Genomic DNA, 121,896 nt, shown 5'->3' with positions numbered 1-121,896 from the left:
TTAATTTGTGCCAACCTGACAGCTATGAAATGTCTGAGCTCTGATTTCTATGTGATCAAGAAGAGAAGGGTGGCCCATGGTATTGAATGTGAAAAAGCAGGGCCCTAGCAGTAAGAAGGTGGTTGGTAACCTTGGCTAGAGGGATGCACTTGAAATGGTGGGAGGGACTGAAATTAGACTGAGTAACAGAACAAGGGGAAGTGGTGAGAAAATGGACAGAGGAAGTGCAGGGTGTAGAGGGTACTTTCAAAATATTGAGTGGAGAGAGAAAGGGAAGTCTAACGGCAGAAATTACAGGTGAAAGAGACAGAAAGAGAGACAGACAGACAGACATTCATTACTACTGTAGTGGAACAAGGCTCTTTTTTTTTTAAAGATGGACTCTTGGTCTGTCACCCAGGCTGAAGTGCGGTGGCAGAATCTTGGCTCACTGCAACCTCCACCTGCTGAGTTCAAGCAATTCTCCTGCCTCAGCCTCCTGAGTAGCTGGGACTACAGGCGTGAGCCACCACGCCCAGCTAATTTTTGTAGTTTTAGTAGAGATAGGGTTTCACCATGTTGGCCAGGCTGGTCTTGAACTCCTGACCTCAGGTGATTCGCCCCACTTTGGCCTCCCAAAGTGCTGAAGTTATAGGCGTGAGCCACGGTGCCCCTCCCAAGGCATCTTAAAGGAGTAAAGGAGACAGGTGAAAGTGAGACCCACAGCAAGGGTACCTGGGTTGGCTTTGGAATGAAGAGAGGTTGCCCTTCCTGGAGGCAGTAGGGAAGGAAGGGCTCTGGACAGAGGCAAATAACATGCAGCCAGGTGCGGTGGCTCAAGCCTGTAATCCCAGCACTTTGGGAGGCCATGGTGCGAGGATCACTTGAGTCCAGGAGTTCAAAACCAGCCTGGACAATATAGCAAGTCCATATTGCTACAAAAAAATAAAAAATTAGCTGGGCACAGTGGCACAGGCCTGTAGTCCCAGCTACTGGGGAAGCTGAGGTGGGATGATCCTTTGAGCCCAGGAGTTCAAGGCTACAGTGAGCTATGAACGAGCCACTGCATTCTTGCCTGGACAACACATTGAGACTCTGTCTCTAAAAAAAAAAAAAAAAAAAAAAAAAAAAAAGCAAAGATGTGGAGACAGGAACTGGCAGGAGAGTTATCTGCTGAGGGACAGGAGTGGGCTTGGTTGTCTGTGGAGTATGGGGAAGGTTTACAGGGGGCATTGTTGTGGGGTATTGAGGCTGAACAAAGGGGGATCAGCGAGAAAGAGGGGGCAAGCTGAGGTAGGAACCTCCCATTGGCGCTGACCACTGCCTTTTAGGTTGAAGAAGGCTTGTAACACAAAGTGGGAGGGGCTGAGGGAGGGCTGGATAGAGGGAGTATCCAGGAGAGCCCCGAACACTTAGTGAACACAATGGGCCCTGAGGAGGCAGAGCAAACTGGGGAGCTCAGAAAGGCTTACCAGAGGAGGTGACATTTGAGCTGGGCTTCAGAGGTGCAATAGGAGTTCTGAAATTGAAGGAGAAAATAATGGAACCAAAGAGAAGGCCACAGGCAAGGTAAGGGCTAAAATAAATGGTGAAGGGGGTCAGGCATGGTGGCTCACGCCTGTAATCCCAACACTTTGGGACGCCGAGGCGGGTGGATCACTTGAGGTCAGGAGTTCAAGACCAACCTGGCCATCATGGTGAAAACCCCATCTCTACTAAAAACACACAAAAAAAGGCTGCACACAGTGGTTCACGCCTGTAATCCCAGCACTTTGGGAGGCCGAGGTGGGCGGATCACGAGGTTAGGAGATCGAGACCATCTCGGCTAACATGGTGAAACCCCGTCTCTACTAAAAATACAAAAAATTAGCCGGGCTTGGGGGTGGGCGCCTGTAGTCCCAGCTACTCGGGAGGCTGAGGCAGGAGAATGGTGTGAACCCGGGAGGCGGAGCTTGTAGTGAGCCGAGATCGTGTCACTGCACTCTGGCCTGGGTAACAGTGAGACTCTGTCTCAAAAAAAAATAAAAAAATAAAAAATAAAAAAATTACTCGGGCGTGGTGGCGCATGCCTGTGATCCCAGCTACTCCAGAGACTTAGGCAGGAGAATTGTTTGAACCTGGGTGGCAAAGATTGCGGTGACCTGAGATCACACCACTGACTCCAGCCTGGGCGACAGGGGGAGACTCTGTCTAAAAAGAAAGTGAAGGGACTGTGTGAGTCCAGAGGAAAAGGGAATAACCCCATAGCCTGGGAAGGTGGAGAGGGCTTCCTGGAGGTGGTGATATTCCAGATGAGTCTTGAAGGGGAAAGCCAATTTTAGTTGTCGTAAAAATGTAGAAGTGTTTAAAAAAAAAGTAGAAGTGTTACTTTTATGGTCTGTCAACAAGCCTGTCCTGCTGCTTCTCCCAGACATTGGCACCATGCCTGCCCACCGTGCTGTGGCTGGATAGGGAGAGTCCTTGCTCAGCTCTTCCCGCCCCTATGCCTTGGCTTATGGATTTCTGTTTGCTTTCATCATTTTCTCCTTCAACTTGAGAACTCCTATTCAACCTCTGAAACCCAGCTCAAATGCCACCTCCTCTGGTAAGCCTTCCTAATTGCCCTTTGTACTTTTGTAGCAGTATATTAAGGTGGAACAAGCTCAGTTGTCGTTTTTGTTTTTTGAGATGGGGTCTTGCTCTGTTTCCCAGGCTGGAGTACAGTGGCAAAATCATAGGTCACTGCAGCCTCAACCTCCTGGGCTCAAGTGATCCTCCCACCTCAGCCTCCTGAGCAGCTGGGGCTAAAGGCACGAGCCACCACGGCCGACTACTTTATTTTTTATGTTTGGCAGAGATGGGGGTCTCACTATGTTGCCCAGGCTGGGTCACTCATTGTCTGACTTAATTTCTGGGTATCTATTTCCTGAGATGGGGACAATGGCTTAACCTATTTGTAAAGACAAGGTACAGGACATATCGGGGATCACATGGGAATCACAAAGCCATCATGGGGTGACACCTGCCATTTGTCTTATACTAGAGTTAGTTGAGTGGGAATGGGACTCTGCCTTAATCCATGAACTCCCTGAGGGCAGGGACAGTGTCCCCACAGGGCCTAGCCCAGTGTTCAGCGCAGAGCGGCATCGTATGCTCTGTGGACACTGTACAAATAAGAAGAAACGGGACTGTATCATTTACCTGTAATGTGACTTTAGGGAGGCGACATCATCTCTTTTTTTTCTTTTTTTTCCTTTGTTTGAGAGGGAGCACGGAGTCTCACTCTGTCGCCCAGGCTGGAGTGGAGTGGTGCTATCTCGGCTCACTACAACCTTCGCCTCCCAGGTTCAAGCGATTCTCCTGCCTCAGCCACCCGAGTAGCTGGAATTACAGGCGCCCACCACCACGCCCAGCTAATTTTTGTTGGTCAGGCTGGTCTCAAACTTCCAACCTCAAATGATTCAGCCACCTTGGACTCCCAAAGTGCTGGGATTACAGGCATGGGCTACTGTGCCCGGCCTCTGTGATGCTTCTGCATCTCTAAAATAACAAGTGGGTATTGACCTACTACGTGTATTCATTATAACATTGCTAGCCATATCACTATCCCTCAGCATTTTAATTTTATTTTTATAGAGATGGGGTCTTGCTGTTGCCCAGGCTGGTCTCAAAACTGAGCTCAAGCAATCTCCCACCTCTGCCTCCTGAGTAGCTGGGACTACAGACGCATGCCACCATGTCCGGATACTTTTAAAAAACATTTTAATACTTTTCAAAATTGTTCTTTTCACTCTTTTGACAATTTTTAATTTTTTTTTTTAATAGAGACGGGGGTCTTGTTATGTTGCCCAGGCTGGTCTCAAACTCCTGGCCTCAAGCGATCCTCCCTTCTCGGTCTCCCAAATCTCTGGAATTACAGGAGAGAGCCACTGCGCCCGGCCAGCAAGTCAGCGCTCACCATCTCCAACCCCATTTTACAGAAGAGAAAACTGAAGCTTGGGGAGGGCTGCAAGGCAGGAACCCTCGGCGCCCGGCCAAAGTCAGAAATTTGTTGTTGCCATCCGAGGGGAAAACGTGCACGGGCTCTGCAAATTGTAACCGTCCGGGGTGGGAGAGTCCGTGCCTGGGGGCGTGGTGAGCCAGGCCCGGTGCTGGGGCGCAGAGCAGGGCGACTCAGATTCCGGGAGGGGCGGGGAGATCGGGCTGCTGGGCGATCCTGGGGTGCGGGAGGCGCGGCGCGGCCGGGGCGGGGAAGGGTGAGGCCCGCCCCCTCCCTGCCCCACCCCCAGCCCCGGCGCAGCGGCTCCTTTAAGAGCGGGCGGGGCGCCCCCTGGCGGCGGAGTGGCGCGTGCGGCCGGAGCCGGAGCGGATCCCGGAGCCGGAGCGGAGCGGAGCGGAGCCGGGGCGGAGCGGGCCGAGCGGGCCGAGCCAGCAGCCGAGCTGGGGGCGCGGGCGGGCGGCATGTACCGGGCCCGGGCGGCGCGGGCGGGGCCGGAGCCCGGCAGCCCGGGGCGCTTTGGGATCCTCAGCACCGGGCAGCTCCGGGACCTGCTTCAGGATGAGCCCAAGCTGGACCGGATCGTGCGGCTCAGCAGGAAGGTAGCGCGGGGGGCTCGGGCGGGGGGCGCAGGGGACGGGCAGCGGCCTGCGGGACCTGCCGCCCGAGCGAAGGGCCGCGCGGGCCGGGCCGCGGGGCCGCCCGTGGGCGCGGAGCCTGGCACGTACGAGTGGGCCCCGCGGAGCCACCCCCGGGGGAGGGGGCGCTTGGAGCTGGCCTGGGGCGGGTGGGGCGCCGGTGACCCGAGGGGGGCGCCTGTGCACCCCTGGGATGGCCGCGAGGCGTGTCCTACAGCGGATGCTCCGGGGAGGTGTGTTCCGGGGGTCTGTGTTGTGGGGGGCCCTGGCTCGCACACCCACATTCTGTAAGGGCCAGAAAGAGGAGGCGCCTTCCACTGGGAGAACTAGGGGCCTGTTTGACACCTGGAGGGGCCGTTGGGGGTTCACGCATTCTGGGGGCTCAAGAGGGGGCTTTGTGCCTGGCGTTGGGGAGGGGTGCTGGAAGCTGCCGTGTGTATTGCATAGGCCACCGTAAGAGAAAGTTGTATATTTCACGGGAGATAGGCCCGGGCTGGTTGTCTGTGGGGGGCAGAAAGGGAAAGTGTGTGTTGAAAGCGGGCAGGCGAGGAGGGGCTTGTGCATCCCACAGGGGACAGATGGAGGGGAGTGCGTTCTCCAGGGGCAGGGAGGGGAGGCTGGGCCCTGCTAGAGACAAGGAAAAAGCCTTCTCCAGGACCAGGGGCTGCTGTAAGCCCGGAGCAGGGAGGAAAAGGGGGTGTGTATTCCTTGGGGTGTGAGGATTCCACTGGAGGCAGAGGAGGAGGGTGGGAAGGGAAGAGAGGGTGACCCGAGGGGGTGCTGTGAGGGGACGGGGTGCAGACAGCCCTCTGGAGAGGATGAGCAGAGGGTGGGAATGTTTTCGGTGCAAACACCTGAGGAGGAAACAGACAAAGGCCTGGAGTGAGAGGGAAGCTGTCCATGCATGGAAAATGGGGCAGAGGAGGGAGGGGCACTCCTCCGGGACCTGAGCAGACATATTAATTGAAAAATTAAAAATTAACTAACATTTGTAGAGGCCTTTATAGTTTTCCTCACTTAAGTCTCACAACAACCCCGTAAGGTGGATGTTTATAACTCGATTTGTAAAAGAGGAAACTGAGGCCAGAGAGGGAGCTCAGGGCAGAGCCAGGTCTGGTCCCGGCCTGTCGTTTTCCCTTCACCTGTTGGGTTCGCCACCCTGAAGGCTGGTGCCTGACAGGTGCCTTTGGCCTGGCCCGCAGGCACGGTCGCCCAGTAGGGTGGACGGGGCAGTAGGGTGGACAGGGCAGATCCCCTGAGCGGGCCTCTTAGCTCCTCTCTGCCCGCAGTTCCAGGGCCTGCAGCTGGAGCGTGAGGCCTGCCTGGCCTCCAACTACGCGCTGGCCAAGGAGAACCTGGCCCTGCGGCCCCGCCTGGAGATGGGCCGGGCTGCCCTGGCCATCAAATACCAGGAGCTTCGTGAGGTGGCCGAGAACTGCGCAGACAAGCTACAGCGACTGGGTGAGGGCACGTCTGGGAGACCCGCCTGGGGCTGGTGGGGGCAGTTGGCCATCCGGTGGGTTGGCCTTGGGAAGTGCCAGGCTCTGATGGATGGGAGTTGGGCGGACCTGCTCCTGGCTTGCTGGGCAGTAGAGTTGAGGAAGTGAGAGGAAGTGGGGAGGGTTGGGTGGGAGAAAGGGGACCCAATACCCAGGGTCCCCCTGAGGTGCTGTGGGGGACAAAGCCTCCCCCGTCTCTTTTGTACTAGGACGAGGGGCAGAAACTTGGTAGGGGCCGGATCCACAAAGCGGTCACATGGGCACGGTACAGATGAGGAAACTGAGGCTCTAGACCAGGGAAAAGGGAAATATAGAATCACACGGGGTCAGCGGGAGAGTGCAAGCCAGGGGCCCTGGCCTGTCTGTCACTCTGTCCCTGTGTGGCCCTCAGAGGAGAGCATGCATCGCTGGAGTCCCCACTGCGCGCTGGGCTGGCTGCAGGCTGAGCTAGAAGAGGCGGAGCAGGAGGCAGAGGTGAGGGGAGGGGTGGCTGGGGCTGGGGACCAGGAGGGAAACCCATTCTCCGCCACCCCCTGGCTCATTCTTACACCTCAGGCTGGGGAGCCCCTCCTCTGGGAAGTCCACCCTGAATGTCTGGCCCATAGGAGAGCCTAGCATTGCTGTCCACTAGCACTGGTCAGCCAGCAGGGCTCACTTTCCTACCTGTGAATTTTTTTCGGGCTCCCCTGTGACTGGGCCAGGGCAGCATGGATCTGGGGCTGCAGAGGAGCTGGGGCAGACTTTGTGCTGGGTTGGGAGTGCACCGCTCAGTGAGCTGAAGGTGGTGGACACCCGAAGGACATGTTAAGTCTATACTTCACATTTGTCCCTGCCTCTGCTCCTGCCTCATCTCTGATCCAGCAGGTCTGGTGATGGCATCCTTATTTTAGAAGTTAGGGCCGGGCACGGTGGCTCATGCCTGTAATCCCAGCACTTTGGGAGACCGAGGCGGGCGGATCACCTGAGGTCAGGAGTTCGAGACCAGCCTGACCAACATGGTGAAACCCCCGTCTCTACAAAATACAAAAAAAATTTAGCCGGGTGTGGTGGTGCATGCCTGTCATCTCAGCTACTTGGGAGGCTGAGGCAGGAGAATCGCTTGAACCCAGGAGGTGGAGGTTGCAGTGAGCCGAGATCATGCCACTGCACTCCAGCCTGGGCCACAGTGAGACTCTGTCTCAGAAAAAAAAAAAAAAAAAAGAGTGGGAGGACATTTGCCCGCAGTTCATTCAGCAGGTAAATCAGAGGCAGGCCCAGGCTGGAACGCAGGTCCCCTGTCCCCCAGCTGAGGGGTGATCACCATGGGGAGGGCCTCAGGGTGGGAAGGGGTGAGGACCAGTCCCCAGTCTGTGGTTGTGCCCTTCCCAAACCTTCCCTTCCCTCCCGGCCCAGGAGCAGATGGAGCAGCTGCTGCTGGGGGAGCAAAGCCTGGAGGCCTTCCTGCCTGCCTTCCAGCGTGGCCGCGCCCTGGCCCACCTGAGGCGGACGCAGGCAGAGAAGCTGCAGGAGCTGCTGCGGCGTCGGGAGCGCTCTGCCCAGCCGGCCCCGACCTCGGCTGCTGATCCCCCCAAATCCTTCCCGGCTGCAGCTGTCCTGCCCACTGGGGCCGCCCGGGGGCCACCAGCAGTGCCCCGGAGCCTGCCCCCCTTGGACTCCCGCCCAGTGCCCCCACTGAAGGGCTCCCCCGGGTGCCCCCTCGGCCCGGCCCCTCTGCTGAGCCCTCGGCCCTCGCAGCCAGAGCCCCCCCACCGGTAGGATCCACGGTGCGGCCCCCCAGTTGGGGGGCCTAGACAAACTTGATGCGTGGCTCCTCCTCCTCCCCCACTGCCTGGGTGGGGGGAGGGGCAGGCCCCTCCCCCTGGCCTCAGGCAGGCCCTGGCCCTGGAGGCTGAGCTGGGGAGGAGGGTCCCCTGGAAGAGGCCCGAGAGGGGGCTGGGGGTGGGTGGGCAGGGCTTTATGCCTCTGGCGCTGAAGACACCTGCCTTTTTTGTTTCCATGCCCCGGGGCCTCTAGGGTGATGGACCAGCCCCATTCAAGAACTTGACTCACCTACAGGGGCCTGGGAAGATGCCTGGGTCCCCCAGGGGCCTTGCCAAGGGGACCTGTCACACCCCACCACTCCACTGGGCTCGCACAACGCCAAGGCCACCAGGAGTGTTTTACATCACGTCCTGAGCCTACCTTTCTCCCAAATTCTGGGGCCCACGGCCTAGAAGCCAGGTGGTCAGGCCTCGGCTGTGGGGCCAGGGACACTGTGGCCCTGGGGCCACTACGTGTCCACACATGCTCCAGACCCTGGGGCAAGGTAGGCCAGGGGCTTCTGACCTGCGCAGGTGAGAGTGGGCCATCCCCAGGAAAGACCATTCTGTATTTTTCTGTCCCTGTCTCCTTAGAATGGAAGCTTTTTGAGGGCAGGTCCTTGTCTTTGTACGTTCTGTCCCCAGCCCCGCCTCTTAGGGGCCGTCAATAAATGTGATGATAAGGATGACGATGCTGCCCGACTACTCTCTGCTGTTGCAGCCTCCACAGCTCAGCTCCTGCGCTTCCACTTCCTACTTTTGAGGTGCTCTCCCCTCCTTTCTGCCCATGCAAAGCCCAGCTGTCCGGGTCCAACACCGCCGCTGCCTCTTCCATGAAGCCTTCTCTGATTACCAACCCGTCAGAGCCTTTCCTAAATCTTAACTTCCCAGCACTTCCGGTCAGAAGCACTCACTGCTCCACCTTGGTTCTCCAGTTGCCTCACCCGTACGCACCTTTTCCTGGGTTGCCCGTAAGCCCAATCGGGATGGTACCTGGTCTTCTCTGGCCCGCCAAATGACGGTCCCCATGGAGTGATGAAGGGCATTTTGCAGGACTGATAGCATCTGTCCTCAGCCAGGGGGAACGCTAGGTGCCAGTTTGGCTGATGATTGTGGGACAAGGAGGTGGGATATACCTTGGATCAGCTTAGGTCAAGTCCAATGAGATGCAGTTTGGCAGGGAGGCGTGCGTGGAAGTTCTTGCAAATAAAAGGGGACAGTCACAGTGTTGTGGAAGCCTACAAAGCTAATATGGTCTTGGTCCATGTTAATAAGGACATAACTATCTGGAAAGAGGGAGGTGTTGGGGTAGATTTGCTTTTCACTTAAGTTTTTTACTGGAAGAGGGGCCCCTCCCCCGACCCACCCCAAATGGTACCTTTGGAGAAATAAGGATGAGAAAGAACAGTCAGTGAGGAACAGTTGAGGGATCTGTTTGAAACGTGTGTTTGTGTGTGATGTTGAGCCTTTGAATCTCTAAAGGGTTGGGTCACCTAGAACCAGAGGTTAAAGCCAAGACCAGTGGGTGGGAACCACAGGTCAAAACTAAGACCAATCGGTGGAAACCATAAGGGGCCAGATTTTGGCTCCGTTTGAGGCTCTTAAATTAGGGATGAGGCCAGGCGCGGTGGCTCATGCCTGTAATCCCAGCACTTTGGGAGGCCAAGGTGGGTGGATCACCTGAGGTCAGTAGTTCAAGACCAGCCTGGCCAACATGGCAAAAACTCATCTCTACTAAAAATACAAAAATTAGCCAGGCATGGTGGTAGGGACTTGTAATCCCAGCTACTCAGGAGGCTGAGGCAGGAGAATTGCTTGAACCCGGGAGGCAGAGGTTGCAGTGGGCCGAGATCACGCCACTGCACTCCAGCCTGGGCAACAAAAGTGAAACTCCGTTCCCCCACCCAAAAAAAAAGTTAGGGGTGCTCTGTGAGGTGGATGGTCCCCATCCCTGATGATGTGGGGGCAGCAACTGCTTGATGGGCTTTTTAGAGATGTCGGCTGTAGCTAGAGGGATTGGGCTGTGGGAGCTTTAGAGCCTCAGGCCTAGACAGTCAGAGTGCCCCCCTAGTACAGGCACAGTTTAAGCACTGAGAGTGCCCACTTCAGAACCTCCATCCCACCTTGGTCTTGGTTCTACTCTCTTCACTGCTGGCACTTCAGCTACTGGAGGCCAAGGGACACCAGAACCGCTGAGTTCCTGCTGATGTGACCAAAGACTGAGCAGCCTTGGAAGACCTCTCCCCCATGCTCTCCTTCTCAGCACAGTCTGGGGCAGGATGGGCCCCTCCTGCCCTGGCTTCCCATTCCTGGTCCAAGCTTCCAGGGTGCAAAGCAGTCCATTCCCACGAAAAAGTACCTTTGTCCCATTTTTCTGAAAATGCATGGTTCCCTGCTGTTTTTTCTGCTTTTTGTTTTTTTTTTTTTTTGAGATGGAGTTTCGCTCTTCTCGCCCAGGCTGGAGTGCAATGGAGCGATCTCGGCTCACTGGAACCTCTGCCTCCCAGGTTCAAGCCATTCTCCTGCCTCAGACTCCCGAGTAGCTGGGATTACAGGCATGTGTCACCAAGCCCGGCTAATTTTGTATTTTTAGTAGAGACGGGATTTCTCCATGTTGGTCAGGCTGGTCTCAAACTCCTGACCTCAGGTGATCTGCCCGCCTTGGCCTCCCAAAGTGCTGGGATTACAGGTGTGAGCCACCGCGCCCGGCCTTTTTTTTTTTTTTTTTTTTTGAGACGGAGTCTCGCTGTGTCGCCCAGGCTGGAGTGCAGTGGCGCGATCTCGGCTCACTGCAGGCTCCACCTCCTGGGTCCATGCCATTCTCCTGCCTCAGCCTCCCGAGTAGCTGGGACTACAGGCGCCCACCACCATGCCTGGCTAATTATTTTTGTATTTTTAGTAGAGACGGGGTTTCACCATGTTAGCCAGGATGGTCTCGATCTCCTGACCTCGTGATCCACCCACCTTGGCCTCCCAAAGTGCTGGGATCACAGGTGTAAGCCACTGCGCCCGGCCCCCACTTTTTTTTTTTTTTTTTGACTCTCCTTCATGATGGACATGGTGTAGAGTTTGCAACCGAAAGGGAAAAAGGGGCAAAGGTTGGGCAGGTCTGAACCTTTCTCCACTATCATGAATTGGGGAGCAGCCTTTAGAAGGCAGCAGCTACCAGGTTGAGCCTCCCCTCCTCAGGGTAGGTAAGAAGCAGAGAAAGTTGAGACATGGACAAGAGAGGGACTAGGAAGAAGTGTTACCATGGGAACCAGATGGGGTCCTTCAGAAGGCCTCGCACACACCTTGTCTTGCACAGAGCTGATTCTGCTTTAGAGGGGCAGGGAGTGAGACCCCTCTGTGTTCAGCTCCAGCCTGAAAATGATCAGAGGCAGGTGAGGATGGACACCACCAGAGTGGAGTGGGCCCAGTTCTGGGTGGGCCATGGAAAGGCTTATAGTTGGATGGTTTGAAAAATCATTAACCCCTTTTGCTTGAAGGTACATGGAATGTTCTGGAATGTTCTGGAAGGTGCAGCACTCTGGGCCCTTCCTTTTGCCTAAAACCTTCTTGAACTTGCTGCTTCTAGATTCAGGGGAGGGGGGCAGGCAGGAATGTTCCTGGCTGTGATCTGTGAGAGAGAACAAACTTGAGGGTCTGCATCAGGGGGCTCATGAGAAAGGTCCTACCTATTAGATACCATTTTGCTTGCTTTTACAAAACAAAACCAAAGAAGTCTCCAAATAAAACTCCCACCCCTTTTAATAAAAACACAGCTCCCTGTTCCTCAAGAAAGTCTATTATTTATACCTCTTTGTTTGGGAATCACTAGCTTCTGCATTTTTCTAATCTTCCCCCTCTTGGTTTCCAAATATGAAACATAGTAACATTAAATGTGCTTTTTCTTTTTCCTAACCAATCAAGGCTCACTGAGCTAAGCAGGCTCCAACCAGTGTGGGCTCAAACCTTCACCACTGAATCGTGTAGTCCCTGCAAAGCCATGGCTAAGAGCTTGCCCCTGACCTCCAAGGCTAGAGAATCGAATGGTTTCTAAGAGACCCAGTTGGACTTGCTGCAAGTTTATCCCAGTGTATACAAGGATTTTACACAAAAGACGGAGTGAAGGAACTGGTGTTACTGTACCAAAGGGCCTCTGGTTGTGTCTAAGCTTATCATTGCTGTAGACCTCTCGAGAGATTCCCCTTGTCCCACAATGAAAGTAAGATTTCACTCAACCTCCCTGCATAAAGTGCAGGCTCTTGCAGCAACATACGATATAGGAATTTGCAAACTCAAATGCCTTCAGGGGCCAGGACGGTGACACAGAGGTGCAAAGCAGTCCCTTTCCAGGAAGAAATTCTCCTGCCCCTATTTTTCTGAAAATGCATGGTACCTTTTTACTTTTTTGCTCTCCCTCTTGATGGGCGTGGGGTACAGAAATGTTTTTCTGCTATGGGAAAAACGGTGCAAGTGTGGAGATAAAAGGCCTTTTACACTTCACCCCTGTTGGTGGAAGTGCAGCAAACTGGGGAGTGATGTCTCATCTAAATGGACGAAAATTTTTTTTGTTGTCTTTTTTTTTTGAGACAGGGTCTTTGTCTGTGACCTAGGCTGGAGTGCAGTGATGTGATCATAGCTTACTTGAAATCTCAACCTCCCAGGCTCAAGCCATCCTCCCACCTCAGCTTCCCAAGTAGCTGGGACTACAGGTGCGCGCCACCATGCCTGGCTAATTTTTGTATTTTTAGTAGAGATGGGGTTTTGCCATGCTGCCCAGGCTGGTCCCGAACTCCTGGGCTCAAGGGATCCGCTTACCTTGGCCTCCCAAAGTGCTGGGATTACAGGCGTGCACTACTGCGCCTGGCCTCAAAGGGGAAATGCTACTGAGCTTCTCCCACAGCGCTAATGCAGGTACGTGAACTGAATGGTGGCAGATTTTCTTTTTTTTTTTTTTCAGACGGAGTTTCACTCTTGTTGCCCAGGCTGGAGTGCAATGGCGCTATCTCGGCTCACTGCAACCTCTCCCTCCCGGGTTCAAGTGATTCTCCTGCCTCAGCCTCCTGAGTAGCTGGGATTACCGGCGTGCACCACCACATCCGGCTGGTTTTTTTGTATTTTTAGTAGAGATGGGGTTTCTCCATGTTGGTCAGGCTAGCCTTGAACTCCTGATCTCAGGTGATCCACCCGCCTTGGCCTCCCAAAGTGCTGGGATTACAGGTGTAAGCCACTGCGCCCGGTAGATTTTCTCATTTTTTGAGAGATTAGAAACCTGTTTTTATGGGGGCAGTGGCTCATGCCTATAATCTCAGCAGTTTCAGAGGCCGAGGAGGGTGGATCACTTGAGGTCAGGAGTTTGAGACCAGCCTGGCCAACACGGCGAAATCCTGTCTCTACTAAAAATACAAAAATTAACCAGGCGTAGTGGCATGTGCCTGTAATCCCAGCTACTCGGGAAGCTGAGGCAGGAGAATCACTTGAACCTAGGAGGTGGAGGTTGCAGTGAGCTGAGATTGCGCCACTGCACTCCAGCCTGGGGGGACAAAGCAAGACTCCGTCTCAAAAAAAAAAAAAAAATCGGTTTTTATGCCCAAATTTTGAATGTTGGGTAAAGTTGTTTTAGGACACTGTGCCAGCCAAATACTGTCTGCAAGGTGACTGTGGCCTGTGAACCCCAAATCCGTCTGCCCTTCGTACTCCTCAAACAGGCCTTCCCCGCCATTTTTTTTACTGAGATGGAGTCTCACTCTGTCACCCAGGCTGGAGTGCAGTGTCACGATCTTGGCTCACTGCAACCTCCGCCTCCTGGGTTCAAGCTATCCTCCCACCTTGGCCTCCTGAGTAGCTAGGATTACAGGTGTGTGCCACCATGCCTAGCTAATTTTTTTTTTTTTTTTTTTGAGATGGAGTCTTGCTCTGTCGCCAGGCTGGAGTGCGGTGGCACAATCTCGGCTAACTGCAACCTCCGTCTCCCGGGTTCAAACGATTCTCCTGCCTCAGCCTCCCGAGTAGCTGGGACTACAGGTGCGCGCCACCACGCCCAGCTAATTTTTTGTATTTTTAGTAGAGATGGGGTTTCACCATGTTGGCCAGGATGGTCTTGATCTCTTGACCTCGTGATCCACCCACCTCGGCCTCCCAAAGTGCTGGGATTACAGGCGTGAGTCACTGCGCCCAGCCAATGTGTGTTTTTTTTTTGTTTTTTTTTTTGAGATGGAGTCTTGCTCTGTTGCCCAGGCTGGAGTGCAGTGGCGCGATCTTGGCTCACTACAACCTCCGCCTCCCAGGTTCAAGCGATTCTCCTGCCTCAGCTCCTGAGTAGCTGGGATTACAGGCACCCACCATCATGCCCGGCTAATTTTTATATTTTTGTAGAGACGGGGTTTCACCATGTTGGCCAGACTGGTCTTGAACTCCTGACCTCAAGTGATCCGCCCACCTCGGCCTCCTGAAGTGCTGAGATTACAGGCGTGAGCCACCACGCCCGGCCATTTTTTTTGTGTTTATAGTAGAGACACGGTTTCACCATATTGGCCAAGCTGGTCTTGAACTTCTGACCTCAAGTGATCTGCCTGCCTCAGCCTCTGAAAGTGCTGGGATTACAGGCAAGAGCCACCGTGCCAGGCCCTGAAACCTGCCTTCTTTTGTCTAAAGTGGCTGTCCCCTCTCAGGGCTGAGGATGTGAATTTTGAAGGGATAAGGGCAGGATGGGAGAGCCAACCCACCACAAGACTAGTTGACAGGACCCTAGCCTTAAGAGATACTGGTGAGGTGGCTAGATCCATAGCAACGCTGTGACTTCAGGACAGATAGTGAGAGATGAGCTCTCTGCATGCGTTGAGCATGTTTGGCCTATGCAAGGTCTTGAGATCCAGGCTCAGCTCTCACCATGGTTTGCACACATTAACAGAGGGACACTCAGCTACTTTGCACAAAACCATGACGGCTGCAAGCTGGACCTCGGAGCTGAGCTGCTGAGGACAGGCAAGGTAGGTCTTCTCCCATGATGTTGTTTTTCCTTTTTTTTTTTGAGACGGAGTTTCGCTCTTGTTGCCCAGGCTGGAGTGCAATGGTGCGATCTCGGCTCACCGCAACCTCTGCTTCCCAGGTTCAAGTGATTCTCCTGCCTTAGCCTCCCAAGTAGCTGGGATTACAGGCATACACCACCATATCCAGGTAGTTTTGTATTTTTTAAAAGGAGAGACGGGGTTTCTCCATGTTCGTCAGGCTGGTCTTGAACTCCTGACCTCAGGTGATCCTCCCGCCTTGGCCTCCCAAAGTGCTGGGATTACAGAGGTGAGCCACCGCGCCCGGCTTGTTTTTCTTTTTAGAGATGAGGTCTTGCTGTGTTGCCCAGCTGGAGTACAGTAGCTATTCATAGGCGAGATCTTTGTATACTACAGTCTTGGACTCCTGGGCTCAAGCGATCCTCCTGCCTCAGCCTCCCAAGTAACTGGGACCACAGGTGCACGCCATTGTGCCAGGCTTTCCCTCATGATCTTCCCCGTGGGCAGGTGGCAGCGTGTGACTTCATCATGGTGCTGAGGAACTGAGAGGAGGCAAAGGCCAGGACAGGGTCCGCTTTTCTAGTGCACTGAATTCCAGAGTGTGGACTGAGGTAGCACCACCACTTATCAGCCGTCCCTCTCTCAGCCTGTTTGCACGGGGTCTGACGACCTTCCAGGAAGCCCAACGGTTTGAAACACAGACCTCTTCCATTTCCAAAAAAGGGAGTGTTGGTGGCCACTCCAAGTCAATCGTGACCCAGTAGAACAGCTCTGTGGCCTAAGGTAAGCTATTCCTAATCAATTTGGCTCATACAGAGGTGCACTCAATGAATGAAATGCTGGAACCTCAAAAGGAAGAGGGAGAAAGCCTACTTCCTCAACACTGGGATCTGTAAAGGGTCATCTCACCCAGCAATAAATAAACGGCAACAGAAAGGAAAAAGCAGTTTGGCTCAGGAGAAATAAAGTCCCATTCAAGCCCAAAGACACCACCACAATTACCCAGACCTGTGCGCCTTTGGTTCCTGTCTTGTGGCCTCTGTCTCCCCATTTAGGAACCACGCCTGCTGCTCACTCGGCCTCGTGCCATACCAGTACCCCCCTCCCCAACCCACTGAGCACAGCCTGGGCCAGGCTGGGCCCCTTTACCCTACTCTCCCATCCTAGGTCCAAACTTCTAGGGAGTTTTGTTTCAGTTTGTGAAAAAGAAAAAGGATTAAGGCTGGGCATGTCTGAGCCATCCTCCACAACCAGGAATTATGGAATAGCCCCTAGGAGGCAGGGGCTAAGGTCATGGCCGAGTTCAGCCTCCACTTGCCAGGTAGCAGAGAAAGAAAAGACTCAAGCCAATCTGAGTGAGTGGGGGAAAAATGTGACCATGGGAACCTTTTGGGGGTCCTTCAAAAAGCCTCCTACACATTTTCCTTTCCATGAAGAGCACAGGCTCAGTTTCAGGGCAGGCAGGGAGTGGGGCCCCTCAGAGGTTAGCTCTGGCCTACAAAACCGAGACATAAAGGGATGACATTACGGAGTAGGCCTTGTGCTGGGCCAGGGGAGGGGCTTAGGATTGGATGATGGTTAGTAAACCTTATAGAATACTTTGCTTAGAGTTTCATGGAATGTCCCAGAAGTTTACTTTAGTCTGGACCCACCCCCAGTCTGAACCTTCTGGAACTTTCTATGTACCCCAGGTTCGGGGGCTCAAAGGGAAGGTTCCTGGCTGGGATCTTGACTGAGAAAACAAACTTCAGAGGTCTATCTCAAGGAGCCCATGCTATTAGACCACTAGTGCTTTACAAACCCACATCGAAAGGCGTCCACCTGTTTGGCTAGAACAAAAAGCCCTTGCCCCACTGTTTCTGTCGTGCCTGCTTTATTGGTTGAGAAGCACTAGTTTCAGAACATTTTGCTAAACTCCACTTCATGCAGTTTGTTTTTCCAGAAAAAAGAAACTCCACTTCCTGCAGTTTTGTTTTTCCAGAAAAAAGTCTCTGTCCTGTTTTCTAAATATGAAACATAGTAACAGTAAATGTTCTTTTAAAAAGTACATATCCCCTCCCCTCAAGTCCAGGCTCACTGAGCCAAACAGGTCTGAACCAGATTGGGCTCAAACCGTTTTTTTTTTTTTTTTTGAGATAGGGTCTAGCTTTGTAGCCCAGGCTGGAATGCAGTGGCAGGATCGCAGCTCACTGCAACCATGACCTCTCAGGCTCAAGCGATTCTCCCACCTTAGCCTCCTGAGTAGCTGGGACTACAGGCACTTGCCACACCTGGCTAATTTTTGTGATTTTTGTAGAGATGGAGTTTTGCCGTGTTGCCCAGGCTGGTCTCCAACTCCTGAGGTCAAGTGATCCGACCGCCTTGGGTGGATCCCAAAGTGTTGTGCCAGGCCCCAGATCTTCACTACTGCATCATATGGTCACTGCAAAGCCTTGAGTAGGGGCATACCCCCAACCTCCAAGGCAAGAGACAATCAATGGTTTTTTTTTTTTTTTTCTTTTCAGGCTAGATTGGCACAATGATGGAATGGTTTTCAAGAGGCCAAGTAGGACCAGCTGTGGGTTTATCCCATTTTACCTAAGGATTTTACACAATACATTGAGTGCAGGAATGGCACACAATGATTGCACTCAGTAATATACCAAACCACTCCTGGCTTTGTTTAGACCCTAGACTTGGGCCCTCATCCTTCTCGTAGACCTCTTGCGAGGATTTTCCCCTTTTACAGATTTACATTCAGTCCCGAGCATAAACACTTGAGCACCTACAATCTCACAGCCAACTCACTGCCGACGTCCAGTGACTCACAGTTAAGAGAGCTACAGCAGCAGCTCTGACCAGTGATGACCAACTACTTAACATGAATGAGAAACAGAGCAGAAAAAACACGCCTTTAGCCAGCTCTGCGTAAAGAACCAAGTCTCCACCTTGAACACCAAGCCACCAACCCCCCGTCCCTCAGTAGTCCTGTGTACTCCCACAGTCCCAAAATTTACCCCAGCCTCAAGCAGCCTTGTTTAAAAAATTAAGGAAGGGCCTGTGATAAGCACTGCAAGTTAAACAGAAACAGGGGACTTAAGTGTGGAGTTTGTCACTCTATTTCTGGGAGGGGATGGGCTGCAGTGTGCAATGGGGCTGGCTGGTAAAGGGAGGACCAGGTGACAGCCAGCCACACTGTCCCAAGGATGAACCTGGCCCTGCTAGCATCATGCTGTAATCCCTGTGGATCAGAACTATGGATAATAGGGCCGGGTGCAGTGGCCCATGCCTGCAATCCCAGCACTTTGGGAGGCTGGGCGGACGGAGGTCGGCAGTTCGAGACCTCAGTCTGGCCAGCATGGTGAAACCCGTATCTACTAAAAATACAAAACACTAGCCAGGTGTGGTGGTGGGAGCCTGTAATCCCAGTTACACAGTCAGGAGGCTGAGGCAGGAGAATCGCTTGAACCCGGGAGGTGGAGGTTGCCGTGAGCTAAGATCGCACCACTGCACTCCAGCCTGGGCAACAGAGCGCAAGACACCATCTCAAAAACAAAACAAAACAAAAAACCCCCCAAAAACTATGGATAATAAAGCATGACAGACCTCAAGATGCCAAATGATTTTCTCCTCTGCTGTCATGCCCACAGAGTAACTTCTCCAAGGTCACACACTAAATATGGGCACAGGAACACTCATTCCTTATGTTCAATGACTTTTTCTCACTTCCACATGCTATCAACAGAAGGAGGAGTGCTCCAGGGGGCTGACCTTAGCGGAAGGAACGGCAGGCTCTCCACCGATCCCATTCTTACCCTGGACCAGGTCTCACCTGCGGCTTGGGGAAGTCACAGAAAGACAAGTTTCGTACAACCCCAGACCTTTTCTTTTGGCAGTCAACAATTGGTCACATTGCACATTTCAAGGTTACAGAGGAGGCCCAGCGTACACATGCGGGGCAGGAGCAGATAAATCTTGCTCGGGGCTTTACAATAAAGCTACAGCGAGTGTTCCAGAAGTTGACCACATCTGGAAGCAAGAAGACAGACTCTGGAAGAAGCACCCTAGAGACTCCAGGAACCCCTTCACTCCTGGGCTTTCGGGACTCTACAGCGTGGAGCCTCTTTCTCAGACATCGAAAGGCCTCCTTTTCTGGACCACAGTGGAGCGATGTGCAGGTCATCGGCTAAGCTGGGCGGGTCGGGGAGGGCAGGGGGAGTACAGTTCCTTCGGATCCCAGCAGAGGTAGACTATCAATGGCCAAGGGTTCAGAGGCAGGAAAAAAGGCCGTTTTTGGGGAGTTGGCTAAGGACACTTCCCTTCCCTCCTCTCTCCGATTAAATATAAAAGCCAATGATGATGAAGATTGAAAAGATGAGGAAAATAGCAGCCGTGTCTCGGGTCTCCTCCCAGCGGAGGCCTTTCAGGGACCGATACTCCTGCCGTTTGCGAAGGGCCTCCCGCCGGGCCCTCAGGCGCCGTTCCCGCTCCAGTTGTTCCCCGTAGTGGGCCTGGTAGAAGGCGTCAAAGTTGAACATCGTGCGCTTGGCGCCGGGGGAGGCCCGAGAACCGTCGTGGGTCCGAGAGGTGGGCGGCGGGGTACGCGGCGAGCCGGGGTCGGGTGCGGGCGTCCTGGAGGGCCGGACGCCAGGTCCGCGCAGGTCCTCGTCGCTGAGCAGGCCGCGATCATACTTGCGACGGAGGGTGGCACTGCCCAGCACCACGTAGGCCTGGGAGATGCGCGTGAAGCGCTCGGCGGCCTCCGCGCTTCCGGAGTTGCGGTCCGGGTGGTAGAGAAAGCACTGACGGTAGTAAGCCGCCTTGATTTGGGCCTGCGTGGCTGTGGAGGGGACGCCGAGCAGATCATACAGCGCCGTGCGCGAATACGAGCAGTCGCCCTGGGAATAAGTCCTCGCTCCTAGGCCCAGGCTGGGTGCAGAATTTTGTGGAAAGCCACGGGTCTGCAGGAACCTCCACGGTAACAGCCGGGGCCACCATCGCCAGAGCATGGCTCCCATCTTGAATTGGTTCGGCAGGCGGTGCAAGAGAAACCGGCCAATGAGAGGAGTCGGTTGGTCGCCCTGTGGCCAGTCACGTAAAGGGGGGCGGGGCGGTCGTGGGGGTGGAGCATGCGTATTACTAAGCGGTCGCCGGGCTGATGACATAAAAGCCGGGTGCCGGCAGACGCCAGTCGCAGGCGTGCTGCTGAGGCGTGAGAATGGCGTATCGCGGCCGGCGTCCGGAGCATGGCGGACCCCCAGAGCTGGTAAGTCCCGGGGCCCGCGGACACCCCTCTTCCCACTTCTGCGGCCACCGCGTCTGAATTATTCCTCTACCTGCCATTTATTTTTCTCTTTTTCGCAGTTTTATGACGAGACAGAAGCCCGGAAATACGTTCGCAAGTGAGGGGAGCCCGAGTACTGCGGGGCGTCCGGGGGTCGGGAAGCGGCAAGTTGCCCCGGTTCCTGGCGTTGCCCGGAAAGCCCGTAGAATTTGGGGGTGCGGGGAGGGAAGGACCCGGGTGGATGCCATTTCTGTCTCTGGTAAATCAACTTTAAATTGCCGACCTCTCTGGGCCTCGGTACCTCAGCGTTGAGGTAGGGGTGATCGCGCTTGCCTTCCGTGGGTGGTTTTCAAAGTCGAATGTGACAACTTGTTCTAAGCATGTGGTAAAAGCGGCGCTGGGCGGTGGGTACGGGCGAGGGGTCATTCCTGGTGGGGGGAAGGAAGTAATGGCTGCAGGATGCTTATCGTGGCGCCTTGTTGCCAATAAATTTCCAAGACAGCCGTTGGTGTATTATTGTCTGAATTTCATAGAGGGTAGTTTGTATAACTACTGAGTTGTAGCCAGGTGGGGGTGGCTCACGCCTGTAATCTCAGCAATCCCAGCACTTTGGGAGGCTGAGGCGGGAGGATCGCTTGAGCTCAGGGGTTGGAGACCAGCCTGGGCAACGTAGCGAGCCCCCGTCTCCGCAAATAATAAAAAAATTAGCCGGATGTGGTGGCTCCCCTCGGCCTTTCCAGTAGCTGGGACCACAGGCGCGCGCCACTACGCCTGGCTTATTTTTTTTTATTTTTTGTAGCGATGGGGTCTCGCTGTGTTGCCCAAGGTGGTCCAAGCTCAAGGCTCAAGCGATCCTCCCGCCTTCGTCTCCCGAACTGTTGGGATTGCAGGTGTGAGCCACCGCACCTCGAGTCTTAAAAAAAAAAAAAAAAAAAAGGGGGGGGGTGTGGGGGCGGGGGGAGGCTGGCGCGGTGTCTCACGCCTGTAATCCCAACACTTTGGGTGGCCGAGGCGGGCGGATCACCTGAGGGCAGGAGTTCGAGACCAGCCTGGCCAACATGGCAAAACCCCGGCTCTGCTAAAAATAGAAAAAATTAGCCGGGCGCGATGGCGGGTTTCTGTAATCCCAGCTACTCGGGAGGCTGAGGCAGGAGAATAGCTTGAACCCGGGAGGAGGAGGTTGCAGTGAGCCGACATCACGGCACTGCACTCCAGCCTGGGCGACAGAGCAAGCCTTTGTTTCAAAAAAAAAAAAAAAAAAAAGATACTTTGTGGTTTTTCCATGCTCTCTCACTGAGAGACTAGCCCTATTTCAGTAAATGGTTACTGGCCGGGCCCTATGGCTCATGCCAGTAATCCCAGCCCTTTGGGAGGCCGAGGCGGACGGATCGCCTGAGGTCAGGAATTCCGAGACCAACCTGGCCAACATGGTGAAATCCCGTCTCTACTGAAAATACAAATATTAGCCGGGCCTACGGGAGGCTGAGGCAGGAGAATCGCTTGAACCTGAGAGGCAGAGGTTGCAGTGAGCTGCGATCGCACCACTGCACTCCAGCCTTGGCGACAGAGTGAGACCCTGACTCAATAAATAAATAAATAGCTATTGGATACTGTTTCTTTTTTTTAGGGACAGGGTCTGTCTGTTGCCCAGGCTGGAGTGCCATGGCTTGATCCCTGCCGACTGCAGCCTCAAGCCATCCTCCCCAGTAGCCAGAACTAGAGGCACTCGCCACCACACCGGCTGAAATAGCTTGATAATTTTTTGTGCGTGTGAGACAGGGTCTCATTCTATCGCCCAGGCCGAAGTGCTGCAGTGGCTGCAACCTCGCCTCCCAGGTAGTTGGAACTACAGGCGCGCCTCCTCACGCCCGGCTAGTTTGTGTAATTTTTTTGTAGAGAGGGAGTTTTGCTATGTTGCCCAGGGATCTGGTAAGTTGCTCACGGGATCCACCCGCCTTGGCTTCCCAAAGTACTGGGATTATAGGCGTGAGCCACCAGGCCCGGTCCTTGCTGATGACTTTTTATGTCGATTATATGTTGGAGTGATATTTTGAACATATTGAGTTAATGGAAATTCATTATTAAATATATGGAGTTAAAAATATGACTCCAGAGGCCGGGCGCGGTGGCTCACGCCTGTAATCCCAGCATTTTGGGAGGCCGAGGCGGGTGGATCACAAGGTCAGGAAATCGAGAAATCCTGGCTAACATGGTGAAACCCCGTCTCTACTAAAAATGCAAAAAAAATTAGCCGGGCGTGGCGGCGGGCGCCTGTAGTCCCAGCTGCTGGGGAAGCTGAGGCAGGAGAATGGCATGTTAACCCGGGAGGCGGAGCTTGCAGTGAGCCGAGATCACGCCACTGCACTCCAGCCTGGGCGACAACAGAGCAAGACTCTGTCTCAAAAAAAAAAAAAATAGGACTCCAGTTTCTTTTACCTGTTTCTTTAAGTTTCTTCTTGACTGGCTATTGGGAAGTCATACGTGGCTCACATTCTGTTTCTCAGGGACAGTGCTGCTGTAGGTTTTTGTGCATTGTTGATCCTTCTAGATGAGAGAAACCATGGAGAATAATTCTTGCAGAAAATGTTTTCAGCAAGGGCTAGAGCAGCCCAGCCTAATAGAGTTGCAGATCCCAGTGGTTGTTTATTACTAGCTAAGTGATTTGCTTTTACACATCTGCTTGGCAGCTGGTGCAGTGATAATTTGTTACCACAAAATAACATGGTCCTGAATTACATGGAATTTTTGGGGTCACATTCAAATGGTTGAATTTGTTGATCCCAACTTAGAAGGGGTCAGAAAAGAGTACCTCGGGATGATTGATCCTTTTTTTTGTTTGTTTTTAACTTGGCTTTTTGTTTTTTGTTTTTTGTTTTTTGGTCTGAGGGAAGTATTCACCCAGAACTCCTTTACCATGTCCACTTGTGTTTCTGCCTTCCCAGCTCACGGATGATTGATATCCAGACCAGGATGGCTGGGCGAGCATTGGAGCTTCTTTATCTGCCAGAGAATAAGCCCTGTTACCTGCTGGATATTGGGTGAGATTCTGGGGCCTGGTTCAGATTGTCTAAGGTGGTGAAGTGTCTTTGCAAACTGACCCTGAGTGTCTGGTCGTGTCTTCCAGCTGTGGCACTGGGCTGAGTGGAGGTTATCTGTCAGATGAAGGGCACTATTGGGTGGGCCTGGATATCAGCCCTGCCATGCTGGGTAAGTATGTCCTGTCTGGCACCAGGGTGGGTTACCCTGATGGGTGTGGAGAAGCCACAGGTATTGTCTCTTTCTCTGACTGCCTTTTCTCTAATGTAGATGAGGCCGTGGACCGAGAGATAGAGGGAGACCTGCTGCTGGGGGATATGGGCCAGGGCATCCCATTCAAGCCAGGCACATTTGATGGTTGCATCAGGTGAGGGTCTTCAATTCCTGCTTATATTTATTTAGAGACAGGGTCTCACTCTGTCACTTAGGCTCTAGTGCAGTGTCTGTGATTATGGCTCACACTGCAGCCTCCACCTCCTGGGGTCAGGTGATCTACCCACCTCAGTCTCCTAAGTAGCTGGGACTACAGGCCCACACCACCATACCTAGCTAATTTTTTTTTTTTTGAGATGGAGTCTTGCTCTGTCACCAGGCTGGAGTGCAGTGGTGCGATCTTGGCTCACTGCAACCTCCACCTCCCAGGCTCAAGTGATTCTCCTGCCTCAGCCTCCCAAGTAGCTGAGATTACAGGAGCGCGCCACCACACCCAACTAATTTTTGTATTTTTAGTGGAGGTGAGGTTTCACCATGTTGGTCGGGATGGTTTCAATCTCTTGACCTTGTGATCCACCCTCCTCGGCCTCCCAAAGTGCTGGGATTACAGGTGTGAGCCACCGTGCACAGCCTAACTTTTTTTTGTATTTGTTGTAGAGATGGGTTTTTGCCATGTTGCGCAGGCGATCCACCCACCTGGGCCTCCCAAAATGCTGGGATTACAGGTGTGAGCCACCCTGGCCTCTTTCTTCCTGCTTTTAGTCCTGCAGGCCAGTGCCTCCCAAACCTGGCTGTGCAGCAGACTCACGCAGATATTTACAAATACACATCCCGTGGGATTTTCAGATTTACAAGGTTAGAGCAAGGCCCAAGAGTGTATTTTTTTTGGATTCTGAAACTTCGCAGTCTGGACAACACGGTGAAACCCAGCCTCTACTAAAAAGCCAGACATGTTTTTTTTTTGTTTTTTTTGTTTTTTTTTTTTGAGATGGAGGCTCTCTCTGTCGCCCAGGCTGGAGTGCAGTGGCGGGATCTCGGCTCACTGCAAGCTCCGCCTCCCTGGTTCAAGCCATTCACCTGCCTCAGCCTCCCGAGTACTTGGGACTGCAGGCGCCCACCACCACGCCTGGCTAATTTTTTTGTATTTTTAGTAGAGATGGGGTTTCACGATGTTAGCCAGGATGGTCTTGATCTCCTGACCTCATGATCTGCCCGCTTTGGCCTCCCAAAGTGCTGGGATTACAGGCATGAGCCACCGCGCCCAGCCTAAAAAGCCAGACATGGTGGTGGCCACCTGTAGTCCCAGCTAGCTACTCAGGAAGCTGAGGCAGGAGAATTGCTTGAACCCGGGAGGCGGAGGTTGCAGTGAGCCGAGACCACGCCACTGCACTTCCAGCCTGGGTGCTACTATTGCGATTATTTTGCATTGCCGGGTTCAGGCACCACTGGTACAGATTCTATGTCAGCTTTGTATGTCTGGTGGGGGAGGGGAGGTGGTCTTTTAGCCTTTAGCGGCCATTTTATGGGCCCCAGCCATCTTGTGGGCCCCAGCAGCCATCTTACTTTATTTGCCAACAGATAACTGGTGGAGAGCGTCTGGGCTTGCTCTGATCTCTTTAGCGCTTCACAGTCCTTTCTCTGTAATCAGAGTCGGGTTAAATATCCGCATAGCACTTTGATAACAGATCTTAGAACGTTAAAATTGATTAAGTTTTTCTTAGGCTGCTGTGATCAGTTCTGTTTAGTTTTTGGTGTGGTGTGGGAGTGAAGGTGAGAAAATAGGGGAGGAAGTTACAAATCATTACTTGCAGGGGAGACTTCCTTTGGTTACCCTAAGTTGAGTGGTGGGGATGTGAAGTGGGGAGCCAGGTGAGAGGTAAAAATTCAGATTAGACCATTTTCCTTTTACATCTGGGAACAAGACCCAGGGGGGTTGGGGAATAATTTCAAGGGTAGCAGATGCTTTTTGGTAATGGTCAGATGAGGTGTTTTAAGCTGTGAAAAACTGAAGGCCAGCAGTATGGTCTGTGTGTTTCGGAAGGGGATGGTCAGTTTTGTTTGTCTTCGGGGAGAGGTGAGGTGGTATAGCAAACTGTTTTTTTGGAGACAGTCTCACTGTATTGCCCAGACTGGAGTGCAGTGGCATGATCTCGGCTCACTGCAATCTCCGCCTCCTGGGTTCAAGCGATTCTCCTGCCTTAGCCTCCCGAGTAGCTGGGATTACAGGTGCTCACCACCATGCTTGGCTAATTTTTGTATTAGCCAAGTGTATGGGATTTCACCATGTTGGCCAGGCTGGTCTTGAACTCCTGACTTCGTGAACTGCCCGCCTCAGCCTTCCAAAGTGTTGGGATTACAGGCGTGAGCCACCGCACCCGGCCCAGACTTTTTTTTTTTTTTAAACATTTGCTACATGTAAGGCGTACAAGGTGCTGTGGAGTACAGGGAAATCAAACAGTCTCTGTGTGTAAGACTCTCCACGGTTTATTAGGTGCTTTAGGACATGGACCAGGCAACTGAATATAAGGGCATGAGTGGTGTGTGCCCTAGGGAGTCGTGGGGCTGCTAGAGCACAGGAAAGCCTTGGGTGGAGGGGCTGTGCCTTGAAGGCTGGGAGGAATTTGGGTAGTCAAGAAGAGGGTTTCTGAGTGAGGGAACAGTGGGCAGAGGCACAGACGCCAGTGGGAAAGGGGTCTGAGATGAGAGGGATGAACGAGAGATTCCACAGAAGATGGGGTTGAGTGTGGTTGGTTCCTAGAAGGCGCTTAAGTGTGTCCTAAGAAGTTTGGGCTTGATGGAGTAGATGATGGGAAGTTGGCAGGTGATGGGATCAGATGTGTGTTTAAGGAAGGTGATTTTCAGGTGGAAGAGGAGAGGGAGTTAGGTGGAAGCATTTGAGCTGGTAGCACTGAGCATTGGTGGGGGGAAGTGAAAGTTGGGAGAGGCTGTGGGACAAGCCAATGGGGTGGAGGTAGGGCTCTGTGTGTGTACAGCAGGGCGGAGGGGAAGGGCAGAAAGGAAGACATAGTGACTGCTTGAGGTTTTATTTATTTATTTTTTGAGATGGAGTCTTGCTCTGTTGTCCAGGCTGGAGTGCAGTGACTGCAACCTCTGCCTCCCAGTTTCAAGTGATTCTTCTGCCTCAGCCACCTGAGCAGCTGGTATTAAAGGCACATGCCACCAAGCCCAGCTAATTTTTGTATTTTTAGTAGAGACGGGGTTTCACCGTGTTGGTCAGGCTGGTCTCGAACTCGTGACCTCAAGTGATCCACCCATCTCAGCCTCCCAAAATGCTGGGATTACAGGTGTGAGCCAATGCGCCCGGCCGCTTGAGGTTTTAAATCTGGGGGCTGTGAAGACACTTAACAGGTAGAGTGGAAGGGAGTGATTTAGGAGGAAGGGTGATGGGATGGGATGGCTGTGTGTGTGTGAATAGTCTAAAGCCTGTTTCCTTGGATTGGAGGAAGGGAACAAGGAGGGGTGTGTGGGCAGACAGCCTTGACACGGAGGACTTTTCAACTCGAGATGCAGATGGAAACAAGGTGGAGGAAAGGTTTCTTGGGACTAAGGGACATGAATGCTGTCCTTCTGTATGTCCTATTTTTCCAGTGTTGTAGAGTCATGACCTGCAGTGGACCTGCACTTTTTTTGTCTTTAAATTTTTAAATTTAAAAATGCGTGAAGTAGAGATGGGGTCTTGCTATGTTGTCCAGGCTGGTTTGAACTCCCGGCCTTAGGCAATTCTGTCTTGGCCTCAGAAAGTGCTGGGATTATAGGGCGTGAACCACTGTACGTGGCCTCAACCTGCACTTTCTAAGAAGGGAAGCTGTGGGAGGAGGGGTTTCTCTTGGAGATCCAGGACGGATGATGTCAAGAGGCTTGAAGTGGTTGGGGGAGCAATGTGGATTGCTCCCTTGCCTGACTAGGTCCCTTCCTTTTTAGCATTTCTGCTGTGCAGTGGCTCTGTAATGCTAACAAGAAGTCTGAAAACCCTGCCAAGCGCCTGTACTGCTTTTTTGCTTCTCTTTTTTCTGTTCTCGTGAGTATAAGATCTTCTCCCCATCTGGGTTAGCTGCCTGTCCCTCCCTAGCCCTGCAGGTAGAGTGAGGAAATTGAGATGTCCCATGATGGGTAAGCTACTCATATGGGACCGCATGGGGTGGCAGGACCTTACTGTGGTTACTTCTGTCCAGGTCCTCATCCTAAATGGAAGTTCAAGCTCAGTGGACTGATATACTCTAATCAAACCCAGAAGTCACTGATACCAAAATCGGAGACCAATTTATTAACTTGTAATAGGGCCTACTTGTGTTGATCGGTATTCCTATGTCTATTACGCTGAGTTTTAATCAGAAGTTGGTTTTGGGGCATGGACTGAGCAGAGTGAGGACAGAGATGTCGTGTCCAGACCATCCAGAGGGGTACCTTCCAAAGTGCCCACATCCTTCTGACTCCTCACTTATCCCTCCTCCTAGTGCTGATCCTTTTCTTCGGATGGGGAACAGGATAGTTATTTACCGCAAAGAGAGCCTTTATTAGCTTTGTCTTCTAATTAGTGATGTTAATTTCAGTTGTTCACTAGGATTAGATGATAGTCTGAGATTTTAAGTCCTAAAAATGAGTTCTTTTTAAATTTTGTTTTTTGAGACAGACTTTTGCTCTGTTGCCTGGGATGGTGTGCAGTGGTGTGATCGTAGCTCACTGCGCCCTCGAACTCCTGGGCTCAAGTGATCCTCCTGCCTCAGCTTCTCAAGTAGTTTGGACTACAGGCACACACCACCATGCCCGGCTAATTTTTTACTTTTTTTTTTTTTTTTAAGAGATGGGGTCTATGTATGTTGCCCAGGCTGGTGTTAAACTCCTGGCTTCAAGCAATCGTCCTGCATCAGCCTCCCAAAGTGATGGGATTATAGGCGTAAGCCACTGTGCCCAGCTTAAAAATGAGTCCGTTTTGAAGGATCTGAGTGATTTTTGCCTCCTTAGCCTGATCTAGCCCACCCCTAGTTTTGCTGGGGTGGACTGCTCCTGCCGATCTGGCCGCTGGTCTTTCCTGGGGTGAACTGCCCCTGCTGATCTGGCTGCTGGTCTTTCCTGGGGTGAACTGCCCCTGCTGATCTGGCGGCTGGTCTTTCCTGGGGTGGACTGCCCCTGCCGATCTGGCTGCTGGTCTTGTGTGTCACATGAGTTCTCCTCCTGGCACACTGGGTTAATATTTTAGTTTCGAGGGCCTTTGTGTTTCCTCTTCTCCCTGCTGGAAGGCTCTTCCCCTATACGTTTAAATAGCCAGCTCCTCACTCCATTCAAATCTCTGCTCAAGTATCCATCTGAAACAGGCCTTTTTGGAACCAAAAGTAAACTGAACTGAAAGGAAACTCTGTCACTTTGTCTAATTCCTCTTTTTGGAACAAAGAAAAAATTTGCTACTGTGAATTAGTTGCCTCCCCTACTAAAACGTGAGCTCCAAAGTTCAGGGTGATCTCTTTTGTTCATGTCTATCCCCAGCCCTAACAGTGCCTCACACATAATGGAAATTCAGGAAATACTCGGTGAATGAAGGAAGAGAGGGGTGTCCAGGCCCTAAGCTCATGCGGTCATTTGTAAGACAGTGATGTTCCTGTTTCTTTCAGGTCCGGGGATCCCGAGCTGTCCTGCAGCTGTACCCTGAGAACTCAGAGCAGGTGAGTCCCTCGGCTACTGGGTGTGCAGGGGAGTGGGGGGACTCAACAGGTAAGCTGTCCTGGGGAAGCGACAAAGAACCTTATGCAGATTGGCGGGAAAAGGAGGAAACATGCACCCTAGTGTGGCCCCTGATGGCACATTTGACGACCTGATATCCTAAGGGGGTGGCATCTGCGGAGGTGGGGTGGGATGCCTTCTCTTGGCAGATGACATGGTATTACAGATAAGGTGATGCGACTGATTTCCATAACCAAATAAGTAAATGCCATTTAGGAAGGGTGAGAGGGCACCGGACAGTTCTCCGTTGTGTGATGTATAATTAAGGAATGGCGGAGTAGGATGTAGATGTTGAAAGATAAGTGAAGAGCTGTCCCTGACTAATAACATGAATGAGTCTGGATTCCAATTGGTGGCCATCTCCTTCCTAAACTTGAGTGGGGAGCTGGGTCCCTGCACTGGAAAGTGAGAATGAGGGGAGTTGCTTTGTTCTGTAATTCTCCTGAGGGAGGTGTGGGCCATGCCAGATTCTAGCCTGTACTTTTCTCTATGTGGCTTACAGCGACCTTAAGTTCTCCCAGGCAGGATTCGTCCTGGAGCAGACTGGCTTCTGAAGGAGGGGAGGGAGGTGAAGCTGTCTGTTCCTCTCAACCTCCGCTGCCTGACCCACTGCCTTTCTTTCCTCAGTTGGAGCTGATCACAACCCAGGCCACAAAGGCAGGCTTCTCCGGTGGCATGGTGGTAGACTACCCTAACAGTGCCAAAGCAAAGAAGTGAGCACTGGGGGCCGGTGTGCTGCCTGGGCTGCAGGAGGGAGGGTAGTGGCATAGCCCTTTCAGGCCACTCAGTGGTGCAGAGGAGTGCTAGGGTGTGGGTCACCAGGGTCCAGGCAGGCGGAGGGGGGTGCGGGTGGGGGAGCTGAGGGCTTGTCTCCCTGTGGGGCTTTCTCCACCCAACCCTCACTTTGCACTTTCTCCTTTCAGATTCTACCTCTGCTTGTTTTCTGGGCCTTCAACCTTTATACCAGAGGTGAGGGACACTGGGTTTGCAGGCAGGCCTGTGTCTTTTGACTTCCAGGCAGTGGGGCTCAGCTTACAGAGCCTGCTGGGAGAACACTGGTGGGGAAGCAGGGCCCAGCCCCAGAGTGCAGACCCTGGAGTGCTCACATCCTCTGGAATCTGGAGGCAGAGACCTCTGCTCTTCAGGTCCCAGAAAGGCATGTCAGTTCCTTCTCGTGGGACTGGAACTTGTCCCTGTCAGAAGGGTCAGGCCTGGGTGCCCGGGCTTCTGGAGTGGGGCAGATGGTTTGAGAACTCTCCAGGGTGACCTGAGTGCACTTTGGTTCCTGCAGGGGCTGAGTGAAAATCAGGATGAAGATGAACCCAGGGAGTCTGTGTTCACCAATGAGAGGTAAAGCAACTGCTGAAGCCTGCCCCGGCTGCAGCAGGGGCTGCCACATTTGTTAGACGTGGACTTTCTCTCTGCCCTCACCCAAGCCTCTCAGGTCACATGCAGCAGGGACACCAAGGTGACGGTAGAAACATCAGGCCCCATTTGGACTGTGCCTGTTTGGGGCTAGGGGTTTGGGGTCCTGGATGTCTGCGCGCAGCCGTGCAGCCTGGACTCCCTTTGTGAGCCCACACGTGCCCCTTCCCCTTGCCACGCCTGGCAGGCTGTCTCCTTCCTTCCTGATGCTGCCCTCCACTTGCATCCGGGACCCTCTCCCTTGGGTGCTGTGTGGCTCTCCCTTCCTTCCTGCGTCCTCATCTTGACTCTCCTGGGTCACTCCTGTCGGCACACAGACATGCTGCACAATTTCTCCTATTCTAGAAAAGTTCCTCCCTTAACCCCATAACAACAACTAACCACCCCGTTGTTGCTTCCTTTCATAGCAGAACTCAGACCTGCCTCTTCTTCCCCTCCTGCCATTCTCTCAATCCACTTCTCAGGCTGACAGTTCTGTCTCATCACAAATTGTTCTTGTCAGCTCCACCACCAATTTCCGTCAAGCCACATCTGGTCACTTCGACTTTTTTTCATGTCCTTAACGTGCCTGCTCAGTAGGGTCAAAGACAGCAGTGCGCTCGCTCCTTGACGCTTCCTTCACTTGGACTTCCACCCACTGTCGTGGTTTCCCCAGCCTTCCTGGCTGCTCCTCACTCCACTGCTGCTTCCTCCTCGAGTGCTGGGCCCAGCCTGGATTGGATCCCTTCTCTATCTGTGGTGCTGTCAATGCCAGCCGGAAGGTCCTAACTCCCAAATGTGTATCTTCAGTCTCTTGCCACCTGGGGTTTCCCAATGCCTCCTCAGTGTCTACTATACCTGGAGTTTCCACGGGTAGTCTCTCTCTGTTACCCAGGCTAGAGTGCAGTGGTGGAATCTTAGCTCACTGCAGCCTTGAACTCCTGGGCTCAAATGATCCTCCTGCTGCAGCCTCCCAAGTAGCTGAGACTACAGGTGCATGCCACCATGCCTGGTTAATTTTTAAAGTTTTTGGTAGAGATGCGGTCTTGCCATGTTGTTCAGGCTGATCTTGAACTCCTGGCCTCAAGCGATCCCCCTGTTTCGGCCTCCCAAAGTTCTGGGATGACTGATGTGAGCCACCATGCCTGGCCATCCTCCATTCTTTTTTTTTTTTTTTTGAGATGGAGTCTCACTCTTTCCCCCCGGGCTGGAGTGCGGTGGCTTGATCTCGGCTCACTGCAACCTTTGCCTCCTGGATTCCAGCGATTCTCCTGCCTCAGCCTCCCAAGTAGCTGGGATTGCAGGTGCCCGCCCAGCTAATTTTTTGTGTTTTTAGTAGAGACAGTGTTTCACCATGTTGGCCAGGCTGTTCTCAAACTCCTGACCTTGTGATTCGCCCGCCTCGGCCTCCCAAAGTGCTGGAATTACAGGTGTGAGCCACTGCGCCCGGCCTCATTCTCCATTCTTTACCATTCTTGATCATTCCTGTCTTTCCCTACATTTTACATCTTGTCAGCCTGTCATTGAGCCCTGCTGTCCGTCCCTCAGTGTGTATCCCCGTGCTGACCCTCCCTGCTTCCAACGAGTCTAATCCAGCACTGCCCCTAGCCTGGATTGCTGAACAGCTGCCTGTGTTGTCTCCCTGCCTTTGCAGTCTTTGCCTCTTTCAGATTATTTTCTGCATAGCAGCAAGACTGGTCTTTTTCTTTTTTTCTAAAATGTAAGTTGTATCTTGTCATTGCTCTTTCAGTGTCTTCATTGCAGTTCCGCTCCCCGCTCATGTTGATTTTCCTTAACACCCTTCACTGCTCTAAGTCATACATACCAGTTGACTTGGTTATTATTTGTATCTCCAGCTAGAGTGAAAACTTGGTGAGGACTGGTATTATATCCCTGACATTAAAAATAGTGTCTTGTTAGTAAAAAGTGCTCAATATTTTTCTGAATGAATAATTGATTATAAGGTAGTGAAGAGGGAGGTTATTTCTGAGTTCCGGTTGACATGAGGGAAAGGTCTTAAGACCTTTAAGACATTTAAGAGGAAAAATGAGCCCCAAATGCATGTGTTTGGAAGGCCCACAGCTGGGCACAGCCATGCATGTTCCTCGTGTCCACCATAGGTTTATGCTGCCTGACCCCTTGGGTCTTTGCTCATTTCCCTTAGTTTCCCTAGTCCATTCCCCATGGGGAGCTGGGACCCTTCTGGATGACCTCTTCTCTGAGGTGCCCATCTTGTGCTCCCAGGGAGCACTCCCATCTCCTCCCTCCCAGGGGAAGTACACATTGCCTTATCTTCATGCGTCTTAGGATCCCTCTTGTCCTTACACTGGTGTCTTCAAACGACATGTCCTAAAAGTAAACGTGGGTAAGTTGAATGACCTGAGCATCCATTCCTCAGCTATTTGAAAAGCAGGGGTAGTGCCACCCATCTTGGCAGTGTGTCGAGGGTGCCCAGCATGTACCTTGCCATCCCTCGTTCTGTAGGCTCGCACTTCCAGTTCCTCAGATGAGATAGAGGGCAGGGAGGAGCTTCTCCCGTTACTGTCACCTCAGTCTAACCACATTCAGGACACTTGTTTATTTTAAATAAACAGGTGAATTAAGAAAAAGTTTTTTAAGCCTTTACCTAATCAGTCTCCAGGCTCTCTTTTTGGCCTGTCCCTCCCTTCCTCCTGGCCGCCTCCCTCCCATGCCTCTCCTGTGCCTCCTGCAGGGCTGGGCCCCCACTTCTCTTGGGACCTGTGCTTTGGGGCACTCCCCGTCTTCACCTCCTTCCTTTAGCTCCGTTGATGGCTTTCCCCCTTGCTGCTTCTCCCATGGCTCACCTCTTGCCCCCGGTTCGCCACTCTGCCCTCACTTTGTCCTCCTTGTAGAATCTTGAGATGACGACTCCTGTGTCCCCAGCCCTGCTCTGCGGCTGCTCCTGCTTTGTGCTGGCCCATCAGGCTCAGGCATCCGAATGGCAGCTCCTTGGCTTGCCCTGTCTCTGGTTTCTACGGATGGTCACAGGGGTCTTCGGGGTTACCCCGCCCTCTTTCCTTCTTCCCTCACACCCCTCAGTCCTTCCTTTTCAGCCCCTCCTTTCCATCCCTGTCTTCCTGCCCCCAAGCTGTGGGACCCTAAGCTCCTGCCGTGAACTGTCGACTGTGCTCTTGAAGTCTAGGTGATGATGTGTCATTGCACTGGTAGAAAGCGGCCTGCTTACTGCTGCTTAGCTGCTTCCCGAAGAGGGAACAGACTGCTCGCTGGCGTTTAGGTCTCCATGCCCGGCCCAGCCCTCTCCTCCTCTGCCCACCCAGCAACCTGTGTGGCCGGGTGGATGTTATCGGGAAGGAGAGTGTCCAGAGTGGGGACTTGTGTTATAGGGAAGGTGGAGCATTTGAGAGAAGGGGCATCCGAGGCCACCAGACTCAGAGTAAGCTTGCCATGGATTCACATGGGGGCCAGTCGGGCAGCCCCATCCATCAGCTGTCCATCAGCTCAGAGCTGTGTCTCCGCCACAGGTTCCCATCAAGGATGTCGAGGCGGGGAATGGTGAGGAAGAGTCGGGCATGGGTGCTGGAGAAGAAGGAGAGGCACAGGCGCCAGGGCAGGTGAGTGCCAGCTTGGGAGCTGGCAGGGTAGGTGGGGGGTGGATGACTATTGCCATGAAGAGCTTCCCTGCATTTGAAGGGTCCAGGGCTGCTTTGATCTTTTTTTCTGAGACTGTCCTATTCCTTTTCTGCACAGGGAAGTCAGACCTGACACCCAGTACACCGGCCGCAAGCGCAAGCCCCGCTTCTAAGTCACCATGCGATTCTGGAAAGGCACTTGCCTCTGCACTTTTCTATATTGTTCAGCTGACAAAATAGTATTTTAGAAAAGTTCTAAAAGTTCTAAAAATGTTTTCTGCAGTTAAAAAAAATTCTCTGGGCCGGGCGTGGTGGCTCATGCCTGTAATCCCAGCACCTTGGGAGGCTGAGGTGGGAGGATCATTTGAGGCCAGGAGTTTGAGACCTGCCTGGGCAACATAATGAAACTTCCTTTCTAGGGAGGAAAAAAAAGAAAAAGCTCTGAGAGCATCTTTTGTTTAAAGGCAAGAAATAAAATTTCCTTTTGTGGAGCTCTGGCATCTCCCAGCTCTGTGATTCTCACCAAACTCCAGTTCCTCCTGGTGGGCTACTGCTCGACTCCCCAGGCAGGAATCAGGTTTAAAAAAACTTAGATGAAAGCATTCTTTCCATTTGCAAGGAACAGAGTCCTTTAATTTGGGGCTTATATATAACTGTATCGTAATCACACCAAGCAAAGTTCGGAAGAGGGCCCGCATGAAATGTGTTCGTGGTGCCTGCTGGCCAGTTCATTTTCCCTTCCTGTGAAGGCCTTGCCAGTCCAGCAGCCCCAGCCTGAACTGTGGCACTGAGTTGCACGGTCAGCTGCCCACCAGCCCAGTGCTTGGATGTCTTGGGCTGATCTCTTGTCCCGTCACTAATGGTTGGAAAGGGAAGGTCTTGCTCTGGGGTGGTGTGGGACTGTCCAGCAGGCTGTGATAGGAGAGGAGGTGTAATGGTTGCTTGAGCCTTTCGGTCCATGTGGGAAGAGGAGCAAGATCCATGGGCATTGCAGTACAGAGCTGGATTAGGTGTTCCGCAGCTTAAGACATTAGGGAAGGGGTGCAGGGGCCTGAGGGGCTGGGTGTCTGGGAGTGGGGTGAGGCTTGGGGCCTGAGGATCTAAGCCCTGCAGTGGGGTCTCCTGTAGGTGTCAGATTCCAGGCCTTGAGCGTGGCCTCTGGGCCTGTTCTCAGGGAATAAGGCCTGGATGTTCTCCACTGCATGGCCGGAGACAGGTCTGAGGAAGTTGAAGGCCCAGGGTGGGGTTGAGGCTGAGTTGGGATCCTCGCCTCTGAGCCCTTCCTCTTAGTGCCAGGTTCATTCATCCTCAGGTTCTAAGACTGCGACACTGCAGATGGCAAGAAGTCTAGAGCAGCCAGGCCAGGCACAACCTGTGGTCCCAGCTCTGTGGGAGGCTGAGGTGGGAGGCCAGCTTGGGCAATAGTGAGAACCCTCCTAAGGTTTTCCCCCAGGAGACCTGGGGAGGAAATCTACAACAGAGGCCTGGTACAGATACAAATGTTTATTCTACATAAAAATTTCACAAAATGGGCAGCTGGTTGTACCAAGACCTTTGGTGAAGGGGTTGGGGGGAGTTGCTGTTGAAGAAGGCAACACGGACGGTGGTCACAGTCACTGGGCAGGAGTAAAGCCGAGGGAGGGTGGGGCACACGGACACGGCCCCACTGCCTGCTGCATGCACTCGCATGCGTCTCCCTGCCTGTCCCCGAGGGAGAGGGTCCTGGGGCGGGGACACATTGCCCATGAGAAGCCCCAAGGTGGTGAGGAGGAGGAGGAGGTAGCCCTCCCTGGCTGGCTGCCGAATACTGCATCTGGGGCACCTGACACCCACGTGGCACATCGATGGGGGGATGGCAAGGGCAGGATGAGACTGCAGGCCTGAAATGACATCTGACTTCCCAGAGCGCAAGACAACAGGAGCCACTATCCCAAACATGCAACGCTGGCTCGAGGGCCTGACTGCAGCCTGCTTTGCCTCCCTAGCTGCTGGGGTGGCTGGAGATGGGGCACCAGCCAGCCCCTTCCAGAGGGACACCTGGGGTCAGACCTAGCCCAAGGGGTTGCTCCTGGGGCTGGAGAAATGTGGGAAGGGAAGCTGAGGCCCAGGACCCGATGGACTTTGCCCCTAGGCAGGGGAGGGAGCCTGGAGCCATGGCAGCCTGAGCCTCCCTGGCAGTGATCAGCGATTGAGACTCAGAGCTGGGCTGTCCCTCAGGGCCACCTCTCCCCTAACCTGAAAAGCAGCACCATGTGGCCAGCTGGTCCCCACCCCTCAGGTCTCTGCTTGTGGGGACAGCTGGAGAGGCCAGAGGACAGGGCAGGTCAGTTGGAGGCGAGGTTAGGGTCCCCAGGGAAGAGCAGAACCCGGGCCCACCGAGTTACTGAAGGCAAGGAAGGGTGGCCTGTGTCACTCTGGCGGCCCTGCCTGGATCTGCCCCTCGCTGTGCACACTGCATCACGCCCCGCTGGCTGCCTCCCTCTGCCTCTTCCCGTACAGACGCACACTCACAGAGATCATGCACACGACACGGGGCGGGGACGGAGGGCCTATGGCAGAGAAGGGAGCGTGGGGGCTGGGAGGGAGGGTGCTCTGAGCCAGAGGCGGGGGTTGGGAGGGCAGCCCAGCCAGGTGGCAGCAGCCAGGGCCTCCTTGGAGTGGCCCACCTGGAGTGGAGTGGCAGTTTGGGTGGCTTCTAGGCGAAGATGCCCCCAACAGTGGAGGCGATGACGATGCCCAGGATCACACAGCAGATGATGATCATAATTTTCTTCTGCATGGGAAGCGGGCAGGAGAGGCCTCAGACAGTGGTGGCGGCAGGTGGGGTGGGACTATGGCAAAGGCTGAGGGCTGGACAGTCGGGGGGGATCCAAGCAGGGGAAGGTGATGGCCTGGGAGGGGGCTGTCATGGGGAGCTCCTGAGAGCAGGGAGAGGGGTGGGATGGGGAGGGATGTGGGATGGTTGGGGGTCCCTAATGGGTGCTGGGGCATGGGCTTGGGCAGGGCTGCGCTACTGACCCGGCGCGCCTTGCTCTGGTACTTGACGGCCTTCTTGGTGTCAGACACAGCCCTCTCCACATAGTCTACCGCGTGTTCCACATTGTACTCGATCCTGTCAATCATCTCTCCCTGCGGGGCCGGGGGCACCCGAGCTCCAGAGGGCCCCCTCCTCAGGGTTGGGTTGGGGCTCAGGGCAGGCATTCAGGAAAGCACCCTGAGGCTAGAGAGAAAAAGGGGGCATGAGGAGGTTGGGGTACAGCTTCTCACCTGGGCCAGGTACCCTGGGTGGGGTGTAGAGGGCCAGGCTCCCCAAGGCAGCTCCCACGTTTCCCCGCAGAGCAGCAATCCTGGGGGTGGAGCTGGCCATGCAGTCTCAGCTGAGGGTTGGGGACCATGCAGAGAACACTGTCAAAGAGGTGGCAGTGCCAGGCAGAGGAAGGTGGGAGCAGGAGTGGGTATGCTGGAGTCTGGGCCTGCCCTGGCCATAGCTCCTGAGGTGGCCATGGGTGAGCCTTCCCACACCCCCATCCTCAGGCATGACAGCTCCCTCCAGCTCTGTCTGCTGTCTGGGGTCTTCGGTCTTTAAGAACTTGAGGTCAGGAGTTCGAGACCATCCTGGCCAACATGGTGAAACCCCATCTCTACTAAAAATACAAAAATTAGCTGGGCGTTGTGGCGAGCACCTGTACGCTCAGCTACTCAGGAGGCTGAGGCAGAAGAATTGGTTGAACCTGGGAGGCAGAGGTTGCAGTGAGCTGAAATCCTGCCACTGCACTCCAGCCTGGCGACAGAGTGAGACTCCGTCTCAAAAAAAAAAAAAAATAGAACCCCCTGCCCAGCCCACAGCCCTTTTGAGCCCTGTGATCTGGTCCCATGCTGCCCCCAGAGGCCAGTCTGACCATGACACTGCCCCACAAGACTCCTAGGGCGTGTCTCCCTCTCCAAGTCCATCGGTTGCCTTCACTGGCGTCCACGTCACCATGGTCTGTTTCTCACCAGATGGCGGCAGCAGCAGCCTCCTGACGGCCTCCGTACTTCCTAACCAAGGTCACATCACTCCCATACTTAAAACATTCCAACCTGGCTGGGTGCTGTGGCTCACATCTATGATCCCAGCACTTTGGGAGGCTGAGGTGGGAGGATCATTTGAGCTCAGGAGTTCCGAGACCAGCCTGGGCAACACAGCAAGATCTCATCTTTTGCTAAAACAAAACAAACAACCCAAACCCCCTCCAATCTAGAAGAGACTGCAAATTCCCCAGCACACTGCCTGCCAAGGCCCCATCCACCTCGTTTCCAGCTTCATCTCAGCTCCGACCACTCCTTGTGCCCCAGCAGCAAGGACCTCCTTTTTCTGTTCCTGAAATAAATCTGGGTCTTGCTGGGCTTGGGACCTTAGTGTTGCTGGGGCCAGCTCTTCATCTCCGCTGCGAAGTCTTCACAGCTGGCTCCTTTTCACCCTTTTTTGGCATCAGCTCAAATGCCCCCTCCTGAGAGGCCTCCCTTGACCACTCACTCCAACAAAGGCAGCCGCCCCGTCGTGGTCACGGTGTTACTCTGTGTCACTTTGGAACCACAGTGGTGGTGGCACCACCCTTAAGCTTGTCAGAGAGGCAACTTCCTGGACCTTCACGTCACCTGCCAGTCTCTGGGACGGGGACCTGGAAACTTACAAGTCCTCCAGGTGACTCATTCAAGTTTGAGCCCCACTGGAGAACCTTCCATTTGTTCTTAGGCAACTCTTTTGCCCAACAGCCATTCACTCCAGGAGGCAGGTCCCTGAGCAGTCCTGGTCACTGCTACACTTTCAGTCTCTGGGGAAATGCATGGCCCACAGTGGCCCCATGAAGAAACAGGAGGGGAATGGGAGACGGCGGGGTATAGGGGGTGGGGCCATGCAGGGCCTGGGGTCCTTGAAGCTCAAGCAGAGCCATGCAGAGGACAGGGACCTTCAGGTGGGCAGGGCCCTGGCAGCAGCTTCAACAGTGGGTGATTGGTTACCTGAGAACTTGGTCCCTCCCCGGCAGGGCAGCGTGTCGGGCAGAAAGGGCGAGGTTAGTGCAGCCCTGGGTGCTGGTGTGGGCTGGGGTGGAGGGCAGGGGGCCTGGCGCTCACCTGGCTCTCCACGAGCATGGCCATGTCCATGAACATGTCGTGTAGCTCACGGATGCTGTTCTCCAGCTTGATGATCTCACTGTGTCGCGTCTCAATCTCGCTCAGAGCCTGCTTGGAGATGCTGGAGTCCATGATGATCTGGGGGTGGGAGCAAGGGGCTGGGACCCAGAGGCTTGCTGAGGGGCAGGGCAGAGGGCCGAGGGGGAGGGCGTTTGGGGTGGGCAGAGCTGCTCCGGAAGGGGGCCCGAGGCTTCCTCCCAAGCTGCAGCCTTCCCCGCCTTGCTACCTGGCTCTGCCACATGCTAGCTGTTACCTAATTTCTCTGCAAGCCAATCTCCTACCTGTAACCTGGGGCTAGTGACACTTTCCACCTGTGCTGGCCACAGAGCGAGTGCTCAGTGACAGTCCTTATCACCAGCATTTTGCAGGGCCGAAGTTGACTGCCCCGTGGACCCAAGCCTGGAACTGCCTTTCTCCCGTCCCTTCCCCCACTTCGAATGTGACTGCCCCTCCCCTCTCTCCTGGAACTCACAGCCCCAAGCCTGCCTCGAACACCTGTGTGCCACGTCCTTCAGGGAGCACCCCTGCCCGGCTTCACATGAACACAGAGATGGCCAAATGTCCTCCAGGAGAGGAAAAGGGCCCACGGATAAGAGGAGGAGCCGCTGGCCGCCGGCGAAAGTATGTCCAACTGGGAAGCATCAGGAGACAGGGGTCTTGAGTCCACCTTCGCCACCGACATTTATGTGACCTCAGCCTGGTGTTTTCCCCTCTCTGGGACTCTTCCTTCCCTAAAACCTGCCTTACAAGGGGTCTGTGTCCAAATACTGTCCAGACCCAGCACTAGGGGTCATGGACGTGGGGAACATGGTGAGGGGGTCATGGCAGGAGGGATGGGGCCCACACTCACCCCAGAGGCAAAGATGGCGGGGTTCCCACTCTCCAGCATGTCCTCCAGCTCCTCACTGGTCGTGGTCCTGCCGGCTGCAAGCGAGTGGGGTTACACTGGGCCCAGCCCTCTCCGGGGAGTTCAGCAGCGGCACTGGGCCCCGCCCGCTCCAGTCCCAGGCCCGGGCTCCCACCAAGCCCCGGCTCCCACCAAGCCCCGAGCTCAGCGGCAGCCTCAGGCCCCGCCCCCCCGGCCCTTAACACAGCAGCAGCCTCAGGCCCCCGCCCATCCAGCCCCTAACTCAGCAGCTGCCTCGGGCTCCGCCCCTCCGGTCCCTAACTCAGCAGCAGCCTCAGGCCCCGCCCCCCCGGCCCTTAACACAGCAGCAGCCTCAGGCCCCCGCCCATCCAGCCCCTAACTCAGCAACTGCCTCGGGCTCCGCCCCTCCGGTCCCTAACTCAGCAGCAGCCTCAGGCCCCGCCCCTCCGGCCCCTAACTCAGCAGCTGCCTCGGGCCACGCCCCTCGGGCCCCTAACTAAGCAGCAGCCTCAAGCCACGCACTGAGCGCAGACTCGGGCCCCGCCCCCCGCCCCAGGCCCCACCCCCAGCTCACTGATCTCCAGTTGCCTTTGGATGCGGCCCTTGCAGCGCTCGCGGTAGTCGGACTGCGTGGCGTTGTACTCCGACATGACCTCCACAAACTTTCTGGACAGCGTGGAGTGCTGGGGGCCCGAGATGGAGGTGCAGGGGTGAGGCCCCGCGGGGACCGACCCAGAGACTCAGGTGCCCGCCCACCCTAGACTCCGTGGCCGCACCTGTGTCTTCCGGATCCTCAGGTCAGCGGAGGAGCGGTTCAGGCCTTCCTCTTGCTCGATGGACTGCTCGATGCCTGGGGGCACAGGTGGTTGCTGAGTCATAACCAGGCCCCTTCAACCCCGTCCCCTACCCGCACACCTGGCATCTATCCACCTCCCCACATCCCCTAGGGTATGTGTGTGGCCTGTGGCTGGTGGGGTCAGTGCCAGGCACCGATGGAGGAGGGGCCTACAGAGGCCCTTCCAGCTGTGACGCTGTGTGGTGTGTGCACGTGTGTAAATGCACACCCACTCCAAGCTCTGCGTGTATGTGAGGTCTGGTAGCTCTGGCCACCCTATGCCTGGGTACCGCTCCTTTTCTGCTGAGAGAGGCTGTGTACGAGGGACCATGCCCACAGCGGGGAGAGCCAGGCGGCCCCTCCTGCAGGGCATGTGGCCCCGAGGCCTTGGCACTCATGGGGTGTACGTGTCTGTTCACCCAGCGTACAGGGCTTCTGCACGAGACCAGGAAGTACTGGCCACTTCTTCAACCCTCTTTAGCAGAGGTGAGGGGCAGTGCCCATCCAGAGTGGAGCCCTCCGTCGACAAAGCCTCGGGCGGGTGTGTCCCTGGGCCCAGCCCAGAGACTGGCACCAACGGGCCTTGCCAAGTAGCTGTTGAGTGAATGGGCACATGATGCCACCCTCAGAAAGGAAAGCAAGATCCGGCGCACCCCCTCAGGGCGAGCAAAACCCCATGGGCTCCACAGAGGAAGCAGGCCTAGAATGCCCCCCACCCACCCCCAGACAAGCCTGACTCACTCTTTAACTTGGAACGAACTTTGTTTGCTGTCTTCTTTATGTCGGACATGAGTTCTTCCAGCTCCTCCTTCGTCTCTGGGGAGGTAGAAAGGGTGGGGGTAGGCCACCTAGGCTCCGCCGGGACTGACGTGCAGGCTCAGCCTCCAGCACAGGGGCCCAGTGGTAGGCTCTGGGAAGATCCCGGTTCTCCCGTTCCCCTAGCTAAGGCTCTGCCTGCCTGCCCCCCTCCCCCAATTCTGGGCCAGGGCTGCACCAGCTGCAGCTTCACCCCCTCTTGTGCTGTCTTCGGAGGAGCCTCCCTTCCTCCTTTGCCGGCGCCCCCACCCCCTGGAGATAACAGATGGGTCTAAATTTAAGGCAGAAGTAATTGTGGAGCAGCTGGCGATGCTGGAGTTGGCGCCGGGAACAGTGACTTGATGCTTGCTGGAGTTGAAGGTGTGGGGGGGGTGGTGTGGGCTCACCTGGTGTTACCTGGTGGCTCAGGAGGGTACACAGCCAGCCGGGGGGCTGACAGGGGACCACCCCGCACTCCCTGAGTCATACGTGCAAACACTCTGGGTGGGGCAGACCTTGCTGTTCCCACAAAGCTGCGCCTCCCTGGGTGCTAAGTACCTGGCGGGTGGAAGGGGGCAAGGGGTGGATGGCCTGGGTGGGCGCTGATGTGGGCCCTCAGGTCCAAAGAGGTGGGCACAGTTGGCCCCGGCCGTGGCAGGTAGCTGGGGCCCTGGTGAAATTGGACGAGGGTGGTGGCATAGTGTTTTGTGGCCCTTGTTCCAACTAGAACCATCTCCCTAAAGCTGGCAGAGGCCACGGGGGTGCCCAGCTTGCCCCCCTGCCTGAGAGGAGCTGGATGAAAAAGTGGGACAAGACAGCTGCCTCCCCTGGGGGTGCTCCTGGCAACACCCCAGTCTCAGGACACCCCCAGGACTCTGCCCCGGGAGAAGCCAGGACTGAGCTCTGGCTATCACCTTCCCACCCGTCCCTCTGCTTGCCCCTGGGGCTGGGGTTTGTCCTAGAGGGGACAGGGAGGGGTGTTGAGAGTGGTCTATCAGGAAGGCCCCGGATGGGGTCACCTCCCAAGTGGAATGCAGTGAGGTGGAGCGGGGAAGGGGGGGTTCCGAGGCGCGGAGGAGGGCGCCTCATCCGTAGGAACAAAGGAAAAGTCGGTTACCAGCTGCTCTGACGTCTCAGCCTCTTTTGCTCAGACCCAAAATAGCCCAGGCCGGATGGCAGCCCCCAGAGGAGGCAGAGCCTGCCTTGCCCGGGAGAGCCCCTCACTCATTGCCATCTTTCCTTGAGACTTCTCCTTAACTCTGTGCCGCCTGTGCCCTAGAACCCCCAACATGAGCCCCCTCCTCTTAGCGAGAGCCTGGGACTCCACCAGGTCTTGACTGTTCAGCTCACGGGTGGTGACTCAGAACCGGTCCCTATGACTGTGCATGACAACTGCAGCAGGAGATGGTGCAGGAGGTGGCCTGCAGGAGCCCAAGGTGTGGAGCAGACAGCTCTGCTGCCCCATGCCTGCCCCACCTGCCAGCAGTGAGAGACCCACTCCCCTGCTCTTTAGAGCCCTCCGTCCCCACCCCACAATCAGCCACCTCCTGACCCTGAGCAGGAACAGCCCACAGAGGGACACACAGTGACCCAGATACCTCTGGGCGCACAGACATCCGTCTCATGCTGCCATCCAACAAATCTCTCAGGCGAGGAGCGCAGCGTGGTGAGCCCTGGGCGTCCCTCTCTCCCTCCTGCCCTTCCTGAGGCAGTCCACCCTGCTCCCTCCCGACCCATTTTGCCTTCTGAGGGCGGGGCACTGGCTTAGTTGGTGTGGCACTGACCTGGGTTCATGCACACTTTGGGGCTGTGGAAAGATTTACTCTGGGTTCTTGAAGATGCCGGTGGGCTTGGGGGTGAGGGGTCATAGACCGGGAGGCTGTGCTGGAGGTGAGAAGAAAATATGACCCCGGGCACCTGGGTGGCCAGGGCTTGCCTCCCTCAAACACCTGATGGCTGCATCCCTGGGGCTCACGGTGAGCCCCCCTCCAGGGGAGGGCACCTATGCCATCAGGCTGGCATCTCTCAGTGTAGTAACCAACATCTCAACAGGAACGTGAGGACTGGGTCAGGGGGACCTGTCTGGGGACGGAGTGCGAGCCTGACACACAGGCTCCCAGTGTGGAGGGAGAGGGGTGACTTCCTGGAGCCCTGAGAATGCCCGCCCCGGGGTGCCACGTGGCCAGGTGCCAGGGCTGCCAGCTCCTTCCGGAAGCTCTGCCTGCTTGGCCAGCTTGCCCTCCCACAGCGCTGACGCCTTAGAGCTGCCATCTGCTCCCCTGAGAGGCGAGGGGAGGGGCGGGGCTGGACTGAGAGGCCTTCCTATTGATCACAGACAGCTTCCTCCTTCCTTCCTTCCCTCGCTCCCAGAAGCCCAGGGCTGCAGCCAGCCCAGTTGCCTTAGAAAAAAGCCAGTTCGAAATGAAAAAAAAAATACCTTCTTGGGGCTGGGTGTGGGGGCTCATGCCTGTAATCCCAGCACTTTGGGAGGCCGAGGCGGGCGGATCACCTGAGGTCGGGAGTTCAAGACCAGCCTGACCAATATGGAGAAACCCCGTCTCTACTAAAAATACCAAAAATTAGTCGGGCGTGGTAGCGCATGCCTGTAATCCCAGCTACTCGGGAGGCTGAGGTAGGAGAATTGCTTGAACCTGGGAGGCGGAGGTTGCAGTGAGCCGAGATGGCGCCACTGCACTCCAGCCTGGGTGACAGAGCAAGACTTCGTCTCGAAAAAAAGAAAAAAGAAAAAAAAAAAAGAAGAAAGCCAGTTCGGCCGGGCGCAGTGGCTCATGCCTGTAATCCCAGCACTTTGGCAGGTCGAAGCAGGTGGATCACGAGGTCAGGAGATCAAGACCGTCTTGACCAACATGGTGAAACCCCGTCTCTACTAAAATACAAAAAATTAGCCAGGCATGGTGGCGCGTGCCTGTAATCCCAGCTACTTGGGAGGCTGAGGCAGGGGAATCGCTTGAACCTGGAAGGCAGAGGTGGCAGTGAGCTGAGATTGTGCCACTGCACTCCAGCCTGGCGACAGAGCAAGACTCCATCTCAAAAAAAAACCCAGTTCACCTGGGAAGGGCAGGGCTGATCGCCTCTCCCATCACCCAAGTCTTTCATGGAGACCTGGTCTGGCCAGCCTGGGATGCTGGGTACTGACCCCCCAGTTCCAAGCCGGGGACAGCTGCGTTTCCCAAGGCTTCTCATGACACCCTCCTGACCCTGGCCCGCCCAGGCACTCCTAAGCCCACCAGCCATGAAGGCTGCTGAGGTCCCGTGAGGCCTCCCTGGCAGCAGCCCCTTCCCGAGGCTTGTGGGGCCTCAAACCTGTCCCCTACCCCACACACTCACTCTCATCGGGGTTGGGGGACGCCAGGATGGCACTGTGCTTCCGCTTCACCTCCTCCACGTTCTCTGCGATCTTGTCAATGAAGCCTCGAATCTCCTCCACCTGCGGACCAAGGCCGGTTGGTCAGGAGGAGGAAATCGGGGGAGGAGGCTTCTGGGGCCCAGGGATGGCCCAGAGTAGGGCTGCGGTCAGGGCTCACGGGGAGGACGGGCCAGGCTCCGGGTGCTGGGGTGCAGTGGGGGTGCGTCCTTCCAGACCCAGATGGGGAGGAGTGCGATCCCAGATTTAGCTCCGCTCTGAGCTTCCATCTATTCACCCTCAAAACGGTTCATTCGTTGGCGCCCCGGAGCTGCTGAGCCAGGTGCAGGTGCGAAAGAACCTGGCTCAGAGGCGAGAGTGGCCCCCCAAGGTCTGCCAGTGTGTGGGAAGGGTGGGGTGTGCTGGCTCCCACCTGCTCAAAGAACTCATCCATGAAGCGGTCTCGGTCCACGGTGACAGCGACATCGTCATCATCATCGCTGTCCTTGGCCTGTGCGGGGTTGTGCACACATGAGCAGACGTATGTACAGGACCCACCTGTACACACGCAGGTGCCCAGGGTACAGCACCAGGGCCCCTCCCCTCCCCCTCTCCCTGGGGGCCTCTGAGCAGGGGACAAGAACAGGCCTGGCTGTGCCCTCTGCTCCCAGCCACAGTAAGATCTGGAGGACCACTGGGGGCCCGGCACAGAGAGAGGAACCTTGCCTGGTACACTGGTGTCAAAGCCAAGTCTCAGCCTCTGGGCCAGGGACTTCCTCCCTCGCCTATCTGCCTGCCCCCTCCCTGCAGCTGGGGAGGCAAGCAAGCCTGGGGCCAGCCGCTCTGTCTGGGCCCTCTGGGTCCCCTAGGCCCCTAGGACAGCTGCCTGGAAAGTGCATTCTCTACTCTCCTGGCCCTGTGGTTTACACACATACACACACAAACACATACACACATTCCTAGAGTTGAGGTCTTGCTGTGTCACCCAGGCTGGAGTGCAGGGGTGCAATCGCAGCTCACTGCAGCCTTGAACACCTGGGCTCAAGCGATCCTCCCAACTCAGCCTCCCGAGTAGCTGGAATTATAGGTTTCCACCACCATGCCTGGCTCCAGTGGTTTTAATTCAGGTGGAGCCCAGAGGTCCCAAGCTCCCTTTCCAGAGTGGGCCCTGTAAGGGGAGACCTGCCCGCTGTGTCCCAGGCCTGGGCACCACTAAACCCCAGCCCCGAGGTGGCACGGATCAGATCTCTTAGGAATCTCCTGTCAGTCTTTTTTAAAAACAGTTTTTAAATTTAATTTTTATTTTTGTAGAGACGGGGGTCTCACTGTGTTGCCCAGGCTGGTCTTGAACTCCTGGCCTCAAGCGATCCTCCTGCCTCAGCCTTCCAAAGCGCTGGGATTGTAGGTGTGAGCCACTGCACTTGGCCTCCCTGTCGGTCTTGCCATCGGACCTCGGTCTGCCTCCTTCCAGTCCCCAGACCTGGGCCCAGCAGGCACGAGGGGGCAGTCATGCTGCCACTTGGCTCGGGTCCTGCCTTAGGCCTCAGCCACAGGTGCAGGCTCCACTCCACTGTCCCAGAAGCAGCTGTACAAAAGCCACCCCCATCATGGGGCAGGGGTAATTATACTTCTGACTTCCCGGCATGCTGCACAATCATTACTGTCTGCCTTATACTGCGAGTTGGCCAGGGTCAGCCCACACTGCTGGCAAGGCCAGGTCTCTCTCTGCAGCCAAGGCAAGGATATCCGGGGTGGCCACCCTGGGGCACGGACTGACGTCTCTCAGCCTGGGGCTCAGGGCTTGTTCCCACTTCTTTTATTTATTGTTTTTATTTTTATTTTTTTGAGAGAGTCTCGCACTGTCACCTAGGCTGGAGTGCAGTGGTGTGATCTTGGCTCACTGCAACCTCCACTTCCTAGCTTCAAGCAATTCTCCTGCCTCAGCCTCCAGAGTAGGTGGGATTACAGGTGCCTGCCACCATGCCCAGCTAATTTTTGTATTTTTAGTAGAGACGGGTTTCACTATGTTGGCCAGGCTGGTCTCGAACTCCTGACCTCAGGTGATCCGCCCGCCTCAGCCTCCCAAAGTGCTGGGATTACAGGCATGAACCACCTCATCTGGTCTTGTTCCCACCTCATTTCTGAGTGCCTCACGGGAGCGGCCACTGCCTGGCTCAGCACTGACCTCACCTCGGTGCTCTCTCGTCAGGACAGAGGCAGGTAGAGGTTGAGGGGCTGAGAGAACTGATGGGACTCATCAGGCTGGGCCTTGACCCCTCTGGCTCTGTTTACTCTTCTGTGAAATGGGGACAGTGACACCTGGCTGCATGGAGGGAGGGCTGAGAAAAAGTGGGGAAGCAGGGCATATATGTTTGTTTGATTGATGGATGGACTGACTGATTGATTGAGACAGGGTCTCGCTCTGTCACCCAGGCTGGAGTGCAGTGGCACAATCATAACTCACTGTAGCCTCGACCTCCCGGGCTCAAGTCATCCTTTCACCTCAGCCTCCCAAGCAGCTGGGACTACAGATGCACCAGATGCATGCCACCACACCCAGCTACTTTTTGATTTTTTTTTTTTTTTTTGTAGAGACAGGGTCAAACTATGTTGCCCAGTCTGGTCTCAAACTCTTGGGCTCAAGTGATCTTCCCCCCTTGGCTTCCCAAAGTGCTGGGAGTACAGGTGTGAGCCACCACGCCCGGCCTGAGCATGTTCTGTGAGGGGCTCACATTACCCCATCAAAGTGGGGACTCATCGAGAGAGGGGGTAGTTAGGAGCTTTGATAGAGGCGGCTCAGAGGGGCCTCCTCTCTTTAAGATATCACACCACCTCCCCAGCAGCTAAAATAAATCCTCGTTCCCACTCCCCACTGAGTGCCGGTGGCTGTCACCAGGTGGTACCCCCTCCCCTACCAAGCTCCCCACAGACACAGAAAATCCAGGAGCCGTTTTCATGCTTTTAGACCGTGACAGGCCTAGGAGTTGAGTCAGAGGAGCCCTCCCTAGGGAAACTGAGGCAGAGCACTGCCAGGAGGAGCCCAGTTCCTCCTCCTGGGCAGGCTGCCAGGTTGGGAAGTGGCCCCAGGAGCTCCTGCCATTCAGTGTCCTGCCCTCTCTACCCTGGTGCTCAGAGGATCAGGGTAGATGACAAAGGGTGGATGGAGAATTCTCCAGCTCCTTTCCCGCCGCCAGAGACGAGCGTCACTGCCAGCCCCACCGAACCCCTGTCCTGCCCTCAGAGACCACTGGCACCTGTCTGGTGACTCTCTTGACCTCAGCTTGCCCATCTGTGTAATGGGGGCAGGTCTTCTCCCGGCATTCGGCTAGCTCTGACCTGCTACCTTCCCAAAAGGCTGAAGGCTGGACCAGGAAGCTTCTCTAACAGAAGGGCTGGGAGGAGAGATGCCCACATCCTCCTCCGGACCCTGCGTCTATAAGGGTAGGGCTGGGGAAAGGGAGATCAGGGCCAGGGTCTGATGGGGGCACCCAGGTCAAGTCTACCCTGGAGGTGGCATTGAGATTGGCCCCAAAGCCAGTCGGGAGGCTGAGGGCCTGACCTCTGAGGCATGGTCAAACCAGCCACGGCTCCAAGCAAAACCTAGAGGGGATGGGCCAAGGGGGCCTTTCCTCCCCACATCCTCCTACTTCTTCGTTCTTGGGAATTTTCACCCCCAGCTCTGCTCTTTATCCCGCTGCCCTCCCCTGGGATCAGACCCCACTCCACCACACCTACAACCGGTTCCTGGCCCTACAATCCACCCTCTGCCCCCAAGCTTCCCCCAGGCACATCCCTCTGCCCGGGATGCTGATTCCATGAAGGTGACATTCCCTTCTTCCTCAATGCCACCTCCTTCCAGAAGCCTCCCTGCCTCCCCAAATCAGTATCTCGCACCTCATTCTTCCACACACCATTCACATTCCTATTGGAGCCATGGCTGAAAACTCTCAGGCCCTAAGGGACCTGAGAAGTCCCCCTGGCTTCAGCTTCCAGCCTCAGCTTGCATACCTCCTGTGACGGTGAGCTCACTAGCTTCCCCAAACAGCTCTGCCCATCTTGGGCAGCCCCAACTGTTAGAGTCCTTCTCTTCCCTGTGGTTTGGTTCCAGGCCATAAAGAACCTGTAGGTGCCCTCTCCCTGGGATACCCCTGCTATAGATCTGAAGGCGGCATCCACATCCTCCCTAGATTTTTCTTCTCAAGTATTCCTTCCCTTTCAGATCCTTCCCAGGGACCCCAAATTACAGCCCCTGCCCAAGAGTTGTTCCACTGTGCCTGTCTCCTGTCATACAGCACACAAACTGAATCTGCTGCTGACTGTGGTCTCAGCAATGCCAAAGATCTGGCCCATCCCCTCCCTCTTTCTATATGATCTACCTCTATTAATACAGCCAGGAATCAGATAAGTGATCATGTAGCATTTCCTGTCAAGAAAAGCCTCAAGCCCTTCCCAACCACTGTCTGTGGAGTGGATTTGGGGTTCAAGCGAAGGACCTTTTTCCTGTTTCATTTCTTCATTTGTTCCGATGCTTATTTCAGTTTGTGGGATTCTGATGGCTCCTGACTCTGTTGCCCCCTGCACCCTCATCCACATCCAAGCCAGAGCCTGGTGGCAACATTCTAGAGATGTCCTCCAGATTAACTCAGACACGTAATCAGTTCTCATTGGACACGGAATAAACTGATAAGGACGCGGGATGGCAGAGCCCCATTGCCACCCTCACCTCCTCTGTTTCCCAGCCCAGACACCCTCTTGACCAAAATGTAACTAGGTGATGTGGCTGCCCTGGCATGCTGTCTTTCTGGTGTCTCGGGCTGGCCAGGGTGGGCACTGTATACATAAAGTGGCCAGGCATGATGGCTCACGCCGGTAATCTCAGCACTTTGGGAGGCTGAGGTGGGAGGATTACTTGAGTCCAGGAGTTTGAGACCAGCCAGGGCAACATAGCAAGACCCCATCTCTACCAAAAACTACAAAAGTTAGCTGGGCGTGGTGCCATGCATCTGAAATCACAGCTACTCAGGAGGCTGAGGTGGGAGGATTGCTTGAGCCCTGAAGGTCGAGGCTGCAGTGAGCTATGATCATGCCATTGCACTCCAGCTTAGGTGACAGAGTAAGATCCTATCTCAAAAAAACAAAAGTGGACACACAGATTTCTGTGGAATAATTAGGGCCCAGCTCCCTTGGGGATCTACCAGTGCTTTCTGAGTGGCAGTCACAGCTCTGGAGAGGGGGCTGGGTTGGAGTTGGGGACTTGGAACCCTTCGCTGTGCAGGTGGCAGCTGGAACTGTGGGGCACAAACTCAAAGACCCAAGTGTCTTATGGACGGATGTGCCCAGATATCATACGGGCACCTTGCCTGCCTCCTGGCCAAAACCAGGCTCCACCTGTTTTGCCAGAGCCCCCTCCTCTGAACTGCCTAGCGCAGAACCCCAAGCCGGAAACCTAGGACATCTGCCATCTTCCTCCTCTTCTCCCATCCAACCAACATCCAATTTGTCCTGGCACTTTTTTTTTTTTTGAGGCAGAGTCTCGCTCTGTTGCCCAGGCTGGAGCACAGTGGCACAATCTCGACTCACGACAACCTCCCCCTCCCAGGTTCAAGCGATTCTCCTGCCTCAGCCTCCCGAGTAGCTGGGATTACAGGCACCCGCACCACACCCAGCTAGTTTTTATATTTTTTGTAGAGATGGGGTTTCACCATGTTGGCCAGGCTGGTCTTGAATTCCTGACCTCAGGTGATCTGCCTGCCTCGGCCTCCCAAAGTGCTAGGATTACAGGCGTGAGCCAGCGCGCCCAGCTCTTATTTTTTTTTTTTTGAAACAGAATCTCGCTTTGTTGTCCAGACTGGAGTGTAGTGGCTAGATCATAGCTCACTGCGGCCTTGATCTCCCAAGCTCAAGCAGTCCTCCAGCCTCAGCCTCCAGAGTAGCTGGGACTACAGGCGCCTGCTACCACACCTGGCTAATTTTAAATTTTTGTAGAGATGGTGGTCTCACTATGTTGCTCAGGCTGGTCTCAAACTCCTGAGCTCAAGCAGTCTTCCTGCCTCAGCCTCCCAAGTAGTTGGTACTGCAGGTGTGAGCCCCCAAGCCCAGCTAACATCCTCGTGTTTTTTTGTTCTGCATTCAGCGGTTCTCAAAGCTGGGCGAGCACCAGAATCCTTTGGGGGGATTAAAAAAAAAAAAAAAAACGGCTTCCAGGGATCCATCCCAAAGAGACTGAATCAGAATTTATAGGGGTAGCCGGGCGCAGTGGCTAATGCTTTAATCCCAGCACTTTGGGAGGCCAAGGTGGGTGGATCACCTGAGGTTAGCAGTTCAAGAGCAGCCTGGTCAACATGGCAAAACCCCATCTCTACTAAAAATACAAAAATTAGCCGGGTGTGGTGGTGCATGCCTATAATCCCAGCTACTCGGGAGGGTGAGGCAGGAGAATCACTTGAACCTGGGAGGTGGAGGTTGCAGTGAGCCGAGATTGTGCCACTGCACTCCAGCCTGGATGACAGAACGAGACTCCGTCTGAAAAAAAAAAAAAAAACAATTGGCTGGGTGTGGTGGCTTACACTTGTAATCCCAGCACTTTGGGAGGCCGAGGCGGGCAGATCAGGAGGTCAAGAGATCGAGGCCATCCTGGCCAACATGGTGAAACCCCGTCGCTACTAAAAATACAAAAATTAGCCGGGTGTGGTGATGAACACCTGTAGTCTCAGCTACTCAGGAGGCTGAGGAAGGAGAATCACTTGAACCCAGGAGGTGGAGGCTGCAGTGAGCCGAGATGGCACAGTGCGAGACTCCGTCTTAAAAAAACAAAAACAAAAACAACACACACACACACACACACACACACAAACCAACAAAAAACACCACCTCCAACCAGGAAGGCTGGGAGGGAGTGCTTCCTTACCTCCCTAGCATGGAGACTGCTAGGAAGACCAGACACTGCTGGAACCACGGGGGGCTGGATGCCCTGAGCTTCCCCTGGCAGAGGTGGGGCAGCCCTGGTGGTCTCTCCTAGCGGAGACTCCAGGATTCCAGGACCCCTTCCTGGATGTAATAGTCTGACTCCTCCAAGAGGTGCAGAGGCCAGGCAGCCTCCAGGCCTGTCCCAGGGGAAGCCTTCAGGCCAGCAAGGTTGATTCATCACTGCTGAGCACAATGGCTGTTGTCTGCCTCGAGGGCTATTTTTTTCCCTTCTTCTTTTAAATGACTAATCAAAGTCAATATCACTAGTGCAGAGAGGCCTGGAGCTGAGTCAGGGGTGTGTGAGAGGCCAAGCTGGGTCTCCAGGAAAGACGGCTGTGCAATCTGAGCCTCCTCACCCTGTCCCCAGCCTCCAGCTCTGTGTACACCAGGTCCCCACCCTGCAGAGCCTGCCCCTTCACAGGGCCCCAGAGCCGCTCAGGGAGGCAGCTTCAAGCCATGGAAGGGGCCAGGCTCTGCCCCCACAGGCTACGTGACCTCAGATAAACACCTGGCCCTTTCTGGACCTGTTTTCTGATCTGTAAGATAGGAGGTTGAACTAGATGGTCCCGGGAGGCCGTTCCACCTGCACCCCAGATGAAAATGTACCCAAATGCATCGTTCATGCTGGGAAACCTCCGGGAGGTAATGGGAGGAAGGATCGGGCGAGCCCTGTCCGGCTCCTGTTCTTACACCCTCGTGCCTGCCACCCTGCAAGGCAGGTAACACTGGCTCCATTCTGCAGATGAGGAAGTGAGCAGAGGGAGATTAAGGATGAACCCGCCCGGTGTTGCCACCCAACTGCCAGACTCTTCCCAGCAATGAAAGAGAGAAGGGGAAACTGGTGGGCAAAGCAGGGCCCTGGGCCTTCCCATCCAGTCCTGCCTGGGCTGTTCCAGTGAGTTGGGCCCTAGTCTAGACCTCAAGGCACTTCAGGGGGCCCCAGACACCAGCTGTCAGAGCCACCTGCTATTCTCTCCTGGTTGAGCATTCCAATCTCTCTGCCTTCACTAAGCTGTCCCCTCCTTTAGATCACCTCTCCTCCTATTCAAATCCAGCTCCTGCTCCTGGGCTATCCCAGGGTCTCTTCTTCCAGGAAGCCTTCCAGGATTGTGCTGCTCCAACTCTCCCTCCTTGCTACATCTTCAGCCTCCTGCAACAGGTCCCATGTGTCTGTCCCACATGACCTGGCACACAGACAAACACACGTTCTGGGCCCAGGGAGAAAGGTCAGCTCTGCAAAGTCCCCAGGAAGAAAATTAGGGAGTCTCTGAGTTGAGGGGAGGAGGCAGCTACAGCCTGAGTGGGGCTCCCTGGGGATGCTCTAACCCAAAAGTCTTTCCCTGGCTGTGTGACCCTGGCCCTGTTTTCGGTCTCTCTTTGTTACCTGTAACCTGCAAGTGGTCTTTCTGATCTCTGAGGGCCTGCGACAGCACTGAGGCCCCCTGCTAGTCCCCAGTGACCCCCTTCACTCCCCATCTGCAGAGGGAGAGTTGGGAGCTGGAGAAGGCTAGAGAAGGCTGGAGAAGACTGGAGGGCTGGGCCGGGCCTGCAGAGTGAGGAAACGCGCCAGCTCCTTCCCCAAGTGTGACTTTTATAAATAAGCTCCCTTCGCCTCCTTCCAAATGTGGTGGCGTTGGGTGGGGAAGAAGGAGAAAGAAGAGGGAGGAGGAGGAGGAGGAGGAAGAGGGAGGGAGGGAGGGCTGGGAGCAGTGCATAGCCGCTGTCCCCAACACCATCTCTGTTCAGCCCAGCCCAGCCCAGCCCGTCCCAGTCCAGTCCAGTCTAGCCCAGTCCAGCCCAGTCCAGCTCAGCCAGTGCTGGCCTCTTCCTTCCTGGGGATTCTGGGCTGAAAATTCTGACTCTTGGGGCTTCAGGCCTCCTACAAATGTGGAGCTGGAGTCAGGAGACCTGTGGCCCTGCTTCTGCTCCCAAGAAACTGAATTCTTGGCTTTCCCATCCCCACTTCACAGATGGGAACCCCAGGTCCAGAGGGAAAGCAGCCTGTGGGAATGGTGGCCCCACCAAGACTGACTGTTTTACCCCACCCCGTGTGGGCTCTTGCCTGCCAGCCGTCCTCCTGTCTGCTAGAAAGCCCTCCCTGGGCAGGGCCACCCAGCAATGGGTACAGCCTCCCTGGGCTCTGAATGCCTTGTGTGGGGAGGGTGGGGGCGTCTGGAGTGGAAGCCTCAGACCATTCAAAGCAAAGCCTGGCTTCACCATCTAATCAGGGGGTGAGGAGGTAGTAACAGAGACAGACATCAGAGCAAAAAGATCTGGGTTCAAACGCTTCACAACCCCAGCTCCACTGGCTGTCCCCCAGTGTCAGCCAGGCCTGAGTCTATCTTCAGGGATGAGGCAAAGCCCTTTTCTACCATCCCTCTAGCAGGCAAGCTGTGTTTCTTTTGTGCCTCAGTTTCCCCTTCAGCTAGGGGGATGCAGGCTGACATGCCAGAGGCTATTATCCTATGTAAGGGCCCATGGTTCCCACACACACCCTCAGGTAACCTACCAGGCGCCTAAACATCAGCAAATTACACCACACAGCCATCCATCACCAGGAAAACACTCATTCTGACTCAACGGAGCTCAGGAAACTTGAGGGCAACCACAGGGGCCGCGGGGGAAGTGTTTAGAGCCCATATGCGACTTGAGGGACCATCTTCTTCCTTTGAAACCTCATGGGGTTTACACCAGGGGCCGGGCGCTCAGCCAGGAATAACAGGTCTGGAGGCAAAGTGGAGGCCGTGGTGCCAGAGCAAGTGGGGGAGATGAAGGCAGGGGAGCCCAGGTCCCGGCTCCAGGATGCCCAGGAGGCAACCATGACATAATGGGGCAGACAGGCTCCAACTCAGGGAGCCTCTGGGTGGAGAAGACAAGCCGTGGGGTCAAACGCCCAAAGGACACTTGACATTTTCCATAGGAGGGGACCTTAGGGTTCTAGTTCCTAGCCGAGGGCGCGGGGTGGGGGGTGCTCCCAGGGATCAGCAGGCAGGGCTGCCAGCCAGGGGCCAGCCAGGGGACCAGATGACCAGATGAGACTCAATCTAGTCTTGAGCCTTGATCCCCACCCCCCCCCGACACACCCAGGGAGGCTTCATTTCCGTCGCTGTCCTCCACTCCCGGTCACCATCCTCCTGGGCTCCTCATCCCTAAGGGCAGAGGCCAGGGGAAGGGGACCCATGCAGGCTGCAGGGGTCTCTGGGCTGGGAGAGGGTGGGCTCTGACTCAGAACGTTTGTGCGTCCTCCTACTGCCCCCAAACCCCGCCCCAGGAGCCACACCCCAGGGGTTTCCCAGATACAGGTGGAAAAATAGATCCAAGTCGCAAGGAACCCTGAAGGGTCTGGAAACGCCAGCCAGGGCTGCCCGGAAGCCCGAAGGTGGACAGGTGAACCCGGGGCGGGTGTGACGCCCCCCGCCCCAGACCTGGGGCGGGCAGTGGATCCCTACTGCGACCGAGCAGAGGGGGAGCCACAGGTGATGGAGCCACAGGTGACCACGGTGGCCCGAGGAGGCCGCCCCCACCCGACGACCAGGTTTCCGCAGCGCGCCCCGCAGCGGGGCCCCGCGCAGGAGACCGGCACCGGCCCACCGCGGTCCCCTCGTCTGTCTACACCAAGGAGGTTCCCACCGCGGTCCCCTCGTCTGTCTACACCGAGGGGGGACGGGAGGTCAGAGATGAGGGGCAGTGAGGGGGCCAGAGACAGGGCCTGCTCTGCGGGAGGGGGAAGAGGTCCCGCCACCCAAACCCCATCATACCCTCCGAACCCCCCAAATCAAGGGGGCCCCGAAAAGTTTATCCAGGACCCCGGACTCCAGCCGACCGTCCACGTGTCAGCGCGGCCGAGCTCACGCGAGCCCGTGACCCCGAGTGGGTCCGAGGGGCGGAACCCGGAGGGGGGTCGAGGTCCCTGGCTCGCCCCGCTCCCTTCAGCCCCGGCTGGGGGCGCAGGAGCGGCCGCCCTCCTGGCCGCGGGAGCCGGGCGGGAAGTGTCCGGCGCGTTGGCGCGGGCGGCGGAGGCGGGCGGCCGCGCGCTGGGGCCGGACTCACCGTGCGGAGCTCCTGGGTTCGGTCCTTCATGCTCCCGGGAGTGGCAGCGGCACCGGCTGCAGCCGTGTGAGCCCCGCATGCGCGACGGCCGCCCCGCGGCTGCGCAGCGCCAGCCCGGCCCCGCCCCGGCCCCCGGGACCCCGGCCCCGCCCCACCCCGCCCGGGCCCCGCCCAGACCCCGCCCCACCCCGCACGAGCCGCCCCGTGGGGGTCGAAGCCCTGGGGTCTCGTCCTGGACGTTCAGCACGCGTGATCGCTCCCGGGGATGGGTCCCCAGAGACCCTGCTGCCTCCTCTGCCCCAGCCCTGTCTCGTTTTTTATTTATTATTTTTGGAGACAGGGTCTCGCTCTGTCGCCCAGGCTGGAGTGCAGTGGTGCAATCATAGCTCACTGCAGCCTTGAGCTTCTGGGCTCAGGCAATCCTCCTGCCTCAGTCTCCTTGGTGGCTGGGACTACAGTTGCTCGCCACTACTCCTGAATAATTTTCAAATATTTTGTAGAGACAGGGTCTTGCTATGTTACTCAGGCTGGTCTCGAACTCCTGGCCTCAAGCAATCCTCCCTCCTCCCAAAGCTCTGCGATTACAGGCGTGAGCCACCGTGCCCGGCTTCCAGCCTCTTCCCGACTTAGCCGCTCAGCATCGCTGTCCCAGAATCCGGTCCTCATCCTCAGATCCCTTCACTTCCCCAGAATTTGCTGGAGGTTGTAACTCCCTCCTTCATTTCATTACCCTGGGACCTCCTGCTCTCCCTTCTGTTCCCCAGCCAAAAACCTCCCGGAGAGTTCCAGCCTGGGAGCCTCCGCCCTTCCCCCTTGCTCCCATCATCCAGTAGGGACTCAGGCACTGGCCCCTTCTTTCCCTAGGATTTCTCAGTTCACAGCTCTGATGCTGTGTGACCCACCCCTTTTTCCTGCAGGATGAAGGAACTCCTCTATCTTTTTATGTTTGTTTGTTTGTTTATTTATTTATTTATGAGATGGAGTTTCACTCTTGTCTGAGTGCAGTGGTGCTATCTCAGCTCACTGGCTGGAGTGCAGTGGCGCTATCTCAGCTCACTGCAACCTCCGCCTCCTGGGTTCAAGCGATTCTCCTGCCTCATCCTCCCAAGTAGCTGGGATTACAGGTGCCTGCCACCACGCCTGGCTAATTTTTTGTATTTTTTAGTAGAGACAAGGTTTCGCCATGTTGAGCAGGCTGGTCTCAAACTCCTGATCTCTTGATTCGCCCGCCTCGGCCTCCCAAAGTGCTGGGATTACAGGCGTGAGCCACCGCGCCAGGCCTTTTTTTTTTTTTTTTTTTGAGACGGAGTCTCACTCTGTTGCCCAGACTGGACTGCAGTAGCACGATCTTGGCTCATTGCAACCTCCACCTCCCAAGTTCAAGCAATTCTCCTGCCTCAGCCTCCTGAGTAGCTGAGATTACAGGCACCCACAACCTGTAATTAGCCTGGCTAATTTTTTTGTATTTTTAGTAGAGACGGGGTTTCACCAGGTTGGCCAGGCTGGTTTCGAACCCCTGACCTTAAGTGATCTGCCCGCCTCAGCCTCCCAAAGTGCTGGGATTACAGGTGTGAGCCACTGCACCCAGCCAGGAACTCCTCTATCTTTGGGAAAGAGATTTGAGTTATAGCCCCCCTCTCCTTCTCCTTTCCCTGCGTCCCCAATCCTGAGCTCTGGCTCTAGGCCTGAGGTTCTATTTTCTCTTTTTTCCTTTTTGTAGAGACGGGGTCTCCTCATGTTGCCCAGGCTGGTCTGGAAGTCCTGGCCTCAAGCGGTCCTCCTGTCTTGGCCTTCCAAAGCACTGGGATTACGCTTGGCCAATGTAGGTTCTATTTTCTATCTAGAAGCCTGGGGCCTGGCTTCCTCTAGGACTCATGGGAAAACCTGTGGAGGAGTGGGAGTGGGGAGGCCAGTCAACAGCAGATGTTCTTTTGAAGGTCCCTGCCAGCATCTTGTTGCAACAGTGGTCTCGCACACACCCCCATAAGCCCGCTGTGCCCTCCACCACCCCCAGCTGTCGCTTCTGTGGCCCACACCCTCTTGACCTGAAGCCAAGCACATCCCTTCCCTTCCCCAGGACTGCCAAAGCACTGGAGCTCTGGAGCCAATCCAGCCCCCTGCTGCCCAGTGTGTCTGGGCCTGGCACCTCTCCCAGACTATGGGCACAGGTTAGCTGGCTGCCAGGCAAGCTAGGGACACTGTTCCAGCTTTCCCTTCTTCCCTGGAAAATCTGGCCCAAGATGGTCCGATGTGGCCTGGCAGAGGGAACAGCCACACCCCGTTCCAGTTGTCCCGGCTTCAACTTTGGATGCCCCGCAGAATGGGCATTGATGGTGCCCCACTTGACAGAGGAAAAGTAAGGACGTAAGTGCTACAGGAACTTGCCCAGAGATGACAAGTGACAGGGGAGTCTGCCTGACTCCTGGTCTAGCCTGCAGGGTGAGTCAGTGGGGTGGGTCACCGGTATGCCCCCAGAGCCCAGTGTCTGGCCCCGTGGGGAGAGGGCAGGAAAGGGAGGCTCAGCTGCTGCCCTCTGAGAGCCTTGGTGTCATGCCAAGCATCACTCATTGAGACGCATATTAAATAGTAGCATGAAAAATGAATAAAGAAATAAATGTGGCCAGGCACAGTGGCTTGTGCCTGTAATCCAGCACTTTGGGAGGCCAAGGAGGGAGGATTGCTTGAGGCCAGGAGTTTAAGACCAGCCTGGACTCCATCTCTAAAAAAAAGAAAAAAAAACGAATGTGTGCCTTTCACTTCTTTTTTCTTCTTTCTTTTTTTTTTTTTTTTTTTTTGAGGCTGAGTCTCTTTCTGTCACCCAGGCTGCAATGCAGTGGTGCAATCCAGGCCCACTACAACCTCCACCTCCCATGTTCAAGTGATTTTCCTGCCTCAGCTTCTTGAGCAGCTGGGATTACAGGCACCCGCCACCACGCCTGGCTAATTTTTGTATTTGTAGTAGAGATGGGGCATCACCATGTTGGCCAGGCTGGTCTTGAACTCCTGACCTCAAATGATCCACCCACCTCAGCCTCCCAAAGTGCTGGGATTACAGGTGTGAGCCACTGTACCCAGCTTTTATTATTATTGTTTTGAGACGGGGTCTCACTCTGTTGTCCAGGCTGGAGTCCAGTGGCGCAAATCTCAGCTCTCTGCAACCTCTGCCTCCCGGGTTCAAGCGATCCTCCCTCCTCAGCCTCCTGAGTAGCTGGGACTACAGGCATGAGCCACCACTCCTGGCTAATTTCTGTATTTTGGTAGAGATGGGGTTTCGTCATGTTGCTCAGGCTGGTCTCGAACTCCTGGACTCAAGCGATCTACCCGCCTCCCGATGTGCTGGGATTACAGGCATGAGCCACTGCACCCGGCCTTGCCCTTCACTTTAAACTCTGTTTTTCTGCTAAGTCTTTTCCTCATTTAATCATTCATTCATTCATTCATTCATCAAACATTAAGTGGGAAACCATGCTCTGGGGCCACTGTTCTGCACTCAAGATGTTCCCACTGCAGTGGGGGAGACAGACATGGTTTTAGTAGGTGAGGGAACCAGGATGGCTTCCCAGAGGTGGTGACATTCGAACAGGGTGTTGCAGTGGGATTGCAGCAGAGAGTGGACAAAGGAAGGATGCTGGGGCAGGGGTAGGGGTGGGGAGCTCTTTAAAATGGAGCACTCTACCTGGAGCACCTCAGGAGCCTGCTGTGGCACTCGGGTGGGCATGGGTGGACATAGGTGGGGGATGAGCCCAAGGAGGGGTGAGGCCTTGGATGCTAAACTATTGTGCAGACAAGGGAAGCCCATTGAGGGCCACATTATCATTCCTTTATTTATTTAGAGACCAAGTTTCACTCTTGTCGCCCAGGCTGGAGTAAAATGGCACAATCTTGGCTCACTGCAACTTCCGCCTCCCGAGTTCAAGCAATTCTCCTGCCTCAGCCTCCCAGATAGCTGGGATTACAGGCATGTGCCACCACACCCGGCTAATTTTTTGTATTTTTAGTAGAGATGGGGTTTCTCCACTTTGGCCAGGCTAGTCTCGAACTCCTAACCTCAGGTGATCCACCCACCTCGGCCTCCCAAAGTTCTGGGATTGCAGGCATGAGCTACCATAACCAGCCTTCATTCCTTTATTTAAAAAGTATTGGCTGGGCACGGTGGCTCATGCCTGTAATCCCAGCACTTTGGGAGGCTGAGGCGGGCGGATCATGGGCGCCTGTAGTCCCAGATACTTGAGAGGCTGAGGCAGGAGAATGGCGTGAACCCGGGAGGTGGAGCTTGCAGTGAGCGGAGATCGCGCCACTGCACTCCAGCCTGGGCGAAAGAGCGAGACTCCATCTCAAAAAAAAAAAAAAAGTATTTATTAGGCTGAGTGTGGTGGTGGCTCACGCCAGTAATCCCAGCACTTCGGGAGGCCGAGGCAGGAGGATCGCTTGACGCCAGAAGTTCAAGATCAACCTGGGCAACACAGGGAGACCCTGTCTCTAAAGAAAAATATTTTTCTAAAAATTAACTGAGCATCGTGGTGCACACCTGTACTCTCAGCTACTTAGGAGGCTGAGGCGGGAGGACTGCTTGAGCCCAGGAGTTTGAGCCTTCAGTGAGCCATGATTGTGCCACTCTACTCCAGCCTAGGCAACAGAGTGAGACCCTGTCCAAAAATATATACAAATAAAAAAGTATTTATTGAGCATCTACTATGTGCCTGCTATTCTAGACGTTGGGAATATGGCAGAAAACAAGATGGACAAGCCCTTGCCCCCATGGAGTCTGTGGTCTAGTAAAGATGCCAAACACACAAATAAATAACATATATAATGGTGATGATATGCTACAAGGAAAGACGGGGTAGGAACTACTTACTGGGTTTGAGTGAGGAATTCCAGTTTTATTGGTACAGTTCAAGTTTTTTTTTTTTCTTCTTCTTCTTCTTTTTTTTTTTTTCTTTGAGACGGAGTTTTGCTCTTGTTGCCCAGGCTGGAGTGCAATGGCACGATCTCAGCTCACTGCAACCTCCACCTCCAGGGTTCAAACGATTCTCCTGCCTCAGCCTCCCTAGTAGCTAGGATTACAGGCATGTGCCACCATGCCTGGCTGATTTTGTATTTTTAGTAGAGATGGGATTTCTCCATGTTGGTCAGACTGGTCTCGAATTCCCAACCTCAGGTGATCTGCTCGCCTCGGCCTCCCAAAGTGCTGGAATGAGCCACTGCGCCTGGCCTTTTTCTTCTTTTTTTAAAAGACAGGGTCTTGCTATGTTGCCCAGCCTGGAGTGCAGTGGCATGATCATGGCTCACTGCAGCCTGGAACTCTTGGACTCAAGTGATCCTCTTGCCTCAGCCTCCAAAGTAGCTGGGACTACAGGTGCACACTACCACACCTGGCTAATTTTTGTTATTTTTTTGCAGAGACGGGGTCTTGATATGTTCCCAGGCTGGTCTTGAATGCCTGGGTTCAAGTGATCCATCTGCCTCAGCCCCCTGAGTAGTTGAGACTCCAGGCAAGCGCCGCTGCGCCCAGCTTCAATTCTAGATGATTTAGTCAAGGAGGCCCTTGCTGAGAAGGTGGTATTTGAGTAAATCTCTGAAGGAGGTGAGGGAGTGAGCCATGTAGGTATCTGGGGAAGAGCATTCTGGACAAAGGGAACAGCAAGTGCAACAACCATGAGGAGGGAGACTTCCTGGCGTGAATGACAAACAGCAAGGAGGCGAGGAGGCCTGGAGTAGAGGAGGTAAGAGAATGCGCTCGAAGGAAGTGAGGCCAGGCCGGGCACAGTGGCTCACACCTGTAATCCCAGCAGTTTGGGAGGCCCCACTGGACGGATCACTTGAGGCCAGGAGTTCGAGTTCCAGACCGGCAACATGGCAAAACTCTGTCTCTACTAAAAATACAAAAATTAGCCAGGCATGGTGGCATGTGCCTGTAATCCCAGCTACTTGGGAGGCTGAGGTAGGAGAATCACTTGAACCTGGGAGGCGGAGGTTGCAGTGAGCCAAGATCCTGCCACTGCACTTCAGCCTGATGACAGAGTGAGACTCCGTCTCAAAAAAAAAAAAAAAAAAAAAAAAGGCTGGGGAGATGGCTTACACCTGTAATCCCAGCACTTTGGGAGGCTGAGGTGGGCGGATCACCTGAGGTGAGGAGTTCGAGATCAGCCTGGCCAACATGGTGAAACCCCATCTCTATTAAAAATACAAAAAACTAGCCGGCTGCGGTGGCACATGCCTGTAGTCCCAGCTACTTGGGAGGCTGAGGCAGGAGAATCGCTTGAACTGGGAGGCGGATGTTGCACAGAGCCAAAATCGTGACACTGCACTCCAGCCTAGGAGACACAACAAGCCTCCGTCTCAAAACAAACAAACAAACAAACAAGCAAGCAAACAGGCAAGCAAGCAAGCAAGCACAGGGCAAAGGCTGGGCATTTGGGAACTCCCAGAGCTCCCGGGCACAGTTTGGTGTTTCCATCCCATAGGCTGGGAAGGTTGGGGTGAGCCCAGGCTCACTGCATCCCTGATGTTGAGCGCTGCTACCACCTTCTGGGCAGGGCTGGTATTGCCTTGCGTTGCCTTGTAACTGTGTGGATGGTTGGCACCAAGAGAGTCACCACCTGTCCTCCAGAACCTCTGGGGCTGGTAGGAGAAGCGCAGTGACAGTGACAGGACAACGATGAGGAGGCCCAGGGGCTGCTGGGGTCTGGAGGAGGAAGCTTTTGTAGGATTCAGAAACAGACTTGTTTCTGGAGCATGGTTGTGGGGGCTGGGGAATGGGAAGGGCGGCTGACCCAGGCTGCATGGCTGTGTGTGTATGTGTGTGTGTGTGTATCTGTGTGTCTGTGTATCTGTGTGTGTGTCTGTGTATCTGTGTGTGTCTGTGTATCTGTGTGTGCGTATGTCTGTGTGTCTATCTGTGTATGTGTGTGTGTGTGTCTGTGTATGTCTGTGTGTGTGTGTGTACCTGTGTGTGTGTGTTCTGTTTGTGTATCTGTGTGTGTGTCTGTGTGTCTATCTGTGTTTGTGTCTGTGTATCTGTGTGTATGTGCGTCTGTGTATCTGTGTGTGTGTCTGTGTGTCTGTGGGTGTGTCTGTGTGTCTGTGTGTGTGTGTAGTTGAAATTCTCTTGTTGTTGCTTTCTTGGGTCTGGCAGGCTTATTCCCTTTTTCTCCTCTCCTGGGAAGCCTGGCCCTGGTCCATTTTTTTTTCTTTTTGTAATTTAATTTTAAAAAATTGCAGGGTCCAAAAAAAAGAAAGAAAGAAAAAAAAAATTACAGGGTCTTGCTATGTTGCCCAGGCTTGTCTTGAACTCCTGGGCTCAAGCCATCCTCCTGCCTCAGCCTCCCAAAGGGTTGGGATTACTGCGTTTGGTGCCCTGGCCTGTGCTTTATACAAAGCACTGGCCATGGAGTGAGTTGCCTGCCTCCTTTAACCCTTACTGTGACTCTGTTAGGGAGGCCCTCTACTAGCTCCATTTCACAGATGAGGACATTGAGGCTCCTAGAGGTGCATACAAAGTCATAAGGCTTGGGTGGCAGTGCTTAAATTGCCCAGCCTTGCCAATCCCTGGTGTTTTGATCACCATGCCCAGCCCCGCAGCCCACCTGGTAGATCTCTCTCCCCATCCCAGTTCACCATTAGCTGGGAACCGTCTCCTGGCTCAACCCCAGGCCTGGGCTCAGCCATCCTGGGGCAGCAGGAGAGAAGGAGGATGTGGGCGGCCAGGGAAGGAGTCCTGGTACTTAGTGTGTGACATTTGCATAGTGCTTTGGGATGAAATTCACTATATGCCTGAATGTAAATTTCTTTCCTCTTTTTCTCAATGAGATTAAAAAAAATTTTGTCCCAAATTCTAATTTAAACTTTTAGAGATACAGATGAATAATCAACTCCCTACTTATAATATTTCATTAAATATTTAAAATTTAGACTTTAAAAACCCCATATTTTATTTAATTTTAATTTTTTTTTTTTTTTTTTTTTTTTTGAGATGGAGTCTCGCTCTTGTCACCCAGGCTGGAGTGCAATGGCACAATCTCGGCTCACTGCAACCTCTGCCTCCTGGGTTCAAGCGATTCTCCTGCCTCAGCCTCCTGAGTAGTTGGGATTACAGGCATGCACCACCACACCAGGCTAATTTTGTATTTTTTTTAGTAGAGACAGGGTTTCTCCACGTTGGTCAGGCTGTTCTTGAACTCCTGACCTCAGGTGATTTGCCCGCCTTGGCTTCCCAAAGTGCTGGGATTACAGGCATGAGCCACTGCACCCGGCGTTATTTTAATCTTTCTTTTTTTTGAGATGGAGTCTCCCTCTGTCTCCCAGGCTGGAGTGAAGTGGCACGATCTTGGCTCACTGCAACCTCCGCCTCCCGGGTTCAAGTGACCATCTCACCTCAGCCTCCAGAGTACCTGGGATTACAGGCGTGCACTGCTGCGCCCGGCTAATTTTTTGTATTTTTAGTAGAGACGGGGTTTCACCATGTTGGTCAGGCAGATCTCAAACTCCTGACCTCAAGTGATCTGCCCACCTCGGCCTACCAAAGTGCTGGGATTACAGGCGTGAGCCATTGCGCCTGGCCTAAAATCTTATACTTTAAAGAATAGTTTTATTTAGAAACATTGCTTTTCCACTCTTGTGGTTTGTGAAAGTTTGTGCAAACTCTTTATTCGCATTTCTGCCTCCCATGGTCATTGTCATTGTTAGGTGTCATCCCCTAGTGCCTCTTTAAAGTTCCCTAGTTTTCTCAAACACATCATCTTCGCTTTTGCTTGGAAACACAGCACTTTTTAATTTTTCTATTTTTTTATGTTTTGCTAACTCCTACTTGTGTGACACAGCACTTTTTGAGCCCATTAATGATGCTGTCACTGAAAATATCACTCCAAGTCATGAGAGTGATTACGTTGGTTGTTTTTCATCTAAATGGTAGGTGAATATTTGTGATCTCCTTAGGGTAACCAGAGAATTATGTAAAATAGCAATTGGGCTGGGTGCAGTGGCTCACACCTGTAATCCCAGAACTTTGGGAGGCCAAGGCGGGTGGATCACTTGGGGTCAGGAGTTCAAGACCAGCCTGGCCAACGTGGTGAAACCGTGTCTCTACCAAAAATATAAAAAATTAGCCAGGTATGCTGGCGGGCGCCTATAGTCCCAGTTACTTCGGAGGCTGAGGCGGGAGAATCGCTTGAACCCGGGAGGTGGAGGTTGCAGTGAGCCGAGACGGAACCACTGCACACCAGCCTGGGAAACAGAGTAAGACTCCGTCTCTAAAATAAAATAAAATAAAATAAAATAAAATAGCAATCGCCTGTTCCCTCCTCATTTCCTCTCCCTGCTTAATTCTTCTCCACAGTACTTCTTACCATCTCATACGCTTGTTAATTTGTTTACGGTCAATGTCCCCTCACAAGAATGTGAGCTCCATGAGCTCAATGAACTTCGTCTGTCTTGATTTACGTCTGCCACTTGGAAACATACTTTGAACACAGTAGGTGCTCAGTAAATATTTGTGGGCTGAATGAATGACTGTAAAGCTCTTAGAAAGATGTGCTAGTCTGACTGGGAGCCATGGTGCACGCCTGTCATCCCAGCACTTTGGGAGGCCAAGGTAGCAAATCGCCTGAGCTCAGGAGTTCGTGACCAACCTGGACAACATGGTGAAACGTTGTCTCTACTAAAGATACAAAAATTAGCTGGGCATGGTGGTGCCTGCCTGTAATCCCAGCTACTTGGGAGGCTAAGGGGTTAGAATCGCTTGAACCTGGGAGGCAGAGGTTTCAGTGAGCCGAGATTGTGCCACTGCACTCCTGCCTGGGCAACAGAGCGAGACCCTGTCTTGAAAAAAAAAAAAAAAAAAAAGGAAAGGGACCTGGGCGCAGTGGCTTTCACCTGTAATCCCAGCACTTTGGGAGGCAAAGGCAGGAGGATCGCTTGAGCCCAGGAGTTTGAGACCAGCCTGGGCAATATAGCAAGACCCTGTCTCTACAAAAAAAAAAATTAGGTCAGGCTTGGTGGCTCATGCCTGTAATCTTAAAACACTTTTGGAGGCTGAGGTGGACAGATCACCTGAGGCTGGGAGTTCAGACCAGCCTGGCCAACATGGCAAAATCCCATCTCTACTAAAAATACAAAAATTAGCTGGGCGTGGTGGTGCGTGCCTGTAATCCCAGCTACTCAGAAGGCTGAGGCACGAGAATCGCTTGAACCTGGAGGTGGAGGTTGCAGTGAGCTGAGATCTTGCCACTGATCTGGCTTGGGTGACAGAGTAAGATTCTAACTCAAAAAAAAAAAAAAATTGGTATGGTGGCGAGTGCCTGTAGTCCCAGCTACTCAGGAGGCTGAGGTGGGAGGATGGCTTGAGTCCAGGAGATTGAGGCTGCAGTGAGCCATGATTACACTACTGCACTCCAGCCTGGGAAACGGAGTGAGACCCTGTCTTAAAAAATGTATATATAGGCCGGGCGCGGTGGCTCGCGCCTGTAATCCCAGCACTTTGGGAGGCCAAGGTGGGCAGATCACGAGGTCAGGAGGTCGAGACCATCCTGGCTAACAAGGTGAAACCCCATCTCTACTAAAAATACAAAAATTAGCTGGGCATGGTGGCGGGCTCCTGTAGTCCCAGCTACTTGGGGAGGCTGAGGCAGGAGAATGGCGTGAACCCGGGTGGCGGAGCTTGCAGTGAGCCGAGATTGCGCCACTGCACTCCAGCCTGGGCAACAGAGTGAGACTCTGTCTCAAAAAAAAAAAAAAAAAATATATATATATATATATATATGGTCAGGAGTTCGAGACCAGCCTGACCAACACGGTGAAACCCCATCTCTACTAAAAATACAAAAATTAGCTGGGTGTGGTAGCGCATGCCTGTAATCCCAGCTACTCAGGAGGCTGAGGCAGGAGAATCGCTTGAACCCAGGAGACGGAGGTTGCAGTGAGCTGAGATTGCACCATTGCACCCCAGCCTGGGCAAAATAGCAAGACATCGTCTCAAAAAAAAAAAAAAAAAAAAACGGCAAGGATGAAACTTGTGCTTTTAGACTGGAATTTAAGGTGTAAATATAAACTATTTTCCCCTAGTTTATGTAGACAGATAAAATAAACAGATGTAAATATGTATGTTTATGTGTGTGTATAAATGTGTGTCCACTGAGTGGACCCTGGCGTAGAATGACCCTAATTGCATTGAATGTGCCTACCATGGAAATCCTGGTTTCTAAATACTATTCCTCCTTACAAAGAAACCAAGTATTCTTGAAGAAATGGAGAATTCAGGGCCGGGACAGGGAGAAACAAGATGAGCCTGAAATATCTTGTTGAGCCAGAAAGAAAGGAAGTGATTAAAGAATGACGGGGCTTGTCAAAATGACAAGAGGTCAGCAAGGGGCATCCACTGATCAAATCTGGGACAATTTGAGCATCAAAATAAATGACAGGAAAAAGCCGGTCATGGTGGCTCATGACTGTAGTCCCAGCTACTTGGGATACTGAGGAGGGAGGATCGCTTTAGCCTGGGAGGTTGAGGCTGCCATGAGCTATGATTGTGCCACTTCACTCCAGCCTGGGTGACAGAATGAGACCCTGTCTCAAAAAAGAAAAAAAAAAAGCATGGTTTGGTCTTGCTTTTTTTTGTTTCTGTTTTTGTTTTTGTTTTTTGTTTTTTGAGCTAGAGTCTCTCTCTGTAGTCCAGGCTGGAGTGCAGTGGTGCAACCTCAGCTCACTGCAACCTCTGCCTCCTGGGTTCAAGTGATTCTGCTGCCTCGGCCTCCTGAGTAGCTGGGATTACAGGCACTCGCCACCATGCCCGACTAATTTTTTGTATTTATCTTTTTTTTTTTTGAGACAGTCTCACTCTCTTGCCCAGGCTGGAGTGCAGTGGTGGCGCGATCTCTGCTCACTGCAACCTCCGCCTCCCAGGTTCAAGCGATTTTCTTGCCTCAGGTACCCGAGTAGCTGGGATTAGAGGCACGCGCCACCATGCCCAGCTACTTTTAAATTTGTAGTAGAGATGGGGTTTTACTGTGTTGGCCAGGCTGGTCTCGGACTCTTGACCTCAAGTGATCTGCACGTCTCGGCCTCCCAAAGTGCTGGGATTACAGGTGTGAGCCACCACGCCAGGCCAATTCTTTGTATTTTTAGTAGAGACGGGGTTTCACTATGTTGGCCAGGCTGGTCTCGAACTCCTGACCTCATGATCTGCCTGCCTTGGCCTCCCATGGTGTTGGGATTATAGGCGTGAACCACCGCGCCCAGCCAAAAAAAGCATCTTAATGAAGTGATGGACATTGGTACTACCATTCATGGCTCCAACGGACATTTGGCTACAGTGAGAACAAAGCATCATTTTTGTGGTATTTCTGTCCAAAATGTGTCACGGTGGTCTCATCGTCAGGAAGGAGTGGACAAATCGAAATGGAATGACAGTCTACAAAATAACTTCCCTGTAATCTCTGAAAATATCAAGGTCATGAAACGCAAAGGCTGCAAATTGTTCTAGATTGAGGGAGAATAGAGACGTCACAACTAGGTACAGGGTTTCACAACTTACCAGTTTTTGTTTTTTTTCTTTGAGGTGGAGTCTCGCTCTGTCACCCAGGCTGGAGTGCAGTGGTGCAATCTCAGCTCACTGCAACCTCCGCCTCCTGGGTCCTGGGTTCAAGCGATTCTCCTGCCTCAGCCTACTGTGTAGCTGGGATTACAGACCCACACCATCACGCCCAGCTAATTTTTGTATTTTTAGTAGAGACAGGGTTTCACTATGTTGGCCATGGTCTTGAACTCCTGACCTCATGATCTGCCCACTGTGGCCTCCCAAAGTGCTGGGATTACAGGTGTGAGCCACAGCGCCCGGCCAGTTTTTTTTTTTTTTTTCCACCTTAAAGGTTAAATTTTTTGGACATTGGAGAGCAGTTTTAAATTTGTTTTTGTTGTTGTTGTTTTGAGACAGAGTCTTGCACTGCCGCCTAGGCTGGAGTGCAGTGGCATGATCTCAGCTCACTGCAACCTCCATCTCCCGGGTTCAAGCGATTCTTCTGCCTCAGCTTCCTCAGTGGCTGGGATTGCAGGCACCCACCACCATGCCTGGCTAATTTTTTTGTATTTTTAGTAGAGACAGGTTTCACTATATTGGCCAGGCTGGTCTGAAACTCCTGACCTCATGATTACCCACCTCGGCCTCCCAAAAAGTGCTGGGATTACAAGAGTGCATCACTGTGCCTTGCCTATTTATGTATTTTAGAGATAGGGTCTCGCTATGTTGCCCAGGCCGAAGTGCAGTGGCTATTCACAGGCAAGATCCCACTACTGATCAGCAAAGGAGTTTTGACCCCTCTGTTTCTGAGCTGGGCTGGTGCACCCCTCTTTAGGCAACTTGGTGGTCCCCTGCTCCTGGGAGGTCACCAAATTGGTGGTGAACTTAGTGCAAGTACAGCTACCTGCACTACAGGCATACTGCACTACAACCTGGAACTCCTGGGCTCCAGTGATCCTCCTGCCTCAGCCTCCGAAGTAGCTGGGACTACAGACACCGCACCCGGTGACATTTACTGTGTGGAGCTGGGTTGAAGACCTAATCCCTAATATGCAACTTTGCTGACAAGGCCTTTGCTGAAATGGAGGCTTCTTTTTACACATTTATTAATATGTTGCTGGTATACTCCGGGTACTTGTGGAAGTGGTGGTCACCTCAAGGGAGGTGGGGGGTAGTGAGACCCCTGGGGGCACAGCAGACCTACCCATGCTCTTGGATCAGAATGCTGGGAATATTAGAGGTAGTATTGAAGATGTTAGGAGGGCGGGGTGCGTTGGGAGGCTGACACTGGAAGTCAGGAGTTCAAGACCAGCCTGGGCACCACAGAGAGACCCCATGTCTACAAAACATTTTAAAAACATTTGCTGGGCATGGTGGTGAATGCCTGTAGTACCAGCTACTCGGAAGACTGAGGAGGGAGGATCTGTTGAGCCCAGGAGTTTGAGGCTGCAGTGAGCTATGACTGTGCCACTGCACTCCAGCCTGGGCAACACATTGAGTCTAAGAACAAAAAATGTGGGCTGGGCATGTGGGTCACACTTCTAATCCTGGCACTTTGGGAGTTCGAGGCAGGCAGATCACTTGAGGTCAGGAGTTTGAGACCAGCCTGGCCAACATGGCGAAACCCCATCTCTACTAAAAAAAAATACCAAAATTACCTGGGTGTGGTGGCAGGCACCTGTAGTCCCAGCTACTTGGGAGGCTGAGGCAGAAGAATCATTTGAACTAGGAGGTGGAGGTTGCAAGGAGCTGAGATCTCACCACTGCACTCCAGCCTGGGTGACAGAGCGAGAGTCCATCTCAAAAAAAAAAAAAAAAAAAAAAATGTCGCCGGGCGCACTGGCTCACGCCTGTAATCCCAGCACTTTGGGAGGCCAAGGTGGGCGGATCACAAGGTCAGGAGATCGAGACCATCCTGGCTAACACGGTGAAACCCCGTCTCTACTAAAAATACAAAAAATTAGCTGGGCGTGGTGGCGGGTGCCTGTAGTCCCAGCTACTTGGGAGGCTGAGGCAGGAGAATGGCGTTAACCCGGGAGGCAGAGCTTGCAGTTAGCCATGATTGTGCCACTGCACTCCAGCCTGGGCAACAAAGTGAGACTCCATTTAAAAAAAAAAAAAAGTCGAGTTGGGTGCTGTGGCTCACGCCACCGGCTCATGCCACTGGCTACTCGGGAGGCTGAGGCAGGGGAATCGCTTGAACCCGGGAGCAGAGGTTGCAGTGAGCCAAGACTGCACCACTGCAGCCACTGCACTCCAGCCTGGCAAGAGAGTGAGACTCCATCTCAAAAAAATACATAAATAAAAAAAAATAAAAAATGGCCAGGCGCGGTGGCTCACGCTTGTAATCCCAGCACTTTGGGAGGCCAAGGCAGGCGGATCACTAGGTCAGGAGACCGAGACCATCCTGGCTAACATGGTGAAACCCCATCTCTACTAAAGTACAAAAAATTAGCCGGGCATGGTGGTGGGCGCCTGTAGTCCCGGCTACTTGGGAGGCTGAGGCAGGAGAATGGTGTGAACCTGGGAAGTGGAGCTTGCAGTGAGCTGAGATGGCACCACTGCACTCCAGCCTGGGCGACAGAGCAAGACTCTGTCTCAAAAAATATATATATATAATAATAATAATAAATAAAATGTGAGGAGGAATTTGCCAGGGATACACTTTTTCCTTCTGTTTTTCTGTGGAAGTAAGGTTATATTTTTATGTGTGGATGATGCCGTTCAAGGTACCAAGCTAACCCTTCAGGATGGGGGCTGGGGTACCTTATGTCTCTCAGCATTGGAAACATATGCCTTCTTCCCTACTCTCCTTACCTCTCCCTCTCTTTTTGAGACAAGGTCTTGCTCTGTTACCTAGGCTGGAGTGCAGTGGTGTGATCCTATGGCTCACTGCGGCCTTGAAGTGGGCTCAATAGATCCTCCTGCCTCGGCCTCCCTGAGTGCTGGGATGACAGGCATGAGCCACCGTGCCCAGCTCCGCCCTTCCTTTCACAAGACGTGGGTAGAGCACCCTCTTGCGGTGAAGAGAGGAAGGGGGCTGAGTGTGCTCTGGGCCTGGCCGGAGGTTTCTAGGGTGCAGCAGGCCTTCCTCCTTGGCCTGACAGGGGTGGGGCCTGCCAGGGAGCGCCTTGCTGGGAAGGGAGGGCAAAGGGCCATGTCTTCCGCTTGCTCCACCCAGCTGCCAAGAGTCCCAGTCACCAGGCCACCCTGAGTCCCGGCCCTTGAGGGTAAGTGTTCTTCTGAACACAGCTGCCTCGTCCTTCCCTGATGACTGGGTGAAAATTCTTTGCTCCCTGGGGGTCCAAATACCCTGCCCACGCTGCTTGCATTGAGGCCAGGCAGTGGCCACACCAGCCACTTCCTCTTCCTTTCCATAGGTCCACGAGACTGGGGCAGCAGCAGGGGCAGGTACAGAGCACCTCAGCCGCCTCCCCACCTGACAGCAACATCAAAGCCGAGGCCAAGGCAGGAGGGCCAGAGTGAGACACCTCTTCCAGACAAGCCTTGGTCGCTGCCTCCTCCTCTGTCACCCTGTGACACAGCCCAGAGTACCAGGCGGCTGGAGCACTGGGGGACACCCGGACAGAACCCTCCCTGGACCAAGTCCTGGTCCAGGAACGGGATGAAGCCATTGCCAAGTAAGGGGAAGCTGCTTTTGGGGGCTGGGAGGGGAGTTGGGAGCTCCCCTGCAGGGCCTTGTCCTGCTAATGGAGGAGCGGGGAGCTAGTCAGGCATTCTGGAAGGAAAGCCACACAACCAGCTGCCCTTCACTGAGGCGGGGGCTGTGGCCACATTCGTCTACCCCCAGGACCTCATAACCAGACCCACAGGGTCCGAGCCTCAGCTACTCTCTCTGCCACCCACAGGAAGCAGGCAGTGGAGGCGGAGCTGCAGAGGTGCAAAGCCAGGCTACACGCCGTGGAGGCCCAGCTGCTGGAGGTCCTGGAGGAGAAACTGAGGCTGAGGCGGGAGCTGGAGGCCTGGGAGGTAGGGGGAATGCTGCCAGGGCGTGGGAGGTGTGGGGAAAGAGGGCACAGGCTCAGCCTTGAATCTTCTCTCCTGTCCACAGGAGGACGTGCAGCAGCTGGTGTGGCAGCAGGTCCAGAATCAGCTGCAGAGAGAGGCCAAGGGTATTCAGGGAGCCCATGTGGACCCTGGAGCTGCCAGGACCCCCGGGTCCAGATTCTCCCTGGGTTGGGGACGTTGGTGGTGACACAGACCTCAGCCCAGGACTTTGGGAGTAGTGTCTTTATTCATTAAAGCCTGAGGTCTGACCACCCCTGTAAAACTTCGTGCCCACTCAGTGCCCATCTGAGTCCTTCTGTGCCCAAATGTGGAGCAGGCTGCAGGGACTTGAAGCCTAGGGTTTTGTGCCTCCTCTTTGTTTTGTTTTGGTTTTTTTGAGAGAGTCTCGCTCTGTTGCCTAGGCTGGAGTGTAGTGGTGTGATCTCGGCTCATTGCAACCTCTGCCTCCCGGGTTCAAGTGATTCCCCTGCCTCAGCCTCCTGAGTAGCTGGGATTACAGGTGTGCACCACCACGCCAGGCTAATTTTTGTATTTTTAGTAGAGGCGGGGTTTCACCATGTTGGCCAGGCTGGTCTCGAACTCCTGGCCTCAAGTGATCCTCCCGCCTCAGCCTCCCAAAGTGCTGGAATTACAGGCATGAGCCACCACGCCCGGCCACCTTCTTGCCAGCAACTCTTAGACCAGGAAGCCTCGGATGGCAGCTATGAAGTCTTGTGGGCAGTCAGCGTGGATCCAGTGGCCAGCGTTCGGCACCGTCTGTATCTGGGCCCGAGGGAAGAGCCGCATAATCTCAGGGTGGTGGCTGGGACTGTGCATCGCAGCGACGGCCATCAAAAAGGGGTGAAAGTGGGATGAGGAGGAATGAAAGAGACATGCGGAAGCAGAATGGGGAGAAATGGAGAGAGCTGTGTCAGCCCATATGCCAGGTGGTATTTCCGGCCTCTCAGCCACCCCCCTTCCACACCCAAGGCCTCCCCTGGTAGGGTCCCCAGGCCGGGGCCTGGGCGAGTAAAGCATGCTCCTCCTACTACTCAGGCTGGCTTACTGCACGAATTGGGAGTTTCTACCACGGAGAAAGAGTGTTGGTCCGAGGTAGGACTCCTGCCTCTGTGGGAAAGCCAAGAGCTTGTCTAGGTGCTGGGCCAGGGCATCCAAGTTCACCCTCCACACGAAGCGCCCGTCTACCTCTACCAGGTTGGTGAGCAGGTGCTGCCGCACGGCCATGTCCTATGGGGGTACAGCAGTTGGGGGGAGTTCATTGTGCGGTCTGGGGGTGCCACTCTTCCCTTGACAGGTCCTGGTCTACAATACCATCCGGGGGGCCTTGGGTGTATCACCTGGACGACAGAACTGAGCTGTTCATCCGCCAGTTTTCGGGCACGGGAGCGGGGCAGCTCATCTGGGATGCTGATGGCCCTCATGGCTGCCACGTAGGTTGCAAAGTGGGAGACACCTGTGCTTTCCACTGGGCTGATATCTACAGCAATGAGACGTTCCACCAGCTCTGGCTGTGGGAGAGAACCAAACTGGGACCAGTCTTAGGCAGACATAGGGAGTCCCAGGCATGGCTCCTGGAGCCTGAACTTGGTCATCCAAGGATCGTTTGAGTCCCAGGTTGCCTGCGGGGCACTCAGGGTATACAACGAATGGGAGGAGGCCCCAGATATGGGCGGCTCACCCTCTGTAGTGCCAGCAGCATGGCTGTCTTCCCTCCCATGCTGTGGCCAACGACGACGCAGGGCACCAGGCCCAGCTGGGGCAGAAGGTCCTGCAGGTCCTGGCTCATGATCTCGTAGCTCATGTCTGGGCTGTGGGGGCTGTCACCGTGGTTACGGGCATCCACCGTCAGCACCTGGGGAGTGGGGTGAGACGGGGCTGCGTTGATATCCCCATTCTGGGGGTAGACAGCCAAAGGCTTGTAGGGACAGCAGGTCAAAGGTGTGGAGAGCCTGGGGATACACCCTGCGGAGGGGAAGGGCCCAGTTTCCAGACCTAGGAGGCCCAGATGAAGAACCTGGGGCCACTCTGCCGGAGGAGAGCAGGCCCCAGGGTTGTGACCATGTCTCTGAAGGGCTGGCCTGGCTGGGTGGCAATCTCGGAGAATGCCAGGAACGAGACTCCAGGACTTTCCAACAGTAGGAGCACAGAAGAATGGGCTGCCATAAGAGGTGGTGAGCTTCCGGTCATCCCTAGTGAACAAGCAGCCCCCTTCATGGAAAGGGTGCAGGCGCCTAGGCATCGGCCAGCACCGATGGAGATCTACAACATGAATTAATGAAGATGGCAACGTGAGGGAATAAATGGGGTTGCCGTTCAGGGTCCATACTCAGAGTGAGGGATCTGGAAGTAAGAGTGAGAAGCGGGACCCCCTGCCCTGCCCCTTCCCAGGCCCCGCTCACTCCCGCCCAGCCCCAAAGGAGCCCCGCCCACTCGGAAGCTCACCCTACGGCCTGTCTGCTGGGCCAAGATCTTGGCGATGGAGTTGAAATTAGTTTTGCTGCCGAAGAGCCCGTGCAAAAAGACGACGGCCGGGAGGGCTGCCTCCCCGTCCAGAAGCCTGTAGGAAAGCGGAAGCGGCCTGGCAGGGGAAGGATCGGGGTCAGGGTCTGAGCCGAAGGAGACGGGGAAAGGGGTAGGGGGAAAGGGCTTTTGGGGAGAGGCCTAGGAGGTGACGGGCCCAAGGGGAGGAGATGGGGCCGTTGGGGCCCGGCAGGCAAAGGAGGACAGAGGATGGCCTCCCGCCCGGTGCCCTTCACTGACCTCGGCTCGGCGCCCCCTCGGCCGCCGCTGCTGCTGCTGGGTGCGACAGGCACCCTCGCGAAGCTAGGGCCGTGGGGGCCGAGTCCCTCACGCGGGAGCCTCCAGGCTCGGGTCCAGCGGAGCATGCTTGCAAGCTGTTGTCCGGCTCGCATCTCACAAGGTACGTCCTGCCAGCGCTACTTTTCCCGCCCTCGCTCGGAGCCCCGCCCATTTCCGTCTTCAGCCCCGTCCAGTTCCGGCTTGAGCCCCGCCCTCTCCCCGCCCCCATCGCCTGATTCTCCGCCCTCGGTCCCGTTTCCTTACGTATCGCCGAGAACAGTCCGGCCCCGCCTCCATCCCCGCCCCTTACGCCATTACGTAATCCCCGCAGGCCTTGCGCCGGTCGCCCTGGCCGCCGCACCTGGCCTCGCCCTAGGCTGGGCAACCCGAGGTGCTTGCCCCTCTCCTCGCGAAACGCCGCTGTGCGTAGAATCTGGGAATTGGGTCTGCGCCGCTCTGTGCGTGCTCGGTTCTGGTTGCAGCTTAGGGCTCGGTTCCCGCCCCGCACCTGCCATCGCTCACTGACCTGGGTGGCTGCCATCGTTTCTGTGCCGCCGGCGGGGGCGAGCGGCGGCAGGGTGGCTCTGGGCGGCGGAGCGCCAGTGTGGTGGCGCCGTGCTCCACTGCCGGGGCCCGGGCAGGTTGGGCGGAGCACGGGCACCCACCCATCCTGGAGTCGTTGATCTAGAAGGAGCTCGGGGGCACTCTAGAGCTCTTCCCCAAGCCCCTTCGTCCCTTTTACATTTGGGGAAGCAGCTCTTCCCCAAGCCCCTTCGTCCCTTTTACATTTGGGGAAGCCTCCCCCAGTCTGATCCCACCTGCTTTCCCTCCCAAACTCCACATTGTCATACTCCCCTATCAGGCACCCTGCCTTTCAAGGTCTTCTCCACACCCCGCCTCCTCGTGCTGGGGTGCTGTCTTCCAGATAGCCAGTTGCCTGACTCCTATACTTTTTTTTGGTGGGGGGTCTTACCCTCGCCGAGGCCAGAGTGCAGTGACGCGACCGTAGCTCACTGCAGCCTCGACCTCCTGGGCTCCAGCGATCCTCCCGCCTTTGCCTCCCGAGAATCTGGGACTACAGGCGCAGACTAATTTTAACATTTTTTTCTTTCTTTTTTTTTTTTTTTAAACAGAATCATGGTTACAGTTTTTTTTTTTCAGGCCGGGCGTGGTGGCTCACGCCTGTAATCTCGGCACTTTGGGAGGCTGAGGCGGACAGATCACCTGAGGCCAGGAGTTCGAGACCACCCTGGCCAACATGGTGAAACCCCGTCTTTACTAAAAATACAAAAATTAGCTGGGCGTGGTGGCGAATGCCTGTAATCCCAGCTACTCGGGAGGCTAAGGAAGGAGAATCGCTTGAACTCAGGAGGCGGAGGTTGCAGTGGGTGGAAATCACGCCACTGCACACCAGCCTCCCGGATGGAGACAGACTCCGTTTCAAAAAAAAAAATTGCCGTGGGTGGTGGCACGGCCCTGTAATCCCAGCTACTGGGGAGGCTGAGGCAGGAGAATCGTGTGAACTTGGGAGATGGAGATTGCAGTGAGCCGAGATCTTGCCACTGCATTCCAGCCTCAGTGACAGAGGGAGACTCCATCTCAAAAAACATTTTTTTTAAAAAATAGAAGTGGGGTCTTGCTACCTTGCTCAAGCTGGTCTCCAGCTCCTGGCCTCAAGCGACCCTCCCATCTGAGGTATATGGCTTTTATTTTATTTTTTCTGAGACAGGGTTTCACTGCGTCACCCAGACTGGAGTGCAGTGGCACAATCATGGCTCACTGCAACCTCTTCCTCCCCGGCCCAAGCAATCTTCCTGCCTCAGCCTCCCGAGTAGCTGGGACCACAGATGTGCACCACCATGTCTGGCTAATTTTTTTCTGTTTTGTAGAGATAGGGTCTTACTATGTTCTAGGCATAGCAACGGGACAGTTTCAGGCTGGTCAGCCACCTGAGTAGCTGGAACTACAGGTGTGCTCCACCATGCCTGACCTCAGCTATAGGCCTTTTAAGGCATTGTATAACTGCTGCCTCCTCCTCAAGCCTTCCCAGACTTTCTGAGTTAAAACTAATCTCTTTGAATGTTCTCGAAGCATTTCTCAGAGGCTACTGTGTAGTATTATAGAGGCGGCCCTCCCTGTGTGTGTCCACAGCGGGAGCTATGTCTTGTTCATCTGGTGCAAAGTGGTAATAGTCCTCGAGAGCTTCAGGGCGCTGGTAAATGCTTATGTGAAAGTCCTGCGGGTGGCTGGGTTAGTGGCCCTCCCGGATATGACACCTGGGCCAGCTAGGCTTACACTGGCCCCTCCCCTACCTCCTTAGGGCAGTCCAGGACCTACAGGATGAGTCCTAACTCTTTTTTTAAAAAAAATTAATTAATTAATTTATTATTATTACTATTATATTTTGAGACAGAGTTTTGCTCTTGTTGCCCAGGCTGGAGTGCTGTGGTGCGATCTTGGCTCACCACAACCTCCACCTCCTGGGTTCAAGCGACTCTCCTGCCTCAGCCTCCCGAGTAGCTAGGATTACAGGCATGCGCCACTACGCCCGGCTAATTTTGTATTTTTAGTAGAGACGGGGTTTCTCCACGTTGGTCAGGCTGGTTCAAACTCCTGACCTCAGGTGATCCGCCCACCTCAGCCTCTCAAAATGCTGGGATTACAGGTGTGAGCCACTGCGCCTGGCCATTAACTTTTTTTTTTTTTTTTTTTTTTGAGACAGGGTCTGGCTTTGTCACCGAGGCTGGAACGCGGCTCACTGCAACCTCCGCCTCCCGGGTTCAAGCAGTTCTCATGCCTCAGCCTCCTGAGTAGCTGGGACTACAGGCGCGCACCACCACACCCGGCTGATTTTTTTCTGTTTTTGGCAGAGAGGGTTTCACCATGCTGGCCAAGCTGAGGATGTGTTCTAACTCTGTAAAGCTCCATCTCCTGCTTAATGGGACCCTGAGGTGTTTGGTTCTAATCTGAGGAGGGCTGAGGTCACCGAGGACTCTAAGCACACCAGGTGGTGTGATCATGTTTCCCGCATAGTAATTAGGGGAGTGATGAGGACATCTGAGCCCTGGATGGGGGCTGGTCCCAGGCCTGGGAGGGGTCTTTGGAGGGTGTTTTTTTAGAGTTGGTGGGTGAAGGGCATGGGAGTTGAAGATTCAGCACAATAGTATTTCAAAGGTGCTTTTTTTTGTTTGTTTGTTTTGAGACAGAGTCTATTGTCTATGCTGGAGCGTAGTGGGACAATCTCAGCTCACTGCAACCTCTACCTCCCGGGTTCAAGCGATTCTCTTTTGCAGCCTCCCAGGTAGCTGGGATTACATGTATGCGCCACCATGCCTGGCTAATTTTTGTATTTTTAATAGAGACTGAGTTTCACCATGTTGGGCAGGCTGGTCTCGAACTCCTGACCTCAGGTGATCCTCCTGCCTCGACCTCCCAAAGTGCTGGGATTACAGGCATGAGCCACTGTGCCTGGCCTCAAAGGTGCTTTCAAATTGATCCCTGCCACACACCCCACCCTCCACCAGGTAATCTCAGCCTGGCCCAAAAGCCCCACATCTAGGGGCAGAAGCAGCCTTGAGATATTTACTCAGAGTCCTGGGCCCCAGCCCTGATCAGGTGGCTGGTGAAGGCAAGCAGCAAAACCAGTTGGTTTGATGTTTCCACTTGAACATTCCAGAGAAAGTGGTGAGGGCAGGGGAAGGGTCGTTACTACCTGGGAAGGGATCTGGGGGTGGTGTCATCCTGGGGGCTGCCCAGCCCTCTCAGCTTGTTAGGAACAGGCCAGGAAGCGTGCTGTTGGTTGGCGAAGGCTTCCTTCTAGGGGAGGCCAGAGGGGAGGACTTCCGGAGCCCCTGACATGCAGAGGTGAAGGTGGGAGGTGAAATGGACTATTGCTCTTTGGAGGTCAAGTGTACACTGCCCCATCCGTGTTCCCAGGCTTCCTGTGAAGTGGGAGGGTGCTGTCCTTATTCTGCTGATGAGGAAAGAGAGGCTTGGACAGCGAAGTAACCCAGCTCCAGGTCACTCAGCCAGTGCACGGCTCGGATTCTTTCCTTCACTGACTCCCAACGCAGTGCTCTGTGTATTTCGTCACCACCCTTCAGGCTGTGGGGACCAAGGGCCGAAGGGGTGCGGCCTGAGGCGGCCGGGACACTGCGCCTAGGTGGCGCGGTGGCATTGAATGGGTTAAGGAGGGGAGGTGGCGGGTGTCCCTTAACCGCACCTGGCCCAGTATCGGTCACGTGGCCAGGGTTTCACCTGCCCCGCTGAGCAGGGACAATCGGGCTGCTTGTTTTGTGGCCGGTCGCCATGGTGACAGCAGCGTGCCAGGGGAGGTCATGGGGCAAATTCCTGCTGGCCGGCCGGGTGGGGCAGGAGTGTCAGCTGTGCTGGCACCAGTCGGGGCTTCCCGGAAGACCCCTGGAGCTTTCCCGTGGGGCCGTCCCTAGGGGGCCCCTATGTGACTCCGCTCGAAACCTCCTCCCATCTCGACCCCCACATCAGCCCAGCTTCTCTCCTCCCAGATTTTGAACCTGAGTTGATGTATTAAGCAGCCGGGGTTTTCATATACATTATTTTGTTTAATCCGCACAGCAACCTTTCCCACGTGGGAATGGTAATCCCTGCAGGTCTGCTGCCGGCTGCGCCTCCCCTACGACTCACCCAACACTTTGAGAACACTGGCTCCTTCCTGCCTTGCTTCAACAAGCCCAGATCCATTAGAGCCTCTCACTGCGAGCCAAGCACCTTCCTAGACGCAGCCGTGAACAAAACAACAAATTAATCAATCTCACAACAAAGGATTATGTCCGAGTATTTATTTTCTTCGGAACAGGTTAGGTTGGCCCCAGTCATCCAGAGAAGGTGGGGACGGTACAGGATCAGGCCAGGGCTCTGGTATCCAGAACATCTCCACGAGCTCTCTCTGCCATTTCTCTGCTTCACCCGCACCTGCTGCCCACAAAGCCTTCCCACAGATTGTCCACAGATTCCCACCAGCCCCACAGATTCTCCTGCTTCCAGTCACTCCTCCCTCTGCTCCCTAACCTCCAACAGGCCCTGCTGACAGTAACAGTTGTCAATTTTTCTTTTTTTTTTTGAGATGGAGTCTCGCTCTGTCGCCCAGGCTGGAGTGCAGTGGCGCGATCTTGGCTCACTGCAACCTCCACCTCCCAGGTTCAAGCAATTCTCCTGCCTTAGCCTTCAGAGTGGCTGGGATTACCGGCACACACCACCACGCCCGGCTGTTTTTGTACTTTTAGTAGAGACGGGGTTTCACCGTGTTGGCCAGGCTAGTCTCAAACTCCTGACCTCAGGTGATCCACCCGCCTCGTCCTCCCAAAGTGCTGGGATTACAGGCATGAGCCACTGTGCCCCACTGGTTGTCAACTATTTTTTTTTGCCTCCTGATTCTGTGGAAGACCCAGTGTCTCCCAGGAACAGTCTCATCACATGTACAGATTCTTTCTTTTTTATTGAGACGGGGTCTGGCTGTTGTTGCCCAGGCTGGTCTCAAACTCCTGGGCTCAAATGATCCTCCTGCCTCGGCCTCCCTAAGTGCTGGGATTACAGGTGTGATTCTTAAAGTGGCAGGGTGAGGACACCTTCTTTTTGGAATGAATGGAGGATGGTGAGAGAGTCTGTGTATTTTGACACCCAGCAACCTCTACCCCACTTGCCTGCAGGACACAGCTCAGTCTCCTCTGTCTGCATTTTGGTGTCTTTATTTTTTTAAATTTATTTATTTATTTATTTATTTATTTTTATTATTATTTTATGAGACAGAGTCTCTCTCTGTCCCCCAGGCTGGAGTGCAGTGGCACGATCTCGGCTCACTGCAAGCTCCGCCTCCTGGGTTCACGCCATTCTCCTGCTTCAACCTCCTGAGTAGCTGGGACTACAGGCACTCACCACCACGCCTGGCTAATTTTTTTGTATTTTTAGTAGAGATGTGGTTTCACCGTGTTAGTCAGGATAGTTTCGATTTCCTGACCTCGTGATCTGCCCACCTTGGCCTCCCGAAGTGCTGGGATTACAGGCGCGAAGCCACTGCGCCCGGCCTTTATTTATTTATTTTGAGATGAAGTCTCACTCTGTCACCCAAGCTGGAGTGCAATGGCACGATCTCAGCTCACTGCAACTTCTGCCTCCTGGGTTCAAGCGATTCTCCTGCCTCAGCCTCCTGAGTAGCTGGGACTACAGGCATGTGCCACCATGCCCGGCTAATTTTTGTATTTTTAGTAGAGACGGGGTTTCACTACGTTGGCCAGCCTGGTCTCGAACTCCTGACCTCATGATCCACCTGCCTTGGCCTTCCAAAGTGCTGGTATTACAGGAGTAAGCCACCGCGCCTGGCCCTGGTGTCTGTATTTTTTTGAGACGGAGTCTCGCTCTGTTGCCCAGGCTGGAATGCAGTGGTGCAATCTCAGCTCACTGCAATCTCTGCCTCTCAGGTTCAAGTGATTCTCTTGCTTCAGCCTCCTGAGTAACTGGGACCACAGGCATGCGCCACTACACCCAGCTAATATTTTTGTATTTTTAGTAGAGATGAGGGTTCACCATGTTGGCTAGGATGGTCTCCATCTCTTGACCTCGTGATCCGCCCGCCTTGGCCTCCCAAAGTGCTGGGATTACAGGCATGAGCCACCGTGCCCCACTGGTTCTGTTTATTTTTATCCCTTAAATAGCTCTGATTGCTTTTTAAATTTTATTTATTTATTTATTTATTTAGAGACAGAGTCTCACTCTGTTGTCCAGGCTGGAGTACAGTGGTGAAATCTTGGCTCACTGCAACCTCTGCCTCCCGCGTTCAAATGATTATCTCGTGTCTCGCCTCCCAAGTAACTGGGATTACAGGTGTGTGCCACCACACCCACCTAATTTTAGTATTTTTAGTAGAGCTGGGTTTTCACCATGTTGGCCAGGCTGGTCTCGAACTCCTGACCTCAGGTAATCTGCCTGCCTCCGCTTCCCAAAGTGCTGGGATTACAGGTGTGAGCCACCACGCCTGGCCTAATTTTTAATTTAATTTTAATTTTATTATTACTTTTTGAGACAGGGTCTCACTCTGTTGCCGAGGCTGGAGTGCAGTGGTGCAGTTTTAGCCACTGCAACCTCAACTTCCTGGGCTCAGGTGATCCTTCCACCACAGTCTCCCCAGTAGCTGGGACCAGAGGCATGTGCCACCTTGCCCAGCTAATTTTTGTATTTTTGGTAGAGATGGGGTTTCGCCATGTATCCTAGGCTGGTCTCAAACTCCTGGGCTCAAGTGAGCCTCCGGCCTCAGCCTCCTGAAGTGCTGGGATTACAGTCCTGAGCCACTGGGCCCGGCCAAGCTCTGATTTCTATCCAGCGCCCTCCATCTGTAGGGCCGTATCTCTCCTCTGCCTAGGCGCCTCCTCCTGGACTTGTCCCTTTTGGCCTCTCCAGACATTTCCCTCGCTGGTCATCAGCATGATCTTTTAACAACATAAAATATGCTTCTATGTTAATCTATTTTCTTCTTTTGTACATTTTCCTATTTTTCTGTGTTCTGGGTTCTGGGCTCATTGCCCCGGGGGATGCATACGGCTGGACCTAAGAGTGGAAAAGCTGGTTTATGTGTTTCAAAAGCTGAAGCCCTTAAGGGAAGGGAATGCCTCAGCAGAGACAGTATCTTGGCCAAGAATGGAAGGAAGGTCTGCCACCTGCTTCTTGGCAGGGTCCCCAGAGAAGAATGGCTCATGAGCCTGCCAGGCCGGCAGGACCATAAGCAGCTTACAAAATATTCCTCTGTTTCCCGGGTTCAGAGCAGACACAGTGCAGCCTGCAGAACTGGAGGGGCTGTTGACACAGGATGATGGATGTCTTGTCATTGCTGCTTGAGGGCTGGATGCTGTACAACTCCCTGCAGGCTCCCTCCTCTCTAAACAAATCTGGCCCTGTTGAGTATCCAGGAATTGTGGCCCAGTCTCAGGAGGACTGAGGTTAAACTTGTTTCCAGGCCAGCTGTGATGGTCACGTCTGTAATCCTAGCACTTTGGGAGGCTGAGGCAGGTGGATCACTTGAGGTCAGGAGTTCGAGACCAGCCTGCCCAACATGGTGAAACCCCGTCTCTACTAAAAATACAAAAATTAGCCAGTGTGGTGGCACCCACCTGTAATCCCAGCTACTTGGGAGGCTAAGGTAGGAGAATTGCTTGAATCTGAGACGTGGAGGTTGCAGTGAGTCGAGATTGAGTCACTGCACTCCAGCCTGGGTGACAGAGTGAGACTCCATCTCAAAAAAAAAAAAAAATTTGTTTCCAGCTGCTTCTGCAGAATAGAGCATCGAGGATGGACACTAAGATGAATTACAGAAAATAATGTCATTGCACATTTAAGTTTGTTATTGATATTTGGTAACTGCTAGAATGCCATACATATTGGTCCACAACCAACTGACTTTCCTTTTCTTTTTTGTTTTGTTTTTTTTTTTTTTGAGACAGGGTCTGGCTCTGTTGCCCAGGCTGGAGTGCAGTGGCAGGATCTCGGCTTACTGCAACCTCTGCCTCCTGGACTCAAGAGATCCTCCCACCTCAGCCTCCCAAGTAGCTGGACTACAGGTGCATGCCACCACACCTGGCTAATTTTGTTTGTTTGAGACCCCAGAACACAGAGCCCAGAAAAACAGGAAAATGTACAAAAAAATAAAATAGATTAACATAGAAGCATATTTTATGCTGTTAAAAGATCATGCTGATGACCAGGGAGGGAAATGTCTGGAGGAGCCAAAATGGACAAGTCCAGGAGGAGGCGATACAGGAGTCTTGCTCTATCACCCAGGCTGGAGTGCAGTGGCGCAATCTCGGCTCACTACAGCCTCCACCTCCTGAGTTCAAGCAGTTCTCCTGCCTCAGCCTCCCAAGTAGCTGGGATTACAGGTGTGTGCCACCACACCCAGCCAAATTTTTGTATTTTTTTGTAGAGACGGGGTTTCACCACATAACCCGGTTGGTCTCAAACTTCTGAGCTCAAGTGATCCTCCTACCTTAGCCTCTCAAATTGTTCACAGGTGTGAGACGTTGAACCCAGCCTCTTTTTTTTTTTTCTTTTTCTTTCTTTTTTTTTTTTTTTTAAAGAGACAGGGTCTTGCAGTGTCATATCCAGGCTGGAGTGTGAAGTGTAGTAAAACAATCATAGCTCATTATAGCCTCAAACTTCCTGGCTCAAGTGACTCTCCTGCCTTAGCCTCCTGAGTAGCTGGGACTACAGATGTGTACCACCACACTGGCTAATTTTACATATTTATTTATTTTAGTTTTAGAGATGGGGGTCTCACTATGTTGCCCAGTCTGGCCTTGAACTCCTGGGCTCAAACGATCTTTTCTCCTCAGCCTCTGGACTAGATGGGACTACAGGTGCACACCACCGTTATTTACACTTTTATTTATTTTCATTTTTATTTTTGAGATGGAGTTTTGCTCTTGTCACCCAGGCTGGAGTGCAATGGTGCAATTTTGGCTCACTGCAGCCTCCACCTCCTGGGTTCAAGTGATACTCCTGCCTCAGCCTCCTGAGTAGCTGGAACTATAGGTGTGAGCCACCACACCTAATTTTTTGTATTTTTGATAGAGACGGGGTTTCACCATGTTGGCCAGGCTGGTCTCAAACTCCTGACCTCAAGTGATCTGCCTGCCTCGGCCTCCCAAAGTGCTGGGATTATAGGCGTGAGCCACCGCGCCCAGCTCATTTACATTTTTTTTTTTTTTTTGAGATGGAGTCTTGCTCTGTCGCCCAGGCTGGAGTGCAGTGGTGCCATCTCAGCTCACTGCAACCTCCACCTCCCGGGTTCAAGCAGTTCTCTGCCTCAGTCTCCCAAGTAGCTGGGATTACAGGCGCCCTGCTAATTTTTGTGTTTTTAGTAGAGACGAGGTTTCACCATCTTGGCCAGGCTGGTCTTGAACTCCTGACCTCATGTGACCTGCATGCCTCAGCCTCCCAGAGTACTGGGATTACAGGTGCGAGCCACCATGCCCCGCCCGGTTTACATTTTTTTTTTGTTTTTGAGGCGGAGTCTCGCTCTGTCGCCCAGGCTGGAGTGCAGTGGTGTGTTCTCGGCTCACTGCAAGCTCCGCCTCCCAGGTTCACGCCATTCTCCTGCCTCAGCTTCCCGAGTAGCTGGGACTACAGGTGCCCACCACCACGCCCGACTAATTTTTCATAATTTTAGTAGAGACGGGGTTTCACTGTGTTAGCCAGGATGGCCTCAATCTCCTGACCTCGTGATCCGCCCGCCTTGGCCTCCCAAAGTGCTGGGATTACAGGCGTGACCCACCGCGCCTGGCCCCAATTTACATTTTTAAAGGACTATTTGGCTGTGTAGAAGAAGGTGTGAGGCAGATTAGAGGGGAAGCGGAGGAGAAGCGGCAAAATCAGGAAGCTATTGCAGACATTCAACTGAGGCATGATGGTCACATGACTGGAAGGTGGCTGTGGAAGTAGGGAAAGAAAGATAGATTTGGGATGTATTTTGGAGTTCGAATCAACAGGATTTGATGAGGAATGGGATGGGGAGGGGGGAAGATGGTGGTGAGGGAGAGGAAGACACCAAGGACAGCTCCCAGGTTTCTGGATTGAACATGCGGGTGGCGAGTAGTTGTGCTATTTACTGAGATGGGGAAGGTGGGTTTTGTTTGTTTGTTTGTTTGTTTCCACTCTATAGGGTGCAAGTAAGGAGACCCTAGAGTGTCCACTTGGGACATTCTAGCAGTTACCAAATGTCAATAACAAACTTAGATGCGCAATGAAATTATTTTCTGTAATTCATCTTAGCTCTCACCCCAATGCTGTAGGGGGCCGGCCCCTCCACACCTGTGGGTATTTCTCATCAGGTGGGATGAGAGACTGAGAAAAGAAATAAGACACAGAGACAAAGTAGAGAGAAAGAACAGTGGGCCCAGGGGATCAGCGCTCAGCATACGGAGGACCCGCATCGGCACTGGTCTCTGAGTTCCCTCAGTATTTATTGATTACTATCTGAGCAAGGGGAATGCGGCAGGAGAACAGGGTGATAGTGGGGAGAAGGTCAGCAGGAAAACCTGTGAGCAAGGGAATGTATGTCACAAATAAGTTCAAGGGAAGGTACTGTGCCTGGATGTGTATGTAGGCCAGATTTATGCTTCTCTCCATCCAAACAGCTCAGTGTAGTAAAGAATAACAGAGCAGCATTGCCGCCAGCATATCTTGCCTCCAGCCACAGGGCGGTTTTCTCCTATCTCAGAATAGACATTCCGTTTCCAGGGACGTGCAAGAGATGGAGGCCTTCCTCTTATCTCAACCGCAAGAGGCCTTCCTCTTTTACTAATCCTCCTCAGCACAGACCCTTTATGGGTGTCGGGCTGGGGGATGGTCAGGTCTTTCCCTTCCCACGAGGCCACATCTCAGGCTGTCTCAGTGGAGGGAAACCTTGGACAATACCCAGGCTTTCTTGGGCAGAGGTCCCCGCGGCTTTTCGCAGTGCATTGTGCCCCTGGTTAATCGAGACTGGAGAGTGGTGATGACTTTTACCAAGCATACTGCCTGTAAACATATTGTTAACAAGGCACATCCTGCACAGCCCTAGATCCCTTAAACCTTGATGCCATACAGCACATGTTTCTGTGAACACAAGGTTGGGGCTAAAGTTACGGATTAACAGCATCTCAAGGCAAAACAATTTTCTTAGTAGAGATCAAAATGGAGTTTCTTATGTCTTCCTTTTCTACGTAGACACAGTGACAGTCGGATCTCTCTTTCTTTTCCCTATACAATGCTCTATATGTTTGAGATGCCCCTGAGGTATTAGAACAGTTGACACCTATGTAATGCTTAACAAATGCCAAGCACTGTTCTTGTTACCAAAACAGCAGGGGTTCAGGCGAGGTCCTGCTGCTTGCCACACAGAAAGCCAATCACTGAGACGATTATTGCCAAGGAAGAAGGCTTTAATTGGGTGCTGTGGCTGAGATGGGAGATTGGTCTCAAATCCATCTCCCTGATCGACTGAAGTTAGGGTCTTATATAGCAGGGAACAAATGTAACCATGTATAGGAAAACAAGAACTTGGGGGAAGGGTAAGGAAGCAATCATGATGAATGAGGGGCCTGGCATTTCATTGTCTAGATGCCATGGTCTGGTGAGTTTCAGTTCTTTCATACTTTTTGAGAGGGCTGATGGTCATTTCCTAAAGAAGAAACTCAGATCAAGTAAATGTAAGTTTCAAGCTTTAAGACCAAAAGGATTGACCAGCACCATGGCTCATGCCTGTAATCCCAGCACTTTGGGAGGCTGAGGCCGGTGGATCGCTTGAGGTCAGGAGTTTAAGACCAGCCTGGCCAACATGGTGAAACCCCGTCTCTACTAAAAATACAAAAATTAGTTGGGTGTGGTGTTGGGTGCCTGAAATCCCAGCTACTCAGGAGGCTGAGGCAGGAGAATCACTTGAACCCGGGAGGTGGAGGTTGCAGTCAGCCAAGATCGTGCCATTGCACTCCAGCCTGGGCGACAAGAGTGAAACTCCGTCTCAAACAAACAAACAAACAAGAAAACAAAGTACTAGGATTATAGGCATGAGCCAACACTGTGTCCGGCTTATCTAAGATTTTCATAGCTAGAGAGAAGTTAATGCCTGGCTTCGAAGCTTCAAAGGACAGGCTGACTCTTGTTCGGGATAATGCAGCTGGTGACTTGAAGTTAAAACCAATGCTCCTTTGCCATTCTGAAAATCCCAGGGCCCTTAAGAATTACATTAAATCAGCCAGGTGCGGTGGCTCACACCTGTAATCCCAGCACTTTGGGAGGCTGAGTTGGGCAGATCACCTGAGGTCAGGAGTTCGAGACCTGCCTGACCAATATGATGAAACCCTGTCCCTACTAAAAATACAAAAATTATCCAGGTGTGGTGGCACCTGCCTGTAATCCCAGCTACTCGGGAGGCTGGGACAGGAGAATTGCTTGAACCCAGGAGGCAGAGGTTGCCGTGAGCCGAGATCGCGCCACTGCACTCCAGCCTGGGCAGCAAGAACGAAACTCTGTCTCAAAAAAAAAAAAAAAAAAAAGACTTACATTAAATCGACTCTGCCTGTGCTCTAGAAATGGAACAATAAAGCTTAGGTGACTGCACATCTGTTTACAAGATAGTTCGCTGAATCTTTGAAGCCCACTGTTGACACCTCCTGCTCAGAAAAAAGAAAAGATTCTGTTCAAAATATTATTGCTCATTGACAATGCACCTGGTCACCCAAGAGCTCTGCTGAAGATGTACAAAGAGATTAATGTTGTTTTCATGGCTGCTAATAAAACATCCATTCTGCTGTTCATGGATCAAGGAGTAATTTAGACTTTTAAGTCTTATTATTTAAGAAATACATTTTGTGAGGCTGTAGCTGCCATAGATAGTGATTCATCCGATGGATCTGGGCAAGGTAAATTGAAAATCTTCTGGAAAGAATTCACCATCCTGGATGCCATTAAGAACATTCAGGGTTCATGGGAGGAGGTGAAAATATCCACATTAGCAGGAGTTTAGAATAAGTGAATTCCACCCTCACGGATAACTTTGAGGGGTTCAAGACCTCAGTGGAGGAAGGAATTGCAGATGTGGTGGAAATAACAAAAGAACTAGGATTAGAAGCGGAGGGTGAAGATGGGACTGAATTGCTACAATCTCATGATCAAACTTGAACAGATGATGAGTTGCTTCTTTGTTACATCTTGGTTTTTTTTGAGACAGAGTCTCGCTCTGTCGCCCAGGCTGGAGTGCAGTGGTGTGATCTTGGCTCACTGCAACCTCCGCCTCGTGAGTTCAAGAGATCCTCATGCCTCAGCCTCCTGAGTAGCTGAGATCACAGCTGTGTACCACCACGCCGTGCTACTTTTTGTATTTTTTTTTTTTTTTTTTTAGAGAGGGGGCTTTGCCTTGTTGGGTAGCCTGGTCTCGAACTCCTGGTCTCAAGTGATCTGCCTGCCTTGGCCTCCCAAAGTGCTGGGATTACAGGCGTGAGCCACTGTGCCTGGCAAGGGGTTGCTTCTTATGATGAGCAAAGAAAGTGGTTTCTTTTTTTTTTTTTTTTGGAGACGGAGTCTTGCTCTGTCGCCCAGGCTGGAGTGCAATGGTACCGTCTGGGCTCACTGCAATCTCTGTCTCCTTGGTTCAGGCGATTCTTCTGCCTCAGCCTCCCAAGTAGCTGGGACTACAGGCACGTGCCAGCACGCCCAGCTAATTTTTGTATTTTTAGTAGAGACAGGGTTTCATCATGTTGGCCAGGCTGGTCTCAAACTCCTGACCTCAAGTGATCTACCTGCCTCAGCCTCCCAAATTGCTGGCATTACAGGCATGAGCCACCGCGCCCGGCCAGAAAGTGGTTTCTTGAGATGGAAACTACTCCTGGTGAAGATTGTGTGAACACTGTTGAAATGACAACAAAGGATTTATAATATCCTATAAACTTGGTTGATCGGCCATCTAAGTTTTATAGTTTTAGATCTTATATTTAGGTCTTTGATCCATTTTGAGTAAATTTTTTTATATGGTGTTAAGGAACCAACTTCATTTTTTTGCATGCAAATATCCAGTTTTCCCAGCATTATCTGTGAAAAGATTGCCCTTTCCTCACTGAATGGTTTTGGTATCCTTATTGAAAATTATTTGACTTCATATATGAGTGTTTATTTCTGAGCTTTTTATTCTATTCCATTGGTCTATATGTCTGTCTTTGTGCCAGTACCACTGTTTTGATTACTGCAGCTTTGTAGTAAGTTTTGAAAGCAGAAAGTATGAGTCCTCCAACTTTTTTCTTTTTTTTTTTTGAGACAGAGTCTCACTCTGTCACCCAGGTTGGAGTGCAGTGGCGCAATCTCAGCTCACTGCAACCTCCACCTCCCAAGTTCAAACAATTCTTGTTCCTCAGCCTTCTGAGTAGCTGGGATTACAGGCTCACGCCATGCCTGGCTAATTTTTGTATTTTTAGTACAGATGGTGTTTCACCATGTTGGCCAGGCTGGTCTTGAGCTTCTGACCTCAGGTGATCCGTCCGCCTCGACCCCCCAAAGTGCTGGGATTACAGGCGTGAGCCACCGCGCCTGGCCTCTTACTGTTTCTGGATATGAATTTCCTGCTTCAACCAGGTCAGCCTCTGGTCAATCTTGTGCATATCATTTTTCTGCCCACCTCCTTGCTCTTGCCCATCAGTGAATCCTGCCTGGGAAGGCTTCCCTTCTTAGCTCTGCCCATCTCAGACTTACTTATTTAAGACTCAGAAGCCTACTTATAGGTTGGGCATGGTGGCTCATGCTTGTAATTCCAGCATTTTGGGAGGCTGAGGTGGGCGGATCACTTGAGCCCAGGAGTTCCAGACCAGCCTGGGCAATATGACAAAACCCTGTCTCTATTTAAAAAAGAAATTTAGGCCGGGTGCAGTGGTTCATGCCTGTAATCCCAGCACTTTGGGAGGCCGAGGTGGGTGGATCACAGGGTCAGGAGATCGAGACCATCCTGGCTAACACGGTGAAACCCCGTCTCTACTAAAAATACAAAAAAAAAAAAAAAAAAAATTAGCCAGGTGTGGTGGCAGGCGCCTGTAGTCCCAGATACTTGGGAGACTGAGGCAGGAGGATGGCGTGAACCCAGGAGGCAGAGCTTGCAGTGAGCTGAGATGGCGCCACTGCACTCCAGCCTGGGCAACCAAGCGAGACTCCATCTCAAAAAAAAAAAAAAAAAAAAAGAAATTTAATTAAAAAAAAAACAACAAACCAGCCCTGCAGCACTATTCACAATAGCAAAGGCATGGAATCAACTTAAATGCCCATCAGTGATAGACTGGATAAAGAAAATGTGGTACATATACACCATGGAGTACTATGCAGCCATAAAAAAGAATGAGATTGTGTCTTTTTCAGGAACATGGATGGAGCTTGAGGCTATTATCCTTAGCAAACTAACATGGGAACAGAAAACCAAATAGCGTATGTTCTTGCTTATAAGTGGGAGCTAAATGATAAGAACTTATGAACACAAAGAGGGAAACAACAGACACTGGGGTCTACTTGAAGATGAGGGTGGGAGGAGGGAGAGGAGCAGAAAAGATAACTATTGGGTACTGGGCTTACTTGGGTGATGAAATAATCTGTTCAACAAACTCCTGTGATACGTGTTTACCTATGTAACAAACCTTCATATGTATCCCCAAACCTAAAATAAAAGTTAATTAAAAAACCCAACCAAACCAAAAACTGGCCGGGCGTGGTGGCTCACGGCTGTAATCCCAGCACTTTGGGAGGCCAAGGTGGGCAGATCACTTGAGGTTAGGAGTTTGAGAGTAGACGGGCCAACATGATGATACACCGTCTCTACTAAAAATACAAAAAGTTTGGCTGGGGATGGTGGCTCATGCCTTTAACCCCAGTACTTTGGGAGGCCGAGGCAGGAGGATCACCTGAGGTCAGGAGTTCGAGACCGGCCTGGCCAACATGGCAAAACACCGTCTCTACTAAAATTACAAAAATTAGTCAGGTGTGCTGGTGGGTGCCTGTAATCATAGCTTCTTGGGAGGCTGAGGCAGCAGAATTGCTTGAATCCGGGAGGTGGAGGTTGCAGTGAACCAAGATCGTGCCATTGTACTCCAGCCTGGGCGACAAGAGGTAAACTCCGCCTCAAAAAAACAAAAACAAACAAAAAAAACCCCCAAAGTTAGCTGGGCATGGGGGTGGGTGCCTGTAATCCCAGCTACTTGAGAGGCTGAGGCAGGAGAATTCCTTGAACCCGGGAGGCGGAGGTTACAGTGAGCCGAGATCGCACCAGTGCATCCTAGCCTGGGCCAGAGATCGAGACTCCGTCTCAAAGAAAACAATAACAACAACAAAAAACAACTAAAAAACCAAAACCAAAACAAAAAACCCTACTTATTCAAGGCTCAGTCTATGAAGTCTTTTTAGACTGTTATACCCCTCTATGACCTTTGAACTCTTCTGGAACCAATCTGCTATTCCTTGATTGCACATAAGACATAATTAATTTATTTTCCAAACTGCACGATGGGCGTAGGCCTTGTCTTCCCTTTACAGAGCATCAGCTCTGAGCAGGGCATTCTGCTAGGCTCAGGGCATACTGAGGATGACAAGATGCTTAGGTGCTGCACCCTGACACAGCATGGTCTGCGGGTAGAGGAAAGATAAGCTAAGAGGTGATTCTGGACAGTGTAACAAATAGCATCGTATGGTCATGGATGCAGGATGCACAGGAGTCAGGGAACCTTTCTCAACTGAGATGTGAAATGATCTCTTTTTTTTTTTCTTTCTTTTTTGAGACTGAGTCTCACTCTATCACCCAGGCAGTGCAGTAGTGCAATCTCGGCTCACTGCAACCTCTGCCTCCCGGGTTCAAGCAGTTCTCCTCCTCAGCCTCCCAAGTAGCTGGGATTACAGGCACATGCCACCATGCCTGGCTAATTTTTTTGTATGTTTAGTAGAGATAGGGTTTCACCATGTTGGCCAGGCTGGTCTCGAACTCCTGGCCTCAAGTGATCCACCAGCCTTGGCTTTCCAAAGTGCAGGGATTACAGGTGTGAGTCACCGTACCCGGCTGAATGATTTCTTTCTTTCTTTTTTTTTTTTTTCCTGAGCAATCTTGCTCGCTCGCCTGGCTAGAGAGCAGTGGCACAATTATAGCTCACTGCAGTCTTGACCTTATATGCTCAAGTGATCCTCTCACTTCAGCCTCCCAAGTAGCTAGGACTATAGGCATGTGCCACCATGCCCGGTTAATTTTTAACATTTTTTTGTAGAGATGGGGGTCTCGCTATGTTGCCCTGGCTGGTCTCAAGTGAGCCCTTCTGGGCTCAAAGTGATCCTCCCACCTTGGCCCCCCAAAGCGCTTGTATTACAGGCATGAACCACCAGGCCTAGCCTATAAAGTGATCTCTAAGCTTGGCAAGTAGAGTGGGGTGAGGTTGGATAAACTGCCAAGAAGAGAGAACTTGTGGCCAGGCATGATGGCTCATGCCTGTGATCCCAGCACTTTGGGAGGCGGAGGCGGGAGGATCACCTGAGGTCAGGAGTTTGAGACCAGCCTGGCCAATATGGTGAAACCCCGCTTCTACTAAAAATACAAAATTTAGCCAGACGCAGTGGCATGTGCCTATAATCCCAGCTACTCAGGAGGCTGAGGCTGGAGAATTGCTTGAACCCAGGAGGCGAAGGTTGCAGTGAGCTGAGATTGTGTCACTGCACTCCAGCCTAGGTGACAGAGCAAGACTCTGTCTCAAAAAAAAAAGAAGAGAGGGCCGGGCATGGTGGCTTACGCCTGTAATCCCAGCACTTTGGGAGGCTGAGACGGGCGGATCATCTGAGGTCAGGATCGAGATCAGCCTGGCCAACATGGTGAAACCCCTGTCTCTACTAAAAAAAATACAAAAATTAGCCGGGCGTGGTGGCATGTGCCTGTAATCCCAGCTACTCAGGAAGCTGAGGCTGGAAAATCGCTTGAACCCGGGAGGCGGAGGTTGCAGTGAGCTGAGATCGCGCCACTGCACTCCAGCCTGGGCAACAGAGCAAGACTCTTTTTTTTCTAGAGACAAAGAAGAGAGAACTTGTGCTGAAGCCTACGGTCCAGAGAGTGCAGGGAGAGTGCAGGGTTTTTGAGGAGAGAAAGGATGTCGAGTGGGGTTGGACTTGGTGGCTGGGATGTGGAAGGGCAGTTTGGGGAGCACAGGTGGAAACGGAGAGGCGAGCATGGCCTGTGCTCACAGGGGCTCCTAAGGCATGGCGTGAAGTTTGAGTGGGATCTGGAGGGCCATCTGCGGGTAGAGGGCCTGAAGGATTTTAAGTAGGGGAATGACATGGTCAGACTCAGGATTGCACTGCGACTAATGGCTTGGAAAGGGGCATAGCTGGGTTGGCAGTGTAGGGAGGGAGCCTGGGGACCAGAAACCCTCTCCAGGCTGTTACAGAAAGCGGGTGGTGTCCTGGCTGGAGTCGCAGCGGTGCGAGTGGAGAATAGAGGTCGACGCATCCAGACATAAAGAGAAGATTGACAGTTTAGGGACTGGTTATTTTATTTTATTTTTTTTGAGACTGAGTCTTGCTCTGTCGCCCAGGCTGGAGTGCAGTGGCATTATCTTGGCTTACTGCAGTCTCTGCCTCCCGGGTTCAAGCGATTCTCCTGCCTCAGCCTCCCAAGTAACTGGAATTATAGGCGCGTGCCATCATGCCCAGCTAATTTTTGTATTTTTAGTAGAGACAGGGTTTCACTATGTTGGTCAGGCTGGTCTGGAACTCCCGACCTCAGGTGATCCACCCACCTCGGCCTCCCAAAGTGCTGGGATTACAGGAGTGAACCACCACGCCCGGCACCACCTCTTTTTTTTTTTTTTTTTTTTTAATTTTGGATACAGAGTCTCGCTCTGTCGCCCAAGCTGGAGTTCAATGGCTTGATCACGGCTTACTGCAGCCTCGACCTCCTGGGCTCAAACAATCCTCCTACCTCAGCCTCCTGAGTAGCTGGGACTACAGGGGTGCACCACGACACCTGGCTAATTTTTGCATTTTTTATAGAGACAGGGTGTTGCTTTGTTGCCCAGGCTGGTCTTGAACTCCTGGCCTCAAGTGATCCTCCCACCTCTGCCTCCCAAAGTGCCAGGATTGCAAGCGTGAGCCACTGCCCCTGGCCAATACCCCTTCTTTTATAGTTATGAGCTAGAGGCAGCAAGTGACTTGGTCAAGGTCCCGCAGTGGGCACCCGACACCCTTGCTCTCGCTGTTTCCTAGCTCTGCGGAGCGTTCTTGTCTCAGCATGGGTGACCTTTTGGGCAATCCTGGTATGGGAGGGGGAAGGAAGGTACTATCTGTTCTTCCAGGCCAACCACAGACCTTGAGAGAGCCACAATAAACGCTGTGTTTGTTTGATAAAGCAGTTGGCTTTTGGTCTGGCAGGAGAAAGAGCTGGAACAGGTGTGGCAAGAGCGGGCAGCCTGCGGCACCTCTGAGGGAGGTGGGTGAGACAGCCCCAGGGCCTGGCAGGGGGCTCCAGGGCTGTGAGTTTTGAAGAAACCCAGGGACTTTCTCAGCCGTCTCTCTCATGTGGCACCACCCCAGGGCCTGGCAGGGGGGCTTCGGGGGTGTGGAGTTTGAAGAAACCTAGGGACTTTCTCATGACCTAGCCATCTCCCACCCGTGGCAATCTCTCTCATGTGGCATCACCCCAGGGCCTGGCAGCGCGCTCCAGGGCTGTGGAGTTTGAAAATCCCAGGGACAGCCAGGCACGGTGGCTCACGCCTGTAATCCCAGCACTTTGGGAGGCCGAGGTGGGCAGATCACCTGAGGTCAGGAGTTCAAGACCATCCTGGCAAACATGGTGAAACCCTGTCCCTACTAAAAATACAAAAATTAGCTGGGTGCAGTGACAGGCGCCTGTAATCCCAGCTACTTGGGGGGCTGAGGCAGGAGAATCGCTTGAACCCAGGAGGCGGAGTTTGCAGTGAGTGGAGATCGCGCCATTGCTCTCCAGTCTGGGAGACAGAGCGAGATTCTGTCTCGAAAAAAGAAAAAAAAAGGCCGGGCGCAGTGGCTCATGCCTGTAATCCCAGCACTTTGGGAGGCCAAGGTGGGTGGATCCTGAGGTCAGGAGATCGAGACCATCCTGGCTAACATGGTGAAACTCCATCTCTACTAAAAAAAATACAAACAATTAGCCAGGCGTGGTGGTGGACGCCTGTAGAACCAGCTACTCGGGAGGCTGAGGCAGGAGAATGGCGTGAACCTGGGAGGCGGAGCTTGCAGTGAGCCGAGATCGCGTCACTGCACTCCAGCCTGGGCGACAGAGCAAGACTCCGTCTAAAAAATAAATAAAAACAAAAACAAAAACAAAACAGAAAATCCCAGGGACTTTCTCACGATCCACCCAACACTCTCATGTTCCCAGGCCCCTACCTGACGGAATACACCAAAATCTTTTTTTTTTTTTTTCTGAGATGGAGTCTCACTACCTCATCCAGGGTGGAGTGCAGTGGTGCGATCTCGGCTCACTGCAACCTCCGCTTTCTGGGTTCAAGAAATTCTCCTGCCTCAGTCTCCCAAGTAGCTGAGGTTACAGTTGTAAGCCACTGCACCTGGCTGTGAGCCACCACGTCCGGCCCAAAATCTTAACAATACAAACTCATATTAATTGAACTCCTACTGTATACATAGCACTATGCCATGTGCTTTTTGTGCAGACAGGCATGTCTTCATTCCACAGATATTTCTGACCAGCCTCCTTGTGCCAGCCCTCTCTGGGTGCTACAGACAGAGAAACAGCTCAAGACACTGTCCGTGACCTTGGGAGATGACTTTCTGGTAGAGAAGTCTAACAAGAAACAAAACAACAATTGGCCAGGCTTGATGGCTCACACCTGTAATCCCAGCACTTTGGGAGGCTGAGGCGGGCAGATCACTTGAGGCCAGGAGTTTGAGACCAGCCTGGCCAACATAGTGAAATCCCATCTCTATTAAAAACACAAATTATTATCTGGGCACGGTAGTTCACACCTGTAATCCCAGCTACTTGGGAGGCTAAGGCAGGAGAATCGCTTGAACCTGGGAGGTGGAGGTTGCAGAGTGAGACTCTGTCCCCCGCCCCCAAAAAAAAGAAAGGAAAAGAAAAGAAAGGGCCAAGCACGGTGGCTCATGCCTGTAATCCCAGCACTTTGGGAGGCTGAGGTGGGCGGATCACAAGGTCAGGAGTTTGAGACCAGCCTGGCCAATATGGTGAAACCCCGTCTCTACTAAAAATACAAAAATTAGCCAGGCGTGGTGGCATGTACCTGTAGTCCCAGCTACTCAGGAGGCTGAGGCAGAAGAATCACTTGAACCCTGGAGCTGGAGGTTGCAGTGAGCCGAGATCGAGCCACTGTACTCCAGCCTGGGCGACAGAGCGAGACTCTGTCTAAAAAACAAAAAAGAAACAAAACAACAATATACAGTGGCATAGTAGGTGCCGTGACAAGGCTACATGGGAACCCAAAGGATGGCCCAGTTAAGCCTCAACACAGCCCAGTGTTATTATCATACCCATTTTGTAGATGAGGAAACTGAGGTTCAAAGGAGTAAACTCCACTGTTTACCTGGTCAGTTTGGTTTTGGCCAATTTTCCTCTTCAGGGGATAAGGATAAAGATGGGGACGGAAAAGACAAGTTAGAGGGGCTCTCATGGATCAGCCAGTTTCAGCCTCTTTGTTGAAATGATGGGGAAACTGCTGGGTGCGGTGGCTCATGCCTGTAATCCCAGCAGTTTGGGAGGCAGAGGCGGGAGGATCACTTGAGGCCAGGAGTTTAAGACCAGCTTGGGCAACATTGCGAGACCTCATCTCTATTGAAAAAAAAAAAAAAAATTAGCCAGGTGTGGTGGCACCCGCCTGTGGTCCCAGCCATTTGGAAGGCTGAGGTGGGACGAATGCCAGAGCCCAGGAGGTAGAGGCTGTAGTGAGCCATAATCATGTCATTGTGCTCCAGCCTGGGCAATGGAGTGAGACCCTGTCTCAAAAACAACAGCAACAACAACAAAAAAGAAATGATGGGAGGTTGGGTGCAGTGGCTCACACCTGTAATCCCAGCACTTTGGGAGGCTGAGGTGGGAGGATCACTTGAGGTCAGGAATTCGAGACCAGCCTGGCCAACGTGGTGAAACTCCATCTCTACTAAAAATACAAAAAATTAGCCAGGTATGGTGGTGCATGCCTGTAATTCCAGCTACTTGGGAGGCTGAGGCACGAGAATCGCTTGGACCTGGGAGACGGAGGTTGCAGTGAGCTGAGATTGCGCCACAGCACTCCAGCCTGAGCAACAGAGTGAGATTCTGTCTCAAAAAAACAAACAAACAAAAAAAAAACCAGACCTGGAAGGGGAAGGGATTTTCTTGGAGCCACACAGGAAAGCAGTGGCCAGGCTGGACCTAGAGTGATCAGGTTTCCTGACTCCCCCCTGGGGTGTGTTTCCTGATGCCAAATGCCTTTCTCTTCTCTGGTTGTTGGAAGATTTCCTGGAACCCCTTACCTGGGACCCTGCTCAGCTGTGGTCTGTGTGTTACCAGCTCCACCATCTCCGCTTAGGCCTTAGACTCCAGAAAGGATTAAAAAAAGAAGTTAGGATGGACCTGAAGCCAGACACAGATGCGTGTGCACATGGGGAAGGCTGTAGGATGGAGTAGGACACCTCCCTTCCCCCATCCCTCCCCCAGGAGGCCCCAGGGGTGCCCAGGTGTTGGGAGAGACCGGGGGAGACTCTGAGGCCTGGGAGCCCTGCCATCGGGGATTGGATCTGCCTCCCTTCTCTGCCACATCCCCCTGGCTTGGGGGTGCTGGGGTGGGCTAAGGAGGCAGGCGAGACCCGGGCCTCACAGTGTAGCCAGGAGGGATGGCATCCAGGCTGCTCTCTTGAAGCTGATGGTAAATGAATAACCCTGCCCCTGCCTCCGCAGCTCCCCGGCTCTCCTGGCCAGGGACTGCTGGGGGTGGAGGCAGATGCAACCCCTTGGTCCTCTGCCTGTGCCTGCAAATCCCATCCCAGACAGGCCCAGAGAAACCTCCTCTCGGTTCCCTCCGCTTCATCTCCTATCGCTAAGCCCCTTCATTGTCTAAGGTGACCTCATTCTCCCATCCTTTCCTCTCACTAAGCCCAGCCTCTTCACTGAGCCCCATCCCATCTCTAAGCCCCCTTCCCTCTTGGAGCCCTTCCCCTTGCTGAGCCCCACCCCTTTTCCAGTCCCATCCTTTCATCTTCATTCCCTCCCTCCCTCTCTGTCTTTCTTTCCCTCTCTTTCCCTCACTTCTACCCTCCCTCCCTCTATCTCTCCCTCTTCCTCCCTCCCTCCCTTTCTTTCCTTCTTTCTTTTCTTTTCTTTCTTTCTTTCTTTCTTTCCTTCCTTCCTTTCTTTTTCTTTTTTCTTTCCTCCCTTTCTTTCTTTCTCTCTCTCTTTCTTCCTTTCTTTCCTCTTTCTCTCTCTTTTCCTCCCTCCCTTTCTCCTTTCCTTTCTCCCTTCCTCTCTTTCTCTTCTTTCTTTCTTTCCTTCCTTTCTTTTTCTTTTTTCTTTCCTCCCTTTCTTTCTTTCCCTTTCTTTCTTTCTCTCTCTCTTTCTTCCTTTCTTTCCTCTTTCTCTCTCTTTTCCTCACTCCCTTTCTCCTTTCCTTTCTCCCTTCCTCTCTTTCTCTTCTTTCTTTCTTTCCTTCCTTCCTTTCTTTTTCTTTTTTCTTTCCTCCCTTTCTTTCTTTCCCTTTCTTTCTTTCTCTCTTTCTTCCTTTCTCTCCTCTTTCTCTCTCTTTTCCTCCCTCCCTTTCTCCTTTCCTTTCTCCCTTCCTCTCTTTCTCTTCTTTCTTTCTTTCTTTCTCTTTCTCTCCCTCCCCATCTTTCTTTTTCTCTCTCTTTTTCTTTTCCTTTCCTTCCTTCCTCTCTCACTTTCACTCTCTTCTCTCTCGACCGCCCCGCCCTCTCCTCTCTCTCCCCTTCTCTCTCCTCTCTCTCTCCCATCCTTCTGTCTTTCTCCTTTTTCTTTTTGAGATGGAATTTTGTTCTTGTTGCCAGGCTGGAGTGCAATGGCGTGGTCTCGGCTCACTGCAACCTCTGCCTCCCAGGTTCAAGCAATTCTCCTGCCTCAGCCTCCCAAGTAGCTGGGATTACAGGAGTCTGCCACCACGCCCGGCTAATTTTTGTATTTTTAGTAGGACGGGGTTTCACCATGTTGGCCAGGCTGGTCTCGAACTCCTGACCTCAGGTGATCTGCCCGCCTCGGCCTCCCAAAGTGCTGGGATTACAGGCGTGAGCCACCGTACCCGGCCGTCCCCTCCTCTCCCCTCCCCTCCCCTTTCCTTTCTTTGTCTTGCTGTGTCACCCAGGCTGAAGTGCAGTGGTACCATCATTGCGCACTGCAGCCTCAAACTCCTTGGCTCAAGCAATCCTCTTGCTTCAGCCTCCCTAGTAGCTGGGACTACAAGCATGCACCACCACGCCCGGGTAATTTTTAATTTTTTTGTAGGGTTGAGGTCTTGCTATGTTGCCCAGGCTGCCTGCACCCCCTTTCTCAAACTCTCTCCAGGACCCATCTACATCAATCATCCCTGGTGCCTGCATAATCAGTTTCACTCTCCCTGCCTCCCTCCACAGAGACTAGAAGAGCAGTTCCCAAAGGTAAATCTGCTGGGGAGAGAGTAATCCATACACCCAGTCCTTTCCTAGAATCTTACAGAGACTGACCAAGCAAAGCTACACTTACTATTATAAAGCAAAGGTAAATTTTTTTTTTTTTTTTTGAGACGGAGTCTTACTCTGTCACCCAGGCTGGAGTGCAGTGGTGCGATCTCGGCTCACTGCAAGCTCCACCTCCCGGGTTCACGCCATTCTCCTGTCTCAGCCTCCCTAGTAGCTGGGACTACAGGCGCCCGCCACCACGCTCGGCTAATTTTTTGTTTTTGTATTTTTAGTAGAGACGTGGTTTCACCATGTTAGCCAGGATGGTCTTGATCTCCTGACTTTGTGATCCACCCGCCTCGCCCTCCCAAAGTGCTGGGAGTATAGGCTTGAGCCACTACATGCCTGGCCTTTTTTTTTTTTTTTTTTTTTGAGCCAGAGTTTCTCTCTTGTCGCCCAGGCTTGAGTGCAGTGGTTCAATCTTGACTCACGGCAACCTCTGCCTCCTGGGTTCAAGCGATTCTCTTGCCTCAGCCTCTGGAGTAGCTGAGATTATAGGTGCCAGCCACCACACCCGGCTAATTTTTTTTTTTTTTTGAGATGGAGTCTTGCTCTGTCGCCCGGGCTGGAGTACAGTGGTGCGATCTCGGCTCACTGCAAGCTCCGCCTCCCGGGTTCACGCCATTCTCCTGCCTCAACCTCCCGAGTAGCTGAGACTACAGGCACCTGCCACCACACCTGGCTAACTTTTTGTATTTTTAGTAGAGACGGGGTTTCACTGTGTTAGCCAGGATGGTCTTGATCTCCTGACCTCGTGATCTGCCTGCCTCCGCCTCCCAAAGTGCTGGAATTACAAGCGTGAGCCACCGTGCCCAGCCAATTTTTTGTATTTTTAGTAGAGACGGGCTTTCACCATGTTGGCCAGGCTGGTCTCGAACTCCTGACCTCAGGTGATCCACCTGCATTGCCATCTCAAAGTGTTGGGATTACATGCATGAGCCACCGCACCCAGCCTTCCTTGCTATTAATAGTAACCCACTTCCTCTTCCTTGGGTCATTAGGGGTGACTACACATTGGTGTTTCTTATCTGGAGGGGAATTTTTCTGGAGTTAAGTGGAACGTTCTACCATGAAATCTAGGCTGTGCGCAGTGGCTTATGCCTGTTATCCCAGTACTTTCAGAGGCTGAAGCTGGAGGATCACTTGAGCCCAGGGATTTGAAAGGGGCCTGGGGTGACATGGTGAGACCCCGTCTCTACAAAAAATACAAAAAATTAGCCAGGTGTGGTGGCTCATGCATGTAATCCCAGCACTTTGGGAGGCCGAGGCAGGTGGATGACCTGAGGTCAGGAGTTCGAGACCAGCCTGTCCAACATGGTGAAACCCCGTCTCTACTAAAAATACAAAAAAATTAGCCAGGTGTGGTGGTGGGTGCCTGTAATCCCAGCTACTTGGGAGGCTGAGGCAGGAGAATTGCTTGAACCCGGGAGGTGGAGGTTGCGTGAGCCAAGATCCCGACATTGTACTCCAGCCTGGGTGACAAGAGTGAGACCGTCTCATAAAAAAAAAAAAAAAAAAAAAATTAGCTGGACATGGTGGTGTGTGCCTGTAGTCCCAGCTAGCCGCCACAGGGATCTTTTGCCCTTTTTGCTTTAGCCAAAAACATTTTTTTTGTATTTTTAAAAATTATTTGTTTGTTTATTTATTTATTTATTTATTTGAGGCAGGGTTTTGCTCTGTCACCCAGGCTGGATGGAGTGCAGTAGCGTGATCCTGTCTCACTGCAGCCTCGACCTCTCTAGGCTGAGGTGATCCTCCGACGTCAGCCTCCAGAGTAGCTGGAACTGTAGGCGTACGCCACCACACTCGGCTGATTTTTTTTTTCTTTTTTTTTTTTTGAGATGGGGTCTCACTCTGTCTCCCAAGCTGGAGTGCAGTGGTGCAATCTCGGCTCACTGCAACCTCCGCATCCCGGGTTCTAGCGATTCTCCTGCCTCAGCCTCCCGATTAGTTGGGATTTCAGGTGCCTGCCACCACGCCCGGCTAATTTTTGTATGCTTTGTAGAGATGGGGTTTCGCTATGTTGCCCAGGCTGTGTTTTTGTTTGTGTTTTTAGAGACAGCCTGTCACTCAGGCTGGAGTGCAGTGGTGAAATCATTGCTTGCTGTAGCCTCGAACTCCTTGGCTCAACTGATCCTCCCATCTCAGCCTCCTGTGTAACTGGGACTACAGGCATGCAACCACCATGCCTGGCTAACTTTTAAATTTTTTGTAGAGATGGGGTCCTTGCTATATTGTCCAGGCTGATTTCAATCTCCTGGCCTCAAATGATCCTCCCGCCTTGGCCTCCCAAGGTGCTAGGATTGCAAACATGAGCCATCATGCCCAGTATCCAAAACATTTGAGATACAGTAATTTCGGAAAAAAAAAAAAAAAAAAAAAAGGCCAGCTGGGCGTGGTGGCTCACGCCTGTAATCCCAGCACTTTGGGAGGCTGAGGCAGGCGGATCACCTGAGGTCGGGAGTTCGAGACCAGCCTGACCAACATGGAGAAACCCTGTCTCTACTAAAAATACAAAATTAGTCAGGCGTGGTGGCATATGCCTGTAATTCCAGCTACTTGGGAGGCTGAGGCAGGAGAATTGCTTGAACCTGGGAGGCAGAGGTTGCAGTGAGCCGAGACCACGCCATTGCACTCCAGCCTGCACTCTGTCTCAAAAAAAAAAAAAAAGGCCATGCGCAGTGGCTCACACCTGTACTATAATCCCAGCACTTTGGGAGGCCAAGGCAGGCAGATCACCTGAGATCAGGAGTTTGATGCCAGCCTGGCCAACGTGGTGAAACCCCGTCTCTACTACAAATACAAAAAATGAGCCAGGTGTGGTGGCACGTGCCTATAATCCCAGCTACTTGGGAGGCTGAGGCAGGAGAATTGCTTGAACCCAGGAGGTGGAGGTTGCAGTGAGCCGAGATCACGCCACTGCACTCCAGCCTGGGGGACGGAGTGAGACTCTGTCTAAAAAAACAAAAAATTTCAAGTCTCCCCATTGCCCAAATACATGTGCAACCCTTGTTACATGTCAAGTTGCTGGCTTGACCTACAAGTCCCTTTCTTTTCTTTTTTTTGAGACAGAGTCTCGCTCTGCTGCCGAGGCTGGAGTGCAGCGGTGAGATCTCAGCTCACTGCAACCAGTTCATCATGTTGGCCAGGCTGGTCTTGAACTCCTAACATCAGGTGATCCTCCTGTCTGGCCTCCCAAAGTGTGGGGATTACAAGCGTGAACCACTGCCCCCAGCCACAATACCCCCTACTTTTTTTTTTTTTTTTTTTTTTTTTTTTTTTTTAAGACATAGTCTCTCTCTGTCACCCAGGCTAGAGTGCAGTGGTGCGATCTCGGCTTGCTGCAACCTCTGCCTCCCGGGTTCAAGTGATTTCCCTGGCTCAGCCTCCCGAGTAGCTGGGATTACAGGCGTGCGCCACCACACCCGGCTAATTTTTAATATTTTTGGTAGAGATGGGGTTTCACCATGTTTGCCAGGCTGGTCTTGAACTCTTGACCTCAAATGATCCTCCCAAAGTGCTGGGACTACAGTGCCCACCACCATGCCCGGCTAATTTTTGTATTTTTAGTAGAGCTGGGGTTTCACCATGTTGGCCAGGCTTGTCTTGAACTCCTGGGTTCAAGCTATCCCCCTCTCCCCAACCCCTGCCACGCCTCGGCTTCCCAAAGTGCTGGGGTTACAAACGTGAGCCACTGCTCCCAGCCACAATTCCCTTTCTATGCAAATCTCTTGCACGCATTGTCTACAGCTCCTGGTTTCAACTCTCGCCTCCCACTCCCTTTTCCATCTAGTGTTTCCATTTCCACACCTCTCGCTAAGGTCACCAATGACCACCTGGCTACTGTGAATTCTATAACTATTTCTCAGGTGTCATCTTGCCTGACCACTCCTGCAGCCTCAGACACTGTTGCCCACACCCACCTCCTTGAAACTCTTTTTGTTCTGTGAGTTTCTAGACTGACTTCTTCCCCTACCCTGGTTTCGGTTGCCATCCCTATGCTAACGACTTCCAGGTTTACGAGATCTCTAGACGTCATCCTACTTCCTGGACGTCTCTGCCAGGACGTTCTCCAGACTTGCCAAACTCTACATTTATTTTATTTTTATTTATTTATTTTTTGAGACAAGATCTCCCTCTGTCACCCAGGCTGGATTGCGGTGGTGCAGTCTCTACTCGCTGCAGCCTCAATCTCCTGGGCTCAAGTAAACCTCCCACCTCAGCCTCCCATGTAGCTGGGATTACAGGCGTATACCATCACACCTAGCTAATTTTTAAATTTTTTGTAGAGATGGGGTCTCACTATGCTACCCAGGCTGGTCTCGGACTCCTAGCCTCAAGATACCCTCCAGCCTTGGCCTCCCAAAGTGCTGGGATTACAGGCGTGAGCCACCACGCCCTGGCCTCACCAAACTCTATACATTCAAAATGGAACCCATCATCTTCCTGTCTCCTATTTTGGTAAATGGTACCACTATCCAATCAGTGACCTAAGGTGGAAACTCCCAGATTCCAGCCCTCTTTTCTAGATTCTCGCCTCTCTCACCCTGCACATCCAAATGGCTCCCGGGTCCTGCCCACTTTAACAGCCCCCATCAGGTTCTGCCCCCACTCCCTGCCCCTGTCTAATTTCTGGCCACCATGATTTCACTCCAAGATGGCGGCATAACCTGTTAGGTGGTTCCCCTCCTTTATCTTTCTCCTTGAATCCCAGTTCCACAGGGGCTGCTGGAGAGGTTAAAAGTATCTGACCAGGTACTTCGCCTTTCATGACTCCCTACACCCAGAGTAAGGTTCAAAGTTCGTAATTCCACATACAGACTCTCCATGACTTGGCCTTTGCTTGCTGGAGTCCTGGGCTTCATTGACATTTCCTGTCTCCCTTTTTGTTCCATCCAGTCATTTGAATCTCTTGCCCCCACCAAGTCACCCTGTGCCTGGGTTCAGGCCCCTTTTCCTGCCTGAATCTCCTGTGTTTTCTCCAAGGCACCAGTGCCTCTCCACACTGTTCACCTCAACCACTCCTCTGGGGTGTGTGTGTGTGTGTGTGTGTGTGCGTGTGTTTTGTTGTTGTGTTTTTGAGACAGGGTCTCACTCTGTTGCCTCAGCTGGAGTGCAGTGGCACAATCATAGCTCACGGTAGCCTTGACCTCCTGGGCTCAAGCCATCCTCCTGCTTCAGCCTCCCGAGTAGCTGAGACCACAGGTGTATGCCATCATACCCAGCTAATTTTTTTTTTTTTTTTTTTTTGGTAGAGTTGGGGTCTTGCTATGTAGCCCAGGTAGGTCTCGAACTTCTGGGCTCAAGCGAGCCTCCCACCTCGTCCTCTAGGACTGAGCCAGCGAGATCCTGCCTCAAGTCCCTCTGAGATGCCCCTTCTAAGTCCTCCCTCTTTCCCTCCCTTGAGGATCCCAGGAAGGAGATGGGACCCCTTTTCTCGTCTCTCCCCCAGGTGAGAAGATTTGGCCCGGTTTTACTTTTGGTGGCGTGTTTTATCCAAACAATAGGTCTTTTTGTTTTCTTTTTTCCAATAGGAAATTGCAGTACGGAAGGCGCTCTTTCAGAGGGCACACGGGAGATTCCAAATGTGTCGGGTATTGTGCGGGGTCCGGGCTCCCAGCACAGACCCAGGGGCACATCTCTGCCACCTTCCCCTCCCATCCCCAGCCACGGCGTGCGGGAAGTGCTCATGCCTGCTTCCTAGATTGGGCCTTGGCTTTGGCCTCATAGGCTGTCTTCCGAATCTCCAGGGAGTGGGCGAATGACCACCCCGCCATCACCAAGCTCAGCTTACAACCCCACCTTCCCTCTAAGCTCCATCCGGGAGAGCGAGATCCAGCCAAGGCCGCCCCGAGGGGGAGCTCTGCAGGGAGGTGGAGGCGCTCGGAACAAGGAGACTCCAGCGAGTGCAAAACGAAAGGCTTTTATTGAAAAATATCAAGTGCCCCTTCCAGGGCTGCCGGTCCCTGCCCAGCGCGAGCATGGGGGCAGCGGCCCGATGGGGCTCGATGGGGCGGTCAAGTATTGGCAGGCACCCAGGCCCCGTGCTCCAGAAGGGTGAGGTTTCACAGTCCATGCAGTTTGGTCCCTGGGCCCCGAAGTCGACTCCCCGGCTCGCAAAGCGGTGGCTGCTGGGGAGGCCGCCCCAGTCCAGCGCGGGGGCTTCCTGGCTTCTGGGGGTGGGCTGGCCTCCGAGGCAAGGCTGCACGCTGGATGGCCTGGTGCGCGCTCCAGCTCGCGGTGGTGGCGGTGGTGGTGGTGGTGGTGGTGGTGATGGTGGGGTCTCCCTGCGTCTGTCCCTTAGACGTAGTCCTTGCGGTCGTAGGCTGTGCCTATGCTGGCTCCCGGGCCTGTGGAGCGCGGCGCGGAGTAGACGACCTTGGTGGCTGTGTACTTCTTCTCGCGTGGGGGACACGAGCAGCAGAGCAGCGCGCCCCCCAGCAGCTGCAGCGCCGCGGCCGCCCAGCCCACGTACAGGCCCGCGCCCATCTCGCGCTTCTGCGCCTCGGGCACCACGGGGTTGTAGAAGTCCCGGATAATGGTGTTGGCCGACCAGGACACCGGCACGAGGGTGAGCAGGGCGGCGAGAAGGAAAAGCACGCCCGCCACGATGGTGATCTTGGCCTTGGCCGTGTCGTCCTGCACGCAGTTGGTGCACTGGGCGCCCACCAGCGCCACTAGCAGCCCGAAGGCGGCCAGCAGGATGGCCACCACGATGAGAGCGCGGGCCGCCTGCAGGTCCTGCGGCAGTGCCAGCAGCGAGTCGTACACCTTGCACTGCATCTGGCCGGTGCTCTGCACGACGCAGTTCATCCACAGGCCCTCCCAGATGTTCTGCGACGTGATGATGTTGCTGCCGATGAAGGCCGACACGCGCCACATGGGCAGCGCGCAGCACACGATGGTGCCCAGCCAGCCCAGCACGGCCAGCGCGGTGCCCGTGATCTCCAGGCCCATGGACATGGCTGCCGCGGCAAGGCCCGCTCCACCGGGTGGCTCCGGGTGCGGGGAGACGAGGGGCCGGGGCCGCTGGGCCTGGCGGGAGCTGCGGCGCCCCGACGGACGGACGGACGGACCGGCTGACTCACCGACGGCGCGCGCTAACGGCTCCGCTCCACAAGCTCTCGCCGCGGCTGCGCCTGCACCTGCCTGTGGCTTTGTGGGCGGGCGGCGGCGACTGGGCTGGCCCTGGGCTGGGGCCTGTGCGTCTTAGCTAAGTGCCCAGCGCTCCGGTGGGGGCGGGAGGGGCGGAGCCGCGCTCTCCAGGGCCTGAGGACAGTGACGTGGCCCCTGCCTCCCACCTTCACCGAGCGTCCTGGGAGGAAGGACTTGGCCCTGCGCGGCCCACAACGCCGGGGTAGGGGGGTTGCCAAGGAAGGGCGGGACCTGCCCCAGCCCCCGCCCCTCGGTCCTTGTCCCTCTCTGCTCGGGAATGAATTCTCCGGGGCAAAACCGAGGACGGGATGCGTCAGGGGCTTGGGGTGCAAATCCCAAAGAATTTGACACGGCTTCTCTCTCCTCACCACTTTGGGCGCTTTTGGCACGTGCCGCGTGGGGATGGGGGCGTTGCCAATTATCCCGGAACGGCGGGGTGGGGAGAACCAGGGTGGGCGTGGCCGCCGCTGTTTGCAGGAGCCGCGCACCTGCTGCTCGGCACCTCCCGCACACACGTCGCACAGGCTTAGCCTGAGTCCGGGCGGTGGGGTTGTCCAGCCCAGGAGTTGCTGGGCCCAGAAGCCAGGGACTGCCTGCAAAGGTACCCAAAAGATGCCCTTAAGCCTAACTAAGCTCAAATTCCTCTCCAGCTCTCCCTCCAGTTCCCATCGTTGGCCGTGAGCCTGCATGCCTTTAGCTAAGCTGCTCTCCCCTCCCAGAAGTCCCCCCTCCTCCCATTGAGTCCCCTCCCCTCCCCTCTCCGAGCCCTGTCCTCCCTCCCTTTGAGCCTGAGTCAGGGCTGAGGTCCACCTTAATGAAATGGTGGTGAAAGAGGTTCGATCTCCGCAAAAGTGGGAAATCGGGCAGGACCGAGCACCGTGGTGGCTGACTCCTGTAATCCCCGCACTTTGGGAGGCTGAGAAGGGAGGATTGCTTGAGACCAGGAGTTCGACACCAGCCTGGGCAACATAGTGAGACCCCGTCTCTATAAAAAATTAAAAAACTTGCCAGGTGTGGTGGCGTGTTCCTGTAGTCCCAACTACTCTGGAGGCTCAGGCAGGAAATTACTTGAGCCCAGGAGTTCGAGGCTGCAGTGAGCTATGATCACACCACTGCACTCCAGCCTGGGCATCAGAGCAGACCTTGTCTTAAAAAAAAAAAAAAAGTTGGGAAGTCAGAAATGCTACCCACAAAGCCCTAGCTGTCACACCTGGACAATCGTTTCCACTTCTTCACCAAGCTCAGAGCCCTTCAGATTTGGCCTTGGAGGTTCAGCCTGGGCTGTTCCTGACCCCATCCTCTCTCTTCCCCTCAGAGCAGCCCTTGCATACCACATGCCTCTGCCTCAGGGTCCCTTCACTTGCTATCCCCTGTACGTGGAACATGCCTGCAGACATCCACATGGCTTACTCCTAACTGCCTTCAGCTTTTTGCTCTCAGTGAGTCTTTCCCGGACCACCCTATTTAAAACTGCAGCTTCTGGCTGGCTCATGCCTGTAATCCCAGCACTTTGGGAGGCTGAGGTGGGTGGATCACTTGAGGTCAGGAGTTCCAGACCAGCCTGGCCGATGTGGCGAAATCCCGTCTCTACTAAAAATACAAAAATTAGCCAGGCGTGGTGGTACACGCCTGTAATCCCAGCTACTCGGGAGGCTGAGGCAAGAGAATTGCTTGAACCCAGGAGGTGGAGGTTGCAGTGAGCTGAGATCACACCCCTGCACTCCAGCCTGGCCGACAAAGCGAGACTCTGTCTCAAAATTAAATAAATAAAATAAAATTGCAGTTTCTTACTCCACAATGGTCTGCCTCCCTTTAATACTTTATATTCTGCTTAGCATTTAACACCATCGGACAATATTCTATATTTTTCTTATTTATGTTTCATTGTACTTAAAAAATTTTTTGATTGGCAATGATTGTACCTACGCGTGACAAACACAGTGATGTTTTAAAACATAGAATGTATAGTAATCAGATCAGGGTAATTGGCGTATTCATCATCTCAAACTTTTATTTCTTTGTGCTGGGAACGTTCAATAACTTATTCATTTATTTATTTATTTTAGAGACAGTGTCTTGCTCTGTCACCCAGGCTGGAGTGCAGTGGTACTATCATAGCTCACTGCAGCCTTGAATTCTTGGGCTTAAGCAATCCTCCAGCTTTAGCCTCCCAAGTAGCTGGGACTACAGGCATATACCACCAAGCCCACCTAATTGTTTCATTTTTTTTTGTAGAGATGGGGTCTCACTGTGTTGCCCAGGCTGGTCTTGAACTCCTGGTCTCAAGCAATCCCCCTACCTTGGCATCCCGAAGTGCTAGGATTACAGGTGTGAGCCGCAGCACCCAGCCTATTTTTTTTTTTTTTTAAACGGAATCTTGCTCTGTTGACCAGGCTGGAGTGCAGTGGTGCAATCTCGGCTCACTGCAACCTCCACCTCCCTGGTTCAAGCAATTCTTCTGCCTCAGCCTCCCAAGTAGCTGGGACTACGGGTGCGTGCCACCACGCCCAGCTAATTTTTGTATTTTTAGTAGAGATGGGGTTTCACCATATTGGCCAGGTGGTCTCAAACTCCTGACCTCATGATCTGCCCGCCTTGGCCTCCCAAAGTGCTGGGATTACAGGTGTGAGCCATGGCGCCCAGCCAATTTTTAAATTGTTTCTTTCTTTCTGTTCCAGTATGTCAACTCCATTGGGACATCTGTAATGTCCCAGAACAGGCAAGAATTTTGCTGTTTTTATTCACTGCTGCATTCCTATTGCCTAGAATGCTGTTGGGTACTCAACAGAGAGTCGATTTAGTGACTTGAATGAAGGGAAGACTTTCTCATGTTCCTTCAACCTTGCCTATCCAGGCTTTCCTACTGGCATAAATGACTGATAAAGGGATACTGCTGTGCTGAGTCAAGGGGGCTTGGTCATCTTATAGGAGTCAAGGGCTCTTCCAGAGAGAAGAGAGACCCCGTTGAGCTGGTCCTTGGGGTTTTTCGGGGTTGCCTCCATATCTCAAATCACAGACATGCAGCCTGTGCCCTCTTCTGTAAATGCCTAAGCCTTGGAGTGATAGAAGAGCAAGAAACATGGCTGGGTGCGGTGGCTCACGCCTGTAATCCCAGCACTTTGGGAGGCTGAGGCAGGTGGATCACCTGAGGTCAGGAGTTCGAGACCAGCCTGGCCAGCATGGTGAAACCCCATCTCTACTAAAAATACAAAAATTAGCCGGGTGTGGTGGCATGCACCTGTAGTGCCAGCTACTCGAGAGGCTGTGGCATGAGAATCACTTGAACCCAGGAGGCAGTGGTTGCAGTGAGCTGAGATCGTACCACTGCACTCCAGCCTGGGCGACAGGGCGAGACTCCATCTCAAAAAAATAAAAAAAAAAGAAGAAGAGTAAGAAACAGAATCAGGGGCTCATGGAAACCAGGGTCCTACTTCTTTCAGGAGCAAAGGTCTTGGGCTGTGCCTATTGGGCAGGGCCTGGGCAGATCTGGGAGTGCCAGTCCAGAGGGCCCAGCTGGTGCTGGGTGGAGCTGTTCTAGAGGAAGTTCATATAGCCCAAGTCCTCCAGTAGACTACTGGCTGCTACAGTTTCCTGGTGAGTGGGGGTGGCTCTGGGCCAGAAGAAAAGTAGACCCTCCAGGTGGTGTGGCTGGGCTTAGACTGGGGGCTGAGGCCCAGAGTGGCCCCCACTGCACTGCCAGTTGTGCCTGGATCGGGCACTGCAAGCTGTACTCCTGCTGGCTTTGAGGCTGGTGAAAGTCACGTCGCCTCTCTTAGCCTCAGTTTCCTCCTCTATAAAATGAGGGAAATGCTGTCTGCCTGACTCACTTCCAGGGTTATGGTGAGAATAGAGGCGATGTTAAGTGTGCTATAAAGCAGAAAACAGCCAGGCAGGGCGTGTATACGTGCAGAGAAATTGCACAGAGAAAGGGTAGATCTGAACTTGAGCCTGGCTTTGCTCTCCTGGGTCACGAGCACTTGAGCTAGTCCTTTCACCACCTTGAGCCTCAGTTTCCCCATTTGTGAGACAAGAGTTATCCTGAGTTGGTTGGGTTTGGGGCTTGTCCCTGAGCCTGGGGGAGGTGGACCTGCTGGGCAGGGCTGCACTGAGATGAAGCCAGCAGGACAGAGCTTCATGCCCAGAGGCCAAACTTCAGGGACTTTGCAAATAAGACTTTGCCTCTGGGCAAACACAGCTCCAATCAGCTTTTTGCTCAATACCTACCATGATTCCTACAATTCAATAATAAAAAGACAAATAAACCAATTAAAAAATGGCCAAAGAAACTGAGCGGACGTTTAGAATAGAGAAAGAAGTTATAAAAATGGCCAATAAATGTGACTAGGGGGCGGTATCTCACGGCTGTGATCTCGGCACTTTGTGAGGCCAAGGCAGGAGGATCGCTTGAGGCCAGGAGTTTAAGACCAGCTTGGGCAACATAGCGAGACCTTGTCTCTACTTAAAAAAAAAAAGAAATTAGCCAGGGATGGTGGTGCACACCTGTAGTCCCAGCTACTTGGGAGGCTGAGATGGGAGAATTGCTTGAGCCCAGGAGTTTGAGGCTTCAGTGAGCTATGACTGTGTTACTGCACTCCAATCTGGGCAAGGGAGCGAGACTGTGTCTCAAAAAAAAAAAAAAAAAAAAAAAGTCCAATAAATACATGAAAAGATGCTCAACATCATTGGTCATTAGATAAATGCAAATCAAAGCCACAAAGAGATACCACTTTGCACCCACTAGGGAGGCAGTAATCAAATAACAAATGTTGATGAGGATGTGGAGAAATTGACACCCCGATACATTGCTGGTGGCAATGTAAGTGGGGCATCTGCTGTGGAAAACAATCTGGTGGTCCTTCAGAAGATTACATTGCTGACTCATGTTACTGTATGACTCAGCAATTTTCCTCCAGGAATACCCAAGAGTCACAAAAGCGTATGAGCAGGTCAGACAAAAAAAAAAACTTGTACCTGAATGTTTGTAGCAACATTAAGCATAATAGCCAAAAAGTGGAAACATCCTAAATGTTCATCAACTGATGAATGGGTAAATAAAATGTGGTCTAGCCATACAAAGGAATATTATGCAGCCATTAAAAAGGAACAAAGTACTGATACATGTTGCAACATGAATGAACCTTGAAAACATTGCAGTAAGTGAAAGAGGCAGGACCATCTATTGTATGATTTCATTTATTTATTTATTTATTTATTTTTTGAGACAGAGTATCACTCTGTTGGCCAGCCTGGAGTGCAGTGGCACCATCTCAGCTCACTGCAACCTCCACCTCCTGGACTCAAGTGATTCTCCTGCTTCAGCCTCCCGATTAGCTGGGATTACAGGCATGTGCCACCACGCCCGGCTAATTTCCATAGTTTTAGTAGAGATGGGGTTCACCATATTGGCCAGGCTGGTCTCGAACTCCTGACCTCAGGTAATCCGCCCACCTCAGCCTCCCAAACTGCTGGGATTACAGGCGTGAGCTACCGTGCCTGGCCCTGATTCCATTTATTAAAACATATTCAGGGCTGTGTGTGGTGGCTCATACCTGTAATCCCAGCACTTTGGGAGGCTGAGGTGGGCGAATCACAAGGTCAAGAAATTGAAATCATCCTGGCCAACATGGTGAAACCCCGTCTCTACTAAAAATACAAAAATTAGCCGGGCTTGGTGGCATGTGCCTGTAGTCCCAGCTACTTGGGAGGCTGAGACAGGAGAATCACTTGAACCCAGGAAGTGGAGGTTGCAGTGAGCTATCGCGCCACTGCACTCCAGCCTGGCAAAGGAGACAGACTCTGTCAAAAAAAAAAAAAAAAAAAAATTCTGAATAGGGAAATCTACCAAGACAAAGATTATAGCAGTGGTTGTCAGGGGCTGGGGTGAGGATGTTGGGAGAAAATAGGTACAGGGTTTCTTTCTGCAGGTGGTGAAAATGTTCTACAGTTGATTGTGGTAATGATGGTTGTATAACTCTGTGAATATACTAAAAATCATTGACTTGTACAATTTTTTTTTTTTTGAGATGGAGTCTCGCTCTGTCCCCCAGGCTGGAGTGCAGTGGCATGATCTCTGCTCACTGCAACTTCTGCTTCCTGGGTTCAAGCAATTCTCCTGTCTCAGCCTCCTGAGTAGCTGGGACTACAGGAGCACGCCACCATGCCCAGCTAATTTTTGTATTTTTCACTATATTGGTCAGGCTGGTCTCGAACTCCTGACCTCAAGTGATCCACCCACCTCGGCCTCCCAAAGTGCTGGAATTACAGGCATCAGCCACCGCGCATGCCCGGCCAGCTTGTTTTCTGCTTTATAGCACACTTAACCATTGCCTCTATTCTCACCATAACCCTGGAAGTGTGTCATGCAGGCAGCATTTCCCTCATTTTATAGAGGAGGAAACTGAGGCTAAGAGAGGCGACGTGACTTTCACTAGCCTCAAAGCCAGCAGGAGTAGAGCTTGCAGCGCCCGATCCAGGCACAACTGGCAGTGCAGTGGGGGCCACTCTGGGCCTCAGCCCCCAGTCTAAGCCCAGCCACACCACCTGGAGGGTCCACTTTTCAAATGGATTACCATTTGAATTGGTGAGTTGTATGGTATGGAAATGGTGTTTCAATAAATCTGTTAAAATAAAAACCAGTGTGGTGTTTGGACCTGCAGTGTATGTCTGAGTGTGTCACCTGAGTGTGTGGGTGCCTAGAGAGTGCAATGCAGGCATCTTTTCTTCTTCTTCTTCATTTTTTTTCCGAGACACAGTCTTGCTCTGTTGCCCAGGCTGGAATGCAGTGGCATGATCATAGCTCATCACTGCAGGTTCAACCTCCTGGGCTCAAGCAATCCTCCCACCTCAGCCTCTTGAATAGCTAGGACTACAGGTGAGTGCCACCATGCCCACATAATTATTTTTATGTTTTGTGGAGATGGAGATTTTGCTATGTTGCCCAGGCTGGTCTTGAACTCCTGGACTCAAAAGATCCTCCTGCCTTAGCCTCCCAAAGCGCTGGGAGTATAGGTGTGAGCCACCATGCCCAGCCTGCTGGTGCTTTTTTTTTTTTTTTTTGAGACGGAGTTTTGCTCTTGTTGCCCAGGCTGGAGTGCAATGGTGCGATCTCCGCCCACTGCAACCTCCGCCTCCCTGGTTCAAGCTATTCTCCTGCCTCAGCCTCCTGAGTAGCTGGGATTACAGGCGGCCACCACCACGCCCAGCTAATTTGTTTGTATTTTTAGTAGAGACAGGGTTTCACCATGTTGGCCAGGCTGGTCTTGAACTCCTGACCTCAGATGATTCTGCCTGCCTCAGCCTCCCAAAGTGCTGGGATTACAGGCATGGCCACAGTGCCCGGCTGCTTTTTAATGGGAAATGGTATGAAGGGGTGGAGTGGGAGTGAGGCTTGGAGTCTCCAGGCATAATGGACGCCCCTCCTCCACTCCTGAACCTCCTGTCCAGAAGCAACAGCATGACCCGGCAGTGGGATTAGCTGCTCCAGGTGTGGAGCCCTGCAGTAAATGCTGAGTGTCCACGGGGAAGGGGAGCTCTGCACCTGCTCTGGTCCAGGAGGGCTTCCTGTAGGAGACTGAGCAGGAGCTGGGGAGGTGACGAGGTGTGTTTGCACAGAAGGGTGTGTGTGTGTAAGAGAGATTCCAGGAAGCAAAGGGCTAGAAAAAGAGGAATTGAGAGAGCTGCACCCACAGCTGGGAGATTAGCCTGTTCTCTGTCTCCCACCTGGTATCCATCCCCCAAGAAAGTCCCCAGCGCACCATGCCTCTCCCTTACTGCAACTACTGCATTCTCTTCCTCCTGTACCAGCCTGTCCCTCTCCTCTCCCCAGTCGGTAATATCTACGAGGGTCAGGATCCTGCAGTCTCTAGCATCAGAAGAGATGAGGATTGGCCGGGTGCGGCGGCTCACGCCTGTAATCCCAGCACTTTGGGAGGCCGAGGTGGGCGGATCATCTGAGTTCAGGAGTTTGAGACCAGCCTGACCAACATGACAAAACCCCGTCTCTACTAAAAATACAAAAACTTAGCCGGGTGTGGTGGGCGCCTGTAATCCCAGCTACTCTGGAGGCTAAGGCAGGAGAATTGCTTGAACCCGGGAGGTGGAGGCTGCAGTGAGCCAACATCGAGCCATTGCACTCCAGCCTGGGCAACAAGAGAGAAACTCCGTCTGAAAAAAAAAAAAAAGAAAAAAAAAGAGAGATGAAATTGTGTGCAGAACCGTGGAGGAGAGGAGCCTACTGTCTGTGGGGCTTTGGGTCCTCCATTGCTCTGGCTGGGGGACTCACTGTGCAAAGCCCATGGAGAAAGGGGCACTGGAAGTCCGTGCATGCATACTGAGATCCTGAAGAAACATCACCCCTTGTCTGGCCGTAGAGTGTGGGTGTCAGTGTGGTGGTGCTGTATGTGTATTTGTGTGTGCGTGTGAGTGTGCATGACTGTAGGTGTGTGTGCAGCATGTGATCAAATCCAGGTAACTGAGCATGACATTTGTGGCTGATTGTGTGCCTGTGTGTGTATCGGTGGGTGTGCAGTATTTGTGTGTGGTGTGTCTGGGTGTGTGGGGATGAGACATGAACAGTAACAATAATGCACGTCACCAAATATGTTTTAGGCCGGGCTCGGTGACTCACGCCTGTAATTCCAGCACTTTGAGAGGCCAAAGAGAGCAGATTACCTGAGGTCAGGAGTTCGAGCCCAGTCTGGCCAACATGGTGAAACTCCGTCTCTACTATAACTACAAAAATTAGCTGGGCGTGGTGGTCCACACCTGTAGTTCCAGCTACTAGGGAGGCTGAGGCAGGAGGATCATTAGAACCTGGGAGGCAGAGGTTGTAGTGAACTGAGATCTCGCCATTGCACTCCAGGATGGGCGACAGAGCGAGACCCAAAAAACAAAACAAACAAAACAAAAACAAAACTAAATATATGTTTTAAACCTTCTTGTCAGTTTCATTTGCTCTGAACTATGTTCCCAGGTCTTGGCCAGAGGTTGCAAACTGCAGCCCAGGGGCAGAATTTTATCTGCAGTAAAGTTTTTTATCTGCCAGTACAAAGTTTTTCTCAAATCTGAAATAGAATGCCTCTAGGTGGGGTATGCATACTTCACTTACTACTGGCATTCCACAACTATTCTCTCTTTTTTTCCCTCCCTCCCTCCCTCCCTCCTTCCTTCCTTCCTTCCTTCCTTTTCTCTCTCTCTCTCTTTTTTTTTTTAGACAGAGTCTCTGTCGCCCAGGCTGGAGTGTAGTGGCGCGATCTCGGCTCACTGCAACCTCTGCCTCCCGGGTTCAAGAGATTCTCCTGCCTCAGCCTCCCGAGTAGCTGGGACTACAGGCATGTACCACCACGCCTGCCTAATTTTTGTATTTTTAGTAGAGATAGGGTTTTGTCATGTTGGGCAGGCTGGTCTTGAACTCCTGCCCACTTTGGCCTCCCAAAGTGTTGGGATTACAGGCATGAATCACTGCACCCACTCTCTGTTTTCTTAAAAATAAAAAAAAGTTCTGAACTGAGATAAAACACACCTATTCTCTTTTGTGTTTTAATTAAATTCTTAATTTTGAGAGATTTGTAAATTTACCAGCAATTGTTAAAAAAAAAAAAGAAACAGATCCTGTAACCTTTACCTGGTTTTCCCCAATGATAATAACATCTTGGAAAATTGTAGTATGATATTACCAGCCAGGTAATTGTATTGTCAGGATATTGACAATAGTAAGATATAGAATTTTCCTTCTCCGTAAGGATCCCTCCTGTTCCTCTTTTATTGCCATATCTACTTCCCCCCTAACTCAACCCCACTCGGGAGGTGGAGGTTGCAGTGAGCCGAGATGGCAGGAGATCGAGACCATCCTGGCTAACACGGTGAAACTCCATCTCTACTAAAAATGCAAAAAATTAGCCAGGCGTGGTGGTGGGCACCTGTAGTCTCAGCTACTCGGGAGGCTGAGGCAGGAGAATGGTGTGAACCCAGGAGGCAGAGGTTGCAGTGAGCTGAGATTGCACCACTGCGCTCCACCCTGGGCGACAGAGCAAGACTCCGTCTTATTGGATTGTTTGTAACACAAAGGATAAATGCTTGAGGTGGATCCCTCCTTTACTTTGATGTGGTTATTACACATCAAAGCCTGTACCAAAATATCCCACATACCTCATAAATATATACACTATGTACCCACAAAAATTAAAAATTAAAAATTAAATATTTAATTAAAAATTAAAAATAAAACAAAATTGTTAGTGTAAATGGTCACAATACGCCAATTAAAAGAGATTGAGGCAAAGTGCAGTGGCTCACACCTGTAATCCCAGCACTTTGGGAGGCCAGGCTGGTCTTGAACTCCTGGCCTCAAATGATCTGCCTGCCTCAGCCTCCCAAAGTCCTGGGATTATAGGCATGAGCCACCATGCTTGGCCTCTACTCTTACTTTTTGGAGAGATTAAACAAAAAATAACGAATGAGGTTGAAATTTGTCAAATGCTTTTCTATGTCAATTGAAATGATGTGATTTTTCTTCTTTAGCTTGTTAATCGCATTGACTTTTGGATATTGAGCCAGCCTTGTATGCCTGGAGCAAACTCACTTGGTCATGGTGCGTACTTCCTTTTGTGTATTGCTGAATTCTATTTGAAAACATTTTGTTAAGGATTTCTGAGCCTATATTCATGAGAGAGAGTATTAGTCTGAAGTTTTTTTTTTTTTTGTACTGTCTTTGTCTAATTTTGATATCAGGGTAATACTAAATAAAATGAACTGGGAAATGTTCTCCTTTCTTCTGTGTTCTGGAAGAGACTGCATAGAAATGGTGTATTAGGCCATTCTTGCATTGCTGTAAAGATATACTTGAGACTGGGTAATTTATAAGAAAAGAGGTTTATTTGGTTCATGGTTCAGCAGGCTTTACAGGAAGCATGGTGCTGACATCTGCTTGACTTCTGGGGAGGCCTCAGGAAGCTTCCAATCATAGCGAAGCCAAAGAGGGACCAATCACGTCACATGGCAAAAGCAGGAAAAAGAGAGAGAGTGCAGGCCTATGTCACACACTTTTTTTTTTTTTTTTGAGTTTTGCTCTTGTCGCCCAGGCTGGAGTGCAATGGCACGATCTTGGCTCACTACAACCTCTACCTCCTGGGTTCAAGCAATTCTCCTGCCTCACCTCCTAAGTAGCTGGGATTACACGTGTGCACCACCACACCCAGCTAATTTTTGTATTATTAGTAGAGACAGGGTTTCACCATGTTGCCCAAGCTGGTCTCAAACTCCTGATCTCAAGTGATCCACCCACCTCAGCCTCCCAAAGTGCTGAGATTACGGGTATGAGCCACTGTGCCCAGCTGCCACACACTTTTAAATGACCAGATCTGATGTGAACCCAGAGCAAGAACTCATTCATTACCAAAAGGATGGCCCAAGCCATTGATGAGGAATCCATCTCCATGATCCATACACCTCCCTTCAGGCCCCACCTCCAACACTGGGGATTACATCTCAACACGAGATTTGAGTGGGGACAAGCATCCTAACTATGTGAAATGGTATTAGTTCTTCTTTAAACGTTTGGTAGCATTTTCCAAAGAAAATTAGGCCTGTTGGTTCTTTTCTGAGAGTTTTAAAATTGCAAATTTAATTTCCTCAATAGATATAAGGCCATTCAAATGATCTATTTCATAATGGATGGGTTGTTGTAGTTTGTGTTTTTTGGGGGAACTGGGCTATTTTAACTAAGTTGTTGAATTTATGCGTTCCCTTATTCATAGAGTTGTTTATAGTGTTCTCTTATTATCCTTTACATGTCTGTAGGATCTGTCGTAATAGCCTGTGTTTCATTTTTTGTTTTTTTGAGACGGAGTCTCGCTCTGTTGCCCAGGCTGGAGTGCAATGGCGTGATCTCGGCTCACTGCAACCTCCGCCTCCAGGTTCAAGCGATTCTCCTGCCTCAGCCTCCCGAGTAGCTGGGATTACAGGCGCCTGCCACTATGCCCGGCTAATTTTCGTATTTTTAGTAGAGACAGGGTTTCACCATGTTAGTTAGGCTTGTCCTGAACTCCTGACCTCAGATGATCTGCCCGCCTCAGCCTCCCAAAGTGCTGGGATTACAGGTGTGAGCCACCACGCCCAGCCCCATGTTTCATTTCTATTGATAAATTGTGTCTTCTTTTTTCTGTTGGTCTTGCTAAAAGTTTGTCAATTTTACTGATTTTTTTCAGAGTTACTTTTTTTCATTGATATTTTTCTATGCAAAAAAATTTCTGTTTTCAATTTCACTAGTTTTTGCTCTTATCTTTATATTTCCTTCCTTCTACTTGCTTTGTATTTATTTGACTCTTGTTTTCTAGGTTCTTCTATTCTTTATTTAGATTTTTTATAAAGATGGAGTCTTGTCTTGCTCTGTCACCCAAGCTAGAGTACAAAGATGTGATCATAGCTTATTACAGCCTTGGACTTCTGGGCTCGGGCAACTTCTTCTTCTTCTTTTTTTTTTTTTTTGAGACAGAGTTTTGATCTTGTTACCCAGGCTGGAGTGCAGTGGTGTGATCTTGGCTCACTGCAACCTCCACCTCCTGGGATCAAGTGATTCTCCTGCCTCAACCTCCTGAGTAGGTGGGATTACAGGCGTATGCCACCATGCCCAGCTAATTTTTTGTATTTTTAGTAGAGACGGGGGTTTCATCATGTTGGCAATGGATTTTAGGCATGAGCCACTGAGCCCGGCCAAATGCTCAGGCAACTTTTGCCTTGAACTTCTGCCTCAGCCTCCCAAGTGACTGGGACTACAGGCATGCATCACCACACCTGGCTTTTTTTCTAGGTTCTTGATGTGACAGATTAGATTATTGATTTGGGACTTTCCCTCTTTTCTGATGTATGCATCTAATGCTATAAATTTCCTTATCAGCATTGCTTTATGTGGTGCCACCATTTGGATATGTTGTATTTTAATTTTCATTTACTTAAGTGTATTTTTTGAAAATACACAAGAGGAAACCTATGATTTCCTCTTGAGCTATGGATTATTTAGAAGTATGTTCTTTGGTTCACAAGAGTTTGCAGATCTTCCTGTTATTTTTCTTTTTTTTTTTTTTTTTGGGATGGAGTCTCGCTCTGTCGCCCAGGCTGGAGTGCAGTGGCGTGATCTCGGCTCACTGCAAGCTCTGCCTCCCGGGTTCACCCCATTCTCCTGCCTCAGCCTCCCGAGTAGCTGGGACTACAGGTGCCCGCCACCACGCCCAGCTAATTTTTTGTATTTTGTTTAGTAGAAACAGGGTTTCACTGTGTTAGCCAGGATGGTCTTGATCTCCTGACCTCGTGATCCGCCCACCTCGGCCTCCCAAAGTGCTGGGATTACAGGCGTGAGCCACCACGCCCGGCCCTCTTTTTCCGTTACTGATTTCTAGTTAGGTTTCAGTGTGTGACAGAATACACTCTATGTGATTTCAATTATTTTACATTTGTTGAAATGTGTTTTTTGGCCCAAGATGTGCTCTATCTTGGTATATGTTCCATGGGCTCTTGAAAAGGATGTGTATTCTGCTGTTGTTGGGTGGAATGTTCTATAAAGGTCGATTAGATCCTATTGGTTGACAGTATTGAGTTCTATACCTTTGCTCTATTCTGTCTAGTTGTTCTATCAACTGTTGAAAAAAGTGTTGAGGTCGGGCACGGTGGCTGACACCTGTAATCCTAGCACTTTGGGAGGCCAAGGCAGACAGATCACCTGAGATGGGGAGTTTGAGACCAGCCTGGCCAACATGGCGCAACCCTGTCTCTACTAAAACTACAAAATTAGCTGGGCGTGGTGGCACATGCCTATAATCCCAGCTACTCTGGAGGCTGAGGCAGGAGAATCGCTGGAACCTGGGAGGCGGAGGTTGCAGTGAGTCAAGATCAGGCCATTGCACTCCAGCCTGGGCAACAAGAGCAAAACTCCATCTCAAAAACAAAAACAAAACAAAACAAGAGAGAAAGAAAAAAAAAGTGTTGAAGTCTCCAGCTCTAATTGT

General features: G+C 52.8%; 6 protein-coding genes and 1 long non-coding RNA gene across 16 annotated transcripts; 3 read left to right on the top strand and 4 right to left on the bottom strand.

The window, feature by feature from the left end:
- The first annotated feature begins 4,288 nt into the window (after nucleotides 1-4,288).
- On the top strand, nucleotides 4,289-8,580 carry VPS37D (VPS37D subunit of ESCRT-I). Its single transcript, XM_054493792.2, has 4 exons — nucleotides 4,289-4,557; nucleotides 5,883-6,054; nucleotides 6,484-6,566; nucleotides 7,485-8,580. The coding sequence occupies exons 1-4, from the start codon at nucleotides 4,420-4,422 to the stop codon at nucleotides 7,845-7,847; spliced, it is 756 nt and encodes a 251-aa protein (XP_054349767.1). The 5' UTR covers nucleotides 4,289-4,419; the 3' UTR covers nucleotides 7,848-8,580.
- A 10,145-nt stretch (nucleotides 8,581-18,725) lies between these two features.
- On the bottom strand, nucleotides 18,726-20,027 carry DNAJC30 (DnaJ heat shock protein family (Hsp40) member C30). The gene has a single exon (XM_054493791.2). The coding sequence runs from the start codon at nucleotides 20,025-20,027 to the stop codon at nucleotides 19,200-19,202; it is 828 nt and encodes a 275-aa protein (XP_054349766.1). The 3' UTR covers nucleotides 18,726-19,199.
- On the top strand, nucleotides 18,885-34,637 carry BUD23 (BUD23 rRNA methyltransferase and ribosome maturation factor). 5 transcript variants are annotated; one of them, XM_063668272.1, is made up of 13 exons: nucleotides 18,885-20,128; nucleotides 20,227-20,264; nucleotides 20,946-21,036; nucleotides 23,089-23,184; nucleotides 23,271-23,353; nucleotides 23,453-23,549; nucleotides 27,338-27,434; nucleotides 29,023-29,073; nucleotides 29,759-29,844; nucleotides 30,055-30,100; nucleotides 30,423-30,481; nucleotides 34,039-34,128; nucleotides 34,265-34,637. In XM_063668272.1, exons 1-13 carry the CDS (start codon nucleotides 20,109-20,111, stop codon nucleotides 34,317-34,319), a joined length of 909 nt encoding a protein of 302 aa, XP_063524342.1. In that variant the 5' UTR covers nucleotides 18,885-20,108; the 3' UTR covers nucleotides 34,320-34,637. The 5 variants fall into 5 exon arrangements, with proteins under 5 accessions (XP_063524342.1, XP_063524344.1, XP_054349765.1 ...); XM_054493788.2 differs by lacking the exon at nucleotides 20,946-21,036 and having other exon boundaries at nucleotides 20,030-20,128; XM_063668274.1 differs by lacking the exons at nucleotides 29,759-29,844; nucleotides 30,055-30,100.
- Nucleotides 34,638-35,634: 997 nt separating this feature from the next.
- STX1A (syntaxin 1A) lies at nucleotides 35,635-56,299 on the bottom strand. Of its 5 annotated transcripts, XM_054493784.2 has the most exons (10): nucleotides 56,200-56,299; nucleotides 45,617-45,694; nucleotides 45,168-45,267; nucleotides 41,766-41,840; nucleotides 40,966-41,039; nucleotides 40,764-40,872; nucleotides 40,172-40,245; nucleotides 39,262-39,399; nucleotides 37,165-37,275; nucleotides 35,635-36,919 (listed from the first exon to the last, which is right to left on the bottom strand). In XM_054493784.2, exons 1-10 carry the CDS (start codon nucleotides 56,227-56,229, stop codon nucleotides 36,842-36,844), a joined length of 867 nt encoding a protein of 288 aa, XP_054349759.1. In that variant the 5' UTR covers nucleotides 56,230-56,299; the 3' UTR covers nucleotides 35,635-36,841. The 5 variants fall into 5 exon arrangements, 4 of the variants coding, with proteins under 4 accessions (XP_054349759.1, XP_054349761.1, XP_054349760.1 ...); XM_054493786.2 differs by lacking the exons at nucleotides 45,617-45,694; nucleotides 56,200-56,299 and adding an exon at nucleotides 43,604-43,703; XR_008503529.2 differs by lacking the exon at nucleotides 35,635-36,919 and having other exon boundaries at nucleotides 37,165-37,366; nucleotides 39,148-39,399; nucleotides 56,200-56,285.
- Nucleotides 56,300-71,712: 15,413 nt separating this feature from the next.
- Nucleotides 71,713-72,918, top strand: LOC129041259 (uncharacterized). The gene is made up of 4 exons (XR_008503828.2): nucleotides 71,713-71,940; nucleotides 72,091-72,351; nucleotides 72,580-72,700; nucleotides 72,783-72,918. It is a non-coding gene; the product is annotated as an uncharacterized LOC129041259 (long non-coding RNA).
- Nucleotides 72,919-72,946: 28 nt separating this feature from the next.
- Nucleotides 72,947-76,604, bottom strand: ABHD11 (abhydrolase domain containing 11). Of its 2 annotated transcripts, XM_054496690.2 has the most exons (6): nucleotides 75,500-76,604; nucleotides 75,182-75,317; nucleotides 74,418-74,591; nucleotides 74,077-74,247; nucleotides 73,785-73,966; nucleotides 72,947-73,547 (listed from the first exon to the last, which is right to left on the bottom strand). In XM_054496690.2, the coding sequence occupies exons 1-6, from the start codon at nucleotides 75,649-75,651 to the stop codon at nucleotides 73,415-73,417; spliced, it is 948 nt and encodes a 315-aa protein (XP_054352665.1). In that variant the 5' UTR covers nucleotides 75,652-76,604; the 3' UTR covers nucleotides 72,947-73,414. The 2 variants fall into 2 exon arrangements, with proteins under 2 accessions (XP_054352665.1, XP_063523355.1); XM_063667285.1 differs by lacking the exons at nucleotides 72,947-73,547; nucleotides 74,077-74,247 and having other exon boundaries at nucleotides 73,891-74,076; nucleotides 75,500-75,750.
- A 30,047-nt stretch (nucleotides 76,605-106,651) lies between these two features.
- Nucleotides 106,652-107,928, bottom strand: CLDN3 (claudin 3). Its single transcript, XM_054495362.1, has one exon. It carries the CDS (start codon nucleotides 107,705-107,707, stop codon nucleotides 107,045-107,047), a length of 663 nt encoding a protein of 220 aa, XP_054351337.1. The 5' UTR covers nucleotides 107,708-107,928; the 3' UTR covers nucleotides 106,652-107,044.
- Nucleotides 107,929-121,896: the final 13,968 nt, after the last annotated feature.

The sequence above is a fragment of the Pongo pygmaeus genome, chromosome 6 (assembly GCF_028885625.2).
Source record: "Pongo pygmaeus isolate AG05252 chromosome 6, NHGRI_mPonPyg2-v2.0_pri, whole genome shotgun sequence".
Lineage (NCBI taxonomy): Eukaryota > Metazoa > Chordata > Mammalia > Primates > Hominidae > Pongo > Pongo pygmaeus.
Note: the sequence above shows the minus strand (reverse complement) of the source record. Positions and strands in the feature narration are given on the sequence as shown.

What these genes read in the sequence shown, in the direction of transcription:
- VPS37D (XM_054493792.2), top strand. Translation starts at nt 4,420, where the DNA reads ATGTACCGGGCCCGGGCGGCGCGGGCGGGGCCGGAGCCCGGCAGCCCG. An exon ending in TCGTGCGGCTCAGCAGGAAG is followed by an intron (nt 4,558 to 5,882) that starts GTAGCGCGGGGG and finishes CTCTGCCCGCAG; the next exon opens with TTCCAGGGCCTGCAGCTGGA. An exon ending in AGGCGGAGCAGGAGGCAGAG is followed by an intron (nt 6,567 to 7,484) that starts GTGAGGGGAGGG and finishes CTCCCGGCCCAG; the next exon opens with GAGCAGATGGAGCAGCTGCT.
- DNAJC30 (XM_054493791.2), bottom strand. Translation starts at nt 20,027, where the DNA reads ATGTCATCAGCCCGGCGACCGCTTAGTAATACGCATGCTCCACCCCCA.
- BUD23 (XM_063668272.1), top strand. Translation starts at nt 20,109, where the DNA reads ATGGCGGACCCCCAGAGCTG. An exon ending in ACATTTGATGGTTGCATCAG is followed by an intron (nt 23,550 to 27,337) that starts GTGAGGGTCTTC and finishes CTTCCTTTTTAG; the next exon opens with CATTTCTGCTGTGCAGTGGC. An exon ending in ACCCTGAGAACTCAGAGCAG is followed by an intron (nt 29,074 to 29,758) that starts GTGAGTCCCTCG and finishes TTCTTTCCTCAG; the next exon opens with TTGGAGCTGATCACAACCCA.
- STX1A (XM_054493784.2), bottom strand. Translation starts at nt 56,229, where the DNA reads ATGAAGGACCGAACCCAGGAGCTCCGCACG. An exon ending in GTCCCCCAACCCCGATGAGA is followed by an intron (nt 41,841 to 45,167) that starts GTGAGTGTGTGG and finishes CTACCTCCCCAG; the next exon opens with AGACGAAGGAGGAGCTGGAA. An exon ending in ACCAGAGCAAGGCGCGCCGG is followed by an intron (nt 36,920 to 37,164) that starts GTCAGTAGCGCA and finishes CTTCCCATGCAG; the next exon opens with AAGAAAATTATGATCATCAT.
- ABHD11 (XM_054496690.2), bottom strand. Translation starts at nt 75,651, where the DNA reads ATGCGAGCCGGACAACAGCTTGCAAGCATGCTCCGCTGGACCCGAGCC. An exon ending in CGAGGGGGCGCCGAGCCGAG is followed by an intron (nt 75,318 to 75,499) that starts GTCAGTGAAGGG and finishes TTCCCCTGCCAG; the next exon opens with GCCGCTTCCGCTTTCCTACA. An exon ending in TGCTGCTGGCACTACAGAGG is followed by an intron (nt 74,248 to 74,417) that starts GTGAGCCGCCCA and finishes TCTCTCCCACAG; the next exon opens with CCAGAGCTGGTGGAACGTCT.
- CLDN3 (XM_054495362.1), bottom strand. Translation starts at nt 107,707, where the DNA reads ATGTCCATGGGCCTGGAGATCACGGGCACCGCGCTGGCCGTGCTGGGC.